The sequence below is a fragment of the Podarcis melisellensis genome (assembly GCF_964234715.1).
Source record: "Podarcis melisellensis genome assembly, chromosome: 7".
In the NCBI taxonomy this organism is placed as follows: Eukaryota; Metazoa; Chordata; class Lepidosauria; order Squamata; family Lacertidae; genus Podarcis; species Podarcis melisellensis.
Genome location: NC_138539.1, coordinates 20,088,510 through 20,232,688, shown reverse-complemented (window position 1 = coordinate 20,232,688; position 144,179 = coordinate 20,088,510). Strand labels below are relative to the sequence as shown.

General features: G+C 43.5%; 1 protein-coding gene across 2 annotated transcripts; it reads right to left on the bottom strand.

Moving 5' to 3' along the window:
* Nucleotides 1-27,016: 27,016 nt before the first annotated feature.
* On the bottom strand, nucleotides 27,017-129,343 carry RSPO2 (R-spondin 2). 2 transcript variants are annotated; one of them, XM_081919030.1, is made up of 6 exons: nucleotides 128,929-129,343; nucleotides 127,685-128,023; nucleotides 73,682-73,870; nucleotides 62,372-62,515; nucleotides 58,993-59,181; nucleotides 27,017-27,861 (listed from the first exon to the last, which is right to left on the bottom strand). In XM_081919030.1, exons 2-6 carry the CDS (start codon nucleotides 127,776-127,778, stop codon nucleotides 27,752-27,754), a joined length of 726 nt encoding a protein of 241 aa, XP_081775156.1. In that variant the 5' UTR covers nucleotides 127,779-128,023; nucleotides 128,929-129,343; the 3' UTR covers nucleotides 27,017-27,751. The 2 variants fall into 2 exon arrangements, with proteins under 2 accessions (XP_081775156.1, XP_081775155.1); XM_081919029.1 differs by lacking the exon at nucleotides 128,929-129,343 and adding an exon at nucleotides 128,418-128,759.
* Nucleotides 129,344-144,179: the final 14,836 nt, after the last annotated feature.

Sequence of the window (144,179 nt, the reverse complement as noted above, 5' to 3'; positions counted from 1 at the left end):
GTTTTGTAAATGGGAAAACATTTGCCTTATTTAATGTGCCCTACAGAGCCCCTCTGCCAGGTTCTTAGACTTCATTCCCCAAACTACATGGATCCCCCAGCCATGTTTGCACCCTCCTTGAGTATTCGACCTGGCTAGAACAAGTCCTTGGTCTCTGATAATGCATCTTGCTTGTCTCGATGGAGGATAAGAGGTGTGGAAGTCAGTGGGAGTGGAAGCAACCATGTTCTACAAAGGCAAAATTCACATTCATTGTTTTGCTTCTTTTTGCCTCTGACTCCACCCATTTTTGGCATGTGGCCCTCAAAATGAACTGTGGCCCCCCAAAAAACTGAAAAAGGTTCCCACCTTCTTTAGATTGCTCTGCCTGTATAGCTTATAGATAAGTTTGGAAGGCAAACAGCACTTAGTCATGTCTATCTATATCTATCATCAATCATCCATCTCCAATCTAACTCTAACTAACACTAACTCTAACTTTAACTATACATCAGAGAAACTATTGCAAATTTTTGTGAGAAATGTTGCTTATTTTCACCACATACCGAAACAGGCTGTTTTTATTCCTGCAACTCCCTGGAATACCTTGATGTAGAACTTCATGCTGAAAGAAGCAAACCACACAGCCCAACACCAGCCCAACCCCAGAACACAGCAGGAAGCGGATTACCCATTATTTGTTTCTGGTTTATGTGGCTCTGTTCATCTCTTCTATGGCATGTTTGCTTTTCTTTCTTTCTTTCTTTTTTGGTACAAGACTGTTTATTTTTTTCTTAACAATATTACTTAAAATGAAGCCAGGCCAATAATATATTTACACGAGTTGAGCATGTTTGCCGTTCCACATGGATGGCTTTTTATTGGTTGCCTTCGTCTTAATGCATGCAAAGAGATTAGCAGAAATGGTTTAAATTTAGTCCCCCTGTGCTGTTCTCGAGTTGTACATCTTGTCTTTTCAATTCTGTGTTTGGCTAAGAGTCGCATTGTATTACACTGAAAAGTGTTTTGGCTCCATTTCATAACATCAACACTGAAAACCTCATAATGCGTTCATTTGCTATCGGGTAAGATGATCTTGTACAGCACCGATGGGAAACCAGTGGCCCTCCAAATGGTGTTGGACTTCATCTCCCATGCGTCTCACCCAGCATGGCTCATGCTCAGGGCTGATGGGAGTTGTGGTCCAGCAACTTCTGGAGGGCCACATGTCCCCCAACTCTGTTGCAGAGTGTATGGGAGCCACAAGCTTGAAACATACTAGGCTCTAAACCTAGACAGGGTTGTACAGAATATAATAGCCTATTCCAGCATTATGAAATTCAACATGCAGAGGGGAAGTGGGGTCATGTGTGCCAGCCCCAACCCCAACATCTACATTACCACTGGACCCCTCCTCAACTTTTGCATATGGACCAGGTTGATTAATTTAAGGGTAGCCAATCCAAACCTCCCATGCCAACTTGTAACCTTAGAACAATAACAGATTGTACATCAAAGAAACTTAGGTATGATTATTCCTTTTCTTAGCAGGGTGATTGATTTTCCAGATTCGAAATGAAAAAGTTATGCTTTCCAAATTTCACTTCCATGTTGCAATTCTGGATTCATGGATGCTGGGGTGTGTGGAGGGATAGCTCATTGCAGTTACAAATAGGAAAATGGGAAACACCTTAAGCAATAAAGATTTTTAAAAGCCTTTTAGCACATCACAAAGTTTACAGATGAGCACAAGGGGATGGTACCTATTAAATCTTTTGTCAACAGGACTTGGAATACTGTGTACCGTTCCGGTTGCCTCACCTCAAGAGTTGCAAAAGGTTCAGAAAAGGGCAACCAAAATGATCTGGGAGATGGAACAACTCCTTTGTGAGGAAAAGTTACAGTATCTGGGGCTTTTTAGTTTAGAGAAAGGGATAGTAAGAGGGGACGTGTTAGAGGTGTATACGATTATGCTTGGTGTAGAGGAAGTGGATAAGGTGAAGTGTTTCTCCCTTTCTTATCATAATACTGAAACTTAGGAATGTCCAACAAAGATGAGGAAAGAAAACAGAACTCTGAGCTTGATGGGCCTTTGGTCTGATCCACCAGGGCTTTTCTTGCATTCTTATGGTTTGGTCACATTTTCAGAATGGAAGGAAGCATGGCCAGCTGTACAGTACAGGCCTGGCTGCAATTTTACGGACAGCATTATACCAATTGATTACACCCTTTTATTTTACTTTCCATTAAAATATTTTTACCTCGAGTCCACAAATCAATTTAAGGACTTTTTTTTCCTTTTTACAAAGTACAAAGTAAATCACCAAAACACAATACAATAAAAAGCAAACAAGCATTCAAATCAACCCTAATCAGAACAAGAGATTTCTCCAAACATGCAACCAGAAAATCCCAATGGCTCTGCAGAAGAGAACTGCCTTAGCCAAAGCATCTGAAAGCCAGGTGCAAGAGAGCAGAACAGCCATACTTAACAGTCATCTCCCTACCTCCCACAATATACAGTATTTATTCATTTGGATTTTTTAAAAAAAAATACAAAATACAAAAAACCCTCCAATCCCAGAGGTTCAAAAAGTGTGTGTGTGTGTGTGTGTGTGTGTGTGTGTGTGTGTGTGTGTGTGTAAAAGTATTAACGTCTCCCTCCATCCGCACACACATCCCAATGTAGCAAGCATAATCCTGGCTCCCAAAATGGATTTAACACAAAGGAAATAAATGACTTTCATGCTTCAAAAAAGATGCTCAGGTTTTGAGACATTTCTACTAAAAAGACAGAAAGAAAAGGGCACCCATCAAGAACAGTGTCAACATTCAGTGGTATCCCTTTACAATAAATGGCCCTGAGGTCACATGGGGGCATCGCAGGAAAGATCTGGCCCTCTGTTTTAGGTCTTGAAGAAGTAGCTCGCAAAGAGACACCTTCAGATGCCATCACTGCTTCTGCTGAATTCCTATTTGTTCCAAGAATCCACCGATTTCATGTGCAAGTTGCTGAGATCCTTACTGGCTCATTCTCAGCTTTGTCTCTATTGAGAGGCTCCTGGCAGGTTTGCTCTTTGCTATAGAAGATGTTGGCAGAAGGACTCAGGGCTTCAGGTTCTATAACAGGAATAGTTAATGTGGTGCCCTCCAGGTTGTGAAGGATTCCGACTCCTATCAGCTCCAGCCAGGATGGCCAGTTACCAGGGATGGTGAGAATTGTGGTCCACAACACCTGGAGGGTACTGCATTTTTTTTACTATCGACAATGTCCATAGAGATGCTGGATGCATTTCCTTGCTCCTAACTTCCTAAGTGAACTGACTTAGTTTTCCACTTTCCATAACAATACATAAACCAAAACTCAGCCATTCTTCAGAATGTGCACTCCCTAGTCCTTGTCCTTCTGTGCTTTCTGAGAAGACCTTTAATCAATTGCATATCATCTCCTGGTTAATCAGGTCTTCTCCACAAATTCACACCCAACCTTAGAAGTCCAAAATCTTTAAGAAGCAATCCATTTTCTAAGTGTTTGAGAACTGATCCATGCTTGAGACACTGGAACATTCATGTGACATCTGGCATGTTCTAGAACAGGGGTGGGGTCCTTCAGATGTTGCTGGATTGCTACTCCAATCAATTGCTGACCATTGGCCATGCTGCCCAGGGATAATGGGACTTGGAGTCCAATAATCTATGGAGGACCACAGGCTCTCCATCCCTTTATCTAGAACAGGCATGTCCAAAGTCCTTTTCGGGGGCCTAATCCAGCCCGCCAGTCAGTTTAATTCGGCCCCTGTGGCCATTTATTTCCTGAGGTAAAAATCTCAAGAACTTTGGGGTAAAATCATAAAAAGCTCAACAATTTAAATCATAAAAAAGGTCAGCAACTTTGGTCGGCCCTCACACATGTTCATTTCATCAAATCTGGCCCTCTTTGGAAAACGTTTGGGCACCCCTGATCTAGAAGAACCGAGCATGGGTTTGTAGAACCAATAGCAGCAATTTAGCTAATGGAAAGGAGCTTTAAATGGAACAGGTAACCAAAGAACCAGAAAGGTGAAACACTGGGGTTCCCTTTTTGTCAATTCGCAACAACCAGCCTCTTAGGAAGGCGGCTGGTGTTACTTAATATGAATGTATATAGAAGGAGTAACAACAGAATGCAGGTCCCCCTCCCCTCCTTACCGCCCAGTCTTGCCATGCTTTATAATCAAAGCACTAAAGAATACGGGCACTTTGTTTCTGTTCTTTCATCCTGTTACATCATGACAGATATTGGAAGATGTTTTCTTGCAACGCCATGTTCATTCTGCTCTGTGAACCATGACTTCCCCTGGCAGATGAGGACAGCTAAACAAACCCAACCTGAAGTATTAATAAAATTGAATCTGTCAGAGGTAGGCCCACTGGGCATTCACTTACGTTCTAACAAGCCCAAGTATTGGCAAGGCATTCTGGCAAACACTGAAAATTGAGTTTGGCACCAATGCAAACTTCTATCATAATTTAACTTGTCAGGCCCATCCTGCAGTGAATTTTGTGTACTTTATTTTAAATTGGTTTATATCACATAGAACACAGAATCTGGATCAATGTGGGGAGGGAAACCCCTACTATGCTGTAGTAAGAAGACCCCGAGGCCTTAACATAGCCAGCTAGCCAGGTGACTCATGCTTAAGAAATATGCCAGGATCTGAGCCATGTGAAATTCAACTGCCTTCTGTTTTCTACAGTTCAACATGGAGGCCCATCTTATAATCATTAGCAGATTAAGTAGCTTCCTTCAGCCAGAGTCCTGAGTCAAACCAAAACTGTGTGCAGCCCAGTCCAAGCTGAAGCCTATCAAGAAAGAACCGTGTAAAACCAACCAGTCTTCTTCAGTCTGGCTCCCTCAGATGTTGTTGGGAGCAGTAGTTCACAAAGAACTGGAGGCCACCTCATTTGCTATCCCTGCTCCAGACATCCATGTATAACTCAGGTAGGGTTGTTAATTTTTATGGTCAAGAAACAGCTACATGAAATGTCAAAAATTCAGAGGGAGAAACTTTCTTCCACAGTTGCATGACCAGAAAAGTTGGTTCTTGGTGGCTTTTGAAATTACTTTTGGGGACTCACCAAAGCTTTGTAGTTGGGCTCTTTGGAAAACAGTGTAAGATGTTCTCATTCAAACTGGTTTGTGGTGGCCAGGATAAACTATTGAAGTGGGGCAGGCTATAAGTTGAAGTAAGAAAGCAAGTAAAATAATAAATAGAAACTCCACCTGTGGATGATTTCTATCTATTTTGTGATATCTAATGTCAGTCATACTCAGAGTTGACTCACTGAAATTAAAGGAACTTCAGAAATTAAAGGAACTTCAGAAACTTAAACCTATTGATTTCAATGGGTCAACTCTGACTTGCAGGATATATTCAGGAGAAGAAAAGGCTAAGAAATAGACCCAATGCTTTTTTCTGGGGGGGGGGAATGCAGGGGTACACATACCCCTAAACATTTTGTGAATCTAAGTTTGGCCTCATTGAGGGACAGTATTTCAATATGAGTAGGAAAATGAGAGTAACCCTAAACTAAGGTCACCAGATTTTTTTCAATGAATCTGGGGACATTTTCCAACTTCCTACTAAATAGATGGATTTTGTCAGGGGGGCAGATTTGTAAATCTGGGGACTGTCTCTGGGAAACAGGGGCGTCTGAGAGCCTTACCCTAAACATTTTTAAAGAAAAAAAGCACTGAATAGACCATACACAAATCTAGAGTGCAGTCCCTAAGATGGTTGGATGGTGCCTTGCACGCCTCCTTCTGGCAACTTCTGCAGCCAAGCTGGTGACAAATGTGTTGCTCCACTTTCCTTTGGACCACATAAGTGAGGTTGAGGGGGGCAGGGTCTTATCATCTGGACAGCACAGGACCTCCATACACAGCCCTAGGGAAATCTCAAGCAGCTTGACTTCATCCAGGAGGCTCATTCCATTGCCTTGTGAGACTGACAGATGCCAGCAGCAACAAGAAGTCTGATTACAATTTAATTGGATACCACCCTATGACTTGTGCAATTACATGAAAAATATGGTTGTCAGTATCTTTTGTCTGGTGCTGTATAGAGTCGAAAAGCACCATCCCACTCTGTCATTATTAGAAGTTAGCCCGAAAATGATTCCCACTAGCCACAAATGAGCCATGATTGGTATTTCTCTTACCACCTGACTGGCAGCTGTTCAAAGTGCACTGCAAAAATAACTTTGCATCAGAGAAATACATTTCACTCTCCTCCAGACAGCTCCTTCGTTTCCTGTTGTTTTGCTTGCTGGCACCGACTTTGACTCTGTGTCATTAATCTTTATTTCTGGAAGTATTAAAGCATATTAGCAGAGGGAGGTAGAAGTTTAGTAAAGAAAACTGTGGAGACAGCTCAAAGCATGTTGTCTTTTTTCATATGGGATTTATGCAATATAATAGATGCAATTGACATGCCCATATGGAATCACTGCCTACAGAGTCTGGATGTCAGCTCATTACCTGATGTCTGAAGTCCCACCTTTCATGATGATATAGTTATGTAAAACGCACCGAACAAAGGAAATTTATTTCATCTACTTTTAAAGGCAACTTTGCCACTATAAAAACCCCAGAGGAAGAAAGTATAATACCCAGAAACTGATTTTAATTCCATTTTAAAATGACTGCAAAAAGAAGAGCTCATCATCACCTAGTGACAAGTGAGTGAATTCCACCCCCAAAGAAAGCCTTGTGCATAGTTGCTTTTAAGAGCAGATCCATGCCACCATTCTATCTCTTGACAACACAGACTGCTTTTAGATGTGGTCATTTCCACCCTTAAAAAAAGAGAACAAGCGCCAATCGACTGGGTATTATGCTGTACCGCAAAGTAACATTTCATCCTTCCCAACTTCAGATCTGAGCACTGGGCCATAATAAATCAACTTCTCTTGCCACTGCCCCAGCAAGTAAACAGGATGCCCTGATAAACCAATTGCAGCTAATAAAAGCCAAGGGGCTAAATAAGTGTTTAAAAAACGAAATCCCTTTGATCCCTCTAAGGCCTCCCAAGTTGCGAAAAAAAGAACGTTTACTCTGCAATGAGGAATCCACTCCTGTTGCACTCGGGGCCTGATGCTGAACTAGATTAAGCCAAAGTAAAGTGCAGTTGAGGACATTTTAAGCTGAGAGATGGGTAAGGAGCACAGAGTTTTGAAAATGTTCTGCACAGATGATGAAATCTTTGCCTTTGCAAGTTTTGAAAGAAACATCACCTGAATATTTGAATTTCATCAGCGCATTTGAGCACCAGCAACAAGGACTCCATGCAAACATGCCTTACAAATGTACAATATTGGTCTCATCTTACAGCTGCATTTTTTTGAGGAGGGAGACATATTCTTTCATTTTTGTCTTTATTTTTTAAAAAAAAAACCAAGCAAACAAACCCAGAATCCTGAGTTTAAACTACAAACAGTAAACACATTCCATGTATCTACTCAAATCATGGAAGCTTGCTTTTTCTCCTTTTTACCTGCCAAGACACAAGACTCTTTGAATAAGCATAACATGAAATCCATTGAGATAAAACCCTAGGGATTCTCACAGGCTTCTAACATTTCTTGGATCCATTAATAAATTCCATTGCTATATGCCTAGGTGCCCATATTGGCAGTGTCTCATGAAAATTTCCAAATTGCTTGAAACGTAATCCTCAGCTTCGGCATAGAATGGAAAGAAGATGGGTTTTGAAATGGTTCTTCAAATCAAGTGATCTTTATTCTAAAGCTGCAAAACCTCAAACGATATGGGTCTAAGAAGTTAATGGACTCTGCTGAGAATAAAATTAGATGGGAAGCTCAAGTCAAGAGCTTCCAGGCTGGAGATCAGATTCCAGGGGCTTCCACCAGTCTAAATCGCCTTGATCACTAAATCTGCTTTTACTGATGGGCAACTAAGCAAAGAGAGTTTCATTGTTCTCTTCCTTTTAGACGATAGTCAGATTTCTTTAACTAACTGCAATCCTTTTAAAAGCCTGCTGTTGGCACAGCAGTTGCAACAGTCTCTCTGAAATCTTATGGAAGCATGGATGGTATCGTAGATATACCAAGGAATAACTAAGTCTCCCAGCAGGATTTCCTCCGAAACCCTCAATGAAATGTATGAGGGCTGGGATAATGTTTCAGTAGATTGTGTCCTCCACGCTTTCCCCCTTAAGAAACTGTTCTTTATCAATTGCTCCATAACTATCTTTTGATGACCTAAGCTGGAACCCGATTAATCTTGTCACGGCCTGATAAATATCAGCTTATGGCAGGCTTCCTCAACCTCGGCCTTCCAGATGTTTTGAGACTACAGTTCCCATCATCCCTGACCACTGGTCCTGCTAGCTAAGGATCATGGGAGTTGTAGGCCAAAAACATTTGGAGGGCTGAGGTTGAGGAAGCCTGGCTTATGGTGACATGGGGAGGGGGCCTTTTTCACTGGTGAAGCTGGTGTTATGGGCTGCTCTCCCTGCTGCAGTAGGGGAGGTCTGTCTAATGGAGTCTCCTGTTTTAACTGCTGTGTTGTTTCAATGGGATTGTGTTGTTGCACATTTTCATTATGGATGTTTACATTCTGATATGTTAATGGGACTTTTTTGTGCATTTTGATTAGGGGTGTTTAGATTTTAATGTTTGTATAACTGGTTTTTAGACTTTAGTAAACTGCTTAGAGAGGGACGTGGATGGTGCTGTGGGTTAAACCACAGAGCCTAGGGCTTGCCAATCAGAAGGTTGGCGGTTCAAATCCCCATGATGGGGTGAGCTCCTGCCTGCTGCTAGTCATGGTTGTGCCTACCATTGCCTATGGCGCCACCTACTGTTGGGTTCCCTGCCTTTCCACCATACAAAGCCCAATGGATACCAGCTACCACTGAGTGCAGTTCTGCAGCACAGCCAATGTTGGAAATTAACAAACGATTTAGCCCAGCAATCCTGTGCCTATGTGCATTTACTCAGTGAAACCGTGTAGAAAAGAAAAGAAAAGCAAAAGACTGAAAAGAAAAGGCCCTCTCAAGAAATTAAAGCAGAAAGCTATTTTAATCGCTCATGTTAATCCCCTGCTCAGCACAGCTCTTTGTCTAAGCGATATTGTTATAACACTCTTGCCAACAGATGCGTTGCCAATGTATTCTCAGAATGTTGATAAAGCTTCGCCAAAATGATATTAAGAAGGAACATCTAAGAAATGCAAACACATCGTAGACTTTTATTAAAAGTGATATCCGCTCAGTATCTCATACTTAATTTTAAAAAACCACACACACCAAATAAAACAAATTCACTTCAAGAACAGCTTATATTCCCTACTGCAAATACATGCATTTGATGCATTTGTAAAACAGCCACTGATTGCTAACCTGCAAACAACACCAAAACAGTGCATTGCACTATTTTTTTTTAAAAAAAAAACAAAGACACACACACCCCACACCATAACTGGTACTATCCTAATGATAAAACTTACATATGAGAAAAATGCAATACAAAGATACAAATTTATTGAGAGGTGGGTTTTGATTTTTACATTTTTGGAATGACCATGCAAATGACCAATCTTTTCACCATATGACAGACGGATTTTGTTTTGGTTTTTTTGCTATGTTGCCCCTTTCCTCATCCACAAGCTGTTTTTCTTCTTCTCCTCTCCATTTCTGCTGTAGCTGTGTTCTGAGAAAGCTCTATTTGTGGGCCTGAGCCGAGGTTCGCATTCAAGCTCTCTGGGTGCCTGTGCTCCTCTTTACACCTTTGTGTGCTTGCCAGCCTGGGAAGGTAGCCCTTCTAGGAAAGCTCTGGTTCTGAACCTCTGCTGCCTTGTGGGATATCTTCAGGAGAAAATAAGGCTAAGGAGGTAAGGTAAAGATAAAGGGGTCCCTGACCATTAGGTACAGTGACCGACTCTGGGGTTGTGGCGCTCATCTTGCTTTATTGGCTGAGGGAGCCAGTGTACAGCATCCAGGTCATGTGGCCAGCATGACTAAGCCACTTCTGGTGAACCAGAGCAGCACACGGAAACGCCGTTTACCTTCCCACCAGAGCGGTACCTATTTATCTACTTGCACTTTGAGGTGCTTTCAAACTGCTAGGTTGGCAGGAGCAGGGACTGAGCAACGGGAGCTCACCCCATCGCGGGGATTCGAACCGTCGACCTTCTGATCGGCAAGTCCTAGGCTCTGTGGTTTAACCCACAGTGCCACCCGCGTCCCAAGGCTAGACAAATCCAGAGTGGAGTCCATAGGACAGTTGGATGGCTCCTTGTACGTTTCCATTCAGGAGCCAAGCTGGTGTACAGTGGTACCTCAGGTTACGTACTTAATTCGTTCCGGAGGTCCGTTCTTAATCTGAAACTGTTCTTAACCTGAAGCACCACTTTAGCTAATGGGGCCTCCTGCCACCGGAGCACAATTTCTGTTCTCATCCTGAAGCAAAGTTCTTAACCCAAGGTACTATTTCTGGGTTAGCGGAGTCTGTAACCTGAAGCGTCTGTAACCCGAGGTACCACTGTATTCCTCTGGACCGCATCAGCAAGGCTGAAAGGGGGGTCTTGTCCTCTGGGCAGCCCAGGACCTCCATACACACTGCCCAGGCTTGCACCCCGGGGAAGTCACTTCAGTGCTGTGAATGGTAACCAAGAACCCTGCCTTTTGAGGGGTTCCAAGCAGCACACCTCACATGCAACTTACATAGACAGGAGCCCTCTTCATACCTTCATATGAACACCTCGAGTGATGACTGCAAGTGTGATTCTTCCCCTTCCACCCAATCAGTGAATAGTGAAAAGATCTTTGCTTGTGAAAGGTGCCATTTCAGATTTTACTTGTTTATTCAATGAGTCAGCCAAGAGAAGCTTCATGCCTCAGCGCCCCAGACTTTTTGTTTATAAAATGATTAAAAGCATTCCGATTTTTAAAACTCAATTAAAGTGAGATAAAATAAACCGTCTCTCCATCTTTGGCCAACAGGCTAGGGTGGGGTGATCTCCAATCTGTTTGGACAGTATTAATAGGATGTTATAGCCTGACTGGCATTCATGTAATGAGGCGTATCTTCCGTTTACTTGCTCTGGATTCCAAATTTGCCAAATCGTAATGATGATTAACCATGGACATATCTCAAAATGCCAGCCTCAACCCCCCAGGGTTGTGGGGTTCTTTTCGAAGCTGCGGTCTGTTTTACATCCCAAAGACAAAAATCATGAAGAATCATGGTAAGCCTTCTAGCGATGAGATGCGGAGATACTGATTTCCCAAAGAGAAGTTTTGCATACAAATGAGCAGGAAGGGCATTTAATTGAGGCCTGAGATGGATGGTCCATAATTTGTTAATTGCAAAATAAATGCTGGGGAATAGCCGGAGAAAGGAATAAAAAGTTAATCAAGCCACTTTCCAGCATTCATGCTGCGCTAGCGGTGCTTTCTGTCTTGCTTGCTATCTGTATCTGTCCCATCCTAATTGTTAAATGCATGTTTTTAGAAAGGCTTACAAAGGATGTTATTTGACATTAATCACGCTAAGGCTGCCCTCTTCTGGCCAGTTCACAAAACACTGATCCCACATCACTAAAAAGGAAGCGCTCCGTAAGTAATGTCGCAAATCTTTAGTGGGGCAGTTTAGGGAGTCACCTATGCTTGTGCGTGCGCACAAACACACACATGCAGAGACTGGTGCTCCATGGTTGACTTCAAGCCTTTTGAGAGGGTTTGAACTGGCTGCTCTTCAAAGGCCCAAACTTTTTTTTGTTTGTGTACCCAGATTAGAAGCTCACAGATGCTCCTGCCAGAGGCTGTTTTAGGGTAGCATGACTGGTGCGACCATACTGGGCACTATGCTGCACCACCAAAATGCTGTAGGACAGAGTAAAAGAGGCAGGGGGAGCTGAATTTTAGTGTCCCTCGGGGTGCTGCTGATTTTTGAGAGCCCCAAATCCACCACTGTTATACCCTTTTTAGGCTGGACCTTGAGGCCTTTGTGCATTCCTAACCAGCAATTCTTTAAGAGGTCCCTTTGAGGCCAAACACCATAAAAGCACAGGTGGCTGCTTCCCTGTTCGCCCCTCCACTGTTGCCTCATGGAATGGCTGCTGTTTGGTGAACTGTTGAGGAAGAGGGAGGAAGAAAGACCAACGGAGATGGAGAGCTGATAAGGCTCATCTTCAGAATCGCCTCCCGACGGTTAATTGACAACCTGATCCTTTGATAAGGCCTCAGGCACGTCGTGCCAGCAGAGCATCAAAACAGCATGCGGAAGGATGAGATAGTATGAGCTACATTGCTATGCTTTATTTTCTAGCTACGCAGAGAGCAAAGAAATATACATCCTCTCCCTGTGAGAGCAGAGAGCAACCAAACAAAGGAACAAAGGAAACAGGAAACCACTAACGTCACATCCTGACTCCTTTCCTGTGAGACTGGAAAGTCTCTGGAATGTAAACAGAGTCCTGTGACTCCACACAGCTGCTCAGAGATAAGAACAGAAACTAACAGAGAGCAGGGGTCGGCTAAGTTTTTGCGGCTTGGGCTGGTTCACGGCCCGGCAGATGCCGTGGTGGGCCAGAGTGCACGCAAACGTGCGCATGCGCAAACGCTCCTTCCGGCACTCCTTCTGGTGAGGAGGAGGCGTGCGCAGCTTCCCACTGCAGCTTCCTGCAGCCAATGGGAAGCCACCCAGCATCGCAGAAGGCGGTCCCCGCTCCGCTGCAGATGAGAGGGTTTTCTTTTTAATAAAACACACCAGTTTAGGGCAGCACACAGGAGCCAACCGAGCGGGCAGCAGTGGTTCCCGAGCGGGGGGGGCAGGGGTCCATAGGCCAGTTAAACAACCCCCATGGGCCGCTAGTGTAAAAAGGAAAGAGTCTCATCTGCTGTTTCTCCCATTTTTTGCCTCAGGCCCTGCTCACTGTCAGCATGTGGCCCTTGGAAGATTGTCTATGAGAGAATGTAGCCCTTGGGCTTTTTTATTAAAAAGAAAACCCTCTCATCTCCAGACCTTCTCCTTCAGTACAGCAGGGACATGATAAAAAAGGACAGGTCAAGCGAGTGCAGCCCTGCTCTCTCCCTCATGTAGTTTGATTTGTATGAGACAGCTAGACATGGGCTCCATTGAAATCAATGGAGAAACTCCCCATAGCTGTAGTCCCATTGATTGCAATGGGAACTAAGTGCAAGTAATTCAGTCTGGCTCTAACCCATAGATCTGATGGGAGAAACCCAAGAGGTTTTTTCCCCTAACTGGTTTTTGTTGTCAACACAAATCCACTCTTGCCTCTCGGTAAAATTTATCTCTGAGAACTCCGATTGGATTTTCAGAAATTTGTTTCTGTATTTGAGAGTGTATCACAGCAACAAGGACTTAAAGGTCAAAATATCACGTTTCATGTGTAAGATCCACATGGCTAAGTTGGTAACAAGGTGATCTCAACACGAACTTGTTGTTTTTCGGGAAGCAGCTTAGACCAAGATCATGGACAATTGCCAGAATAATGGAGAAAAATAACCAGACTTTGGTCCAAGACACACATGAAACAGGCTGCGCTCCATCCCCTTCAACAGAACATGCGGCGGGGGGGGGGGAGCAGAAAATAGAGAATTTTTTTCCATTAGCAAGTAGTGTTGTTGCTTTTGATGCAAACCTATCTGCAGCATCAAGGGCTAAAAACTTGCTTTGACTTTTTTAAAACGTTCTCTGGGTGCTGCTTTCGGCAGCTAATACCAATTTCATATGATCCAACCATCCCCACCTTGGGGTCCTAACCCTGGAAATCCCCACTGTCCCTATGCTTGCCTTGGTGGGGAAGTCTTGTTTAAAATGTGACGTGTTAGCACAATTATTATTCTGGGTTCATCTCCTTCTTCAGAGTCTGTACATCTCCCATTTCAGAATGGGAGATGGTTGCATGTTGTCTTTAGTGCACTTCCAGATGTATCGTTCCAGTTGCTATTTGCTCCAGGTTTTTCTCCAAGTTTCCATATGATCTCATGATCATTCCAATGTCATTCCAGAATACGGAGCCATCTGATCATTTGCAGAGATTCCGATATTTGCAAAAGACCTACAGTTGCACAAGGTACTTGCATCTGACTTTTTACCCCTCCCATGGCAGCCTCCCCCCCCCCCCCCATGCTGCCCAATATAGCCAGAGTTGGTCAAAAGCGCTCCAGACATATAATGGTTCTATCTGTGAAACAGACTGCCTCAAGTTACCTAATGGTAAGATGGACTTTCATTGGGACTCAAAGGCCAGGAAGTCACTGAGACGAAGAGTCAAATGTAGGAGTTTAATAGCTCGGGAGGAAGCAATTGGCTAAAGTGGATTATTGGAGTTTGTACACATATGTGAATATAACCTGAACAGTCACAAATTGAATTTACCCCAAGATCTTCCCTAGGTGAACCTAATTTACTCCACTGGCAAATACTCAGAAATGTAGTGTGCATTCAGCTCCTTGGACCACCATGAGCCCTGGCCATAGCACAAGGAGGAGTGGAACAAAACCAATAAATGATTCAAGTGTTTAATAACACCATGTCCCCTCACAGAGATAAATCAGTTTTGTAAAAATGATAGTACAGAAAGTTTAGAAACAGGCAAGCTGACAAGAAGAGTACCTAGGAAGCCGCAGGAGTAGAAATTCCCTGGTGGATCTTTCATCTCGAGCCAAAGAATGCGAATTTGTTTCAGTAATGATGAAAAGTTCAAGGAACCTCTGTCAAAGTTCGGCAAGTGATTAAAGTTAAGCCAGTGGAGGCCTTCCAACCTCATGGAGAAATTAGATAAATGGGACCTCTGGGAAGAATGTCGAGTATAGAGAACACAGTGTTATTACATCAAATAATGGCTACTTTTTAACTCTAGTGGTGGTCTGGGGGTATCCAAACAATGTTCTTCTAGGTACTACTTCTATGTGTCAAGAATAAGGCTTTCCCCCTAATCCTTTGATGGGGAACATGTGACCCTTCAGATCTTGTTGGATTCTCCCATCAACCACAGTGGTCAATGATCAGGTCTGATGGGGTCCAAGAACATCTGGAGGGCCACAGGTTATCCATCAAGGGTGGAATCAGTGAAATGTTTCACATTATCTACCCTGCAGGAATGCTCCAAAGTCCCATACTGTGAATGGGGTTGCACTCCCCATGGAGGCTCAAGTTCACAGTCTGAGGGCACTCACTCCTAAATCCATCCTTGCCACTTGAGGTACAGAAGATAACTTCTGTGTCTCATGGGGTGCTGACAGGAGCGAGCCAGCAGTAAATCACACCAAGCAAGTGAAGTTAACTCTTTATTAGCAAAAATGGAGTCTGCACAGCAGGAGCGCAGCAACTTTTATCTGGTAGGTCTTGCCCCCATGAAGCAGTTGCTGAGACCTCCCCACAGCCATCTAGGTTCCTTCCTCTTCAGGGCTTTTTCCAAGCAATCTGAGAGTGTTCCTGTGTAAAGTGAACTTCTCCACAGAGCCATCTTTCCCATTGGGATTACTGGCATGTTGCGCCAGGGTGCCGGCCTCTCAGGGGCGCCCCAGCGAATGAGGGAGCTGCGTGGCTTTGCCGGCAGCCTTCCCTTTCCCTCCTGCATGCCTGCCAGCTGTGCCCTGTCAACCATATGGCTGGTGGGAATGTAGCTTGCCTCCCAAGCCTCCGCGGGAGGAGAGCTATCCCTGCAGAGGCTTAGGATGGAAGCTGCACCCCGCCAACTATGTGGCTGGTGGGCATGCAGCTTCCTTCCCAAGCCCCCGCAGAGGCTTGGGAAAAGGTTGACAACTCTGGGAAACAGGGGGTGGGGCGCCGGAGGGATCTTTGCACCAGGGCGCTGGATATGCTTAAGATGGCCCTGCTTCTCCACCCTTTTCATGCCTCTCCTGGTTCTGGGAAACCAGGTGTCAGGATCTGGCCGGCTACTGGCTTAGATAATCAGCATGCAGTCGTTGTTAGTTACAAGTAGAATTATTGTGCACAGTAATTAAGCTCACACTAGCGACCGTCCATCATGATGACGTCGAGGCATCTGAATTCAAAGTGCGTCTCCAACAGGAAACATGACAGCGCCCCCCTCATTCTTCTTTGATTCGACACCTTTCTCTGACCTTTGCTCGTCTGTGAGCCAGGGACTCTCAGGGTCATCTCCCACCTCTTCCTTTGACGAAGAGACCCCCATCCCCCTAGAGGCTGCTCTTTAGAGAATTGGCCTCTGTCCAGCCCACTTTCACTGTCCTGATAATTTACAGTCTTTTCTCCTCTAGAGAAGGGGGGTTGTGGCCTTCTACCTTCAGCTGGCTGGGAAAGATACCAGTCTTTTTCTCCCTCTTCTGACTGACTGCTCCCCCTCCTCAGAATCCTCATCGTGGCTGTGGGAAGTCATCTCCATGACACCGGGGCAGAGGAGGGGAGCTTGTCACAGCAGAAGGGGGAGACACCTATGGCTTTTCAACAACTGGACTCATTGCTACCTCTTGGCTTCCCTTCTCTCTTGCTTCAGCTTCTGCCTCTAATTCTGGACTTCTCTCTGCCACAGACTCTCCCAGCTCACTAAGTCCTGTTACCTCTCCAGCTTCCAATACCTCCTCCTCCTATTCTTCTCCCTCTGACCTCTCATGGTTCATCCCACCACCACTCCCTCTGCTCTGAACTTTCTTCCCTTGGGGTTTCTCCAACTGGTTCATCCCACTATTCTTCGGCATCCAGCCAGTCCATGACAGGGGCTTTCATTTGTTTAGGCTGGTGCACCAGCTCATCCCTGTCTTAGATAGAAATAGCCTGACTACAGATATGCATGCTCTAGTAACCTCTAGGATTGAATATCTTCATGCATTGGACTGCTGTTGATGTCTGTTCAGAAACTGCTGCTGGTTCAAAACACAGCTGCCAGGCTGTTTACTGGGACCAGTTGAGGGGGAATATACATTGCCAGTATGAAAAGAACCTCCCTGGCTTTCAGTTTGCTTCTTACCTTTGAAGCCTTACGCAGATAAGGTTCTAGGCTCCCTAACAAACACCTTCTCTCATACCAACCCAACCACATATTGATAAATTTTCCCTGTGTCTGCAGCATTGCATGCTATTTGCATAGTCAGCCACTAGATGGAGGTCAATAGTGGCTTATGGTATTCAAAAAATTATTAGACTGAATAACCAAGTTGATTTCTTCACAACCCTGTAATAAGCAACGAGAGGAAGCAAAATAGCATAGCGTCAGATTAAAACTGAATCAACTGATTACATAATTAAAAGACTTTTTGAAGCAGGTTCTCTTGACTCAGGGTCAAGCTGGAATGTGTGCAGAGGGGGGTAACCAAGATGTTCAAGGGTCTGGAAGCTAAGCCTGTTGAGGAATGGTATGTGCTGGGCATGTTAGCCTGGAAGAGAGGAGACTGAGAGGAGATATGATAGCCATCTTGAAATTTCTCAAGGGCTGTCACGTGGAAGATGAGCAAGCTTGTTTTCTCCTGCTCTGGAGGGTAGGACTTCAACCAATGCCTTCAAGTTACAATACAAGAGATTCCAACTAAACATCAGGAAGAACTTTCTGATGGTAAGAGCTGTTTGATAATGGAATGGTCTCCCTCAGGGGGTTGTGGACTCTCCTTCCTTGGAAGTTTTAAAGTAGAAGTTGGTGGACATCTGTCATGCTCTAGCTGAGATTCCTGCATTGCAGGGGGTTGGACTAGATGACCCTATGGTCCTTTCCAGCTCTACAATTCTTTGAATCCATGATTCATGTTTTTTCTCTTTCTCTTCACTCACTTTTCCCTTTCCCTGGTTAAATTTGCACACCTGTAAGCACACACACACACACACACACACACACACAATCTAATAAATCGATTTGATTCACGATATAGTGCCAACCTAGCAGTTTGAAAGCACATCAAAGTGCAAGTAGATAAATAGGTACCGCTCCGGTGGGAAGGTAAATGGCGTTTCCGTGTGCTGCTCTGGTTCGCCAGAAGCGGCTTAGTCATGCTGGCCACATGACCTGGAAGCTGTTTGTGGACAAATTCTGGCTCCCTCGGCCAGTAAAGCGAGATGAGCGCCACAACCCAAGAGTCGTCCGCGACTGGACCTAATAGTCAGGGGTCCCTTTACCTTTATAGTGCCAAAGAGAATGATTTTTTAATTTAAAAAAGGACAATAAGACTCAAGTTGAGGAATTTCCCTTATTTCTTGAATCTATTGTTTCGTAATTAAATCATTTCTTTATTAAATAAATATCACACTCTAGTGCGGGGCAGCATGATAGGAAACACACAAATCAGGATGCAATTCAACTACTTGGGCAGTTTCGTGGTTTTCATGACCTCCTATTATGGTCACTGATGCCTTTCTGGGTTGCTTATTTCGTGTCAAACCAGGAAAGGTGAAACCTGGCAGCATCTCCATCTTATCAGGATTGAGTCTCAGTTTGTTGGTCCTTATTCAGTCCATCACTGACCAGAGACAATTGTTAGAATCTTCACAGCTTCATCTGCATTTGAAATAAAGGAGTAATGGATTCGGGAGTTATCAGCATACAGAAATATTTTTATTTTAAGTCCTAGGTGTCACACTTTATGTCCTAATTAGAATGGTCAGTGCTATAGATGGGAAGAAAAATGAATTCAGTCCACATTTAAAGGTGAATCTACCCAATTCACACTTTCTGAAACAGTATGTAAACCAGACAGTATGTAAAGACAGACAGCGTTCAAAATACGCACTCCTCTGAATTTCGCAGTAGAGTTCTCCAGTCATGTGTGCAAGACTGCACATACCCTATTAAAATGTGCATGAAAATATTTGTGAAAATAGCATACAAAATGCATTGAAACAGGAGGAAATGCTTTGCCCCCAACAGTTGTATAATATTAAAAATTAACACTAAAATAATGATGAATTGTCATGACTGCTTTTTTTATTAAAAAAAAAATCACAAACTAAGGTAGAAAGGTGGAAAACTGGGCTTAAGACAGGAAAAATGAAAAATGCAAAGAAACAGAAATTGACAGATTCGCCCAACCCTAGTCATCACACAAAGCAACCCGATCATCTCCGCTGGCACGAGAGCCAAAGTGAATGTGTGCATTTTTCATTTGCTCCTGTGTAAACAGATAAAAATTAGAGTCAGCTGTCAGAGTAGCCCAAATTAAAGGCCACATGTTGCTTTAATGTCAAAATTGAATCCAGATCCTTAAAAAAAAAAGCTAACGAATGTAAAGGAACAAGTTATGCCTTTAAAAGGTTGCAGGAAATGTATTACAAAGTACAAATACTATGGAAACCCTAAGTCTGGACTCCGGATGCAATGGATAACATTGGTTTTTCAGTTAGGATACAGTTAATTCTGATGGAAATTAATCCCCCACTTTCAATGTGGCATAAGCCTTTCCTTGTCTCAGGACTGGGAAATGAAATTGCATATAATGTCAGCAACCTAACTCATGGTAGAATTTTGAAACACCAGATTTGAGGATAAACTGTATTTTTCGTCTATAAGATGCCTCCATGTATAAGATGCCCCTATTTGGGGGGACTCCTATTGAGTCCCCTATTTTGGGAGGCTCAGATTTAAGAAAATGGGGGGAGATATATCCATGTATAAGATGCCCCCTAATTTTTGACATTATTTTTTAGGTAGGGGGGCAGACCTAATATTATACACGGAAAAATACGGTACATTCTTGTCACCTTCACCTTTCCCTGATAGTGAATTAATTTATGAATGACGAGGAAGCTATTAGATGGATTTGACTGACCAAAGTCAAAGAGTACTTACTAATGGTAAAAGGGGAAAAGTGACAAGTTGTGTGGTGCAGGGTCCTATCCTGGGTAGAGATGGGAAGGCCCAGGGAAACAAAGGGAAAAATGGGGGGGGGGGACGACCATTTTTCCAGGTTTTTCCCAGGCCTTCCCATCTCTAGTCCTGGGCCTGTTGTTGTTCAATGTCTTTATAAATGGTTTATCAAATCTGCAGATACAGAGGGGTAGCTAATGCTGCAAAAGACAGAATCAGTATTCAATATGACCTCAGCAGATTAGAGAACTGGACCCAAACTAACAACATGAATGTAAGGTTCTACACTTAGGCCAAAAGAACCAGCCGTACAAATATAAGATGGGGGACACCTGGCTTGCCGGTAGTACATGTGAAAAGGATCTAGGGGGTCTTAGTAGACCACAAGCTTAACATGAGTCAACAGTGTGATGCAGCAGCAGCACCCACAAAAAGCTAATGCTATTCTAGGCTGCATCAACAGAAGTATAATGTCCTGATCAAGGGAAGAAACAGTCCTGCTCTATTCTGCCTTGGTCAGACCACACCTGGAGTACTGTGTATAGTTCTGGGCACAATAATTTAAGTAGGATATGACAAGCTGGAAGCTGTGCAAAGGAGGGTGACCAAGATGATCAAGAGTCTAGAAACCAAGCCTTATGACGAACATTTGATGGAGTTGGATATGTTTAGCATGGAAAAGAAGAGACTGAGGTAAGAAGAAGCCACTGATGCTGGGAAGTCAAGTAAGCATCTCTGTCTCACCCTGACCATCCACTACTATACCAATCAGATGCTTCTTGGGAAGGCATCCATATAGTGGATTTCCCCCACCCCCCTTTAAGTTCCTCAGTGACATGGCATTCATATATAAACAGATGGACCTTCTCTTACTATGCCCATCAATGTGCCTGTCATGGTTGGAAAAACAGATCCAGTTCGTCTTGATTTGATTTATTGGGCTATATTCTACCAAATCCTACCCAGAACTGACTCACTGAAATGAATGGGTGTGTGTTAGTCATGTCAATGAATTACTGCTTGAACTACTGCAATGCATTCTATGTGGGGCTACCTTTGAAGGTGACTCAGAAACTGCAATTAAACCAGAATGCAGCAGCTAGACTGGTGACTGGGAGTGGCCACCGAGACCATATATCACCGGTCCTGAGAGATCTTCATTGGCTCCCAGTATGTTTCTGAGTACAATTCAAAGTGTTGGTGCTGACCTTTAAAGCCCTAAATAGCCTCGGTCCTGTATACCTGAAGGAGCGTCTCCACCCCCATCTTTCTACACTGAGGTCCAGCGCCAAGGGCCTTCTGGCGGCTCCCTCGCTACGAGAAGTGACGTTACAGGGAACCAGGCAGAGGGCCTTCTCAGTAGTGGCGCCCGCCCTGTGGAACACCCTCCCATCAGATGTCAAGGCAATAAACAACTATTTTACTTTTAAAAGACAATTGAAGGCGGCCCTGTTTAGGGAAGTTTTAAATGTCTGATGCTGTATTGTTTTTAATATTTGGTTGGAAGCCACCCAGAGTGGCTGGGGAAACCCAGCCAGATGGGCGGGGTATAAATAATAAATTACTACTACTGCTACTACTACTACTACAGTGGGCCTACCCTGAGAAGAATGAACATTGGATGCAGCCCATTATTTTTAACCAGCTTTTCTGTCCATCGACCTATAAAGCAACTTAGAAGGTTTTTGAAAATAACATGTTAAAATGAAAATAACAAACTATCATAAGTTAAAGACAGCAGCTGAAGAAAGCCAACCATTTTTCACCTAAGCTACCTAAGAAAGCCAACCATTTTTCACCTAAGCTACCTAAGGGACACAGGTGGTGCTGTGGGTTAAAGTCTCAGCGCCTAGGACTTGCTGATCGAAAGGTCGGCGGTTCGAATCCCTGCGGCGGGGTGCGCTCCCGCTGCTCGGTCCCAGTGCCTGCCAACCTAGCAGTTCGAAAGCACCTCCGGGTGCAAATAGATAAACAGGTACCGCTCCGGCGGGAAGGTAAACGGCATTTCCGTGTGCAGCTCTGGCTCGCCAGAGCAGCGATGTCACACTGGCCATGTGACCTGGAAGTGTCTCCGGACAGCGCTGGCCACTGGCCTCTTAAGTGAGATGGGCGCACAACCCCAGAGTCTGTCAAGACTGGCCCGTACGGGCAGGGGTACCTTTACCTTTTACCTTTGGTAATGGTCAATTCAGCCAGGTTTTTGGTATCACCAACTGCATTGTGACATTTGGAGGAGGGCAAACCTAGGTAGCTAGGCAGTTTTGATCCATACATTAATCTGAGTGTTGTGTATTCCATCTAGGAATTTGCATAGAGTGGATCCCTTGGCAGAAGGTCCCTTGGTAGCATCCCTTGGCAGAAAGGTCTTTCTGTACCCTGAGTTACCAATGTAAAAAATGACCGGTTTGGCTTGATATGTGTTCACTTGACTGCTCACATTTCTTATAGCATTGAGTTGTAAGCTTGGCCAGAAGCAGGAAAAGGCCAAAAACAAAGGAGAATAGACCTCTCCCAGTTTTGTTTCTTTTAAATAAAAAATTCTGTGCCTGATGGTGCCAAAGCTAACTCCAATTTAGAACAGAAACCCAAATCCAATTAGACAGATTTTCAATTCAACTTGAATTACATCTATAACCTGGCCTGTTGAAGGACTCAAATTCATTTCCCCCTCCAAACCTACTTCTTGAGGCTTTGGAATCTAGAAAGCCTGAATTCAGGGTCAAATCTTTTACCTTGCCAATAAGAAGGTTCTTTTTTGTCTATCAAAAAAAGAAGAAGAAAAAAGCCAACATTTGTGAACAGTGCCAGGGATTTGATCCACTGAAAACAGAATTGTAAAACTATGATAGACATTAACTTTCCACATCGTGCAACATGTGTGTGAGCATTTCTAGTGATGTTGGGAAAACAGCTAGAAGAGATGCAGTCTGGTACTGCCAAGAGTTTGGGAACTGGTCTGAAATTGTTGGCCAAAGGTTGAGTCACTCCTGCAAAAGAAGAAAGCCCACCTCCATATTCATTCTGTTTGTTTGTAAAGAACATAAGAATGTTACAAACACCGCATTTGAACTGGCCTTCAGTTGGTAAAGTTCCTGTGTGTAGATTTTACCACCTCAAAGTCATCCCTTAGAGTTATGAATGTTCCGACATTCTAAACCAGGAATGAGGAACACTTAACCCTACAAAAGTTGGGCCCCAACTTCCATTGCCCTGGATCCCTGCTGGTGGGAGCTGATAGTAGTTTGGAGTCCAGCAGGTTCCCCATTCCCATTCTAACTTAAATCCAGGCTTTAGAAATAGGAGATCCACTTTTTATATTTAGTAATCGGGAACAGAATGCCCAATACTGCATTATAAGGCCCCTCCCCCCCCCCCCCGCTTGCATCCCATCTAAAAGCAGAACCATCAAATGCTTTTTCACCTTCTCTTGGGAACATATTTGAACAGAAAATGGCATCTAATGTTCTCCTGGTACAAAAACACACAAGGCCAACTGAGGGGGAAATGTCCGAAGGTGAAGACAGGGTATTGTAATAATATTTCTAAAAAATAAAAAGACAACCTCAAAACTCAAAGCCAGCTTTTCCAACTGTGGTGCGGCTCTTTTACTAATGAAATGCTTTATGAGCTCCAAGTTCTGATTCTATTAGAAGCTGGGCATATAATTCTCCTCTGTGCTTTGCAGGAGATGGAAATGAGTACAATTTAGCATCATCTGTACTGCACATTTAAATCAGTATTGTGCCACTTTAAACCGCCATGGTTCCCCCCAAAGAATCCTTGGAAGTGTGGTTTGTCAAGGGTGCCGAGTTATTAGGAGATCCATTTTTTCCTTGTCAAGGAACAGTTCCCAGAGTTCCATAGGAAGAGGGATTGACTATTAAACCACTCTATGCATGTTTTATTCAGAAGCAATTCTGGCAGTGTTTGATGTGGCTTACTCCCAGGTAAATGTGCAGAGGACCGCAGCCTTAATTGAGCATATGAATCCCTGGATTGTGCAGTCCGTTTCACTTTTTCATCCCTGATTGAGGTTGACAATTTGTTCCAGTTTAACATCATCTGCTAATTTAATTTACTGGTTAATATTTCTACCAGATCTTGAGTGAATGTAAGGGGGAATTGATTCCAGTACTAGTCCCTGTAGTGGCTTCATGGCAGAACCGAGAGAGAAATCCAGGAAATATATGTTCAGGTTCAATCCATTTTAGCTCCAACTTTTTTGGTGCCGAGTCTGTATGTCTGAAATGTCAGTATCCAATCAGTAATGTTATTCTAAACTTTGCTCGGTACCTTTTCAGTTGCATTTCTGGAACATTCTAGAACAATTGACACAACCCAGGCCAAATTAAACTCTTTGCAATCCCAGGTACTTAAGGAAGAAGGAAAAAAATTGTGGAGTTTTTCTTATGGACCAGCACAGCTTCCCTTTTATGTGCCTTGAATAATATTGAAACTAGCAATTTGGGGAAGATTCTGCAACCAGAGGAAGATACTTTTCTACAACCTGGAGATGGACTTTTAGATTTTGAGGGTTACATCCCATCCTTGGCTTAATTGACTCTTTTACACATTATATAATCTAAAATTAGTATCTGACTTTCACTCTATTGCTGGCCTCCACCTATCCACAAACTTCTGTGTTTTGTTTAAGGCAGAGGTGGGGAATCTCAAACCTCTGTTCCAAATGTGGCCCTCAAGGCTTATTTATCTCACCCTTGCAGACCTCCCTAGGTTACACCTCCTCCTCAACCACATACCCTCCTTTCACCCTTCTTGAGTAAGTTGGCTGAGTGGAATATGGACTTGAACTGTGAAAATGACTCCGGCTTGTCTGGCTGGAGGATGGGGAAGGCTGTGTGTGTGTGTGTGCGTGTGTGTGTGCGTGTGTGTGTGTACAATGTTTCTGAAGGGAACATTCAGATTTGTTGTTCCACCCACCACCAGATGTGACCATCAGAAGATTGTCCAGAAGCAAATGAGGCCCTTGATCTGCAAAAAAAAGGCTCCCCACTCCTGGCTTAAGGCATGGGACAGCTCTGGGTTACAAGCAGGGGTGTAAGGAGTCAGCAATCTCCATCCTGTCCTGTGTTTGTTGCATTCAGCACTGTTTCCATTCCATTGCAATTCACCTTCTGCTAAAACCTACATTCTTTTGTCTCACTTTCCATTCAGTGCATTTCAATGGAAGTGAAATGTCAAAAACAATGCAGAAAGTGTCATGAATGTTAAACATTTATGGACTAACACACACTCTGTATAATAAATACTGCTCATGTTTGCTTGTGTGATTTCCACTTCTGACCTTGGGCAACCTTGGGAACTGTGGCCATATCCACTCCTATTTCCATTTCTGATGGAGTTCTCCAACATCTCTAGTTCCAAACCAGGCTTTGTATTCCCGGAAATTAGAAGCCATGCTTGCAGTTCCAAGGTAACTTGTTAACTCTAGCACCCGAGAAAGACTACAGTCTCTATCTCAGGACTGTGTCTCCAAGCTGACCTTATGGCTATGAAGAGTTCTGTGGAATTTGAAAGCTTGACAGGAGTCCATGACATTTTAATTTGTTCTACATAAATGTATTACCCAACTGTGGATTTCAACCAATTTATGGATTGGCACTGCTATCTTTGCTTTTTATGCTACTTGGGAGTAAACCTGATTAAACTCTGCAGTATTCATTTCTAAGTAAACATGTCCAGAATTGAGCTCTTACTTTTTCCTACAAAGTCAATTGGTGTTACTTACAACACAGCCCACTCTGCACTCTGAGTGTGTATTGGGAGGGGGCTGGATCCTGGCCCTATATAAGGGATAGGTGGTAATTATGTAAAGCAGCTATCTACAAAGCCAACATGGCATTTTTGTAAAGCTTAAATATTTACTCCACTTCCATATGCTTCACACTCCAAAAGCATTTCGATTCCAAAACATTTTTCTGATTTGCTCTGAAGTGGGTCTTTAGGTCTCTGCAATTTCAAAAGGGATTTGTTGACTGACAGGTCTCAATCTCGACCCCGCTCTGGTTAGCGAGTAGCAATCAAACGTGCTTGCTGCTCTTGCACGTCTTGGCTTTGATTTGTTTGCCTGAGCACACAACTATTTCTTTCAGTGCAGGGGGGAAAGAAATGTAGAAATTAAAGGCTTGTTGAGTTCCTGAGACCCAAGCAACAATTATCAAGGTCACGGTGATCTAAAGAGTTGCTTGCAATTAGGGATGGAAGGATCTGTCAATTTTGGGTCTCTCCGTTTCTCATTTTCCCAGCCTTAAATTCAGTCCTCCACATTTCTGCAAAAATATCGTTAAAAGTCAAATGGACTTCCTAACAAATTGAGGCTTTTTTAAATCACAGGGATGAGAAATGGAAAAGACTGCTTTAACCTCCCCTCTTGGTAGAGAGGACGCCACCCCCTAAACCTTAGTAACATGGCAATCTAACTGTGTGGGTTGCAAGAAGAGCCATTTTGAAGGCCAGCGTATTTTAGTACCACGTCTGAGTGTTTAGCGTGTGGAAGAATGTAGCCAGTGGTGGTTTAACACTTCCAAATGGGAGAACTTTGAATCGAGGCTCTGAAAGATTAATGACAAAGCACACTCCAAAAGCTGACCGGGTTAAATAGAATGGGCCCTTGATATTGATGGTTTAACTAGAAGGGTTAACTAGATGCTTCCTAGTCATCCATTTTCTCTCCTGTGCAGCATCAGCAGTTTAAAAAATAAGTTGAGGTATACATTGTTAGTCTCTATGTTGCATTTTGAAAATGATACGGATATGTCTGTAGCTAATGGGGAGATGTATATGCTATGCAGATTTTAAGCTCCATGCTGCCATCAATGGTAGAACCATCCCACTTGGATGGAAGTTACTTGTTTCGCTTTGCTCTTTTCATTAAACAGATGGGATCAGTTCATCCCATTTCTTCACACATTTGCAGACATTGTAAACAAATCATTTCTCATAATTCTACACATTTGTCCACTATACGCATTGCTGCACATACTTTTCACCAATGCACACATTGTAATGCATGTTTTGGTCAGAGATGTGCATCGCAAAATTCGGAGCGCTGGAAATTCCAAAGTGTTTTCGGCTGCCCTGCTGGTTCAGGAACTGCAAATTTGGTTAGGTTCACATTCCACCACCCCACCCAATCCCTAACTGGAACCAAAGTGACCCGACACCGAAGATGAGTAATGACTTGCATATACAGAAAAACAGACACAGGCGTATTGTAAATAGGTTTATTTATACGTAGACAGCATAATATGTACACATGGGAACTGCTATGCTCCAGAAATACTAAGCAGCAACTCCTGTGATATATCAGTCGAGAGCAGTTTGACTATACAACTGTTCCAATACAACAGGTGCTGAGGACAAAAAGTACATTATCTATGAATATCTGCTTAGTGTTATTTACTCTTGAAAAATGTACAAGATGAGAAACGAGAGGACATATATGCAACGCTAAACTCCCCCGAGTTCCTTTCCTTATATAAATATGCACAAGTCCGTCATCACCCAGCGATGATTTGCAGCCCGAAGCTCCTGCTGCAACATTCCATGCCAAGACGCTGGCTGCCTCCATCTTGCAGGCACCGACTGAAGTCAAAACAGAAAACGAAACAAAAAGAAGAGCTTTTTGGATACCCACACTTACTGATTCAACTCAGTGCGCTTGTTCTGTCCCTGGAGTCTCCTGGGGTTTTTTTTTTGGGGGGGGGGGTAAACCAACGACGACGGCAATAACGACAACGACAAAAGTATAAATAACACACATACAAACAAGCTTGTGGACATATCCTCTCTCTTTTTTTCCCCTCCACAAGTTATTTGCAAACCAATACTGTCAAAGCAGCAGCTGAATTGCAGTGCATCAGTGTGCAGGAGCATTTAGCAGCTTCTGTGCATTTTGCAAAAAAATAAAAATAAAAGAACAACAGAAACACATGACCAAAGTCTCTATTGGCCGGCTCGGTCTGTAGCTAAGAAGAGGCTGTGCTGCTTCTGTGCTCGCTCCATTAAATTCTTTTTCTTCTTCTTCTTGTCTTTTATCTTCGGTGTCCTCTTTCCTATAAGAAAGAGCACACACACATTGTAAGCCAACTGTGAGCAATTAGAAAAAGACATACCTTTTTGAGAGACTGGGAGAAGAGAGAGAATGACTACAAAAAAGTTTGTATCGGGCAGCTGGAGCCCATGCCCCAAAGAAACGAGACAATGCCAGCGACAATGGACTCCTCGCAGCAACTGATCCTCATCCATAGCTGCTATAATGAATGGAGTTGGGGCATCACGTTGCAATCCTCTACACTCCCTCCGATGGGCACCAGGAATGTGGAGAGGGAGGAGGATGAATAAGGTCATGGTCAAGTTCCATGCCGCGCTTTTAAAATGTTGGGAAGCCACATGAACACCAGTCACCGCAGGGAGGTCATCTTTAGCAGCTTTCAAGTGTGCTCCAACTAGGAATGGGCACATCTGTCCGTTTTGGTTCCACCAGTTTCTTCCCATCTTAAATTAAGTTTTCCACATTTCTACAACTATTTGCATTTTTAAAAAACCCATCAGCATTTTAGTACCCATTTCTCCTTAAAAATACATTGTTGTTTTGATTGATGTACCGTATTTTTCGTCCCATAGGACGCACCTAGTTTTTTTGGGGGGAAATAAAGGGGGAAAAATTCCCCTTTATTTCCCCCCCAAAAGCAGGTCGGGGAAACCGAACCAGGTCGAGGAACAGCAGGATGGTAGCGCTACTTGTGGGGCTGGCCGATGTCTGCCCGGCGCGCGGGACGTTCTGCTTCAGGGTGCGCCGCCCGCCGGGTGGTAGGCTGCTATCCGCAGCGTGGGGAGCCCTGCGGGGAACTCCTGCAGGGCTCCCCACGCTGCGGATGTTTGTCCGGTGCGCGGGGCGCTCTGCTTCAGGTTCAATCTCTAGGTAAGGCAGAGATAGCCTCCCATCTGAAGACCCTGCAGACCTGCTGTCATTCCAAAGCTGAGCTCAGATGGACCAACATGCTGACCCAATATAAGACAGCTTCTTCTGTTTAAGAACGCATCAAGCAGAATTTTATGGAGTAAAGAACAAACTCCGCTTTTTCCAAGGCAGTCCCTTGAACTAATTAAGCCAGCAGTTCAGAGCACAGCCCTCCATTTTTTCCAAGGGGAAGCAGTCTAATGTCATTTGTTCCTCCTCTGAGTGAGAACTGGATCAAATTGCCAGCATGCTTTTGAAAATACGTCATGTCCCCCGTGAAAGGGCAATGAAACGCAGTAGACTTAAGAGACTCTAGATCACAGGCTATCCCAGCAACCCACAGCAAACACTATTCTGGTGGTGTTTCCCTATTCCAAATGCACCCTCAGCAAAGGCATATTTGAAGATGCTAAGACTGTCTAAGCTTTGAGGGCCTGGGATGAAAGGGACCTCCTTTTTGCAATTTGGCACAGGGGTGTTGTTAGAACTCAGCTTAAGCAGAACGGCATAAAAGGACAATGAAAGGGGAGGGAGGAGGAGAAATAAGCAAATTCAGGTTTCATGCTGCTCCGTAATAGTCACACAATTGGGGGCAGAGTCACACAACTCCTTTACACACTGAAAGAATTTGTAGAAGACGCTGCTGAACCATGTGGCCCAAGCCCTTCAAAGGCCACATTCACACATTTAAAGTGGTATTATACCACTTTGAACAGTCATGGCTTCTTGCAAATAATTTTGGGGACTGTGGTTTGTTAAGGGTGCAAGGAAGGTGGAAAAATAATAGATTGCAGCAATTCAGAGAGTGGATGGATGCACCAGAACAAAAGGCTGGTGCATATATTTTATAATGTTGTTGGACAAAGCATCTCACACTTACATAACAATTCTTTATTATAGTATAATTCAATACCATGCATGGGCAAGGCCTTCATCTGCTTGGCAACAGGAGTCACCTGTAGTTTCTTTTGGTTAGAATATGCACCCTTGAGCCACAGGAGGGCACTAGATATTCACTTTTAAAATCCGGAGTGGTAGAATTAATTTATTGTTGTTGTGGTGGTGTTGATGAAATGATTTGGATCCCATGTAAAGTGCTGTATCCAACTAAGTTTGACTCAGAGACGTTTCCTTGTGGAAACTTGTTCACCTTTGATCCTTTTCCATCCTCCCCATTTCTACTTCTCTTTTCTACAAAAGGTAACTAAACCACCATCTCAGTTACAGATGCAGAAAGATCTCAAGTTGTTTATTGATTTGCTTGTTTGACATTTTCGGGCTCCCAAACTGGCTTTCATATAGCAGTCCAAACAATATCTATGAAACACAGGGTATAATGTGAAACATCAGCAGTAAAAGAGCAGGCAAAATAATAAAACAGTGGAAGCCGGGGCTGAGGCTGACGATAATCTAGACATGGCCTCTGAAACCTTGAGGGATCAGAATGGTATTTCCAATAGGATGGAATCCCATCAATATTGGGACGTTCAATGCTTCTAAAGCAGGTATGCAGTCCTCTATATGTTTCCCCAATATTTTGGGCCAGGCTTGCTGGGGTTGATGGGAGTTGTAGTTCAGCAACATCCAGAGAGTCAATGTTTCCCCCAATTTTATTGGGACATTGAGCACAAAACTGGGAGGTGGGCTTATTTTTCAAATGTCAGATTGGCTCAGAAAATCGATGGAGCTATTCTAATTTATTTTGTGAATAACTCGGATCATTTCTCAATCAGCCCAACCTAAGAAGGGTCAAAGATGCTCATCCATCTGTACCTGCAATCCACCTCTGATGTCTGGCTCTAAGCAATGCATCTTGCCCCTCTAGTTTTGCACAACTGGAAGTACAAGCGACCAACGTGTGAATGTGTCCCAACTGGAATGCCTCCTTTGCAAAACTGTGATGCAAAAGTTGAAATAGTCTCCCTGTGGTGAGTGATCCCTACCCCAGCTGTGAACATAGGATGTCTGTCATCGTCTCAAGAATCGCCATGTCCCTGCAAGACATTACCTGCCATTGGTGGAAAGACTCTTAACAGAATGATGGTGATCTACATGGCAAATCCTTCAGCTGGGAACCACTCACTGTAGAGAGGGTTGGTTCTACAGCTCACTCATGGTGAGCATCTTGTATGCATTGATCTTTAGTTAAAGACTGGTTAGAAACTGAATGATTGAAAAATCCATGGCGCTTAGCTAATGGCATCTCTGTCATTGTTAATTACACATTTACCCTGCTGGTTGGTCCCTAGAGCACACACAGAGTGGCACACCATAAAATACAGAGAACTGCAATACCAAAACCACAGCGAACAAGAAACCATCAGAATAGACTTCGGAATTACAAATTAAAAACAGACAACGGATGGAAACCAAATTAGCATGCCTCGCACCTAGGGGACGGGGGAGAATTTCGGTTTTGGTTTGCATTTCCCATTCAGAACATGCAAAGTGAAATTGGCAGTTCTCCAAATTTTGCAATGCAGTTCTCCGACGAGTCAAGATTGCTCAGAAAGGTGTGCATATTAGGACAAAGGGACACTAAAACGCTGATGAACTTTTGAGAGGGTTTCTTTGTTGTGGGGAAACTGATGTGGAGAACTGAAGTCAATATGGGGAAAATGAGAAACTGACTTGCTCATCCCTATCTTCACCCACATTCAACATATATGGAGTCCTGGAACTTGATTGGGCTCCTTGAAGATGAGTTTCCATAGGACAGGAGTCCCAGAAAGAAAGCCCTGTTACTAGAGGAAGCCCATGTAATATACAAAGGGAGTTGCATCAGAACATCGCCTCTCCTGATCTTAGGCTATGGGAAAGCCAATGTAATGCTGAAGAATTGATGCTTTTGAATTATGGTGCTGCAGGAGACTCTTGAGAGTCCCGTGGACTGCAAGAAGATCAAACTGATCCATTCTGAAGGAAATCAGCCCTGAGTGCTCACTTGGAAGGACAGATCGTGAAGCTGAGGCTCCAATACTTTGGCAACCTCATGGGAAGAGAAGACTCCCTGGAAAAGGGAAAGATGGAGGGCACAAGGAGAAGGGGACGACAGAGGATGAGATAGTTGGACAGTGTTCTCAAAGTTACCAGCATGAGTTTGATCAAGCTGCGAGAGGCAGTGGAAGACAGGAGTGCCTGGCGTGCTCTGGTCCATGGGGTCACGAAGAATCGGACACGACTAAATGACTAAACAATAACAACATGCTGCTTGAGAGCAGGTTTATCTAGGTCCTTGAGATTTCCAAGGGGACAAAACCTGCTCTCCACACTCGACATTCCCACATTTATTCAGTTACTGAACTTCAAAATCATTGCCTTCAAATTCCTGTTACTCCCACCAAGAGCATCCACACACAACTCCTTAAGTGCAATTATACTACAAAGCCATTCGGTGCTTCAATGGAGATCAATAAAGTAAAGGATGGAGATGAAAGAGCTGCCACACCATGAAAGGGTTTATTAGCCTACTTTGGGTCATTACCTCTAGGAAACTACCAAGGTGGATAAGTGGGCTGTTCAAACACAAAACAATGACCACCAGGGTGCTTTGTGATTAACAAGCAGAGCTTCGGGGTGCTTCTTTGAAAGCAAAGTAACTACTACTTAACAGCTGTGAAAATGTTCGGTGCTCGCAGCGGACCACTAAATTAAAAGCAACTTGCAGCTGATGGTTAGGGATCAGTTAAACAGGTCTTTAGACAAAACATCAGGAGAGCACGGAAAAATGCACCACGTCCCGCATTCTGGCTTAGATTTCGCCCTGCTTAACGTTTCAAAAGCAGATACTTTGCCTCCCTGTGTTCTCACCAGGCTCTGCTTGGCATACCTTCTCTCTTTTTCTCTCTCTCTTTCTCTCTCTCTTTCTCTCTCCCAATGCCGCAAAGAAGGGGAGGGGAATCCCGTGATTGTGGCGCCGGTAAAATTTAATTTCCACAATGCAAATCAGATTATGCTCCATTAAGGACCTTTTCTACGAAACATCAAAATGTTGGGAATGTATTTGCTCATAGCCAGTTTTTCATTTGCAGAGTGCTACTTGTTAGAGAGGTGTGCAATAAATAAATAAATAAGATGAAGGGCACACACAAAAACCCCTTCCTCCTGCAAAAGGGCAGAAAAACAATACTATACTTGTAGTCAGGGACTTTTGTCCAGCCGGAACTCGCCGGAACTGAGTTCTGGCGCCTCTCAGTTGGGCGCCATTACCATTATAAGAGAACAAGGGAGGCATTCATGGTGAGTTCCAGCACCTCTTTTTCTAGAAAAATAGCACTGCTTTATCATGTACCGTGGTACCTCGGGTTACATACGCTTCAGGTTACAGACTCAGCTAACCCAGAAATAGTACCTCAGGTTAAGAACTTTGCTTCAGGATGAGAACAGAAATTGTGCTCCGGCGGCATGGCAGCAGTAGGAGGCCCCATTAGCTAAAGTGGTGCTTCAGGTTAAGAACAGTTTCAGGTGAAGAACAGACCTCCGGAACGAATTAAGTACTTAACCCGAGGTACCACTGTATATAGAGCAACTGGCACATTCTGCACCCTTGTAGTGCTTCAGAACACTTTAATTCAGTGCTATCCACTCTGCAAGCAGACAACTCTTCAAGGTCTCAGGCAAAGGTCTTTCCCAGCCCTAAGATGGGGAACCCCGTGTTCCTCCTAATGTCATTGGACTACAACTCCCATTCAGTGAGTCCGAAGATCCCTTAAAGCAGGCCTGGACAGTCTGTTGGACATCCACATGTTGTTGGAACTCACCAGTTCCCCATCGCCCTTGGCCACTGGTCATGCTGACCAGCTGATGAGAGCTGGAGTCCAACTACCTTCAAAGGGATGCAGGCCACCCGCCATTTAAATACAGGTACTTGCCATACACAAACCACTAAGCTATAGCTCCTGTCCAAATGTACACTTATACCAAAAGAGACCCATTTCGAGTCTTGCATGATCAACAATCGCTAGCTAGAAGCCGTCATGCAACTTACAATGCAAACAGGAAAAAGAAGATCATTTGTACCGCCAGCAGCTATTTGTATTAGTATTTGTTTAACTTAGAAGTCTATCTTTATTCCATATGCCCTGAGCCTAGAGCTTTGCTGTACTTCTGGCCCGGAGTCTGTAGCTATGTCTGGCGCAGAGACACCGCCTGGGGAGGTTCACGTCATGTTTGGATGGGTCAACATGAAGATATTCATCATTGCTTCAGAGCTACTAAACCAGTCGTGCTCACAGATTTTTCCATAAAATAGAAACCTCCAACTTGATGATAATTGTGCAGACATGGATGTCCACAATCACGGGTGAAGTTTACTAAGCTTTGCTGCTGTGCCATTTTAAATTCATTCTAGTTTCTGTGGAACTGAAATATTCTCATAAAAACCCAGGCTGGCACAATTTAGGAAAGCAAATAATTTATTATCAGTTTTTTCCTAGGAAAGAACCTTATGTCCAGACTTTAATGTCCAGCAAACTATGGTTTGCACTAGATAATGGGAGAAGAGTACCTACCAAGCTCATCACTTGCTTGTTCTCAAAACAACCACCACCATAGTTCCTCCAGCAACTGTCTGAACCAGGTGACTGGGACTTTGCAATATGCAACCTTGGTTTGTAAAGGTAAAGGTAAAGGTACCCCTGCCTGTACGGGCCAGTCTTGACAGACTCTGGGGTTGTGCGCCCATCTCACTTAAGAGGCCAGGGGCCAGCGCTGTCCGGAGACACTTCCGGGTCACGTGGCCAGCGTGACATCGCTGCTCTGGCGAGCCAGAGCCGCACACGGAAACGCCGTTTACCTTCCCGCTGGTAAGCGGTCCCTATTTATCTACTTGCACCCAGAGGTGCTTTCGAACTGCTAGGTTGGCAGGCGCTAGGACCGAGCAGCGGGAGCGCACCCCACCGCAGGGATTCGAACCGCCGACCTTTCGATCTGCAAGTCCTAGGTGCTGAGGCTTTAACCCACAGCGCCACCTGCGTCCCAACCTTGGTTTGTAGGGAGTGCTTAAACCAGCCTTCCCTAAGCAGATGTCCTCAAGGTGTTTTGGACTGCAACTCCCGTCATCCCTGACCATTTGCCATGATGTTTGGGGTTGATGTGAGTTGTATTTCAGAACATCTGGAGAGTACCACATTGGGGAAGGCTGGGCTTAAACCAGTTTCCTGGTCTGGACATCATTGAGAAACTGTGGTTTAACAAACCAGAAAGTCTTCTCTGCCACTTGGTGCATGAGCACCTGTTCCATGAAATCGTTGCTGAACTGAGACATCTGAACTGAGTGTGTATCAGTGTCTTTAAAAAATACTGAAGGAAGTTTAACAATTTACTAAAAAGGAAGCTGCTACTCATTGTCAGCCCAAAAGACCACCATTAAAATTGTTTTGTTGTTTTTGTTTTTTTAAAAAACCTGCCTCTTATATATTGTAAAACCTGAAGCGAAATACTTATTTTTGGTTTCAGTTAAGCCTAGGTGCATCTAACCTAGTCTGGAATCAATGTCTCCTTCAATCTGTGCTTTAAAGACAGAAAGAAAGAGAGAAAGATTACCCAGGTAATGTTATAGTTGGCATAGCTATTTTTATTCGTACAGATAAAGACAGGTTTGATTTATTCAAATTGTAATGTATACTCAGATATTTCTGTCTTCTGGCGAAAGATTTAGCACACGTATTAATGTCTCTGCTTTAGTCTCCAAGAAGCAGCCTGTTTCCTCATCATCTGTGGACTTCAGGGGACCTTGAAAATGAACTTTGCTAGGTTACTATATTTCTTCACTCTTTTGGATCCTTAGTCGATTCCCAGATTTTATTCTGAACCATGCATCACCCACTGAGACTAGTGATTGGAGGGGATGATTCATTCGGTCAGAACTTTTTTTGCAAATCAATATAACTGGTACCTCCTGAACCCATACACGAACTGAGACTCAACTTCCTTCGAAACTCGCCCCTCTCCAGATGCTGGGATGCAGTCCTGAAACCGAAAAATGCATGCAAAAAATCTTATTTGGGGGGAAGGCTCACACGAAAACCACACTCACTGCTGAAATCAATGTACAAAATGCACTACATGGGGGGGGGGGAATGCTTGCAAAAAATGTGTATATGAGGTAAACATGCATATAAATGTGTATATTAGAAGAAATGTGCAAGAAAGGGGAGGGGGAATCACAGAGTGAAGCAGAAATGGGACAAATTGAACTTATGATTGGAAAAGGGAAAATGGAAAAAGATGTTGAAATATACATTTTTTTAAAAAAAAACACAAAGCATTTTTACTTGGTATTATAGGAGAGGATATTAATATGCAAGATGTTAAATTGTTTTTATATGCAACAACAGCGGCAAGAGTATTGTTAGCCCAGAAATGGAAACAAGAAGAGATGCCAATGAAAGAAGAATGGCAAACAAAATTAATGGACTATGCAGAATTGGACAAAATGACAGGATTCGAAGGATTCGAAACCTGCGGGACCAGAGATTTACAGAAGATTGGAACAAATATACGAACTATCTGAGGAACACTTGTAACCAACAAATTACGCTAGTAGGACTACAAGAAGCTGTGTAAAGAGGAATGTATGAAACATTGCAAATTAGAGAAAGAACAGTGATATTGTTGTTGTTGTTTAGTCGTTTAGTTGTGTCCGACTCTTCATGACCCCATGGACCAGAGCATGCCAGGCACTTCTGTCTTCCACTGCCTCCCGCAGTTTGGTCAAAACAGTGATATCAGTTATGAATTAAATGTAATTGAAGAAGTGGGAAATGTATATTTAGATATTAGACTGGAAAATTTTCAGGTGAGATTGATGGAAGTCAAAAAATTGTATAAGATGTTAAAATATGCTTAATTACCGTTGAAAATGATATGCTGAAAATTAAATTAAAAATTATATTTAAAAAGGGGAAAGGAGAAATGGAAAGAGATGGAGACTGACAGGTTTCTCCATCCCTGACTGGGACTGATGCTGCTGTTGTTTGCACATGACCTGCACTGAGATTCTTCCAAAAGAAGGTGGTCAGAAGAACACCTCAGAAGGTATTCACCTACAATATTTTCTCAGTGTGAACGAGGAAGTGACCTATCCAGACAATGGAGTGAGTGGGATTTCTTACCCTTGACTAACACATTCTAGTCAGGCACAACCACTCAAGGGGGACTCTGGTTAGAGCAGGTTCAGGATGAGGCATAAAGTGGGGACTTCACCTGGGCAGCATCCCAAGGGCTAGATAGATAGGCTTGGGGTGGAGCACATTTGTCCCCTGAGGTTCTTCACCCCGACCCTAAAAAATCTTGCAACTTGAATCGCTGAGGTGACTGAACTCAATCTTGCAACTTGAATCGTTGAGGTGACTGAACTCCAACCCTGTAGTTGGAGAGCCAGTGTGGTGTAGTGGTTAAGAGTGGTGGACTCATAATCTGGTGAACCAGGTTCGTGTCTCCACTCCTCCACATGCAGCTGCTGGGTGACCGTGGGCCAGTCACACTTCTCTGAAGTCTCTCAGACTCACTCACCTCACAGAGTGTTTGTTGTGGGGGAGGAAGGGAAAGGAGATTGCTAGCCGCTTTGAGACTCCTTAAGGGGATTGAAAGGCGGGATATCAAGTCCAAACTCTTCTTCTCCTCCTCTTAGCGCCAGGCCTCAAGGTAAAATAACCGTAAAATGAGACCCACTGGATTAAGCCAGTGGCCCATCTAGTCCAGGATCCTGTTGTCACAGTGGCCAACCAAAGGCCTGTGGGAAGCCTGCAAGCGCAGCAGCATTTCTGTTCCTTGGGGGGGGGGGCTTGGCAGAGATCTGAACTGGGGTGCTCTAAGTAAGTGCTCCTCAAACATGGAAGGATGGCACAGGAAACAGCAGCTATCATGCGGAGTCTTGACTCACACCTTTCTTTACGGAGAAGAACCAGCTGGCAAATGCCCTGTGGAGATGGCTGGGCAATTTTAAACTGCATTTACACAAGAATGGATCATCTTAATCTACAGGACGATGGAGAGGGGTGGTGTAAGATACCTTCATGGATAACACCATTAAAGGGTTTACTGCTGACAATATATCCGTAAGCCACAAGCTCATCTGTAAAGTTTTTTTAAAAAAAACAATTAAAAAAAAACACCCTGGCCCTGAACTATTTGTACTTCATCCCCCGTGGCCCTAAAATTCCATGTGGCAGTTGCTATTTCTGAAAAGCGGATCTGTTTTCTCATAAATGCAATGTTTACCTGCACTTAACATCTCATAGGCTAGACAGTGGATCGCTCTCAAATTCTCCACTGATACAAAAGCTGTGCACGATCCCTGAATGCTGCTTAAAGCTAAAATAAAATAGATAAAATAATAAATAAATAAAGGGGGGCCAGGCAGCCGGCAGCTGCTTCCAAACTTGAGCCAAAACCCATCTAACTGATCCGATCAGAGGAACCACAGGCTGCAAGGATGGCTCCGGCCGAAGCAAAGTAAATTAATCATCTCACAAGCCACATCTCACAGCCAACAAAAATCACTTTACTTATGAAATATGAAATGAAGATTTGAACTTGGCTCTTGGGAAACATAAGGTTAGCATAACAGCCCACCGCACCAGCGATTCCGGCACAGGACCCAGCAGGAATCTTAAGCATCACTTCAAGAAACAATTCCCTGCCAGCATGTACAATTTCAGTTTCACGACTCAGTTCCTAGAGCTGCACCCAGGTATGTGCCTGTTTAAGCACCGCAGGTGAACCTCATAAGGGAAAAATACCACCACCAACCATAACTTCTTTTTAAAGTTTATTGTTAGAACGATTGTGGTTGGGATTTGGAATTATAGGTCAATAATGAATTAGTTTTTAACCTACATTGCAGCCTAACCCAAAACATGGAACGAGGCTACAGAAACCTAGCTTTGATTACTAAGGGAAGGGGGACAGACGATATACTTCTAATTTTTCACGTTTCCTTTCTTTTTTCACTTTGTCTCAGTATAATCCATGCACATCCTCCCTCTCAAAATTGCTTATGCAGGTTTTTCTTAATTTCCTTTAAAAAAATCCTCAGTTTGCTGAACTGGTACAAATTAAGCAGACATCATTTCTTTCTAAAATGCTCCATTTGTTGAACTGGTACAAATTAAGCAAACATCTTTCTTTCCTTCCTTCCTTCCTTCCTTCCTTCCTTCCTTCCTTCCTTCCTTCCTTCCTTCCAACAAGAAAGATGCCCTGGTAGCTGTTGGCTAGAAGAAAAATTGGCCAGAAACAGCACAGACGCAGGACGATCTACATCAATCACAGAAAACTTTTTTTAAAAATAATTTGATTTTTTTGCAGAGAAACCAGAGCAACAGTTTTCGGGATGTAATGTGGAACTGTAGCAACTCCTGACATCCACAGCAGATTGTACAAAGTGCTACAAAAGCAGAAGCATGACCTGAACAGTTTGGCCAATAGAAAGGCTTCAGCGGTCCTTTATGGCCAGGAACTATCACAGATAATGGATGGGGAACTTGTGGTTCCCTGGTGCCATCAGCCCCCAGCCAGAAATTATCAGTTATCAGGGGTGTGGAGAGTTCTAGTCCAAGAACATGCTCTGCATCCTTGCTTTAAGTTCTTGGGCTATATTATACCTACAACTGTATCTTCCAAGTCTACATTTCTATGATTATAACCATTTGGTAGACAGGAAAATCAAAGCTTGATTGAAAATGTTCAGTAAGGTGCAGGCGAAGATTCAACCGTACAATTTATTGGGAATGTTGTAGATTAGGGAGAAGAAGAATAGAATTGAAGAATCGGAAGGGTCTTGCTATTGATATCATATGTGGTAGTCGTGTAAGGTAATAAAAGCTTTATGGGAGATGATATACAGTGGTACCTCGGGTTACATACGCTTCAGGTTACAGACTCCGCTAACCCAGAAATAGTACCTCGGGTTAAGAACTTTGCTCCAGGATGAGAACAGAAATCGTGCTCCAGCGGGGCAGCGGCAGTGGGAGGCCCCATTAGCTAAAGTGGTGCTTCAGGTTAAGAACAGTTTCAGGTTAAGAACGGACCTCTGGAACGAATTAAGTACTTAACCCAAGGTACTACTGTATAATGAAATGGGGAAAAAATATTTAAAATAACTTTTGTTAAAAAACCAGAAGCCTTTTTATTACGAATTATTAGGTACCAACATTCCAAAGGAGCAGAAAAGACTTTTTATGTATGTGACAACAGCCACACGGATGCTGCTAGCCTCAAGAGGGAAAGAAGAAAGAGTCCTTACCAGAGAGGAATGGCAAAATAAGCTGATAGACTACGTCAAAATGGCAAAGCTGACTGGAAAGCTCAGGAACCAAGAGGACAAAAACATTAAGAAAGAATGGGGAAAAATTCATGATTTATTTAGGTGACCACTGTAAGCAAATGAAAACATTAGCGGGATTTTAATCCTACTTCTAATGTAACAAATACTATGGATAGATATAAAATATAGATTATGATATAATATGCAGTTGAAAATGTTGACATTAGGACCCATGGAGGGGATGGGGGGAAGTCGCAAGATTCAGAGAAATCTCTGTATATGGGAATGTATTTGGTTTTGTTATAAATCGACATTTGAAGAATCAAATAAAAAAAGATTATTAAAAAGAAGAGTTGGAAGGGTTATCTAGTTTAAGCCCCTGCAATGCAAGAATCCTGACCACAGCTGTCCCTGGGGGGTTCAAATCACCAATCTTCTGGTTGACAGCCAGACACCCTGACCCACTGCTGCCAGCACAGCAATCAGAGTTACGGTGAAATACCAAGGGAAATAGAAATATGAGAGACTGATATAAAAGAAGGTTGCATAACTATATATAGCTGTTTCGTCTTGGAAGAAGATCACTAAAAGGATCTCTGGTTATAGCATCAATTGTCTGTATATGTGGAATGCATAGCTGTCAACCGTCCCTTATTTGGCGGGAAAGTGTCCCGCTACTGCCCCTATTGATGATGTCCCTTAAATTTCCTGGGTTTCAAAGGAAGCAGCTCCTCTCCCTCCCTCCCTGCTGGCCAGGGAGGGAGGCTCCAACTGTGTTGCTTGGCTACGTTGCTCACCCAATAAGGAGTCTAAGAAGGACTGGGGGGGTGGAGCTTGCATGCCTTGTGCCGATCAAATCGGCCATGTTGCCTGAGGACTTGCCTTTGCTCAGCGCTTCCCAGCGGAGAGGTGACGGTGGTTTTCCTTGCTGCATCCCCTTTGCTGGGTTGCTGCACTGTGGGAACCACCGCTTGAGGCTTCGTTTGGCTGCTAGCTGGGCTTTCTGCCTTTGGCTCGGAGGGGCTCGGAGATTGAACATACCTGTGCTTTGAAAATCCCTTATTTTGGCTGCTGATCCTGTATTTTCGAGGCTGCTGGTCCCTTATTTTCAAATCTGTAAGTTGACAGCTATGAGAATGTATGGATGGATGGTGTGGTCCTACCATTAGACAGAGTGAGGCGGCTGCCTCAGGTGGCAGATGCTGGGGGACAGAGAGCGGTGGTGAGGCATTTGAACACAGCGCCTTCTCTGTGTTTGACACAGCTTGCAATGCACTACCTAAGCTAGCTGCTGCCCTGAGGGGAAGGGAGGATGCCCTGCCGTTGCCAGGGTTTAAATAAGAGTCATCTGCCAGTCCAGCTGGCTTATGTAGTTATGTGGAATAAAGGGGCCATCTTGTACTTTGGCGGTCCCTCTCTCTTTGGCAAGAGAGGGAAGCTGCTAGCCTCACAACTGGCTGGAGCCTTCCCACATGCAACAGTCCCACCCTAACCCTGACCGCGTAGAAGAAAACATATGTCAAATGTGATTACACATTTAATGTAACATGTAGCTTGGCCCTAATGGTGCTAGCTCTAGCCAGAGTAGATCCAGAACTGACCTAGATTGCAATGGGTCTACTCTGAGTAGGGCTATCATTGCATACAACCCAATACCATTTAAAATAATTTGATTGTGTGGTATTCAACTATGTTTTCTTCAGAAAAGACGTCTGGAAATTAATGGGCCTTAGTCATGGGCATTCATTTCAATGCATCTGAGTAAGTTAAATACCACCCACTGTATTAAATGTAAAATGAAATTTAATTGAATTTTTAAAATGTCATGGAAGTGTACATTAGGGTTGGCTGAATCTATGTATTTGTGGTTTACGTCCATTTAATTTTAAGTCATTTGGGTTGTTGTTTTTTTTAAAAACTGTAGAACATTTTGGTTTTGAATATATATTTCATCATGACAGACTTAATAGAATAACTATTTTTATCTCAACGTGCATTTCTAAATTATTTTATCTTAAAATATTCATTTTAAAGTATTTTTTGAGAAGAGAACTATTTTACAAAATCCAGTTTCGGGTTGTTTTTTCTAATGAAAACCCAGTAAGTTTGAGGAGTCCAGGATTCCACAGTACCTCCCTCCCCCTTACACGTACGGTCCTGCAAACATCATTGGAAGCAAATATTTCAATGGGGGAAGTTTCCAAAGGACAAAGCACTAGCAATTATCTCTGGAAACTTGGCTTGAACCCCACCCAGAAAAGTAAAAGTCCACTTTAATGAAACTAGGAAGGTCCTGAATGGTCCTGAATAGCTGCAACAATTCAAACATGCCATACAACAGTAGCTCTTTCTTAGATCACACTCATTTCTGAAACAGGCCATGCTAGGTTCAGGCAGGAGCTTAGAAATTAGGTTAAAAACCCTCAGCAGTTCAAGAAACCATGCAAGTCAGCAAATGCCTTTCGAAGTCATTTTCACTTAAAAAATGTCTGCAGTAGAGATGCATAAGCCAAATGTGTTGGGGACTATAAAAATCAAAAGCCGATACGAACCTTGGCTCATGAAACAAAGAAACATCTCCAAATTTCAGAATTATGTCCATAATTAAATACTCAATTTCCTGCTGTTTTCCTCCCCTTTAAAAAGAAATCTAGGCGGTTATAAACACGGAGCGATGCTTCAAGGAGGAGCAAACCAGATCTAATTATTATTCCCTGCTTTTATTTTCCAGTGAAAGTCCTGGCATGAAAGCACAGCAAAAAGTCCAAGCGAGGCAGGATACCGCTTGGAGTTATAGCTTACATTTAAAAAAAGAAGAAGAAGAAAAGACCTCAGTAAGGTCATTGCTAGCTCCTATTTTTAAAAGGGAAGTATGATTGTTAGGGGAAAATTTGATTATAAAACTCGCCTGGTATTAGCTTTGTCCAAACTAAGCATAAACAAACTTTTTTTTTAAGAAAAAAAAATTAGTTACTGAACCATGCAACCACCAGCAGTAAATGTTATCACTTCATTTTCTGCAAAATAGCTCAGAAACCTTAAACCTCCCCTTGCTTAACCCATCCAGCTATTCTCTCGAACAATTATGTGAGCTGTTTGCATTCCCAAAAGGGAGAATTTGGTGGCTGGATGGCCCACGTGACCTGTCAAGAGCCCTGTTGAGCAAAAAATGCTGGAAGGTGAAGCTTGCGGCAACAGCTTATTCAATTGCAATGCTGGGCTTGCATGGAATCTGCCTCTTTTGCTTTCAGCGCTGCCATCTTAAACACACAACGGATGGTGTCCCCTTGAGCCCAGTGGGACTTACTTCTGAGTAAACATGAACATAGTTTACTAGTGAGTTTTGTAATAGGCCTGCTCAGCTGATGGACCAAGAAAGCCAAATGCAACCCAACAGTGATTCCACAACTGGGCCAAATCTCAATGGCAGTGTATGGTGGCTTTTTTGTGCAAATAGGCCCAGGTTCAATGTCAGGCATCTGCAGAAATGGCTGGGAAAGACCTCTCTGAGGAGCCCCAGAAGAAAGCTCCCAGTCTGTGTAGAGTGGACAATATGGAGCTAAGTGGACTACAGTGGACTTGTAAAGTTGGAAGGGACCGTCAAGACAACCTAAGCCAATGCCCTGCAATGCAGAAATCTCAACTGAAGCATCCATGACAGACAGCCATCCAACCTCTGTTTAAAAATCTCCCATGAAGGAGAGCCCACCACCTTCTGAGGGAGTCTGTTTCACTGTCAAACAGCTCTTTCCACCAGAAAGTTCTTCCTGATGTTTAGTTGGAATCTCCTTTTTTGTAACTTGAAGCCGTTGGTTTGGTTCCTACCCTCCGGAGCAGGAGAAAACAAATTTGCTTTATCTTCCATGTGAGAGCCCTTTAGATATTTGAAGATGGCTATCATATCTCCTCTTTGGCGCTCCTTTTCCAGGCTAAACATACCCAGCTGCCTCAACTGTCCCTAACAGTTACCTCATCCAACCCACATTTTACCAGCTTCTCAACAAGAATATCATGGGGCACTTTGTCCAAATATTGTCCTTTCTCTTTTCCTTCTGGAACCCTCAGAACTGTTTCTGAGGAAACTGGAGAGGATGCTATAAATTGGAATGGCATGTAAATTGGATGAGAGGTTACTCAATTATTACTAGTCATGCTTAATCCCCATTAGGGTGTGACTGAGGCTTCCTTTAGGGGGTACATTTGTTTTGGTACTCCTGCAAACCCTGGAACTCCCAATGCCTGTTACAGTGGTACCTCAGGTTACATACGCTTCAGGTTACATACGCTTCAGGTTACAGACTCCCCTAACCCAGAAATAATGCTTCAGGTTAAGAACTTTGCTTCAGGATGAGAACAGAAATTGTGCGGCGACGCAGCGGCAGGCCCCATTAGCTAAAGTGGTCTTCAGGTTAAGAACAGTTTCAGATTAAGAACGGACCTCTGGAACGAATTAAGTACTTAACCCGAGGTACCACTGTACTACCTTGTGTGTGGATGGTGTTGTGTTGGTTACATAAAATAGGCCATGGGAAAACATTACTAACAACAGCCTCCTGATCACTTGTTCTTAGCCTTCATTAAGGGTTTTCTTCTCCAGAATTTCCTTCAGATTAGTTTTTCCTCTGTGGATCTCATCGTTTATCCGAGTTAGTTGCATACGTGGAATATGCTGCAAAAATATTAGTATTTGGAAGGAAAAATGAAAACCAGAATCATCATACATAGATCCGGTGTGTACAGACAATAGCTCTCGGTTGCTTCCTCCCCACTGATATTTCAGTTGTTTTTTAATAATAAATCACATCTATAACATTTGTTTTAATAATATGCTGAAATAATAAATTAGAAGCAGTACAGGTCATTCGATAAGACACCCTCCCTTTCACACTCAAGAAAAAAGGGAGGAAAGTAAGTTGGAGTAAGAGAAGCAAGAGAATGAGAACAAAATATGAAAAAGAAAAAATGGGAAAAATCCACACAAATGCCATGTACACACCATTTGACCTGGAAAGCTGTCTGCAGACAATGCCAGCTCCCTCGGCCTGAAGCAAGATGAGTGCCGCATCCCATAGTCAAGTTTGACTGGACTTAACCGTCCAGGCAGCATCTTAAAAAGTAGTCCGTATAGTAAAAGCTATGTTTTTCCCAGTAGTGATGTATGGAAGCGAAAGCTGGACCATAAGGAAGGCTGATCGCTGAAGAATTGATGCTTTTGAATTCTGGTGCTGGAGGAGACCCTTGAGAGTCCCATGGACTGCAAGAAGATCAAACATCTCCATTCTGAGGGAAATCAGCCCCGAGTGCTCGCTGGAAGGACAGATCCTGAAGCTGAGGCTCCAATACTTTGGCCACCTCATGAGAAGAGAAGACTCCCTGGAAAAGACCCTGATGTTGGGAAAGATGGAAGGCACAAGGAGAAGGGGATGACAGCGGTCGAGATGGTTGGACAGTGTTCTCGAAGCTACCAGCATGAGCTTGACCAAACTGCGGGAGGCAGTGGAAGACAGGAGTGCCTGGCGTGCTCTGGTCCACGGGGTCGCAAAGAGTCGGACACGACTAAACGACTAAACAACAAAACCGTCCAGGGTCCTTTAGCTTTACCTAACACACCATACATTTAAAGCACATGTTGTCCCCCAAAGAATCTTGGGAACCATAGTTTATTAACTATGTGTTGGGAATTGCAGCTATGTGAGGGGTAAACTACAGTTCCCAGGATTCTTGGCGGGGGTGCACTTTAAATGTATGGTGTGTATGCAACCAATGCAAGTCATATTCTAAACCCATGGAAATTGATAGGACGTAACACATGAGGCACAACCAATTATTCCCGCTAATTTCAATGGGGCTCAGAAGTGTGCCGGGTAGTTCGGATCCAACACATGGGATATATTCCCCAGGATTAAAGTATTAAAACTAAGATTCAGCGAAGATGATAAAGTGAGATTAGTTTCAGTTGCCACATCCTGTCAAAGCTGCACAGCTTTAGGGCATGCGCAAAACACGTGACACAAACTGCCATTAAGTTCACAGCAATGCCAAGCGGCAGGCGATATTGCAGAACTGTCATTGTACCTGGTAATCACATTTATTCTGGGGACCCTGTCAGCCAAATGGGGCGGCTTCTTTGCCCTCTCACAGTGGCTTAAGTTATACCCTCTGGAAATGCTCAAAAAAACACACCCTAGATATGTTTGCGACAGCTGACAGTCCCTACTGAATGGTGTCAATTTGAGGAATAAAGTGTGGGCATGCACAGGCATTAGTGAAATTTTTGCAGTACTAAATGATTTTTTAGGTGCAGAATTACTACTCGACCCATGGTGTAAGCTCCCTTCCTTCCTTCCTTCCTTCCTTCCTTCCTTCCTTCCTTCCTTCCTTCCTTCCTTCCTTCCTCCCTCCCTCCCTCCCTCCCTCCCTTCCTTCCCTGCCCTCTCACATACACAGCTACAACTCCTCTGCCTTCTATTCTGCAGTGTCTACATCCTTGGATAATGTCTCTATTCCATCAGGTTTCTACTTCTCCACTCTCCCCATATTTACTCTTTCTGCTTACAACCAAGCACACCTCTCCTATCTTGGCTTAGAGGCTTCTAGGATTAGCAAAGGGAAAAAAAGTCACCCTATTTTTATTTATTTATTAAAACAGCATGCTGCTTTTCATTTGTAGACCTCAGGGCAGATCACAACATAAAGACACAAGACAAAAACACAAAATACATACTCAAAACAAGAATAGGAACAAAGGAAACCAAGAATCCTCCAAAACTTGTAAAAGCCTATAGGATTTTATTCAGCCAGTGGCCTGATTGAAGAATTACATTTTTGTCTGGTGCCTAAAGGTATATAACGAAGGTGCCAGCCTAATCTCCCAGGGAAGAGAATTCCACAAACAGATCCACTGCAGAAAAGGCCCATTCTTGTGTTGCCACCCTGTGGATCTCTCATGGAGGAGGCACATAAAGAAGGGTCTCAGGTGGTGACCACAGGGTCCAGGTCCGTTCATATGGAGAGAGGCAGTCCTTGAGGTATCACGGTCCTTGCCAAACTTATAGATGCCACTTCCTTCGCCCACACACTTGCCCTTTCCCCATAGCTGTCTACCCATCAGAGCTCAGAGAAGTTACCACTGTTGAACACTGACCGTTAGTTCCCACTGAGGAAGCATCAATCAGTCATTTGGGGCTTCTGACCTATAACCTAAGAAAGGAATATTCAGTCAGAAGCCATCATGAAATATCTATGTATGCATAGTGTTGATCTCCAAAGTGACCCAACTTACAACTCAGCCAAAAAGTAGAAAAAGTCCTTACTTGGATGCTAGAGCTTGAAGGGAAACAGTTGAAAGGGAATGGAATTTGTTCGGCTTCCTACCGACGTGATTGCTCAGCCACACGATATCAGATTGTCGATACCTTATTCCAGTGGGCTTCCGGTTAAAGCCCCAAGGCTTCCCTTCCGTGAGTTCTCGGCAATGTTTTTCCTATTAGTCCTTCCCACCGCTAGACTTTCTCTGGGCCTCAAACCCTGCTTCAATCATCATTTTTAGCTGTTTAGGCCAGTAAAAACGCTTTGATACCTGATGTGCAGCGCTGCCTTGTATATCTTTCCTAGGAAGCTCATACCATTTGGCCCGAAAGCCTCTCCGCAGGCAGTGCTGATCAAAGACACCATCGCTCCTTCTTCTGCTGTAACCAAAGCCTGCGAGTTTGATCCATCTAACAGCCCTATCAACATGACAGGCCTCTGTCTAATGTTAGCCTAAGGGCTTGCCTCTTCCATACCCAATCCAACTTATTAAATTCGCTCCCTTCTTCCTACGGTTTTGAAATGCGTTCAGCTTGACCGAAAGGAGGAGGAGGAGGAGGAGGAGGAGGAGGAGGAGGAGGAAAGGACGGTATTTATCAGCAGCAGATGGCAAAACTGTATATATGCCAAGAACGGGCAGCAAGCTATGTGCTTCCCCCCATAATTGTGTTGCGTTCGTCCCAACTAAGAAAGGAAGAGGCAAGCTGGAGAGAGCAGGTGGTGCTCACCGACACTACATTGCTCAGGCTGTCCCATTAATGACAGTCACATTATTATTATATATTAAATTTGTATACCCCCCCCCATACCTGCATGTCTCATGACTTCTCTTTCGATGATGGCACTCAACACTGGGTTTCCTGGTGCAAGATCCAGATCTACTTAGTTTCAGCAAGGCTGGTGCTCCTTGCACCTTAAGACACTGTCGGCACAGTTGGAGGCAGACACCCTCTGCTGATGCCACTATTCACGTTACTTTGTTCCACGCGCCCAGAGCTAGACCGGAGTCATTGTGTTTTGACAATACTAACATTTATCTCAAGGTTTCCCAGACTTGGGTCTCCAGCTGCTGGCGGTGCTTTTTAAATAGCTGAATAAGTATCTGCTGCTGAATATCTGTTTTTTGCTTTTATGGTCCTGTGCTTCACTGAATTGGTTTGATATCATTGTGTGTGATTTTAGATTCAGAGGAATAGTTCAAAAAAATTAAAAATGCAAAGACATATTTCTGCTCCAGGTGAGATTTAGGCAAAGTCTTAGTGCTGAAGAAATTAGGCTTGATTGTAGAATCATTGAACTGTAAGGCACCCAAGTCACACTTGTCAGAGTTCACTGGCAGGCATTATTAATTAATTAAATTTACATTCTTCCCTTACTTTTGAAAAACAAAAGCATCACAATGGGCAAGTGTTCAAGAGAAAAGTGTCAATCAGCACTTCTCCCCTCCCCCGATATCCTGTACTGAAAAATGTTACAAACACTGTAAAAAGCAAATACTTTCCTAGTCTTTTTGCTATATTCTTTCCCCCCTTTTCTTTTTAAAGTTGCCCATCACTTGGATGAACTGTGGTTGCTTTTTTTGTTTTGTTTTCAGGGATGATGTCAATCACAAATGTGGTCAGACAGCAATCCATCTGCATGGAAATATTAACTGCCGTGAATCTATTTGCCAAAATTCCTCCAACATGGGTGTCTGGAAGCCCATGCCCCTTGCTTGAACTTCTTCAAACAAAGTTCACAATAAATCTGACACCCCATAAAGCAACTGCTTCCATTAGCACCCTACGGTTGCTCTGGCCAAAACCCTGCAACTAGATACCTCCACACTTGTCTGCTGCCCAGCCGAGTCTGACTCCATATGAGGTGCTCAGAAATTCCATCTTATACACACATCGCTCAATAAGTCACACTAAGTTATCAAGAAAACAGCATATTGCTTCTTCCCCCAAGTTATTTTGCTTGGAATACAGCTGAGGCCTGAATTATCAGAAACAACAAAATTCAGGCACTTTAAAAAAAAAAAAAAGTTTACAAGTGGGAAGAACTTTCTGAAATTCCAGTAAATCAGTGAAATACCATGTCACTGTCATTTCAAACAACATCTAGCCAATGTAAAAGAATAAACAAAACTTGCTAGGTCACATGACATATACTCTACTAAAAAAAGAAACATACACACAACAGAAATTTGCACAAATCCAGAACCCAAAAGAGTTAAATAGCCTAATTTAAAATATGCACATTTTGCTCATTTGCATATACTCACTATTTTCAGTTGTTTTAAAATGTTTTTAATATTGTGTTTTAACTGCCCTGAGACCTTAGAGTGAGGGATGGGGAATGATAACAATAATAATACATTATTCCGCTTCTGTCAGTGATGAAGGAGGACAATAAGCCACACATTGGAAAGAAGCCGCATTTCCTAACTCCTGAAAATAATGCTTAATCAGGCATCACCCAATACTTTTAAAGCCTATAGGCTGCATTCATGAGAACTAGAATTAAGAACGTATTTGCAGGACAACAAATTCAGTGGTTTTTGCACACAGACTGCTATTAAACTAAAGCTGTTATAAGGACCCACTTCATTATTCTCTGATGATTATTTATTTCCTTTTTTATGTAGGCATAAAATATGCCTACACTGGCAGTTGTGGGATGCTTGTGTGGCTGTGTATTTCACATGGACAATTCCACCCTGTTATTTCCAAATCAGGGGGAGGCCTCCAAGCTAAGAGTTCTAGACAGCCTAACCAGTATGACAGCACCTCAGAGGTCTGAACGTCTGAAGGGTGTCACAAATGGGCCGCCATCTGATAAACTAGTGAAATAGTGTTTAAAGGTGAACACGACTCTTGGCAGCTTTTGCTTGAAGAAATTAATTTCTCCAGAACGGATGTAATTCCTAAGCGCATGTTACAGATGGAGACGCAATCCCTGCTCCAAGCAAGAAACAGCAGTGCACACCGTGCTCCTTTTGAAGAGCTTACCAATAGTGCGAGGCGAAAAGATGAAGCTAATTTGACAACTCAAGCAATGTCACATGCAATAAAAATGTATCTATTGATGGGCTTGTTTCTTTGCATGCGCGCACACACACTCACATACACCGGATCAAGTACAACCGTGTTAAGAATAAATACTTCAATATGGATTAGTATCTGGCTGCCATTCAGAATTTTTAAATGTTCGTCAACTGCATAATTGCCCAGAGACGGCTCTAACTCGTGCTCTGGTCATTTGCAAGGATTTTTCTTTAAAAACCATTAAAAACAGATAATTTTAGAAGCAACCCACAGATCACACGATACTTTGAGGGGCTTCTAAAAGACAACACACAAGGGAATCTGTCTAGTCAAGGGAATCTGTGCAGTCTAACCTAAAGAAACTTGTCCAATTTCTTGTGTATATTGTGGGAAGGTTGGGCGTGGGTGAGATATGAACCATGTGAGAATCAAGCAGAACGAGGGCAGATTGTGCACCCATTGTACAGCCCCCAAAGTTAGGCTTAAGCAAGTTACTTGTTAGCAGCTGCTTGCTTCGTATATATCACGTCTTCTCAATACAACCCTGTGCTTTGTGAGGGTTTGACTTCATTTTATCTGGGGACCTCTACATTGCCCTGCGTTAAAAATGGATATTCAAAGAGGACTTCTCAGAAGCAAGTAGGTTAGAAATACCAGCCATTCAAAGAAAGACTGTGTCTTCTGAATAAGTGTGACCTTTTTTAAAGTCAACCGTCCCAGTCAACAGTTCTTTCAACCAACCAACCAGGGGGCGGAGAGAGGCTACAAGTGCTTGCTTGAAGAGGTTGTGTATCTTATTAAGATGCTAAAGAGCTTTTCTTCTTCTGCATGATGTGCCATGAAATTGATTAATTAATGTGGCTCCATTATTGAGAATTCATTCATGCAGCAGTCATTACCTGATCTCTGCTTACATAGACTTAGGATAGATTATCCAATTAATGGGGGATTGCAAGCGAGGAGAGATGGGGCAGGGATTGTTGCGCCGTAAAATCTTAGTCCCTCCCATCCTCATACAGAAGATACGATCTAACTATTAGCTATGCTTGGTTTTTCCTTATAAGAACATGTTTACTTTCGCATAGTTGTCAAGGAAAAAAAAAAGCCTAAGAGAAGCCCTATAGGAAAACCTTATATACCATGCTTTAAATTTACCTTATAATGCCATTGCACATAACATTATATGCTAGCTTTCCCACTGACCAATTTGATAATTTCCTCTAGATTTTCCAAATAAGGTAGACAGCATCCTTTGCATTCAGTAGAGCAGGGAACCTGCAGCCCTACAGATATTGCTGGACTACAAATCCCATTAGCACCAGGCAGCAGGGCCAAAGGCCAGGGATGATTGTGGAGTTGCAGCCCAACAAACAACATCTGGAGAATAACTAGGTTGGGGAAAGCTGCTATATGGGGAAAGAGGTGAGCATCTATTAGTAACAGAACCCCTCCTTGTTCAAGTGGTTAAACATGATGTGTGGCTCTTCAGTTAGGAGGGACAGAACCAGCTCTTGTTAGCATATGGGCTGATTAAGGTGGGCAATTCTGTCCACTAGTCATCTGAGACCAGCTCTGTATTTGTCCTGTGATTATGCCCATATAATTATGAAACTGGCTAGTCCTTTTTTTGGCACAAACACACTCTCTTCGAGCCCTTCTCAAAAAGTCTTACCTTAAGCCTGGCAGGGACTATTTACAGACTCTGAGGGCAGGTAAAAATACAGGTTTTTATGAAGGGTGTGCATGTCTTCGTTTCTGAAACTGGGCACACATTTACTCGGGGCCATAGGAGCTGAATGTGCTCATGGAATTCTAGTGGGATTCTGCGGTCATGCAAGGACAACAAATTCTGTACTCTGATTGTCAGACTGCCGTGAACTCAGTAGCTAACCTCGTTCAATGCTGATGAGTAAAGGAAGATTTGTATGAGTTGGGGTGAGGGCTGAAATTCCCTGCCCATTTTTGAGGGACCCAAGGGACGGTCTTTCAAAACTTCTGATACCACAACCAACAATGGAGGTTTATCATACCTTCAGCTCTTTGAAAGGACTCATCAGCTGTTGCCAGCTAAAACGAAACAGGATCCCCAATGCGAATGTCATAAATAAGTTTTGATTGGATTAGAGGACAACGCAACTAGATAAGATCAAAATAGCTGTGAAATTAGCACACACGCGGTCTATTGTCTGCTGTCCCTTTCTGTGATACTCAAACGTGCCCAGCCTTGAGGGTTGCTGATTATAAAGCAAAATGGGAGGTGGGCGTATTGTCTTTACAACAATGGGAGATTAGAAAGCAGCAAATGCTGCTCTAACCAAGATTGAGAAATTAGGAAAACTGGATTGCTGAACTAATTGCGGGGAAAAGAAAGAAAACGTGTGAGAGATTGCAACATTAGCTCTCCCCAGGCATTTATAATGCAACTTAAAGCAAACACACGAGAGAGGAGTGAGCCAGCTTGGTCGCATTGCTTTCGCAAAGAGGCAGGTATCCTCACAGAGGCTCCCTGCAGAGTTTACAACCCTGGAAGAAAAACAGGCTTCTAAAACTTTCCAGCTCTTTTCCCTTCATTACTGCACCTGCGCTGCTTCAGCCAAAAACTAATGTGCTTTTCACCTGAGAGGGTGGAGAAGGGTGAATTTCATCCTTGTTGAGGACCTCTGTGTATTTTGCTTAATGTGGGCACAGAACTAACATACTTAAACCAATTCGCACATGCAGCTCTTCAGTTCAAAAGGAATCCTGCTTTGAGGAGGGGAGCAGAATAGCCATTGCTTTGTTGTTACACAACCACTACTGACCTGTGTGTAACATCTAGCCTGATCCTACCCAGCCATCTTGTTTCAGCTGCAATGGCAACCAATAAGTTTCAAGGTTCATGTCAAGTTTCTGGTGTTTAATAATAATTCCCTTCAGTCCCTGGCTCCCATATATCTCAGGTCTCTTCATCTATTTGTCTCCAATGTGTTCTTAGACATATAGAGGGAAGAGCACCCCATAACATCTCTGTCTCTGCTGGCTGTGCCTCAGACTTCTTTGCTCTGAGCAAAAGGTTTGGAGAGGAAATCATTGCATGTTCAGCTGAACATGTTCAGAATATGCCACACTATGAGGAGCACTGTGTAGACTGTTTTCCTAGATCCCCAAACAGGGCCTGCATCTTTTTACAATTCCTGGATGTCAGCATCAAGTTTTCCCTCTCAGAACCTGCTCCAAGCTCCACTTCCATTAGAGTTGACATATGTCCAGAATTTCCCGGACATACCTGGAATACTGCAGTCAGAAGCAGTGTCCAGGCAGAAATTGGCTAAATGTCTGGGAAAATCTGGATATATGGCGACCCATGTTGGCAGTGTCATTTTTGGCAATTTCCCTTAAAAATAGCTCAAAAACTTTTGTGTCCGGATTCTCACTTTTTGAAATATGGCAACCCTAACTTCCATGCAAGAGGAATGACATGACAAAGAGAAGGACTTTCACATCAATTGTCCCGAGGCTTAAGAATAAATTCCCTTCTCAAAATCATCCCTTTTATTGGTCTTCTGCAGGTGATTCAAGACACATCTTTTCTGATTGGTCGTTTCTTAAGCTGGTTAATTTTATTTGTTCTTAACTAGTTCTTTAGATTGTTGAGTTTGTTTTGCTTTGTTGACCTATCTTTATAACTCTCAAGGCTGTGCACCAAGACAGATAAAACAAGCAGATTTCAGTAATAAATATATGAAGGTGAGAGGCCCAGTCCACCCTGTGCACACACCCCAATACTTGGGACCTTCCCAATAGTTAGAACACAAAAAGCTTTGAAGACAGAAGAATTACATAAGCTGGGCACTGCGAGGAATGGAGTTACCCCAAAACAGATGGCTGTTCTTAAGATATCTCACCAGCATGTTCAAGTTGATTCTTTCACCTGAAAAATGGAAGGCTCCACTCCAGGTCATACAGAACCATCTGTTGGCAAAGCAACCAGAGTTTTGAGCTAGCCTTAAACCTAAAAAAGCTGAGATTTCTCGTAACAGCAAGAGCAAAGATATTAACAAGCCTAGGCTATTAATCCTGTTAAAGTGTTTTCTTCCCAAGGAAAATCCGATTCTGGATGATATCCAAAACCCATCAGTTTGGAACGACTTGGAGTAGTTGAAAAAGCATTTAGGTAATACCCACTTTTCTTTTCTTTTTTTAATCAACAACATTTAATAGTTCCCCTAAGCTATTTGATGACTGAGAAAGTGATAACATTTTAAAATGTTACTTGTTCTTCCCACAGTAGTATTTTTATTTTATGCATTAGGCTCGTATTTGCTTTACTCTGTTATTTTATTTTATTTTTGGCATAAGACCCCAAAGATGGAAAGGAAAAGACACATTAATGATCCACCATATCAAAAGACCTGCTCAGAGGACTAGAACTTTTCTCATTTCTCTATATTTATGCAATCCCATCTGCTTCAACTGCAGTCCCATTATAACAATTGTGAGGAATAGCTCCAGGCTAAAAGTTGGCTGCACATTTCCTTCAAGCTGAGCTGCAGTGATGTCACAGAACATCTACGAACATTCCAACTACTGAGAGGTAAAGGCCAGCCACATGCTATAAAAGTAAAACAATATAAAATGCCAACATTCATACAAATGAAGCCACTGTAAGAGGAGCACGAAGCTGGAGTGCTGCATGCTGTCGGAATCAGGAGGTTAAATGCTATGCTAGATACGTTAGGTACTCAAAAAGTTTCTTAAGCAAGATATCCTTCCAAGTGGCTGCCATGTATTATCCTTATCTCTTTAGCTTGAGTGGTTACTATCCCCAAGAACAGTCACATGCTGGTTTCTGGCTCAGACCATTAATCTCCTCTGGTGTGATATACAAAGAAGACTAGATGTCCTCATCCCGAGTGGATAATGAATACCCAGTGTTTCATTTGTTACTGATGCTAGCATTAAACAGTAGCAGTGCAAGATCAGGAGCACCATTTGCCTCAGTTTGTAAAAACTGAGATCGAGAAGAAAAAGAACAGGACATCCTACCACTTGTCTGCCTCAGAGGTCCCCCAAAACTTTGCTTCTCATTCTGAAGTTGCAGTTAAAACAAATTAATCTGATGGGTTTCGTTTCTTAGCTGGCAGTTCTGCTGTGTCTTCTGTTTATGAAATTAGTGGAAGTTTTGCTTTCATTCCAGAGTTCCAGGGCATTAACTTTGGTTTTACTGCTGCTACGACTGTCATGCTGCAACTGTGGTGGATATTTAGAAGAGCGCTCCAAAATTTGAGGCAATTCATGGTGTCCTCCCCACCTTCCAGAGAGCTCCAAGTCACTGTCCCAAATAGCATTCATTTCTCCTTGTAAACTCATTACTGGCCTCCCCTCTCTTCAGGCTCAGGAAAACTTGCTGTGAATATTTATCCCATCTGCCCTTCTGTTTCCATCCTTTGGGAGTCATGAATATATTTGGCATAATTGCCATTAGAATAATATGGTCTTATAACACAGGGATGGACACTCATTCTGTTTCCAGGCCATTTCAGTTTTTGCATGGGTTCATTCACTTCATCATTTGAACTTATTTAAATACATATTTTGTCTCATTGCATCCACTTCTTTATTTATTATACCCTAAGATACATACATTTTGTTTATTTAGAAGCATTGCTAAACCACTTAATATTTGACAAATCTTTAAGCAATACACAAATAATACAACAACAACAACAACAACAACAACAACAGAATACTATAATAAAGAGAGAAATGCAACATATAAGTACAGTAAAAGAGCGCATAATATAAAAACAAGACTTCATGGATGACAGAATCCAATCTTGGAGGCTCAGAGAAAGTCTGGGCAAAAAAGATATGTCTCTACAAGATGTTCAATGCTATTCATGCATGATGCTTTACATGGCACAGGGAAGGGTATTTTACAATGGCAGAAAATGCCTATTTGGGGGGTCACTGCCCTGTAGTGTGCAGTGCCATGAGTAAAATTTCCCCAGATGATTTCATTGATCTTCCATGTCTATACAATTAACCTGGTCTTAAGTTGCCCAAGGATGTGGGTGGCGCTGTGGGTTAAACCACAGAGCCTAGGACTTGCCGATCAGAAGGTCGGCGGTTCGAATCCCCGCGACGGGGTGAGCTCCCGTTGCTCGGTCCCTGCTCCTGCCAACCTAGCAGTTCGAAAGCACACCAGTGCAAGTAGATAAATAGGTACCGCTCCGGCAGGAAGGTAAATGGCGTTTCCGTGCGCTGCTCTGGTTCACCAGAAGTGGCTTAGTCATGATGGCTACATGACCTGGAAGATGGACGCCGGCTCCCTCAGCCAGTAAAGTGAGATGAGTGCCGCAATCGCAGAGTCGGTCACGACTGGACCTAATGGTCAGGGGTCCCTTTACCTTTACTTTAAGTTGTTCAGGGATTTATATGGTGGTAAAAAGACCTTTAACAAAGCCCTGTAGCTGATCGGGCTTTTGTACTCTTTCTGAGCTGAAAATTGAAGTGCAATATTCAGAAAGTGTGAAATCCAAAGGTTTCCTGAATTAGTCCAGGAGGCGCAAACTATTTGTTGTTGAAAGTTGCTTTGAAAAATATTATTATCATTTGCTTACAGATGCGGACCGAACAAAATTAATTCCCACAAACAGCTAATTCAGAGCCAAGAGAAGAGGCAGAAGGTTTGCATTGTAATCCTTACTGTGGACTCCTCAAAATGACCCATCAGGAAATCTAACAATCGACAACTGCATTCTAGTGCAATCTTTTAAGATGCTGCACTCAACGTGACCACAGGAAAAAAACCAATGATAACACGAAGTTCTTTTGCCCTTGCAGCTGTCTTTCTTCTTCATAAATGAGAAAGAGGTACTGCAAGGGGTCGTTCTTATTAAGCCACATGGGTATATGGATACACAGTAAGCATGGATGCAAAAGCATAAAACTGTCACTGAAAATCCTGAAAAAAAACTGTCACTGAAATCCTTCTATGGCCATCGTTGCACATTAAGGCAGAACACAAAAATAGTAAAATGAAATGTCAACAAACCAAACAGAAATAGAAAGCATATGGCAAAGGCACACACACTTGACCCTGCCCCACCAAAAATGTCCTCGCTTCCTGATCTCAGTTTAATCCATCACAATCTACTACTGTCTTCGGTTACATAATGTAAGATTTATCCCACGTGTTGATGAAAGTGTATAGACTAAGAACATTAGGAAGGGGTCATTTTTTAATAGATTTTTATGCAGAATAGAGCTATCCAAGTCACAGAATATGACTTCCCTTACTACTTGCTGCATTTACTCCCTACTTAACAAGACTGATCAGACACTGTCCCATAGCAGGAGGTTAAAGTGAACACGCCAACAGACAAACTGTAATTAATTTCATTTTTCCCACATAAGAGAACAACAAAAAAAGGCACAATCTATCTCTAATCACATTTGAACCAGGCAGTATTATGACGGTAGAAACACATTGTCCCTACTGCACCTGTACATTAATAAGCTTGATCTAACTTCTTAGGCCACAATCCAGTGCCCTGTCCTGGCTCCCACCCCAAAACACACAAGCAAAGACTCTCACTTGTAAGAAATAAAAAAGATCTTTATTCAGGCAAGAAGTGGTATAGGCTCAGCAACAGATACAGGGCCCAGGAGCCACATCTCAGTTCAAGGTGGAAGTTCAGAACCAGTGGAAGCAACGAAGATGTCCGAACAAATTTCCCCACCCTGTCTGCCAAGCTTTCAAAGGCCAGCTGCGGGGCACTCACTCGCCTTGTTCACCTTGTGGGAATGTTGGGATAGAAAAAGCATGCTCCACAGGGATGGGATGGGCTGCTCCTATCTGTGAAGCCAGCGCCTGGTTCTCAGCAACAAGCTTGCACCCTACTTTTTGGACTCCTGTTCAGTCACTGCCTTCTGCCTCCGTGACTGCTCAAAGGCTTCCTGAGCCTTCACTGAGGCCCTTCACTTTGCAGGAAGAGCAGGGGTGTGCAGAGAACTGGCAACTCTGGTCCCCCTCCTAAAGTGGCTGAAGTTGTGGTGGAGATTCCTCTCTCCTCCAACCCAGGTTTCCCACCATTCAGGCCTCCTTGGGTTTCTACCTCCTCCTGTGTCACAGTCTACCAATTCCAACAGCATCATGGGGCTCATTATGACTGTAACCCACTGCTCTTCAGGTTTTTTGGGCTCCAACTCCCATCAGTCCCAGCCAGCATGGCCACGTTGTAGCCCCAAACATCTGCAGGCCACCAAGTCTGGGGGAGGTTGCTTATTCACACACTTACCTGGTATTGAACAAAATGGAGTTTCTTTATGAGAAGAGATGTAGAGGTCGGCTGTCTTGAACTGCTCATGGTTTAAAAACTGACTGTTACCTGATGTTGCTGCAAAACAACATTCTATACAGGATCTCATAAACATGTTCTATATATATATACACACACACAGTCACAGGCTGTGCTTCAGCACTTGTGTGCTAACAGAACGAGGTGGTGTGTAAGTTGGACGGTTCCTCCGGGTTTTTGAAAAACAAGAGACAGTGTTCTATCTATCTTAGTTAAACAAGCACGGCTTGAGTCAGGAAAAGAGCTCATAAAAACTTTTTGGCATCTGGCACGCTTACCTCCCGGACAGTGCCTCAGGGCCATTTTACATCTTCTGGACTCTGCGATGGTTGGGCATGGTATTGTGTCTTTTGCTGGCTTTTTCACAATTTGCCTCGTCCGCGTTTCCAAGCCCCACTTAAATCCGCAGGTCTTGTTATTTCTGCTGCACGTCCCCCATTCACTCCAAGGACCCACTTCACAGCCTTCTGAGGAAACCAACATACACAACACAGAGGCTAGTTAACATCTTCTTGTCATTGCTGCTCCAAAATACATGTCAATGAGGGGCAGAGGGTGGGGGTGGCAGAGAGGATGAAGAAATTCAAAACTTCATAAGTGGCAGATTTTACTGTTCAGTGTCTGATGGCTTTATTAGAGGAAATTTCCACAGGCTGGCCTTATTTAATCCCACTAACTCGAAGAGCTGGTTCACAAACAAGCCCTGAAATGTGTTGTGGGAAGGCAATGCAATTTCTAGTCTACCATGAATTCTCCACACCTCCTTCTCTCCCCATCTTCCAGTTATCTTCATTTTCCTTCCAGTTGCTTTTGAGGGGTGTTCCAATAATTTTAAATCAGATCTGGGGAACTGTTGCTGGGTTATAACCAGTGCTATTTCTCTAGAAAAAGAGGTGTTAGAACTTACCATGAACACTTCCCTCATTCTCTCAGAATAATAATAATAATAATAATAATAATAATAATAATAATAATAATAATAATAATAATTTATTATTTATACCCCGCCCATCTGGCTGAGTTTCCCCAGCCACTCTGGGCGGCTCCCAATCAGTGTTAAAAACAGTACAGCATTACATATTAAAAAACTCCCTGAACAGGGCTGTCTTAAGATGTTTTCTGAATGTCAGGTAATTCTTTATCTATTTGACATCTAATGGGAGGGCGTTCCACAGGGCGGGCGCCACTACCGAGAAGGCCCTCTGTCTGGTTCCCTGTAGCCTCACTTCTCGCAATGAGGGAACCGCCAGAAGGCCCTCGGCGCTGGATCTCAGTGTCCGGGCTGAACGATGGGGGTGGAGACGCTCCTTCAGGAATACAGGACCGAGGCCGTTTAGGGCTTCAAAGGTCAGCACCAACACTTTGAATCGTGCTCGGAAACGTACTGGGAGCCAGTGCAGATCTCTCAGAACCGGTGTTATGTGGTCCCGGCGGCCACTCCCAGTCACCAGTCTAGCTGCCGCATTCTGGATTAATTGCAGTTTCCGGGTCAGAATGGCAAAGGTGCCCACCTGAGAGGTGCAAGAACTGAATTCTGGAGAGTATTGGCTGAAAAAAAGCCCTGGTTATAACTCCCATCATCCCTGATCATTGGCATTGCTAGTTGGGACTGACTGATGGCGGTTGGATTCTAACATCGTCTGGAGGGCCACAGGCTCACTGCCCCAATTTAAATAGTGGAAATCTCAGGTCTCTTCTCTGTTTGTTTTGTATTTCTGGTTGAACAATAGGTTTAGATCAGAACACAGGAACGTAAGAAGACATCCAGATGGATTATACCAAGGCAACATTCATATCAATCATACATTTAAAGCTCTATGATACTGTAAGCCGCCCAGAGTGGCTGGGGAAACCCAGTCAGACTGGGAGGGGGTATAAATAATAAAATTATTATTATACTTTAAGTAGTCATGGCTTCCACCATTGCATTCTGGGAGATGTAGCTTGTTAAGGCTTATCAGAGTGGTAACAGGACCCCTATTTCCCTTCCCTTATGGAAAGATGGGTTCCCTACCAACTCCAAGCAACTTTAACAAACTAGGCTAGGCATAGAAGTCTTTCACTTGTTCTTTTTTAGCATTAGGTTTCAGTCTGATTTGCAGACACGAGTCACCAAGCCACATTAGGCGTAGTTTAAAAAAAAGAAAAATGAGAAAGACCATTTCACGGCAACCTATGCTCTCTCTTTTATTAAGATGCAAAGAAAAATCAAAGCGACTCAGCTCAGGAGTGCTTCAGAGTATCCTTACTTGGAGAAAAGCCATCAGGTTTCAGAAACAGAGATTTCCCTAGGACCCATTATTTCTAGATTTATTAACGGTAAGAAGATGAATTGCATTGCTCTAACGTTATTATAGCACATTAGCTGTTTCCATCTAACTTATGTACCAAACACTCGCCAAGGTTTTTATGCAGTGAGGTAATGTGTGAACTTGTAAACCTATCTCGATGTCCAGAAAGGTTTAGACCATAAGCATGATCATTATTCTAAGTGTTCAAACAGAAACAAAAAGGCAAGTACGAGACAAGCACATAATCACTAACGTTTCATGGTTGAAAATGTGGACATTAATTTTATTATTCTAACACTCCGATTCTCACTGCCTTAGAATTCTCATCATTTGCTGCTGTTAGTGGTTGGGAGGGGGAATGCGCAAGAGAAAGACGTGGAACTACATGCTGTAGAGGGGAAAGAGGAAAGGATACAATTTTTGAGAGCAGACAGTATTTTTCTCTGCTTGTTTTTGTCAGTTTGCATTTCTTAGTGCAGAAAGTATTGATGTGATGTGTAGAGAGCTTTTCTATTCTAATTAATTCATGAGGCTTCTGGAAGCTTCTGGAAGCTTCTTTGTGTGAGGGAAACAAGTAGAATGTTCATGGTGTTTGGGTTATTCCTTCAGAGAAGCTGAGTACAGCTGTTTCTCTTATCTCTTTCTGTCAAGGTCATGCTGACTATAAAAGTAAGGCCAGAAGGAGCCTGGGTTTCACTTTCTCTTTCTTTCTTTCTTTCTTTCTATCTTTCTTCCTTCTGGTGTGGTGTTGTGTATATAGTGTTAAAGCATAGTCTTAGAGGTTATTGTAAGTTTATGTTAAGTCTGCTGCAACTGGATTTCTTATGGACAGTGCCAATCCAGAATGTATTGGATTTGTGACCATTATGCTCATTTGCCTTCAGTAGCAGTAAAGTTCTACTGGATGAAATACAATTGCCTTTGGTCTATTTTTGGGGAAACCTGAAACGTGCTAACTATACATTGGAATCTACTCTGGAGTAGAATTTCATGACACTTTTATGTTCTGTTAACCAGAAATGGCTCACTAGGTGCCATGAATATATGTATATAAGAAGAGCTAGCTGGATGAGGCCAATGGCCCATCTAGTTCAGCTTCCTGTTCTTACAGTGGCCAGCCTGTGGGAAACCCGTAAACAGGATCTGAGCACTCTCAGTTTTAAAAGGTCATCCCAAAAAACAGAAACACTGATTTCTCGGGAACAGGTACCGGAACATCGGGACTGTTATAGAGAAAGTTGGATTGTATACAAGTGGGTGGCACAACCTAATCAGGCAAAGTGGAAAATAATTTCAGAAACCATTCTGAAGCAGTGGGGAGGATCAGAAAGAGATAATATAGAAGAGATGTTCAATAAGCACTCACCCACACATTCCATGGTCTCCTCTAAAGGTGCAAAGCCGTCGGGACATTCTCCAAAGCAACGACCCCGGTAGAGATAAAACCCAGGCTTGCACTTTGTGCAAAAATCTCGACTGAAGCAAGAATCACAGTTCTCTATTCTGCATCCTAAGAGGTTGGAATAACAAATTTATTTATTTATTTCAGGTTTGCAAATTCATTGAGTGATGCAGCAGCAAAAAACATAGCAGGACTCAACCATTTAAGAAGAATGGGTTCAGAGCTTACTCTTAAGAACCTAAGAAAAAAGCCCCATTGGATCAGACCAGTGGCCCACCTAGTCCAGCACCCTGTATTCACAGAGCTCAACCAGATGTGCTTGGGAAGCCCACAAACAGGTCCCGAGTACAACAGCGTAGCTAGGTTGGCAGGAGCTGGGACCGAGCAATGGGAGCTCACCCCGTCACGGGGATTCGAACCGCCGACCTTCTGATCAACAAGTCCTAGGCTCTGTGGTTTAACCCACAGCGCCACCCGCGTCCCCTACATTATTAACTAGTCAATCATTAATTGATTTGCAGAAGATTTTAGCTAGTGAAAATTAGCAGCATGAGAGAGCATGTTGAATTCTGCAACCTATAAGTTATTTGCTTTCAAATATGCACATTTAATGGGTCTTGGCATTCTGATGAGATATGAATGGGTGGTCCTGTAACACACAGCAGAAATGCTGGAAGGAAAGCTATTGCTATATAATCACTGCTCTCACATCCAAGAGATGCAACCATCTACAAGGTCAAATATCAGTTGTTGATTCAAATATGGGGGGGCGGGGATGTCTCATTCAAGTGAATCCCCCCCTCTTTATAGATGGAAATCTTCCATTTAAAATATTAGGGCCTCTGCTATATGAAAAGGCTGCATGTTGTTACCTGTATCTTTGACTCAGTCTTGGGGAGTTTTGTCCCTAACACCTTCCTGTTTTAAATTGAATGGAGAATACACATGGTGTTTCCTTATGTGAAACCTTAACTTTCCATTTCTTGGCCACAGATCATAGCTAGATAGTCTGTGATACATTTCTTGTGTTTGCCTTTTCTGGCAGCCACTCTCTTATGTTTGGTAGATTCCACGCCACTGGAATGTTTATCATCACATTTTGAGAAAGGATGACTATTCTTCATATAGCAAGCACCCAAACCAAGTTTTCTATGGCCAGCAAGTTCTGCAGACAAGTGAATCTGAACGCTAGACTTTGATTACTTATATTTCAGCTCCATTAACGTGCACTGAATGCATATATTTAGCCTTAGGTTTAGGGATGTAAATAAGGGGGGGAGGACACTACAGGCAACATCACACTTATGGATCATATGTGTCATATCCTCGTTAGAATGCAGGGATTAAACCATAGTTGCCCTGTTATGATGCAACAGGAAACTATGGTTTAAACATAACAATTTATGTCATATATTTATACACGTCTTCATACCAAGGTAGTCTCTAAGAGGTTTATAAAAATTATTATGATCTCAGTGAGAAACCCAGACAGGGAAGGCAAGAGCATGCAGTTTGTTCTTTGGCCATCAACCCATGGTTTATTGGCCTGTGACTCTTACATCAAAAATGAGCTACAGATTATTACTGAAATCCTAGACATGCCAGCTGAAATTTAGGTCCCACCAAGTTCAATGAGACTTTCTCCTGTTTGCGTAGGTACTGGATTTAAGCCTAAAAAGGAAGGAGGTGTGCACATACACACTCAAGTTAACTAACAAACATGAGAATAAGTCTGCACAACATATTTCAGTTTGCAATGAATTCCAGTTTTCAAAAAGCTGTTGAGGCCCCATGAGTTTTATGGACACGGAACAGTGTACAAATCTAGAATGGTCACAACCATGCTTTTAACAAACATTATCTCATGACAGTTTCTTAGCAATTAATTTCCAACCCAAAATGGCATATGCTTGCTAGGCCAACAATCCTTGCTAGGCACTTGCAATCCTGTTAACTCAGAAAACTGCGGGAGGTTTGCGCTGATAAAATTTGGGGTGGTATGCTGGCGTACGGTTCTTCCCCACCATTAAAAATGTAGCATGGGGTAGTGGTGTAATCAATCCAAAAGCCACTGTTCTATAGAGAGAATTATACTCAGGGAGACTAATGCAATAATTCTCACGTCTAAATGCACTCATAATTTATCTGTGGGTTGTGTGAAGAAATAGGCTCATTATCTGCCCTGAATGACACTCCCACCTATTCAGCTGTATTGGATGGCTGTGGATTTTGGTAATATGAGGAAGGAAGAAAAAACTTTCTTTTCATCCATTTTTCCAATGCCATGCATAATATTATAGACTCCTACTATGTCCACCCTTAGTTGCTCCCCCCCCCAACCTAAAAAGCCTCAAAGAGTGTAGCTTTTCCTCACAGGGGATTTGTCCCACCCTCCTGATTATTTTGGTTACATTTTAGTGCACTTTCCCCAGTATCCTTTTTGAGATGTGGCCGTCAGAATTGGACCTTGCATTCCAAGTGTGGTCACACCATAGATTTGTATCGAAGCATTGCTATGTTGGCAGGTTTATTTCCCAACGATCCCTTAGCATGAGATTTGCCTTTTTCACAGCCGCCACACACTGTGTTGACATTTTCATTGAGCTCAATATCTCTTCTTCGGTCACTCGCTCACCGCCGCCAAATATTTCTTATGAAAGTTGGTTTATAATGCTTTTTGTTTCTACCCAGAGTGGTTTCTGAGCCAGCGTATCGCTTTGTTAGTGAAATGTGTGAGGGGAGGCAACTTTTTCCCTTTTTCTCTGCATTTATTTATTCTATTAAAGAGAATTTATATGCCTCTTAATCAGGCAAAACCTTTAAGCAGTTTGCATACATCCAAATTACTGATTAAAATCAGACATTAAAAAACAAGTTTGCCCTTATAAATTCCAAAATGAAACCAACAGTTCTAAAAATATATGTTATAAAATAATATTGCATGTTGAAGTTCATGTCAGATTTACCATGTCTGGGTTGCCTTGCTTAAGCCAAATATATATTTTAGTAGGCGCTGAAAATGGTGCAGTGAAGTGCCTAAGATCAATGAGCAAGGAGTTCCAAAGTGTAGCAGGTGTTGCCACACTGAAGGAGCTATTCCTTGCAAGTGCAGAACAAACATGGCATGGCAGTTCCCATGAAGACCTTCACCTGATGCTCCAGAGCAGCAGTTCTCAACCTGTGGGTCCCCAGATGTTGGACTACAACTCCCATCATCCCCGAGCTCTGGCCTTGCTAGCTAGGGATGATGGGAGTTGTAGTCCAACATCATCTGGGGACCCACAGGTTGACTGCTGCTCCACAGGGTCCTCCAACTCTCTGGAACAAATGTGGAGGAATGCAAGGCAAATAAAGTTGGCAAAAATTGCCTCTCCTCTTCTGTTAGTGGAGGTGTGAGTTGGACCCAAAAGGATACAACTGGAACCATCCCACGCCAAAAAGAGGGTTTTCAACACTCTGTTCATGCAGCTCTTGTTCTGCTTACATACGTACATTTATTAATGCATAATAAATTGCTATTCTACAGATATGTAAGGGGTGCTGCCGAGAGTGTCGGTTTTCTCCTTCTGCCTCTCTTTGCTGCCAGGGGAGCAATAACGATTAATTTTGTTGTTATTCCTGGATCGGGACACTCCACCAATGTACAGAGCCATAATCTGGAGTTATTTCCTTTGCTGCGTCATTGTTTTTCTAATAGGCTCAAAACTTTAGCCTCAGGCCATCTCCTGACTCCTGTGAGTCGTGCTGAACGTTATGCATTTAACAGACCCAGAAGGGGTGTTCTCAAGTTATAGGCAACAGCAGTCCGATCTGTGCACACAAGGCGTTGAGCTGCACAGTGAAATGTTCAGTGCTGGCGCAATTTGTGTACCTGAACTGTTCCAAGCCAACAAGTGTACACAAAAGTTCACACAAATGCTTGCACATGCGTACAAGACAGCTTGTGTTCAGTGTAACCTGTAAACAAGCCTATTGTCCAGTAGTGACTGGTGCCCCTTGGGACTGGTGGGGCCGAAAATAGGGAAACCAACAATAACTGGAGCCAGAGTCATGGATTGGCAGAGTCAACTAATTCTAGTTTTGTCCTCATTCTCTCCCTGCTGAGTTCTGTAACTGGGAAAACACTTCAAGAGGAGGAAACTTTAAGCAGAGGCTTGACAACCATATGTCAGGAGTGCTCTGATGGTGTTTCCTGCTTGGCAGGGGGTTGGACTCGATGGCCCTTGTGCTCTCTTCCAACTCTATGATTCTATGATTCTATGAAACTGTGCAGGCAGTGGATTGGTTGTAAGCAAGAAGGAAGGCAGGTAAGGGTTAACTGAGGACAGATGGATGTTGGTGGGGCAGTGCTGCATTTACCCAAATGAAGAAGCCTCCACTGCTATTCTCTACTGTTCTCCATGGAACAACCAGGTTTGGCAGGACCACTAAAACCGCACACATCTAGGCCTGGTAAAAAGATTTGCTCACAACCCACAGAAGGTCTGGCTCCCTGCATTCTACTTCACCACAGGTGAAGGAGGGATAAAGAGGAAGTGGAACCACTGCAAAGGAGACCAAAGCCTGAATCATAATCATAATAATTTTATTATTTATATCCCACGCATCTGGCTCGGTTTGTCCAGCCACTCTAGGTGGTTTACAACATATCTAAAAACATAAAACATCAAGTGTTAAAAATAAACCTCCCAAAACAGGGCTGCCTTCACATGTCTTCTAAAAGTTGTGTAATTCTTTATTTCCTTGACAACTGAAGGGAGGGCGTTCCTCAGGGAGGGCATCACTACTAAGAAGGCCCTCTGTCTGGTTCCCTGTAACTTCACTTCTCGCAGTGAGGGAACCAGCAGAAGACCCTCAGAGGACAACCTCAGTGTCTGGGCTGAGCAATGGGGGTGGAGGTGCTCCTTCAGGTATACTGGGCCGAGGCCATTTTGGGCACCAACACTTTGAACTGTGCTCAGTAACCTTCTGGGAGCCAGAGAAGATCCTTAAGGACCGGTGTTATACAGCAGCCACTTCCAGTCACCCGTCTAGCTGTTACATTCTGGATTAGTTGTAGTTTTTGGGTCACCTTCAAAGGTATCCCCACGTAGAGCAAATTGCAGTAGTCCAAGCGGGAGATAACCAGAGCATGCACCATTCTGGCAAAACAGTCTGCAGGCAGGTAGGGTCTGAGTACCAGATGGAGGTGATAGAGAGTTGCCCTGGACACAGAATTGACCTGCACCTCCACAGCCCAGGAGGAAGGAGTCCAAATTGACTCCCAGGTTGTGTACCCAGGGGCACGGTTACCTCGTTCAGGACCAGGAAGTCCCCCCCACACACACACAGCCCCTGTCCCCCAAGAACAGTATTTCTGTTTTGTCAGGACTCAACCTCAATCTGTTAACCGCCATCCATCTGCCAACCACCTCCACTCACACAGGACCTTGACCCCCCTCACTGGTTTTGATTTGAAGGACAGGTAAAACTGGGTATTTTCCAGCCTAAACCCCCTGATGATCTCCCAGCGACTTCATGTAGATGTTAAAAAACATGGGGGAGAGGACAGAGCCCTGAGGCAACCCACAAGTGAGAGCCCAGGGGGCCGAACACTCACCCCCAACACCATTTTCTGGACATGGCCCAGGAGGAAGGAGCGGAACCACTGCATGGCAGTGCCCCCCTCTAGACAGTCCAGAAGGATGTCATGGTCAAATGTCTCAAAGGCAGCTAAGAGATCCAGCAAAACTAGGAAACAGTTTTCACCCTTGCCCACTGGAGATAATCAACTAGCACAACCAAGACAGTCCAATGATGGGGCCTGAATCTCAATTGGAAGCGGTCCAAATGGTCCACATCCTTCAGGCATGCCTGGAGTTGTTCCAGGTCACCTACAACAACCATACTTGCTAGAACAATCAGTATGTGTTAAAAACACACACACAGGCATGGAGGTTGTCAGGTTGACCACAGCCACTCCTTAAGTATCTTATGTATCCCCACGACAGGTCTGAGGTATAGACTGGAATAATTTTTGACCGGGGGCAGCCCTACGATGAGGCAGAGTGAGGTAACTGCCTCAGGTGGTGAATGCTGAGGTGTAGGGAGTGGACAGAGCTGTGAGCACCATGAGGTCCACTTTACAGCCCCTACACTAGCCTGCTGGCCTCACGTCCAGTGGACAACACTGTCCTTTCACCAGTATTGTGGCAAGAGTCAACTACCAGTCAAATTGGCTTTTGTATGTGCCTTGGGAGAGGGCGCCATCTTTTCCTTTGCCTCAGGCAGCAAAACGTCTTGAACCGGCCCTGCATTTTACTATGTCAAAGAAAGAGCCCATCTCTATCAGACCAGCCATAGTGTTGGTTCAAACCTCCTGTGACACACAGACCAAAACCCGAAGAATTCCTGTTGCCTTCGAGACCATGTGGTGCCCTTCATATATTACTGGACTCCAACTCCCTTCAGGCCTAGCCAGCATGGGCAACAATCAGGGATGAGTATCTGGTGGGTACCATGCTGGCTACCCCTACTTTAGAGGGTGATTAGTTTTCTTCCATCTGGCAAAAATAAATAAATAAATCCATGTATGCAACTTTAGAGATGAAATTACATGGCACACTGTAACCAGGAAAAAAAAACTCTAAACAGTCTTGCAAATTTGAGATGCCTAGCTCATAGCTAGTGAAGAAAATTAGATTTGAAAATGCACCTTTTTTTTCATAATTTTAGAGCTGCTGCGTTGAGCTGCGTGGCATTCACAGTGTTGTGTTTGGCAAGAGTGGCACTTTTCAATCCATGTTAACATTTTCCCTAAGATACACAGGTTCAAGCACTTTTCTATTGCAAATGCAAAAATGTTCCAGAAATAAGAAAAGGTCGAAGATTTCTTCTGCTCAAAGATATTCAGAGTGCAAGCATTTTACACCAAACTCTCCTAAGACCCCCTTCTGTAAAAACCAGTAGGGATTTTGAATGCAGCCAAAGCTATTTTTAAACTGCAAAAACAATGTCAGAGCAACAGACAAAAAAATGTTCGGAGTCAGAAAGGGCATCCAACATCAGGGAAGAAGAATTTCATATTTATTTGTGTATTTTGAAAATGTATGAAAGATAGTAGGGCAGGGTCTTAATAACTTGCAGGATCATATTGGATAACACAGAAAAACACAGCAAAAACAGGGCCACCAATATCAGAGCTAAAAAGGCATGATGGTGAGCTGGTTTGGGCACATAATATTAAACCATAGATAAGTGTTTGTGAATGAGCTGCAGTGGCTCATATGCTGGTGACCATAAGAACACTTTTGGAAGCTTCCACAGGTTTTGATTGCTTGCCATACCATCTGAATCCATACAAACTGTGGTTGATCTTAACTGTGGTTAGTAAAATCCAACCAACTTCAAGCCATGGTTTATGAAGCCAGCCATTAATCATAGTTAAGGTCAATCACTGCTTACGGTTCAGCTGACTTTCTAAATGGCAGTTAATCTAAAACGAAAGCAGAACCTTCTATCTCCCCCTTTGCAGCTGTGCCAGAGCTTGCTAAAGCTCATGTTCATGCTAAGTAGCAATGTAATGCAAAGTGGCAATTGACAAGTGGAAAAGAAAACCAGAATACTGAGCCTTGCATGACCCTCTTACAAGCTAGAGTGTCCTAGAGGAGGACATGGCTGGAACCCGGAACAGGATCCTGTTTGGAAGTGAGAATACAATGCAAAATTGAGGGATAATTCCCATTTGCATGTCCTACCACTGAGCTTTGACTCCTCCCCACCAACACAACTTTTAAGATGAAGCTAGAGAGGCATTTGCCAGAAGTACTTTGCAAGGAAGAGACAGTAACTGGGTTATCTCATCCAACATGCAGCGCAGTGGAAGTGAAGAGAATCACATCACCTGCACTGACCAGATTGAGAGAATCTGTGGCCCTCAAGACTCCAGCTCACATCAGCCTCATCCAATGGTCGTGGATGATGCAAACTGAAGTCCAACAACATCTGGAGGTCCATCACTGAACTAGCTAAATCAGGAAAGCATGGTTAACTCCTTCCCATCTTCAAAGGTCCCCCCAACCTTCATTGACTGCGGGGCCAGCTCACAGCAGGGGCTCATATTTCTCTCCAGCCCCAATGCCACTGCTGCAGATAGCCAGGGCACCAACATTGCAGCTGTTGGTCAAGAGGAGTCAGGTGACACAAATAGGATTACAGTGGTACCTCTGGATACGAACGGGATCCATTCCGGAGCCCCGTTCGCATCCTGAGGTGAATGCAACCCGCATCTGCATGTGCGCAGGTCGCCACTTCCGCGCATGACATCATTTTGAGCATGCGCGAGCAGCGAAACCCGGAAGTAACGTATCTGTTACTTCCAGGTCACCGCAGAGCGCAACCCAAAAGCACTCAACCTGGAGCAACTTCAACCCGAGGTATGACTGTACAAGTAAAGGGTTCAACACAGTGCATTACTATGCTTCAGTATATCCTGACTCATCTACTGTCAGATCTTTCATTACTGCTTAATGGCCCTCCAGCTGTTTTGGAAATACAATTCCCATCATCCCTGGTCGCTGGTCCTGTTCGCTAAGGATGACGGAAGTTGTAGTCCAAAAACAGCTGGAGGGCCAAGTTTGGCCACCACTGGCTTAAAGACAGAAAGGAACTTGAGGGCTGAGACAGCTGGAATGAAGGAAAAAAATGAGTATAACAAATCAAATGTTAATGATAATGATTATTGTATTTATACCCTGGCCATCTGGCTGGGTTGCTCCAAAATATGGAATATTCAGGAGGAAACAGACAAAAGCTTAATGTGAGAATTAAAATTCATTCATTTTTTTCTTAGGATGCATGGTTTAATTGCACTATACTACTGATTATATTAGATTTAGGGATGAAACAGGAAAACACACAGAGAAATACTGAAGTGTATTATTGCTTCATTAATAATACAAAGCATAATGTTGCTGTTATTGTATGAGGTCACATTATTTGGATTTAAAAGACAAAACAAAGCAATCAGTACAATTCCTAAAAATAAATAAAGGGTGGTACTTAACTATGTTTTACTCAGAGCAGACACATTGAAATTAGTGGGCCTACTTTGATCATGCTTATCAGTTTCACTGAGTATACCCTGAGTAAGACACACCTGAATGGAGTCATGCATTTCACTCCCATGTCTCAAACATGATGGCAAGATTTATGAGTGCAGCAGTACCTCAGGTTAAGTACTTAATTCGTTCTGGAGGTCCGTTCTTAACCTGAAGCACCACTTTAGCTAATGGGGCCTCCCGTTGCCACCACGCCGCTGCTGCATGATTTCTGTTCTCATCCTGAAGCAAAGTTCTTAACCCAAGCTACTATTTCTGGGTTAGTGGAGTCTGTAACCTGAAGCATCTGTAACCTGAAGCGTCTGTAACCCGAGGTACCACTGTATACAAATCCAAGCAGTCTCATACCCTGAGATTTCAAAAGAAGTTATTATCCAGTACATTTATCCAAAGGCAGTTTCATTAGACATAAAGGGTTTGTTTGCATATAATGCTAAACTGTGGCATAGCCAGCATTGTTCTGTGCACACAACTTAGGGAAACTTGTATCCAAACGTATTCTGCTGGTGTGAGAGCTTGACTACTTTGTGCTCTGAAATCAAAGCATGAAAACTTCCAAGAATTTCAATAGTTTTGTGAGAAGTTATCATAAAGTGCATGAAATTAGGCAGAGCTTACCTGGAAACTTTCGCACCAAAGAAAAAGGACTGGAGCTAGGTTGCAATTATAAGTACACTTATAAGTACACATAAGACCCGCTGGACACAACTGGATTTACTTCGGAGTCATGAACAAAATTACCCGAGTTCAAGTCCCACTGACGCGCATGGGGAATTGTGGAGAACTGCAAGACTATCTTGGAAGCGACAAAAGGGCATTTCAAGTTAAGCAAGAAGTTCCAGAAAGAGAATTTAATTCATCATGTCAAACTGACATTTCAAAAAATGAGCGCATACTCAGCACCAGAACCAAGATAAATAAAACGGTAACATAAATCATGAGTTCAGAACACAAAACAGTGCAAGCTCCCATTGAAATTAAACAGGAGTTGCCCAACATCAGAGCTCAAGGCACAGAACAGATAGCAGGTGTATTTCTTCTGCTCAGAGAGATGGGGAGAACCAGTGGCGTTTCTTTCTGGAGGGATGCAGGGGGGCGCATACCCCTAAACATTTTGTGAATCTTTGTACTTCTGTCCATTTACTGTATTTATTTTTCCCAAATTGAACTATAAAATGGTGATTTTCTTGAGTCAAAATGAGAGTATCCCTAAACATTTTTTTAGAACAAAAGCACTGGGAAGAACGGATTCTGATCTCAAAAATATACAGTGGTACCTCGGGTTACCTACGCTTCAGGTTACATACACTACAGGTTACAGGCTCCACTAGCCCAGAAATATTACCTCAGGTTAAGAACTTTGCTTCAGGATGAGAACAGAAATCGTGCAGCAGCAGCACAGCGGCAGCAGGAGGCCCCATTAGCTAAAGTGGTGCTTCAGGTTAAGAACGGACCTCCGGAACGAATTAAGTACGTAACCAGAGGTACCACTGTATGAACACTTACAAAAAATTGTAAGTGTACCAAGCAAGAGGTTTGTTTCAGATAATTACCTCCCCCCCCCCACCATCGGCAGGGAACCTGTGGCCCTCAGTGTTGCTGGACTCCAATTCCCATCAGCCCCAGACAGCATGGCCAGTGGTCAGGGATGATGGGAGTTGTAGTCCAACAACATTGGAAGGGACACAGGTTTATGACCTAAGGGAAGAAAGAAGTTCCAATGGATAATAAATTTACAGACGATTGAGGCTTGCACTTGGAATTGCTTGGGAATTCTAAGAAATGGGAGAGGAACCAATGCACTTTTGACATCAGTGGTTCAAGACAGGACAGTTTTGAAAGGTTCAACCTACCAACTTGATTCAAAATAGCATCTGATAGCATCCAAACACCAGATGAAAAACTGTTCCTTGATCTCAGGAACCATCATGTAAAATGAATGCCTGGCGTGCTCTGGTCCATGGGGGTCACGAAGAGTCGGACATGACTAAACAACAACAAATCTTTAGAGGTGTCCAAAGCACAGCGTCCAGACAACTGGAGATTCTTTTAGGAAGGAATGACTACAATGTATTGGAGTTGTCTACAAAAGTATCGTCTTATGTTCTCCACCCTCACCAATAACTTAGTTTTGAAATTACAGATTTGAAAAAAAGAAACATGAAAGGAAACTCACTTGAACATCTGTTCATGTCTGGGGCTCGCAGACCGTAGTACCCTGGCGGGCAGGAATTCAAGCATTCCCCATATTGCCTCATTCCTTCCCTTCGGAGAAAGAAGAACAACTTATGCTGACATCTGATGCATCCATTGTCCTTTGAGCAAGACAAACAGCCTTTGCAAATTGGATTTGGTCCATAGTTGGCTGTGGAATTAAAAAAGAAGACGACGACAACAACAGTATTAGAACCCAAAAATAAGCATGTGGCAATATTTATCTTCCCTTTAAAAGCCTGCATAGAGGAAAAACAACAACTGAAGGAGAGGACAGGGAACTTCAGCAGACATGATAGCGAAGTGGGCACTTCCAATTTGCTTTGGAAGTGAAAGCTCCATTCACTTCCCCTCCCCCCCCCCCCAACGCCATGTGGTATAGTTTAACAAGCCAAAAATTATTACTATACGTGCATAATACTAAATGAAGTTGGAGAGCAACTTAAGCAGTCAGTGGACAGTGGTGGTCTTCTTGTGTACAAATCGTAACAGCAACAATAAGGATTGGGTTCAAAGGAGGAAAGTGGTTTTTACTTCAGCATAAGCCCACCTTTTCCCCCACAGCTGCATCTGCAGTCTAAATTTGAGGTCAGTTAATCTGTCATAATATGGTGTAGCACTAAATTAATCTCTTGCTGCACTTGCAGAATGTTGCTGAGCACAGAAAAGCACAAGTTTTAAGCTCCACCATCCGCTCTTGTGCTAGTGGACAGAGAACAGTGGATTTAATTTGAAAATTAAAACTAAGAGAACATTCTTTCCTTTTGTGATATTTTTAAAAGAATGTGTAATTTTAAAAAAAAAGCATCTAACTGTTCTTTTCTAGTTAGAAGATGGCCAGAAATAAAAATCTACACCTGTGAAACTAGCATTCCCCGTTGATTTCAATGGGGCGTAACTTAAGTCTGGATCCAACCCACTGTTACGTATTCAGGAGGAAAACAAGCAAAAAATGGAGGGCTGAAAGTGGCTCCACATGGGAGCAGACAAATTCCTGTAGGCCAGGTCTATCAATGGCTATTAGTCATGATGGAAATATGGAACTTTCATAACCAAAGGCAGATTGCCACTAAATACCAGTTGCTGGGGAGGTAGGAGCAGAAAAGGACTATGACTTTCCAACTATGTTTCTGGGCCATAAACATGCCAGTTTAGATCTTGTTTTTGAGAGTTTCCTACCACCAATTTCATTTCTATATCCCAGCTTCTTGGTAGCCCTCCAATAAATCTTTATCTTATGATGGGACTTTGGATCAGCCAGGGTCTTGAAAGGAGAATCCTTTAAGTCTTAAAAGTTTAAGATGTGCGCCAAGAAGACAACCAGATTAATCCATACAAGGTTTATTAAGTGAAATTCTAGCATAAATAGATCAGTGGAAATTAAAGCCGGCATTAGATAAGACTAATGAGCAAAGACAGAAGCTGCAAAAATAAAGGCTTATGGATTACTGGCTTCTAATGCTTATTTAACAGCAGGCCGCATGTAGCTCTTCTGTGGCTCTTGCGCATTTTGAACATTACTTAATGCAGCTTGGAAAGCATTGCCTGTTAAGGGCCTGAAGACGAGACAACCGCTTGCTTAATGGGCATGTGCTGTGGCAGGAACCCACGGCCTGGAGCTGATATTCCAGTTCTCTGTAGCCAACCATAAAGACTCTCCTCAGGCCTCTGTACTCTCCTTGAACATTTGGCCTGTCTTTCCCTTGCACTATCTTCTCTTTGAGCCCCCCGTCCCCCAAATCAAGCGGTATATAAATTTTATGAAATAAAATAAACAAACGTACCCATCTCTGTATCAGAGCGTACACTACTTTTTTAACATCTGAACTGTTGTGCACACAGGTATACAGACTGTACACTTGTTGAATGTTGCATGTGAATGCTTTTATGAGTGCACAGCTTAGCTACTTGTGTACACAGATGGAACATAATGGAACACCTCTAAGGAAGTGTCACTTTGTAAACTAGGAAGGGGGGAAATGGAGACTCTTTTGATTCCCAGGGGCTGATGGGTTTTAAAACCTTTCTTCCATGTCCCACCTTGTACCTATCTTCACTTAACACTTTCAACTGGGAACTTGAAGGACAACCCATTGCAAAAGAAAGACAGGCCAAATCAGTTTCCTGACAACAAACCCATTCTTAAAAACCTTTCCTCTATCCTCATTTTTAACACAGAACTGTATTTACCCGATTATTCATGGCTATCGGTAGAGCATGGGTAAATAAGTAGTATGATTGTTCTTATGAGTATAAAATTAGTAACAAGTCATTGTGCTTCATATAAATGCATTCAAAATATCACTGTATTTGTCCATACACAATCTATGTCTTAAAGCAATCTATTTGTATGTTGCAGGAGTAGTCAAGCCTTCTATCCATAGTACAAAGGGGGGCATGGTATTATCTTTCCAATGAATCAATATCAGTCTTCAAGCAGAAGTCAGAGAGTTAAGAAACAGAAGAGGATGCTGAACTAGAGAGACCTTTGGCTATCATGTTTTTATAGCATCCTACAGGAAGGCATGGATACACAGGAACATTCCTGCAGGGAGTTGAAGATCACACTGGGCCATTTGTTGCAGACAGCATGTGTGTTTCCTGAGGGAATCCCTGCATTTCTTGGGTGGTTGGAAACATTGGGTATAAGGCTTGTGCCTCTCAATGTTAGAGACATTTAAGTGTTCAGAAATGCACTGGCTGTCACTACAACTAAGTTTAATTGCACACGTGTGCCTAGGGGAGATACACAAAGATTCGTCTCCAAAGTATACGTCCAGATCAGGCTTTCTCAAACTTGGCCTTCCAGATGTTTTGAGACTACAATTCCCATCATCCCTGAGCACCGGTCCTGCTAGCTAGGGATCATGGGAGTTGTAGGCCAAAACATCTGGAGGGCCAGGTTTGAGGAAGCCCGGTCCAGATCAAGAGAAGTAATAGTACCACTCTATTCTGCCTTGGTCAGGCCACACCTGGAATACTGTGTCAAATTCTGGGCACCACCATTTAAGAAGGATGTTGGAACGTGTGCAGGAATGTGTGAAGAGCTAGAACGTGTGCAGAGGAGGGTAACCAAGATGATCAAGGGTCTGGAAACCAAGCCTTACGAGGAACTGAAGAAGCTGGGTATGTTTAACCTGCAAAAGAGGAGACTGAGATAAGATAGAATAGCCATCTTCGCATGGAAGAAGAAGCATGCTTGTTTTCTCCAGCTCTGGAGGGTAAGACTTAGACCAATGGTTTCAGGTCACAAGAAAGGAGATTCCAACTAAACATTCAGAAAACCTTTCTGACAGTAAGAGCTATTTGGCAGTGGAAGAGACTCCCACAAGAGGTGATGGACTCTCCTTCCTTGAAGGTTTTCAAGCAGAGGTTGGATGGCCTTCTGTCATGGATACTTTAGCTGGGATTCCTGTATTGCAGGGGGTTGGCCTAGATGACCCTGGGGGGCCCTTCCAACTCTAAGATTCTATAAGTCTATATACATGGAACTATATCCTGGTTGGCATTCCCAATAACTATTGGCCTTTGCCTATTTCCACTTCTTCCATCACTACTCCCCACACCCTTCCATGTATCCCGCTAAATACAACCTGCACATTGTTGCCATGTACTTATGTCTCAAATATTGAAAACTAAATTTGTTTTTGTCAAGTCTTTTAATATCTGAAATATTTCAGCTTGCTGCTCTGGACCAGCGTTAGTCTCACATGCAGGTGAATAAACAGAGATTTAATTTTTTCCCCTTTGATGGCTTGTTTATTTTGTCTTTTATTGTAAGTTTCAACTTTTTCCAAGCCCCAAAATCTGCAGGGATCCAAAGATGTGGCAGTCCAACAAAAACACAAGCCCAACACCAGATCTACCCAAACAGCAAAAGGCGAAAACAGACACATTTAAAAAACTGAAGCAAAGAGCAACACTTAAAGTCAAGACGTGCAGAGGCATAAGGAGGAAACCCAATAACATGAACTGGTGTTGGCTACTTTACGCTTGGGACTCATTAGTCATAAAGCTAAATGAGAAACTGAACAAAAAGCAGGCAGGGGTTGTACATTTAGGGAGGGCTGGCGGACACTGTTCAACATGATTTCATAGCTGCCCCAAAGCTAGATTTGAGTAGTTGAAAACACAGAGGAAAGGAGAAATTTGGGGAAATTGCTGCACCAGCTTGAGAGACTTCGTGTATCCAGCTCCACCTTCACATTTCATAATAAATTAATAATAATAATAATAATAATAATAATAATAATAATAATAATAATAATTGCATTTCTATACTACCCTTCATCCGAGGGCAGTTATGTTTACAACATAAAAACACAAAAAACACAGAACATCGTAAAAACAACACACTTTTAAAGGCCATAGATTGTTTAATTAGCCAAAAGGCTGGGAGAAGAGGAATGTGTTTGCCTGATATGAAATGAAGGCACCAGGGAACCCTTCCTGGGGCGAGCATTCCACAAGTGGGGAGACACCACAGAAAAGCCACCATTCTCATGTTGCCAGCCTCCGGACCTCATGTAGATGAGGCACACAAAGATGGGTGCACCTAGCAAAGTATTTTCTGCCCTGCATAGAAGCAGGTGAGTCTTCTACATCAACTGTTACCTTGATCCTTTTAGTGGCAGATGACAGGAACTGAATATGTGGCATTCTTCATGCAAAGCTGAGAGTTATGGACCTTTCCCTTTGGGACAGAATAAGCCAACTGGGGGTAGGTGCTGGATGTATATCTAACCTATTTGCCCATTCTGTTTTCACACCATGCTTCTCTTGCCAAACCCGCACATACTTAGTCTTCCCTAAGGGAGAGCAGATACGCCACTCAAACCTTCACACCCTGAAAGCTGCTCCCCAAGCAATGATGGACACCAACTTGGATGCCCTTAAAAGAAGACCAGGCAAATTCCTGGAGGATTGTTGGCATCCATCTGTCTCGAGAGACAATAGAGTGCACCTCTAGGGGTGAAGTCAAACCACTGCATTAATAGCAATAGTGACTTTCCCGGGGCGCAAGCCTGGGCAGTGTGTATGGAGGTCCTGGCTGCCCAGACAACAAGACTTCGTTCTTGGCCCCACTGATGTGGTCCAAAGGAACACAAGCAATACACCTGACAACAGCTTGGCTGCAGGAGTTGCCAGAAAGAGGCGTACAAAGTGCCACCCAACCACCTTAGGGACTCCACTCCAGATTTGTGCAGAGTTTACTCCTTAGCCTTTTCGTCTCCTGAAGGTATTCCACAAGGCAGCAGAAGTTTAGGATCTGAGTTTCCTTCTCCTAGATGGGATGCCTTCCCACATGACAAGCTCCATCTGCCCCTCGCTTCCCTCTACACCTTTTTGACCATTTGACCTACTGTTGGTTTTGTCTGCTCAATCCGCCCGAGCCTGTCTTTGGGGTTTGAGACCCATTGCATGAAGGCCATCAAATGATTACCAGTCATGGTGGCTATGTTCTAAATCAACTGCCAGAGACCTCTGATTGCCAGCTGCTGGGATTCATGAGTGGCAAGAGTGCTGTTGCTTTGGGGCTCTCCATAGGCATCTGTTTGGCTACTGTGGAAACAGCCTGCTGGACTAGATGGGCCCCTAGCCTGATCTAGCAGGCCTCTTCTTCTGCTCTCATGACAGGAGCAGTTCACACTGGGGCTGAGCTATGTTGGCAGATGATTCTCCCAAACGATATCTATTCTATTCTTAGGAGGGACAACTTCCTGCATTTCCGTTTCAAATGATGCCAAACGGGATGGTAGGAAGCTCACCGGGTGATGTGTCCTGCGTCTACACAGATAAAACTATACTATTCAAGTAAATGTAAATAATGGTTTTATTGTCATTGCATTAGGTCATAACAAATCAGCTGCAGAATTAGAGGAAAACAGATATGCATGGCCTGAAAACCAAATAACTGAAAGAGTAGGGTGTCCCTGGAGTTATTTATCACTGACAGGGGATTATTTCTGAGCATCATTGTGGTTCAGAAATAAGCTGAGCAACTTCATGATGTTTGTGGGGAAGTAGCTGAGCTGACTTACAACCCTGGGAGGGGTCATTCCTTGTCAGAGCGGTGTTGTTGAGTTTATTTTTGCTAGCTCTGCTATGGCTTTATTAGCAAAAAAATTCCAGATACTACCAGAGGATGGTGTAATGGGCTGCACATGAAGTCAACCACCATGGAGCTGAGTCAATGCAGTATACAGAGATGGAGAGGGGTGCGTCAGTGATGAGGCTGGCACGGTGCAAATTTGCCAGCAGAATTGGCTGCCCCAGTGCATCTGCGCTGTGCCAACCTTGCCAAAGCCGAACCCTTCGTCTGCTGCAGCAACTCATCTCGGATAGAGCTCAGGTGAGCAGTGCAGCCCCACTGCACCATCCTCTGCAGCCAGTTAGAAAACATCTACAAATAAAGGGGAAATTAAAAATTATGCATCTTTTGGAAGCAGTGGGTTGCAACCAGCATTGCTGCTCCACTCCTGCAACTGACTTTCGCAGTGCAAATTCCTAAGCAGGGACGCTTGTGCCCTCAAAATGTTCTCCAGAAGGTTGGGAGGTCCTGTGGAGCATGTCTGGCAGAAGGAAAGACGGGGCGAGGAGAGGAAGGGGAAGTTCCACCGTGCAAGTGCTGGATATGACCTCGTCGTTTTTACGTTTTTATTCTTAAAAGTGCTGCTAGGTTCAAGACAAGGCATGTGCAAGTGTGAGTGAGAGACGATGTATCTGTTTTGTAAGGCTATAGCTGATAGTCCGTTGCGCTGGGGCTTCAGGCGGGCCAGAAAAACTAACACAAATCATCCTTACAGGCCAAGGAAAACACTGAAACAGCAGTTAAGCTTGATTACAAAACAGCGCCGAGTTAAAAGTGGGTAGCAAGTAAAAACGCTATCCCACGAGGACTCTAGCAAAATAAAATAAAATAAAGTAATTGCTCCATTCTTAGGATAGCCTTAGACCCAACAGGAAATCCAAATTGCCCGATTTCTTTCCCCCCGCCTCACTCCACCGCCAAAAAAAGTTTTGACTTTCAGTTCAAAGTACTTCATTTGTATCAAAGTCAGGCTGGTGTAGATCACTTTGAAACTCCCACCCTTTTCACTAAGAGTCTAATTATGACTGCTTTGAAGCTAAATGCCATGGATATATAATGCATGGGCCTTCCCTTTGGATCCATCTTCCTTTTGAACTCCTCCTTACCTCTTGTGCACCAGCAGTTAAAGTGTGAGTGCAAAATGGAAGGGGTCTATAATTAGCAAAAGGGAAGGGAAATCCCTCGAGATGTTGTTTTTAAAAAGTGTCCTTGAGAACATGCGCTCCTTACAGCTTACTATTTAGTTAAAACACTCAGAACATGAGCTTAACACAGACAAGCTACATTTAAAAAAATAAAAAATTAGCGTCTCTTAAAACCTTTCTAAAGTCTCTATTTCCTAAAGGAAACAAGGACCTCGCCAACTTTAATTATACTTTCCTCCAACTGGAACACTCCATAAGTCTTAAATCCCTTACTTACTTTTTATTGCCAGTAATTAGGCAGAGCAGAAGTTGCCTTTCCAAAAGACAAAAGCTGTTTAAACATTAGGAATTAGGAGGAATCAGATAACCTACTTCAGCTAATGCATCTTTTTTCTAAGCTCTTTTAGACATTAAAAGCAACAACTTGGTTTTCCTCGAATGATATTTTAGGCCACAAACTTGTCCCGGATAAACAAAGTTTTAAATATTTGTGTATCGTTTATATAGTCTTATTCCCGAGAGATATTTAAACAAACTTAAATCCAGGCTGCCTATTTGCAAGGAGTTAATCTGATGAGATGAAGGCTAAAATGTACTAATAAAACCTTTGTGTTTTTAAGAGCCTAATATTGTGCTAGGTGCATTACAAATTACAAACAAGACCCCACCGGAATAATAAAACCTACAGAATGACTTGACTGGCACCTGACCTTAGAATAATTTAGCTCCCCTGTGCAATGTCTGATCACAACTGAGTGCCTTATTTGTACAAGATTTTTAAGATTTACTTCCATACAGGAGAGAACCTCTATCCACATGTAACTGAACCCACAGAAAGCACTGTTCTGCATTGGAAACACTGCTCAGAACAGGTGTGGGCAGCCTGTGGCCCTCCAAATCTTGAGGAACATCAACTCCCAGCATCCACAACCAGAATGACCAATGGCTAGGGATCATGGGAGCTGTAGTTCAGCAGCATCTCGAGGCCCAGAGGTCACCCACCCTGGGAATGATTCCTCAGATTTCAAACAGCTCTTTGCTCAGTAACATGTTTACAATCCTGAGGAACATACAGGGAAATGAGTGAAATAATTTTGGTCTTGTTTAAGAGAAATGGATCTGCACAGGACACCAAGGGGGTGGGGAGACTGTATACTGGACATGCTTCAATGGGAACCCCAATAACCTATGTTACATTTTTCATACTCTGTGCTAGACTTAAGTCTGTTCCGCTCTGCATACACGGTCTAACACTGCACCAATGCAACAGGAGAGATTTGAATAACTGCAGATGCAATAGCATCATAGTTATCCCTCCGGCACCTAGATGAATATTTATTTTATTTTATATTTTGCTCTCTCAAGAAGTTCTGGGTAGCATCTGCTGGAAAACAGAATTCATGAGGATCTCAAGTAAATGCAATTGCCCAGTGGAAACCTCTACCCCAGAAGCCAGTTAATAGGTATCTTTCTTGGCAGGATCCAAGAAAGGTCGTTCATAAGGGACTGGCAATAACGTTGCCTGCTAAACAGGCTCATTAATGCAGGGGTAGCCAAAATGGAGCCCTATAGATGTTGTGGGGCTCCAACTCCATCAGCCTTAGCCAATATGGCCAATGGTCAGGATTGATGGAAGTTATAGTTTGAACAAATCAGGATGGCATTGGCTATTCCTGGATGAATGGCCCATACTTTTCCTGCATGCATAAAGAAGTCAATCACTGAATATAGGCCACCTGAAACATAAAGTAAGGCTGAAAAGGAAACTTCTGCAGTTCCCCAGAAGGTACTAACTTTCGACTTAATATACTTTATGATGCCCAAGTTGTCTACAAAATCTCAGGGTAGATGTGGCCAAAGCTGTTGGCCACATAACTTCAATTATAGTCTAGACATGCAGATGGGCACAGGTCAGAGTGACATGATGTCTGAACCTAGGTGCCCGAGGGCACATTTTAAGTTGGCACTCCAAATCCAATTTTGAGAAAAATTTCAAGCATTGCCGTCATTTGAGACATATTCGGGGCCTATTCAAGAAAAAAACAGGAAAAGCTGACACATTCTTAGACATGGCATTGTAAAAATCTAACCCACCTGCCAACACTTCTATACGTTAAGTGGGAAAATCTGGCATGGTGATTAAGACATTTCCTATTTACTGGCTCTTTCAATCCCTTTATACCTAATGCTCAAAGCTAAGCTTCGATCCAACTAAGAAAGGTAGATTCCTCCAGCCCTTTAGGGCAAGGCCTTGCAAAAAGCTTGGTTGCAGCGTACAAAGCTCTCAAGCACCAGGTTTCGAAGCCATGCTAATGATGGCTTTTTGGCTTCTCAGCCAAAGGATATCCACCCAAATTCAGTAAACAATATTCCCGTAGTCATATGTCCAGCTGAACAGCAGCTTGTGACGGGATAGAGCTGGCAAATGCCAAAATGTCAGGCAAATTTGGAAAAGTGCCAGGCATGTACAACAGATGCATCGGGGGAGATGAAGGATATTGACGGGAAGCCAGGCAGGAGTGTGAAATATGGGGAGCATGGGAGGAAGGAAGTGGCACTCACGTGAAAAGAAAGGAGGAAGGGAAAAACACAAACATGGTTTGGAGTCAATGAAGAATATGGAAAGGCAGAAGTGCTGAAAACAGTGTCAGAAACTCAAATATATAAGCTAGGTGCCAAATGGCTCCTTAAACCAAGGATATAGTTGCCAAAATGGAATGTCTAGTTGCCATTTTGGGGTAAGATGGCTCTAAAGTCTTAGATGATGGGGACTGATTATCAGTTAAACATCTGGCTAGTTCAGGTGACAACCTTGGGAACGTTAAGTTTAAGAACAATGAGAACTTTAAAAATCACTTGACAGTCCGCATCTATATTGGCCTATTCCTACCTCTTTTTCTTAATGGTGGCATGGACCATTCATAACATCAGAATATTCTTCACAACTGTGGGGTAAGTGAAGACAAGCTGTAACCATTAGCTGTAATATCGTTCGCAGCTCCTGTTCAGGCTACACAGAATAAGCATGTGGGTTCCAGAAATTCATTCAGATTGTGCAGATAAAATATAACTGATAGAATTCTACAGGATGGGGGATTATTGTGTGAAAACAATCCAGATCCAATGATCCTCAGATGGTGCAGATGTCAGGCAGCATCCTGGAGCCCAGGCATCTTCACCTGGTCACAAGTGGCCGATAGCTAGGTACAAAAAGCGCCTGGCCAATTTTGAACACTGGCTGCAAGCACCATGGCTGTTTGCTAACATCAGGGGTGTGGAACTGGATCTGGGTGGTGGGCCAAGTCATTACCTCCCCCCACTCCATGCCCATGACCAAATATGGAAGAAGTGTTGGGCACCTGTCAGTCACCTGATCTCATAATGATGTAAAAGGTAGAAGAAGAAGAGTTTGGATTTGATATCCCGCTTTATCACTACCCCAAAGGAGTCTCAAAGTGGCTATCATTCTCCTTTCCCTTCCTCCCCCACAACAAACACTCTGTGAGGTGAATGGGGCTGAGAAACTTCAGAGAAGCATGACTGGCCCAAGGTCACCCAGCAGCTGCATGTGGAGGAGGGGAGACGTGAACCCGGTTCCCCAGATTACAAGTCTACCGCTCTTAACCACTACACCCCACTGGCTCTCCAGCCCAGTCGCGAACGACTCTGGGGTTGCAGTGCTCATCTCACTTTACTGGCCAAGGGAGCCGACGTTTGTCCGCAGACAGCTTCCGGGTCATGTGGCCAGCCTGACTAAGCCACTTCTGGTGAAACCAGGGCACTGTTTACCTTCCCACCGGAGCGGTACCTATTAATCTACTTGCACTTTGACGTAGTTTTGGTAACTGCTAGGTTGGCAGGAGCAGTGACCGAGCAACGGGAGCTCACCCCATCGCGGGGATTTGATCCGCTGACCTAGGCTCAGTGGTTTAGACCACAGCGCCACCCGCGTCCCTAATATAATGATGTAAAGTGACCCCTTTTTTGCTCACATGGTATGAAATGAAATCATGCAGGCGAATGCACAGCTGTAAAGCCCTTTGCAGTGACCTCCACAAGACCAAGTGATCAGGCGGTTGGGAAACCCCTTTGCACATCATGCCACAAACTATTGTGACAGAGTGCTCTGCAATGTGTTGTGGAAGACCTGACAATCAGCTGGTTTGCAGGGCCTTCTAAAGCGGGGCTTTGCCAGTGTTGCTTATCAGCTGGTGGGCTGTGTCTACAAACCACTTTTGACTGAGTCAAGATTTTACCTGCCTCATCGGACAGGTGAGTGTGGAGTCAAAAAAAGGAAGGAACTACCTAGGAAGCTGGTGGACTCTCCCTCATCTGAGTTTTTAAAGAGGTTGGGTGGTAATCTGTCAGGGATTCTTTAGTCAGCGGTTCTCAACTTGTGGGTCCCCAGATGTTGTTGGACTACAACTCCCATCATCCCTGAGCTCTGGCCTTGCTAGGTAGGGGTGATGGGAGTTGTAGTTCAACAACATCTGGGGACCCACAGGTTGAGAAAGGCTGCTTTAGATGGTTCCTGCATTGCAGGGAGTTGGCCTAAATGATCCATGGGATCCCTTCGAACCTTACAATTCTATGGTTCTATTACATTACAGTGGTATCTCGGGTTAAGTACTTAATTCGTTCTGGAGGTCCGTTCTTAACCTGAAATTGTTCTTAACCTGAAGCACCACTTTAGCTAATGGGGCCTCCTGCTGCTGCTCTGCCGCCCCTGCACGATTTCTGTTCTCATCCTGAAGCAAGGTAATATTTCTGGGTTAGCGGAGTCTGTAACCTGAAGCGTATGTAACCTGAAGCATATGTAACCCAAGGTACCACTGTATTATGAAACTGTGCTTGGTCTAATTTTAGCTGTTTCCCCATTTCCTTTGTTTTAAACCAGTTTGAGCTGATGCTTTTTGTGGAAAGGCAACATACAAGTAAAACAACGGTGATGAATGAGTTAATAAAATACATTTTGTCATTGCAGGACAGCTCCCAGACTGCATTTTGCCAGTATCTTAACATATGGAACTTCCATGCAGTTTCCCACAACTTCTGTGACAGTTTTGCATTTAACTCATGAGCTCTGCAGAATTAAAACCGGGCATCAGGATGCGTCCATGTTCACAGAACAATAGCCATTGCGTGCAAGAGTTCATCACTACAATGACAAACAAGTGTGTCAAGTTTTGACTTTAAGTTAAACCACTTCCTCAACCCGGCTTCTTGACTATGGAGATGTGTGGGAGAAGAGCCTTCATAAACAAGCCTGCAGAGGGAGGAGTCCACATGATTCAACTCTGAAACAAACTTTACTAATACTGACGTATCAACACACAATGAAAAGCTACGTTGAGCATCTTGACTGCAGCTGTTCAGAAGCGAATGCAAAACGCATCCATTGTATTCCATAAAAATCTAATGATACATATCACACATAATAAAGAGATAATTTCTAGATCACCACTGAACTGGTTGATTTATTCTATTAATCATGATATAATACTTTGAACAACAGTTCGTGAAGTTTAGCTTGCCAATACTTACTGGGCACCCGTAATCTCATCCGTTGATACATTCAGATACCACTTTGCAGTCACAGACATCAGTGCCTGATTGTGTGTATAAAATTTCATTTACTGCTGGAATACAGGGAGCTGACCAAGTCAGACAGGCCATTGGCCCACCAAGCTCAATATTATTCATTTAAACTGGTAGCAGCTTTCCAAGACAGAGGCTGAGAGGGGAGAGTTCTGTTTTTCATTTTATTCCTGAATGCCCTGTTCATTTTATTTTCAATTGTCACAGCAGGCACGTCCAACTCCCAAGAGACTGCAATCTACTCCCAGTATTAAAAAACTGGCAGTGATCTACCCATTATCACTGGAGTGAGGAGGAACGTGCATGGGGTGGGTGGGTGGAAGGAAGGGGAGGATTGCCCAGAGCTCCTGAGGTTTTTTTAGGGGGGAAAGGCCAGAGTTGTTGAGCTTGTTTTAGGGAGGAAACACTAACCATTAACTACAACGCTAACAAGTGCACAAAACAATAAAGCCAACTGATGTTGGCAGTAGACTATAAAAGACTGCCCTTTTGACGCTATGTAGGGACAAAGTGAGGGTGTGTGTGGAAACACTGCTTTTAATCCTATGATCGACCATGATCATCCAGGGATCTACCTGTTGATCGCGGTCGACCAGCTGGACACTGTTGGGATTCGCAGGATACTGAGTAAGTCTGCAGGCTTCAACAGGCTGATGCAATACTCTGTGAAGTGCTGGGTCAGAGTGACTCAGCAGGAGTGTGATTAATGTGATTGGCTATCACCTGTTTTAAAAAGGAAAGCCTGCTCAACAGTGGTTGTGTGGTGGTTGTGCTGTGGTGTGGTGGTGCTGTGGTGGAGAGTATGTGTTTGCCTTAAGGAGCAGGTACTCTGTATGGACTGTTTTTGTAAATACCTGTATATAGCTCACATTAAAAAGACTGCACTGGGAAAAACCTGGGACTCTGAGCGTTTCTGCTAAAAGCGCCGCGAGGAATTCGCGACAGACACCGCTGGTCTACAGCATCATTACTTTCACTTCTCTTCCCCTACTATATCTTTTTTGTTACTTTTTCGTTTCTGTGGACCCGCCCAGACATCCTTTGTGTTCATGACGCTATTGGGGAATCTGTTTGCAAGTGCAAACAGTTTTCAATAATATTTGCACCTGCAAAACAAAAACAGGGTGATCATACTGCTTGTTTCTGGTCAGTGCATATACCATAACTTCCTGATGAAATCCTGTAGCTTTTTCTACCACAAACGTGCTGGCTTATTTTTGTCCCACATTTGTTGTGCTATATAGTCCTCCAGTCAGCAATAATGTAGTTAGATTAGGGAATCATAGAATCGTGCAGTTGAAAGGGACCATGATGGTCAACTAGTCCAACTCCCTGCAATTCAGGAATCTTTTACTCAACATGGGGCTCAAATACACAGCCCTGAAATTAAGAGTCTCATGCTCTACTGACTGAGCTATAGTATCACAGAACAAACTAGGGGAGGATATAACCACTTGCTAATGCACTATTTTTGGCTAATGCACCTGCTGCAGAATATTCATGCAATAAAACACCAGCCTAGAAGGGCCCTACTTTTAATATAATGGATACCAAGGCTGTCATTTGATGTCTATAACTCTGGTCTTTTCCATGTAAATGGGACACTTTTTTAGGCATTGCATTACAAGATGTGTCAAGCTTCAGGCAGGTTGGAGACAAGGACCCCATTTTATAAGCAATCAAAAAGGAGTGACATCTAAGCTTCCCAACTCTACAGTTTTCATGTCTTTTGAGCATTCAGATCTCTCCTACCTACAGAAGGTTCCCTGTATACATCAATTTGTTAAGCAATACAATGCCTCTTGTCTGTTTCAGGAACTCCTATGAGAAATGAATGGGAGAAACAAAAATAAAAGATTTCCATTTGTTTCTTCCATTCATTTTGATATCATTATTAATTTTTGACAAACAAATTGGTTAGGTATCTGCTCTGTTTTTCATTAATTGCGAAAGTGAATGCACACCTCTCCTTCTGGGTTTCAGATAGGCAGAAATACATTCCACACTAAGTCTTAACTAGTGATGGAGACCCCCAATACAGTTTGTTGCCATCACAACCACACTTACGACAGGGTAACCATGATGCAGGTGGCGCTGTGGTCTAGCCACTGAGCCTAGGGCTTGCTGATTAGAAGGTTGGCAGTTCGAATCCCTGCGACGGGGTAAGCTCCCGTTGTTCAGTTCCAGCTCCTGCCAACCTAGCAGTTCAAAAGCACATCAAAGTGCAAGTAGATAAATAGGTACCACTCCGGCGGGAAGGTAAACGGCATTTCCATGCACTGCTCTGGTTTCACCAGAAGTGGCTTAGTCCTGCTGGCCACATGACCCAGAAAAACTGTCTGCGGACAAACGCCGGCTCCCTTGGCCAGTAAAGCGAGATGAGCGCCACAACCCCAGAGCCGTTCGTGACTGGACTTAACTGTCAGGGGTCCCTTTACTTTTAACCATGAATAAGATTGTACTGTTTGAGCAACTTCACTTACTCATTTTTCCACAGAGATTTCTAGCCACAAACATCTAGTCAGGATCTCAACTATTCTTCCTTATACTCCATGAACAGGAAACACCCATTTCATTTAATGCATTATTCTACTCAATTTATGGGTGACAGGATTGCTAGAGCTGGCCACACAAAATGTTAGTTGTTTTCAGATCTTCACTGCCTCATATCTGATAAGACAAACTTTGCTATGACTTCAGATGCCTCCAATTTGGCTTTTATGAAAGCATCATTTTCTACCTGCCTTGTACAGAATGCCATGCAGCTCCCATTTCCATTCTGCTGCGCTGCATCTTCAGCTTATTTGTCCCATATGAGGAATGGAAATCAAGTTGGGAATACAATCGATATTCACTATTGCTGTTGTTTTCTGTCCGCAAATGATGTGCAATTACACTTTTCCTCTTTTGCATTCTGTTTCCTTTGCTTTGAAATAAATGGGGTTGTGTGACATAACTTACATAACAAATTGTGTAGATTGCAGAAGTTATGAGATTTCACCACAGCGGACAATGAGACAAATAATGTAGTTTTTGGTGGAAGATGAACTGCAGTGGAATGGAAACGCTGCTGTGTGCCACAAACATGGGACGGAATAGGAAAAGATTCCTTTTTACATCCCTGCTGAACAGACACACATTCCAGTTATCCGGCTCAGGCTGTTGTAGGTTTAAGCAGTTTTCTTTTTTAAATTGAATTTCCTGGCTTCTGATGACATAAGTGGGTCCCTCTGTGTTCAGTTTCTCTGTGCAATCACATATGCATTACAAGTGACTTTACTGTGCCTTATTGTAGGAAATGAGGTGCTCTCACTTACCAAACACCAGCTTCTCGTTAAAACTCCATGAATGCGCAAACAAGTGTGCCTTTGTCACAGGAGCTCAAGTTCAAATGCACAAGGATCAGATAATGGTTTTTGGTGTGTTTTTTTTAAAGGAGTGTACAGAGCAGCATGGTTCCACTTAGATAAGAAGCAATCTCAAGAAGTATCTAAATCAGATGCTCTGGGACTAAAATAGGTCCTAAGGGATATGTTTAGGCTTTTTCTCCCCCATTTATTTATCATGCACTCATTTAGCCAGATAACTGGAGCATCCAAACATACACAAAACTAAGGGTTTTAGATAGCCACAGTAATATTCCAGTGACGTTAATTGTATCATTAAACAATACCTTGTCTTTCTAAATAAATAAATAATAACGACGCTTCATACCCCAATAAATAAAGATCCCTTCTCTGATCCAACCTGTTATCATAAGTAACATAACACATAAAATCCATAAAACAGCACACTTCTAAAAATACACAACATAGCAACTCACTATACAGTGGTACCTTGGTTTACAAACAGTCTGGTTACAAACACGTCAAACCCTGAAGTGCGTGTCCCGGTTTGCAAACTTTTTTTGGATTACAACCCATTTTTATTTTACTTTTTTGGATTACAAACTTTTTTTTTTTTTGGAGGCCCCATTGGCGAAAGCGCACCTTGGGTTACAACCTGTTTTGGTTTACAAATGGACCTCTGGAACAGATTATGGTTGTAAACCAAGGTACCACTGTATAGCGATTAACTAATTGCAACAGCAGCAGGTCTGTGGCCAAAGAGTTTTCTGCAGGTGTTAGCTGTGGCATCTGCGCAAGTCCTACTTCTGCCCCATCCTAATCTCTTGCACCTGGTAGATCTAGGGGTTAGCATTGCTTTCAAGGCAGCCAGCAAGCAAAAAAAGTGATCTCCCCATTCTGGCTGTTGAGAAAATTATATTCACTCAAGGAGCACTTCATTGCACATTTGTGCTCTTCTACCTATATGCCCCTTCTCTTCGCCCTCATTATAAGAGCATAAGAAGAGCTTGCAGGATCAGGCCAATAACCCACCTAGTCCAGTATCCTGTTCTCACAGTGGCCAACCAGATGACTGTGGGAAACCTGCAAGCAGGATCTGAGCACAAGAGCACTCTCCTCTCCTGTGTTTTCTAGCAACTGGTATAAATAATAATAATAGTAATTTATTTATATCCCGCCCTCCCCAGCCGAAGCCAGGCTCAGAGCGGCTAACAACAGTAAAAGTAACACAGTTTACATAAAATCACAATAAATTAATTGAAATACATTCTAAAATCAATTCATTCTAAAATCAATTCAGAGTCAAATTAATGGCAACCATTGGGCTAGAGTTCTATGGGGATTACAGAAGGAGAGAGGGGGTCAGACTGTGCTTTGGCCAAAGGCCTGGTGGAACAGCTCTGTCTTGCAGGCCCTGCAGAAAGATGTCAAGTCCCACAGGGCCCCAGTATCTTGTGACAGAGTCTTTCACCAGATTGGGGCCATGGCCGAAAAAGCCCTGGCTCTGGTTGAGGCCAGCCTAACCCCCCTGTGGCCTGGGATCTCCAAGATGTTTTTGTTTGAAGACCGTAAGGTCCTCCGTGGGACATACCAGGAGAGGCGGTCCCATAGGTATGAGGGTCCTAGGCTGTATAGGGCTTTAAAGGTTAAAACCAGCACCTTAAACCTGATCCTGTACTCCACCGGGAGTCAGTGCAGCTGGTATAGCACCGGGTGAATGTGATCCCGCAGCGAGGACCCTGTTAGCTGGTAAAGGAATATTGGTGATAAAGTATGCAATACTTAGCTGATTCAGCAAAAAAAATGAATCGACCACGAATAATGATCTATTTAACATCATTGTGGTTTAAAAACATAATAATTCTTCCAATAATAAATGGCTGTTCCATGCTTGGTCAATGAATGAATGAATGAATGAAAAGAGGGGGACAAAACTAAGACCTCAAAAAGGAGAGAACCAAAATCATTTTGAGGAACAATTTATTATCCCAACATCCCTGCATTTTATGGGCTGAATATGTTAACAGGAAGTGGTGAACTGTCAGAGGTATGTGTAACTATGCCTAAATTATAGCTGTAAAAACCAGCTACCCCAATTCTTAGAGAACTCCTAGTTAGAACCTACTCAGATTACACAAAGATAATAAAAGGGAATTAAGCTCAGAAGCCAAAGGGTTCCTTTGCCCACACATTAAACATGAACCTAATTACCAGTGTTCCCTGGAATGGCTGTCTGTCGGGCACAGTGCTCTTATGAAACAAAGAAGATTTATTCAGCCTCGTTGCAGGATTCCACAGGGCTGAAACGGCTATTGCTACGGTTAGCAGAATATTTCCAATGCCATAAAAATGGCAGCAATGGGGAGAATGATTATTCTGAGCACTTTACTGGTAGAAGACATCCACAATAACATAAAAGCAACCCTGCAGGATCAGGCCAAAGGCCCATCTAATGCAGCATCCTATTCTCACAGTAGCCACCCAGAAACCCATGGGAAGCCCAGAAACAGGATCTGAGTGCAAGAGCATACTTTGTGATACAACAGCTACTTGTATTCTGAGGAATACTGCCTCCCAGGAGTGGATGGAGAAGAAAGTTATTGTGGCTACTAGTCAGTGATAGCCATTATCCCCCAGGAACTTGTCTAATCTCTTGTAAAGCCATCCAAGTCGGTGGCCATTAATACATCTTGTTGGAAAGAAATCCATTGTTTAACTGGCACTGTGGGTTAAACCACAGAGCCTAGGACTTGCTGATCAGAAGGTCGGCGGTTCGAATCCCCACGACAGGGTGAGCTCCCGTTGCTCGGTCCCTGCTCCTGCCAACCTAGCAGTTCGAAAGCACGTCAAAGTGCAAGTAGATAAATAGGTACCGCTCTGGCGGGAAAGTAAATGGCGTTTCCGTGCGCTGCTCTGGTTTGCCAGAAGCAGCTTAGTCATGCTGGCCACATGAGCCAGAAGCTGTACGCTGGCTCCCTTGGCCAATAAAGCGAGATGAGCGCCGCAACCCCAGAGTCGGTCATGACTAGACCTAATGGTCAGGGGTCCCTTTACCTTACATAAAGAAGCCATTTATTTTTTGGTCTGCCCTAAAACAGCTCTCAACATTCCATGGGAGAAGCCATGGCTGAAGTCCCACCATAGGGCTTTGAATGTATGAAATGAATGTGTCCCAGGTTATCAAAACGTTTCAAGCTTGCTGGGGAAAGAAAAGGAGTCCTCGACAAGACCCAGAAAACCCATTATGCACGCCTTGTTGGAAATAGCTGCTTTTTAACGGCCTGTGGCTAAAAAGGTCCATAAATACTTTTGCTTGACAACAAGGAGGTAAACAGCAAAGCATTGCAGCTTTCCAATGGGTGGGATTGGAGAAATGAAGGAGGAGGGGTGCACACTCAACTTCTGAAGACTCTGGCTTTATAAAAAAGATGGCCAAGTTGTCCCAATGTAAGAGCTCTAAGCCATGAAGTTTGCTTGGTGGAGCTGCATTGTTCTGCTGAGTGGAGAGAATGCTTGTTTGTCGGATGCAAGAGGAAGTGTAGTATGAGCCATTCAATAGCTAAGGTTTCTGCCCCAGTTCTCTCTCTGCCAATTAGGAAGGGCTGGCATCTTCCATTCCTAATCTAAGTCCTGTCATGATTCCTGCTTCTACAGTTGTGCATACAGTGGTACCTCGGGTTACATATGAGAGCCAGTGTGGTGTAGTGGTTAAGAGCGGTAGTCTCGTAATCTGGGGAACCGGGTTCGCGTCTCCGCTCCTCCACCTGCAGCTGCTGGGTGACCTTGGGCCAGCCACACTTCCTTGAAGTCTCTCAGCCTCACTCACCTCACAGAGTGTTTGTTGTGGGGGAGGAAGGGAAAGGAGAATGTTAGCCACTTTGAGACTCCTTAAAGGGAGTGAAAGGCGGGATATCAAATCCAAACTCTTCTTCTTCATATGCTTCAGGTTACATACGCTTCAGGTGACACACTCCGCTAACTCAGAAATAGTGCTTCAGGTTAAGAACTTTGCTTCAGGATGAGAACAGAAATCAGGCTCCGGTGGCACGGCGGCAGTGGGAGGCCCCATTAGCTAAAGTGGTGCTTCAGGTTAAGAACAGTTTCAGGTTAAGAATGGACCTCTGGAACGAATTAAGTACTTAGCCTGAGGTACCACTGTATACAGAAGCTGGAAGCGTTGGTGATGTCACAAGACTGCTTGTCACTTCTTCTTATTATTATTATTAGTATTAGTATTAGTATTGATTTCATTTCTATACCGCTTTATATTTCTAAGGGGGGGGACTCAAAACAACATGAAAACATCAAATGAAACAATCCAGAATAAAACATTACAAAAGAAAGTCAAATATAATGATGATTTCAGATCATCTCCTGGTTCTGTTTAGGAACTGTTTCTCCATCCATGCAGGTGGAAAGGGCTGCTCCAAAAACAGGACTCCCAAAAGTCTCCAAGAGTTGCATGTGCAAAAAGAAAGTACTGGAATTCAGCAGCAGAGAATGCTGGTGTGATGCCACACGCACACACATCCACACACAAAAAGTGTTCATTGTACATGCTAGGAATCCTCAAAGGCAGGGTGTCAATGATAGTATGCCTCAACTGATAAATACAGAAGCTACTTCCACTGCCAGAGGCTAAAGTATCTAAATTAATAAATATTTCTAAACTACATGAAGGCCGCTCCTTTCAAAGGGCTTTTGGTTTGTTCCCCAAGCAGTTCTGTTTTCATTAGTAGCTCTTTTTCTTTTTCCTTCACTGATGCAGTTTTGGCTTTTAAGCCGTTGTAATACTTGGGGATTACAACATGTTTGTGTTAAAATTATACCCTGCTTTCCTTCAGAAGCCCTCAGAGCAGCATCACATGTGGTCCGCAGCTGATCCCTAAACCAAGGCAGCGTACAAGACCAGACCTACTTAGCTTCACCAGTCGGACCTGCTTTCCACTTGCCTCCAAGATCAACTCCTGGGTTCCCCCAAGAACCATTTCAAAGCATGCGGATCACATCTGCAGATGACACAAAACCTGGGAGGGAAAGGAACTCCCAAAGAACAGAATCGAGATTCACAATAATATTGAGAGGCTGAGAGCACCAGGCCCAAACTAACAAGATGAAATTCAACAGATATCAATGTAAAATATCCTACATTGGAACAAAATTATCCAAAGGCAGTAGTATATGTGAGGGCGGCGGGACATTGGTCTCTTAAGTTCATCAGTCTCCATCTGGTGGGTTGGTAGCAACCACACTTTCCACCATTGCAAAAACTTGGGTGGTAATTCAATGCTTCCCAAACTTGGGTCTTTTGGGACTATGACTCCCATCATCCCTAGCTAGAAGGACCAGCGGTCAGGGATGATGGGAACTGTAGTCCAAAAACAGCTGGAAACCCAGGTTTGGGAAACACCGAGCTAGAAACTTGTGCTAGCTCAAGGATTAGTGCTAGTGCGTCCCATGCTCCAGAGGGCAGGCGGAGGAGAGGGGGAGAACTCTGCAATGTCCATGGAAAAATCCTTGCATAAGACAGAATAATCTGCTTAGTGCTACAACACATACGACTGGTTGTAAGTATTAATAATTGGTCCTCACATGCATGCTTTGGTTTAAGGTGCGTCTGGGTCACAAAACGGTTGAAGACTGCACCCTTAAAGAACTTAAATCATCACTGTGATTGCTAAGAAGGAGATTGTTCAGACCATGGGTCCATTCAGACTTGGGGGATAATTGCATTTGTTTTCCTGGTTATAATGTGAATGCTTCTGTCCTAGTTCCTTACATACCTTTTTACACTGTATTTACCTGCCGTATCATGGAGCTGTAGCTTTTTGATCAATAAACCACCATACTGTACTAAACGTCATCCACACCAGAGGATATGGTGCGATACAACAGCAGACATCATCTGACATGTCACAAATCAACTTGGCACCCTTTATGCACACGCACGCTTCTGTTCCCCTATGATTCAGCCAGGAAAGAACCATATACTAGAATATTCCCCCAAATTCCACAATTTTCTTGGTTAATGGGGATGCAAACTAATTTTCCCTGTAAGCGATTAACATGGAAAGGAGAGCTAAACTTGCTCTAGATCACGCTAGATTTCCAGAAGTGGTTTTTAAATCATGTGAAAGAACGCATAACACATGGAAGTTATCGGGTAAGGAAACATCGAGGAAATACAATAATGTGCTTTCTGAATGCAGCCAATGAGTGGTAATAATTCTTCTCAATTATGCACTGATCAAGACAAACCTGGAGTGCTGTGTATTCACCTATAGATGTCACATTTTAAGGTCACTAGTAAACTGAAGCATGTCTAGAAGAGGTCAATGAGGATGGTGAACCTAGTTCTATAGGAAATTGGGGGCACTGTATGAAAATGGCAATACAGTCAAACCTTTTGGCCCCCAAACATCGCAAACCCAGAAGTGAGTGTTCCAGTTTGCGAACGTTCTTCGGAACCCAACGTCTGATGGTGCTTCCGTGGCTTCTGATTGGCTGCAGGAGCTTTCTGCAGCCAATCAGAAGCCACACTTTGGTTTCCGAATGTTTTGGAAGCTGAATGGACTTCCGGAACGGATTCCATTTGACTTCCGAGGTACAACTGTATATAGGTATATTAACAGAAGAAAACCTGCATGTGTCAAAATACCTCTGGGGTTCGCCATGGATGCATGCAGCTATATTTTACTATGACTTGACCCACTGAAATTAATGAAACTATGTTAGTCAGGTCTATTAATTTCAATGGATCTAATCTGAGCAGGACAAAGAATGGTATTTAAGCACCCTTTCTCAGGGGGATGTATCCATACTGTACTTAAATATATTCCTCCTCTCCAACCCTCACCACCACCTCAAGAGGCTACATGACAGGCAAGAATTCAACAGGTGCAGTTTCCCCAAGCATACAGATGGGGAGGGGAGAAAGTAACCCCCTCTCAGGCAAGCTATTAAATGTCCCAGATACTTTCTTGCCAGAAAAAAAGTGGAAACCATTTCCAAAATAAAAAAAAAAATCTAGAAGCTGATGATGTGTAGCATTTATTTCATGTGGCCAAAAAGAGGTCCCATTACCGCTCCGCATTTAGCTGTCAGGTGTATGTTTTATCATGTTCGGGGGGAAAGGTGCAAAGAATTTATCAGCAACATACTCAAGAAATGAGTGCAAGTGTGTCCCATCAGCCTTGATGAAGCAGGGAAATGCAATCGCTGGCTTTACAACGTGAGCTTCAAAATGTACTTGCATTCCACGCCGAACTATTGTTACATGCTACGTACATACAGAAAACTTTGCTTTGAAGTGGCTCTCCGTCCAGAAGCGTTGGAAACAACTATTTCCAAGAGTAGTTAATACGGTACTTGATTGCAAACTGCTTGTTTGCCTTTTCTTTTTCTTTCTTTCTTTTTAAAAAAGAGTGCTAATTCCTTTAGGAATTACGAGCTGTTTCTTTCAGCTGCACAACTCAACCGGTCTCTGCCTTACTTGCTGCTGGCTTAAATCTTGAGTGAATTAATCTTGGATAGAAGGGTGTCTATAAAAGAAGGCACTTAAAAGCCCCCATGGATGTTATAGCGCTGATGGTTTACCATTATGTGGTATAGCAAAATTTTATCCTGCCATTACTAAGAGCATACATATGGAGACCATTAAACCCCTTCCTTTCTTGTGGTGCAACCCTGAATGGCTGCATTATGCCACTATTTTTTTCCCCTTTTTTAAAAAAGAGATTTTAACCTTCACCAGCAGTTCAAAAAAAGAGAGGCGAGAGACCTCATTTGGCATGTCAGAGAAAAGCACAAGAAATATCAGCACTCAAAAAGGAAAAGAGAAAGCCATACCATCTTGCCTGGAATTTTTTTAACAGAAGTTGCTTAAGGGTGTGGATTTTCCATAATAAGATTAGTATAATATTATTATTATATATTAGTATATATTATTAATTATATTATTATAGCTATGCTACACACACACACACGATGGGTGAACTCAAGACACTCTGAATAACAAAACATACTTTAACATGTTTTAGTTTACACTAAGGACAGTTGGGCCAGGTTTAGACATAACGTCAAACTATGCTCAGTTTAAACCTGGACATAGATGATTTCCTCCTCATACACACAGCCATACAAGAAGAAGAGAGTGAAGGAGGAGAACGTTGGCATCTGACGCTTGAACAGGACAGCTTCTGAAACACTTTAAAAAATCATCATTCTGCTGGCACATGCTCCTAAACCATTACCAATAGTCCAAAATCCACAGTTCCAGACGGAATTTGAACTGCCAACACACCTATACGCCACTGTTTCTAAAGGTGACTGTGTGCTGTGTTCCAATGTGCTTTTCTCAAGCCATAAAGAGCACAGTGGCATCATGAAAACTCTCAAAGAAGCAGCTTCGATAGTAAAATGGCAATTGCTTCTCAGATGCCGTTGACAACATTTTCCTGACAGCTCCCTGCATGAAAAGAAGCACAGAATCATAGAATTGAAGAGTCGGAAAGGACCCTGGGAATCATCTAATACAACTCCCTGCAATGCAGGAATATGCAGCTGTCTCATACAGGGATTGAACCTGCAACCTTGGCCTTATCAGCACCACGCTCTAACCAACTGAGCTATCTAGAAGGGGCAATTCAGAAGGTGATGTTTTCCCGAGCATGGAGACACATTGGTGGGGAAAGGTGTGGCTTGCTGACTATAGATGACATCTGTTGCATTTATTCATTTGACAATATTTATATAAATCTTTATCGACAAAAACAACAACAACTTCTAAGTGCAGCTGTTAAGGACACAAGTGAGCCCCACCAGAGGATAATAGAGGTTGCACTTTCAGCTAGAAAGTGAGGCTGCCACATGCTTGGCAATGCGCAAGCCCCTGCGGCAGTGCTGCTGCTGTTTTCTTATTCCCAAGGGGATGCTCACCTCCGATGGGCAGATAATCCGTTTTCTGGGTTAGCTACTCAACTCAGCAAGGAAAAAGCACTCCGAAATTGGCATGCGATACAGGCATACTTTAAGTCACAATCGCTGAATTTTATCTTGGACATCACTACCCGGGCATCCTGCCAAGAACATTCAAATATTATTGTGATAAATCTCTCTCTCTCTCTCTCTCTCTCTCTCTCTCTCTCTCTCTCTCTCTCACACACACACACACACACACACACACACACACACACACACGCCACAGTGTGGAAGTTGACTACTGCCACAAACCTAGCAAGAGATACATTCACAGGGCAAATACACATACACACAATCCATTATTAGTCAGACACCTTTTTTAGCTTGGGTATTTTATTTTTTAAAAATGCATATTCTGCGATACCATCTACATCCACTACATCATCAACACAAATTACTGCTGGACATAATTAACAGTAAAGGTAAAGATACCCCTGACCATTAGGTCCAGTCGCGAACAACTCTGGAGTTGCGGCACTCATCTCACTCTATAGGCCAAGGGAGCCAGCATCTGTCCGCAGACAACTTCAGGGTCATGTGGCCAGCATGACTAAGCCGCTTCTGGCAAACCAGAGCAGCACACAGAAACACTGTTTACCTTCCTGCCAGAGTGGTACCTATTTATCTACAGTGATACCTCTGGATGCAAACGGGATCTGTTCCGGAGCCCTGTTCACATCCTGAAGCAAACACAACTCACGTCTGCACATGCGCGGGTCACAATTTGCTGCTTCTGTGCATGCACATGACATCATTTTGAGCATCTGTGTATGCACGAGTGGTGAAACCCGGAAGGAACGCGTTCTGTTACTTCCAGGTCACCGCAGAGCGTAACCTGAAAACGCTCAACCTGAAGCATATTCAACCCGAGGTATGACTGTACTTGCACTTTGACATGCTTTGGAACTGCTAGGTTGACAGAAGCAGGGACCGAACAATGGGAGCTCACCCCGTCGCAGGGATTCGAACCACCAACCTTCATATCAGCAAGCCCTAGGTTCAGTGGTTTAGACCACAGCGCCACCTTCATTAACCAAAAACCTTTTAAACCTCCTGTGAACTACAAACTTCAGAATATTTATCCAGCTTCCCTCCCAAAGTTAGCTAATGAAAAGAGGTGATAGGTTTTGAGCAACCTCTCTCTCACTGAGACGCAACCATATTGGATGCTTATCAAGCCAGTTGTGCATGACTTATTAAATCTCAGCAACGGATCAGGGAGGATGATCTGGACTGTGACCAAGGAGTGTGTGTGTGTATGTGTCTCTTTGGCCAAGTCTTCTATTTAAACAATCACTTGATCGCCACAGACAATCTGGAATTCCACAGAGGCTAATTCGTGGAATTCCCTAAAGGTGAGTGATCAAGCTGGTGTTTTTAATGTTTTACTTTAAATCAGGCTTCCTCAACCTCGGCCCTCCAGATGTTTTGAGACTACAATTCCCATCATCCCTGACCACTAGTCCTGCTAGCTAGTGAGCAAAAACATCTGGAGGGTCGAGTTTGAGGAAGCCTGTTTTAAATCATTGTAACCCACACCCTGGGACTTGCTGGTGAAGAGCAAGCAATAAGTTTAATGATGGTGATGATACTGATAAAAGTTTTTTGGTGAGTGCCTTTTATATTGTGGTTCTGTCGGTATGCTTGTCCTACTAAGTATGTTGCAATTCACATACAAAATTGCCTCTTGATCTTTGAAGTGGAAAAGCGGGCAAAATGCTCCTTTCTGACTGCTCTGTCAAGACCTGCCAGCAGGTCTCACACTGGGAAACTTCCAAACTTCCATGCCAGGATCTGCTGGGGAGAGCCATCCATTTTGTTGAAGGTATTGGACACAGGCTATATTCTCTCACCCCAGCTTCCCAATAGCCCCTGGTGACTGACTAGGTTAGAAGAGTTTCCAAGTCAGATCTTGGCCCACGGTAGTTTCATGTGTTTGCTTTTTCACCTCTCCATGTTCCTGACTTCTGGCGTCCTTCTCTCCACTCACATATAACAAGTACTAGCAACGTGCAAATCCCACTCTGCTCAAACTGGATTCAGGTCATCACTTATGAGCAACCTCCATGAGTGACAGAGAGAGATATCAATCTTTTCCAAGATTTCTGAATTGGCTTAAAACAATGTTTCCGACACATGCCTGTTCTCACAACTGCAACTGTAGCACAAGAGCCAAGAGGCAACAGTGCACTACCTAAGCCAGGCATGGCCAAACCTGGCCCTCCAGATGTTTTGGGACTACAATTCCCATCATCCCTGATCCCTGGTCCTGTTAGCTAGGGATGATGGGAGTTGTAGTCCCAAAACATCTGGAGGGCCAAGTTTGGCCATGCCTGACCTAAGACATTGCTCAAGTCCTGGCATTACTTACACACACACACACAGAGAGAGAGAGAGGGAGGGAGTGCAATTTGGTGTTGGAAGGTATATGGGGAGGGATGTCAGGGATGGGGAGCCTCAAGCCCCAAATGAAGGCCAGGCCTCTCTTTCTGATCTTCTGGACTCTCCCCAAGCCGCATCCTATTCATATGCGTCCCATTAGGGCTCCATGCCCTCCTTGGGCATCTTTGCCTGGGTGGAATGTGTTCTTGACCTGACATTGCACCCTTTGCTTGCATGAAAGGAGAGATGTGTAGGTGCAGATGCCTAGAAACCTGTGTGTGTGTGTGTGTGTGTGTGTGTGTGTCTGGAGTGTAGTAACTGTACAAAGTTCCACCCAAGTATGTCTCTGGCCCCACCTACTTCTGGCACATGGCTCTCAGTGGTTTTCCCATCTAAAAATGTGACGCTCAGGCTAAAAAATACTTTCTTCAGCTCTGGGGTAAGTGGTGTCATTCATCAGATTTCATTGTGCAGACTGAAAGACCCAGGATGAGGCCTCTTGTGGGGCCCATAAGCAGGATATGGGTGCAACAGTACTCTCCCCACTGATGCCCTACTAGCAACTGGTGCTCAGAAGGATACCATCTCCAGTATTGAAAGATACTACAAAACCATCTTGGCTATTGACAGAAAGCCATTCTTGGCTTTCCTTCCAAGAATTTGCCTAACCATTTAAAGACATCCAGGTTGGTAGCCATCACTGCATCTTGTAAGAGAGAATTCCATAGTTGAGGAATGAACTTTGTCCTGTCTGGAGTCCTACACAATTCAGCTTCATCGGATGCTCCACATTCGGATTATTATGAGAGGGAGGAAAACGCTATCAACTATTAACAAACTCCATTCCCAGCTTCCTTGCCTTTTTCGCTGAACTAAAAAATCCAAAATGCATAACCTTTCCTTGCAGGTGGAAGTTGCTTCAACCTCTTTATCATTTTCAGGCTTGACATACACTCCCCATCAGTTTTCCTTCCCATATGGAAATGGCACCCAATAGCACTAGGTGACAGGAATCATGGCAGGACTTAGATCAGGAATGGAAGATACCAGCCCTTTCCATCAATCAGGATCCTAAGAACTGGAATAATAATAATAATAATGCAGAATTAAGTAGGGTAAGGACACCCGGCTAATAAAGCCAAGTATTATGAGCAGCAAAAATTTGTATTATGAGGTCAAATTATGCTGGCTTAGACTGAATCAAGCACTGACCCATCCAGTCTAGTATTATCTGTTGTCCAGCAGCTATCTCCCATGGTCTCAACTGGGGATCTTTCCAAGTCTTGCTACCTTGCAATACTTTTAACTAGAGATGCTCTAGCTTTGAAGCCTTACTGAGTTCTTGCTTCTATTGGGCTCTTCTCCTTATCCATAAGATATTATTGCACCCTTCCTGTTCCATGGACAAATTCTGCAGCATTGACAGAACAGTCTGCAGGATCTTGGGCAAGGATTGTCCTAACAACACAACCCTTTGTTTCAGATGGCGTCTCTGGCAAGTCTGGAAACTCCTGCCCCCAACTGGCTCAGGACTTCCTACATTTCACAACAAAGATGCCCACAGCTTGGTTGAAGATCAGCACTGCTGCCAGACCGATTGTCATTACATTAAGATCATAGTGACAACAATGGACCCAAACTGGCACTTGGAACAAAACAGGGCATTTTTCTTGAGTACCAATACATGGTACTTAACATCTATTCTGCAACCATAAATCCATAAATACTTCACACAGTAATCACATAATTCATAAGTGACAACCACACGTTTAACATGTTGCAAATGTTCTCATGAGTCACTATCTTTTTCTGTTGTTGTTCTTAATTTGTGGGATTCTTCGAGAACATAATCATCGTTCTAATTACAAGACTAAGTATAGAACACTGGAATTGTTACATCTGCAAGAACATTTGAGGGGGTGGAGAACTTTTCATTAGTGCTGCAACCCTCAGATTTAAATTGTAATGGAGGCAAGTTTTAAAAATAAAATATAATCCAATAACTATTGCCCAAATTCCAGCCTTGCTTATTAAGAAAGCCTATCACATTTCACAATTGCCAGATACATAGCAATCTGAGAGGTCTTTTGGTATGCTGCAGACTTTAAAGACACAGGCTAATTAAGGTTTTGCATCTTTCCTATATTTTATCCATCAGAACAGGAGGAAAAAGGTTCAAATTTCCACACAACATTTTGGGTTTCTGTTGTTCTAGCACCCGCAGTTCACAAGGTTTTGGATAGATTACAATCTTCAATAGGACTAAACAGTGCAACCCTATAAAAGCCTAATCAGCATTAAGCTGCACTGACTTACTCCCAGGTAAGTATATTCAGAGATGTAGACGGAGAAAGGGAGAGTTGTTCAGTTCTACTCCAGAAAAGCTTTTTGCAACCTGGATTTTGTGTGCTTTTGAACTGATAATACCAAAAGAAGTGTTGCTGGATCAGGCCAAAGTCCCATCTACTCCAGGTAGATCACTTAAACAGGAAGCTCTGAAGCATAGGCACCACCACCCAAATATCCATGTCCAAAATCCTGCTTCAGCTGCAGAGAACCTATGGCCCTCCAGATGCTGCTGAACTACAACTCCCATCATCCCTGGCCAATGGCCATGCTTTCAGAGACTGCGGAGAGCTGTAGTTCAGCAAACACCTTGATGGCCAAAGCTTCCCCATATCTGTCCTCTCTCTGGTAAAACAAAGAAACGTGGAGCTTAGCTACATCCATTGCTAGCAAATGATGGGTAGAAAAATATGGTACAAGGTGTTCTCCTAAAGTATAATACTAATCCACCTACATTATCAAGGTTTAATTCTACAGAAACTAGCAAGGTAGGTAGAAAATTGGAACTACCTTGTTGCAGACCCTAAAATTCCACTGACTACCGTGGGGCTCAAGGGCCTTTTACTGCGATCATTGATTGCAGTCAAACATCATCACTCCACTGGGCTTTGGGTGGTGATGTAGAAACTGCTTTTACCCATGCCGAAAGACACATCAGAGAACATGACATGGCAAGAGCCTTTTCCATTGTCTGAGCAGAGCTGCGCATCTTCACTGATTTTAAATGGCTTTACCCAAGAGCGCAAGGCGTAGCAACTTCTGCCGGAGCTTATCACAACTTATGCAATCAATTGCAAGCTACCTGCTAAACTCATCACGGCCCCAGTATGCAATGGTAAGCCATGTTGCTACAAAAACAGCGGTCTGCAAAGGTAACCAGCCAGCAGAGGACTGGCTTTTGTTCAAGGACAACAATATATATAAGTATGAATATGAATATGAATATGACCAAGACCACCAAAATGTTAAGAGGGATTCAGAACAGTAGCAAGGAGCCCTTTTCGGCTGATAATTTCATTTTTAAGAGGTATCACATGACTCACAGCAGACACTGCTGTTAGCACATGCTGAGGAATTATTTAGTCCTGGTAGATATTAGAAGTTCAGTGTCTAATTTTTAGGGTTGTTGTTGTTTTTTACAAGACACAGCTGAAAGCTATTAAGAGACTTTACATGGGAGTTTCAAGCAGGGTGGGTGGACCATCGGGTCCCACAGCCTAAACAACCATTCTTAACATAATGGACAAATGAATTTCCCCAAACCACTTCAAATGCAAGAATGTCCTATTGAATCTCCGCAAAGGCTGCTTCTGAGTTTATAGGAAGCTCAGTAAGATTTATTCTTTTTAAAAGGCTACTCCACACTCACAGGTCCAGTTTGGCATAGGACAGCTTCCTAACCACTTTTTTGGCATTTCCTCAAGATGCGATAATGGCTTGTAGCTTGGATGGTGGATTTAAAAAAGGATAGGACTGTTACCAGCTATTAGCCACAACAGAGAAATGCAGCCTCTGTGTACAAAGGCAAAGCATTTCTGAATACTAGATGTTGGGGAGAAAGCAATGGGGGAAAGCTACTGCCATAATGCATGCTATGTTATGAGCATCATAGAAACAATGGGGAAGAACCATACCTGAATGGTGGGGCGTTTGCTCTGCATTCAGTATGGAATCATAGAATTGTGGAGTTGGAAGGGACCACAAGGGTCCTCTATAATATAGGAATCATTTCGCCCAATCCAGGGCTCAAACCTATGACCCTGAGATTAAGAGTCCCCTGCTGTACCAATGGAGCTACCTGGATATTCCAGATGCAACCCCCCAACATCTCCTGGTAGGGCTGGGAGAGACCCCAGGTTGAAACCTTGGAGAGTAGCCAATCACTGCAGACCAGGGATGGAAAACCTCAGCCTTCCTTGTAGTTCTCTCCAGGCCACACCACTCCATTGAATAATGCCTCCTGTTTGCCTGAATGGAGGAGAGAGAGGGGTGTGTGGGAGCGCGAGAGAAACTAGCCTGCTGTACCAAGTTAAGATCTGCATTCATCACCCTGCCCACTTTCACTTCTGGATCAACAACTGGCATGCAGCGCATGGAAGGTTGCCCAGAAGGAAATGTGGGTGGGGAAGAGAGGCAAAGCAGCGCTATACTAAATGGACCAATGGTCTGACTCTGTATAAGGCAGCTTCCTTTGTTCCAGAATTCAGGCTAGGTGCAAAACTGCCTGAACCAGTTACATTATCCTTATAACCTCCAGAGCTCTTCGTCAGCTTGCCAGGTTGCTTGCAGTCTAGAAAATGGAGGCTGTATCACTTTAAAATATTGTTACGTGTTTGGATGCCAGAGTCTGCGGGTGCAAGGGCACCCATAATTCTTGAATTTAGTAACAGTTAGAATTCATTAAGCTTTGGTTAAACTGTGCCAAACATATAAATCCGTGGATGTTGCTTATGCCAATGTGCCAGGCCAGCTTGGCAGAGCTAGGTGAGTTGGGTCATGAGGAAGACAAAAGAAGAAGACAAAGTTGTGAATCCATCAGGAAAGCCACAAAAGAGGCCATCAGGAAATTCAGTGCCCTCCAGCTGTGTGTCAGAGAGACAGGAAGGGGTTTGGGATTTTACTCTGGATGAGGTAGGCTGTGGCGGGGAATAGTTTCACTGGGTTAGCAGTCTGGGTTAGCAGAAGGAAGGAAGGAAGGAAGGAAGGAAGGAAGGAAGGAAGGAAGGAAGGAAGGGCAGATCATTGTGTGAGCTCCCTGGAACAAGGAGACACAGAGATGGATTTTGGGCTGTCCTTGAATCCATGCTGCACTTATAGGGAAGACGAGACCCTTTTTGAGATGTGAACACTGGAAGCCCCTCCACTGTAGACTCAAGTTGTATATATGTGTAAATAAACCATATATCATAAAGACACCATAGTCTCCGCTGTACCTCATCCCAAAAGGAAAATCAAACCCTGAAATCTTGGACACTGCTCAGCAGAGACTGGGGTAGCATGTAACAATATGATAACACTGGAAACAAGACAACTGCACGCGCTCCTATAATGTCATAAAAGTTTTGCTCCTAGGTTCTACTGAACAACCAAGGACCCATGCACTTGTTTCATCTTCCTCCTTCAAAGTTACACTTTGGTCAGGAGATTGAGTGATTGCGTTAACTTATTTGCCACTTTTCCATAATGAAAAGCACCATACAGCAAATATTCAAAACATCAGAATACAAATTTACGAAATACAGAGCCTGTTAGTGACGAAAAACAACTATTAAACAAACACAGAGTAAGTTCAATATTGCAAAAAGAAAAACAACCCAATCTAGGTTTAAGTACATAACTAAAAAGAAAACAGAAATTAACCGACAATAAAGTTTCTGTATAATTTGTATAACTGAGTTTAAATTTGGAAAATCAATAAAAAAAGAATTGCAAAGGCAAAAAAAAACCCAGTTCTGTTACTGGTCTTCCTGCACCTCAAGGAGCCTGGTTCAAGTACAGTTGAGGAGAGAGATGTTCTCTACCCAAGCTAGATGACATGCAGCTGGCTCCCATATCCTTACTGAGGAGGCTGGCAGCAGCAAAAGAAAATGTTAGGGTGGGCAATGATGGTCAGACTCTTCCCCAGCCTCTTGGAAGTACCAACTGCTGGTGCAGGTCTTATTGAGGCACATCTTTTTAGAAGAACAATGTCAATCAACATTTGATGATTTCCTTCTAGCAGTCAACAATAGAAAGTGTCCTTTCATACTGCATCACGGTGTGGTACGCGGGTTTGACATCATCTGATAGGAAGTGCCTACAGAGGGTGGTGAATACAGCACAAGATATTATGGGCTATCCCGTGAATCCGCTGGATGAAATAGCGGAAGAATGTTGCCTCAGGAGAGTGCGGAAAATTCTCAGGGATGATTCACACCCTGGCCGGCACTTTCTTGATCTTCTGCCCTCAAGCAGAAGATATAGAAGCATGATCGGTCACACCAACAGGGTAAAGAACAGCTTCTATCCGTGGGCTGTTAGGCTGCTGAATGAAAAGAACAGGGCAACTGACTTTCAGGTTTGGTGGGTGTGCGTCAGTAAATGAGGGGAATTAACACTAAGAGAGTTGAGTGGGGGGTGCTCGTGTAATCTCACTGCATACAAGTTGTACAAGTGACAATAAAGTATTTCAATTTCCATCTAGCAGCCAAGCAAAGCCACAGTCCAACTACTTGCCACCCAGAAAGTAGGTGCAGAGGAAGCAAATTATGGGTGCTATGAAAGCCAACTTTGTCCATTAGGGCTGGCCCTAATTTCATTCAGCCCACAGAGATGAGTGACACAGGGAGTCCTTCCATACTGCAACCATAAGAACATATAAAGATCCCTGCTGGATCAAGCAAAAACCCCATTTCATCGAGAATCCCGTTCTCACAGTCGCCAACCAACACCCCAAAACACGTTGCTTCACAAAAGCACCAGTTATAATTGCTTTGTGATGTAAGGAATGCCCCCAAGAATATTCCAGTAAAAAGGGGTGAATCTCTGGTTGCTCCTATTTTATTTTATTTGAAATTCAAAGGAAAAGAAAACCCACCCTTGCCAAGTGACTGCTTGGGCATTTAGGCAAGCCCTGAATGGATCTACTTTATGCAAAATGTACACTCAGTTTCAATAAGTTTTGTTGGTACAGACGGCAAGCTCTTCACCCATTTTAATATCTGTTCATCAAGTTATGATAGGCATCAGTAAGCAACACCGAGCACTCAAAACTTCAAGAATTTCTTGCTCAAGACTCCAGAGTGAAATGAGCAACAGATGATCCTTGTCAACAATTTGCTAGTTGCCTACTGCATTCTGACTACCATATTACAGAATGCACACTTCATATCTGGTTGGTATTAGAGTGCATAATGAAGAACATATTTACATCCTGTATTTTTCCAACTCCATCCACCACGTTATAGGATTAATGAGTCTTGAGTTCACATCAGGAGCCAAATTGTTCTAATAAAATATGAAGCAGTGCTTATCGGCTCAAGAGGCTGGAAGGGGCACAGTTCACATGGTCATCGTCCTCTACAGTATATTTCCAACTCAGAGGAAAATTCAAACAAGACTGTGTTTGGCTGCCATTTGCCTGTGAAAGCTGCTGAGGACAGGTTGGGTCAGAGTTCCAGGAATTACCAATTTTACAAAGATCTATGTCAAAGATCAATTCGGTGAGGGTTTTTCCTCCATGTACAGAAAATGTGGTCAGAATTATTAAAAGCTAAACTAGTTAATATATAATGTGAACCTAAAAGGACTCTCCTACAATCCCATGAGTCATTTCCACACTGGTAACATTGGGCAAATTATGTAACCAACCCACTTCTAAGGACCAGTTGATTTGGTTGGCTTAGCATCACATGGGCAACACCAGCATACAACCAAACCAGGAATTTGTCCCAGATGTAATTGCAGACATAGTGATTAAGCGGGGGGAGGGGAATGTATTAACACACAAAGTGACATTTCACAGTAGTGGATATTAAGTCCAGTAAAGGCAGTGTGCATCAGAGACTAGCTGAGGATTAATTCTGTTCTTCCAAAGTAGTTTGGACACCCACCCAAATGACAGAACAACCGATTGCCTGAAGGTTCTTATTTCCAAAGGTGTCCAGTCCAGTGTTCAAAACTCCCATTGTTCTAGGCGCATTTTGCGAAAGGGAATTTAATTAGCGCAAGCAGCTTCTGAGCTCTGGGAGTAGTACTGCGCTTAAGATTTCAGATTAAAACTGCAGAGTGGAAAGAAAGGAGGACCTTTTTCTGTCTCCCCACTTCCAGCTACTCTCTGAAGACTGGAGAAGAGACCCTCTTAAGAATATTAGGGAGTGGGCAAGGGAAGGACTAGACCATATGAAAAATGAACATAATATTTTAGCTGCGGTTGTTGCACCCACAACCTATGTTTAAGATGCCTTCTAGCTCCTAGCTTTCATATCTCAGCTTCTAATACTGATCCAGTCATAGCTATGCCCATGCACTGTAGTCAATAAAGTTGTGGCCTGATTCGATCCCATTTCAATCATGTCGTGTCTGTTATTTTACCCTCTGTCAGTGAGGTGGAGGAAGTGCAGAGCCTGGACCTGAAAGTGGTCAAAAGTGGCTTGGCTAATTTTGAGCACTGGTTCCAGGACTGCAACTCACCGATTCCCTTTGCACAATGGCCTTCACATCCACATTAGCCTTGTAGTTTGATGGGGATACCTGGCAACTTATTATTATTATTAATAATAATAATAATAATTCATTATTTATATCCTGCCCATCTGGCTGGGTTTCCCCAGCCACTCTGGGCAGCTCCCAACCAAATGTTAAAAACAATACAGCACTATGAAGTATACCTTGCAACAGAAAATTCACAGAATCCTTATTTAATGAAAAATTTCCAAGGCTGGGAGACTGGCAGGGATGCAGGGTGTGGGGTGTGGAACTGAGATGAGACTCAAACTGGCATAAAACAAATATACATTTGTAGCAAAGATACACAATAAGTTTTCGGTTAGCTACCGAAGTGCCAACAATCTAAGGATTTCCTAGACGACTCAAAGCGAAACATATGAGCTACACATGCAACAGTGAGAGAGCAGCGGGGGAGGGCACACATATTTTCGCTCTAAAGTGGAATAAAAGCCACAGAATATAAATGAAAAAGAAGTTAAGACTTTTGTAATTAGAAAGAGCCAGCTGCAGCTAATAAGGGGAAGGAATGTCAAACTAGGGAGGAGGGTTGTTTAACTTTACAGCAGACACTGAACCCTAGTAAATTAATGGGTTCTTTCATTGTATGAATTCTGGTTAGAAACGCTACAAATTTGGGAGTGGGGGAAGAGAAGAGTACCGGTAGCTGATCTGGTAAGAACACAACTTCTAAATGGAGGTCTCCCAGTCAGGTAAACCTTTGGCAAAAAACACTAATCCGTGTCAGGTGACGCTTCTTGTATTCAACCACATCCAGTTGATCTCCTCAAATATTTTCCTTCCTCTCCTCCTTAATCTTTCCAGAGTGTGTTTAAGTAGCACAGACTAATGTTATTTTACCCAAAGAGCCTCAGATTACCGCCGGCTGTACATGCCGTAAGTTTCACTTACTGGCTGCTTGTAAAAGCTATTAGGAGAAAACATCACGAGATCAGGCCCGACTTCAGATTCAGGTTGGGAAAGGTTGCCTTTCGGTGCTTTTCCCCAAAGTGGAGAACTGCATGTTCGTTCCTCTCCTAATGTTTCAGTAAGTCAAGTAAAGGTTGAAAGCTGCTACCTCACACACACACACACCCCCGCCTACCCGCTCCAAGACATTTGATGGAAAGAAATTTGGAAGGGAATGAAAATGAGATCTTGAATTCCAACTCCAACAGGCTGGAGAGTGGAGACTTTTTTAAAAAAAGAAAAAGAATGGTAAAAGTGACTTAAGAAAGGAATTGCTTCTCTGGGTGCACAGACACATGTATTTTGTCCCACAGCCACAACTGCCCCTGGGCAAAAGAGGGAATGCAGGTTTTTGAAACAACAGGAAAACCTGCAAAACCTGTTTAGGGGACGCGGAGTGCATGCGCTGTGATCAGATGCGCTCCACAGGAGCTGCCTTTGGGTCACTGAAAAGCAAAACCTAGCATCTGTTGAAGAATGATCATCGCAAGAGGCGCAGAACGCCCTTGGCAAGGAAATTTCTTCAGTTTCAGAAGACTGATGGCCAAGAGAGAAACTGGCCCGATTTTTAAAATTATGAGCAAACCAGAAGACACTTTGCATTCAAACACATAGACACCCAACAAATGTAAATGATGCTGTGTGTTTCAACACTGTCTGCAGCTGGCCTGGAGTATTTTCTTCCGGTTGAGGCATTTCTGACATCAAATATGCTCCTGCCATAACTGAATTTGGTCCATTTGCTGCAACTCACTTACATGTAGAGAACACAGCTATGTATCAAGGAAAGTCAGCTAGGAGAAGGGATGGGGAATAAATTTTATTCCGTTCGCGACTAAATGCAAACCTACATCATTTGCTCTTTCTGAAACAGTATCTGCACTGAAAAACAGCTAACATCAGAAATTCACGTTTCCTCCAAATTTTGCTGTGCAGTCCTCCAGCCAAGTAATGTGAACAAACATATTGCATATACGGGAGTAAAGTGTGAATATAAACGCATATGTTAGTGAAACTAACATACAGAAATGCATTGTATCAGGGATCATTGCTTTGCAAGAAATGTGTGTATTATGCAAGAATGCATATAAACATGTGTACAGTCTTACTTTGGATCCTGAACACCCTGGAACTCAGACGTTTTGGCTCCCAAACACCGCAAACCCAGAAGTTATTGTTCCAGTTTGCGAACATTCTTTTGGAACCTGAACGTCCAACAGGGCTTCCGCGGCTTCTGGTTGGCTGGAGGAGCTTCCTGCAGCCAATTAGAAGCTGCCGTTTGGTTTTCCAATGTTTTGGAAGTCGAACGGACTTCCGGAACAGATTCTGTTCGATTTCCAAGGTATGACTGTATATTAGTAGAAATTCATGGGTGAATTTTCATGAGGGCTTAAAAAAAAAAACTGGAAGTGTTTAGAAATGAACTGAAGGCTGAAGAAAGACAGAAAGCAAGAGAAAGACTAATTGCCAAGTTCGCTCATCCCTAACTATCATGCCTATAATGCAACAAGCAACCAAATCAGATCCCAAGGATTCTTTGCTTCCAAACCCTTTAGCGCCACAACTACCATTTTACCTACCAACTCTACAGAGAGTACTCCATCTATGCAAAGTGGCAGGAATACATGAAGCTGCCTTATAGCAGGTGAGGCTATTTATCCACCTAACCTAGTGCTGTGTGGGTAGGCAGACGTCTTTCTCATCACCTACCTGATCTATTTACCTGGAGATGATAGGCACCAGACCTGCAGCCCTCTGCATGCAAAACAGGGCTGCCTTCACACGGCAGCTTATTCCATCTCCCTGATGTCTCCCCAATTGCTAATTTCTGCATCACACTATACTTGAGATTGCACACAATGTAAAAGCCACTTACAGAAAACTAAGCACAGGCAGAGAGGGGAAGTCCTATTGAACAAGCAGAAACCCTTGTGTTAGCAGAATACCACCCTTGGACTACAGTTTCTGCTTAAAAATCATAGTTCTGATTCTTGCCCAGACATCTAAACACTGAACTCCATTAAAAATGAATTTGTTCAGGTTACTTTGGGATGTGGAGAGTCCTTTCAAATCAGCCGCCCCATTTTTAGGTACCCCTCTGCTGCGATTTCCCCTCCCCTTCAACAGTTGACAAGCCGCCCCCTGAAATTAAGCCCCCAAGTGAGACCAACCTCAAATCAACAATTATATCTAACAGTAGGAGGGAGTTGTGGCAACCCCATCTAATTCAGCAGGATTCCAGTCCCACAACAAAGAAACCACAACCCTCCATCATCTCAGCATCCTCAAGTTCTCTGTGCCCAGCTGAACTCAACATTGCATTGATTTAAATTAAGAAAAGGGGGAGGGGGAAAAAACCCTTAACTACTTTCAGACACTTATATTTGCCAATGAAATATCCATGCCAGATTGCCAGGAAGCAGATCCCTGGCTAGAGAGAGACCATGGTTTTAAGCAATCTGTTAGGTGGCAGAACTGAGCCATCCTGGCCCATTGTGTGAACATTCGTTCATTTTGTCTCACTGTCAAATAGGGTTTTCATAAGTTTTGACTTCATTAAAAATCAATAAACTAATTTTATAGGGAAGGAAGAATGCGCAAAAAATATATATCTAAGAACAGGAACAACACGGTAGGCAATATAGAGTCAGTATATCACAACAATGGGATTTAAGTTACTTAAAAGCCTTTATACCATATTTACATCTGATCAGAATGATAATAATACAGTTGTACCTTGGTTTTCAAACAGCCTCATTCTCGAACGTTTCGACTCCTGAACAATAAAAACCCGGAAGTGACTGTTCTGGTTTTCAAACATTCTTTTGGAAGCTGAACGTCTTACGGGGCTTCCACAGCTTCCAATTGGCTGCAGGAGCTTCCTGCAGCCAATCAGAAGGCGTGCTTTGGAAGTCAAACAAGCTTTCAGAACAGATTCCATTCGACTTCCAAGGTACGACTGGAATAATTTTATTATGCATATGCCACCCACCTGACTGGGTTGCCCCAGCCACACTGGGTGGCTCCCAACAAAATATTAAAAACACAGTAAAACACCAACCATGAACAACTTCCCTGAACAGGGCTGCCTTCAGATGTCTTCTAAAAGTCAAATAGTTGTTTATGTGTTTGACATCTGACGGGAGGGCATTCCATGGGGCGGGTGCCACTACTGAGAAGGCCCTCTGCCTGTTTCCCTATAGCTTCATGTCTTGCAGCGAGGGAACCACCAGAAGGCCCTCGGAGCGTGACCTCAGTGTCTGGGCTGGACAATGATATAGCTCTCACAGGGAAATATGTAGCCAATAGATCATTATTTACAAATAAAATTAATAAATATACATACTTAACACTTGTACAGGGCTTCAAAGCACATCGTCTACATTATCTAGTTGTAATCCTTCCAACAAACCTGTGAGTTAAGTCAATATGATGGCTCCCCATACTGCGGATGGGAGCAATGAGACAGAAAGTTGCCTTCTGAAAGCCAGCATATGAGCTCCTTGCTGAGGCAAGATTTGCACCATGTTTTGACTCACAACTCAGCTTCTTTGCCACTATGCTAACCAGATGAATGGGTATCCATTCATCCATAAAAGGATCTGAATCATCTCACTTTTTATAGGCATTCCTTTGTTTTGTTGGTTCATTAAAGCCAAGGACCACATCTGTCTACATCTTGTTCTACTGTAGAAAAATCCTGACTTGTACACTTGCACGCTATGTGATATTAATGGCATGAATTCAATTAACATGCACATCTTTTGTTATCCTGTGCAAATAGCAGCCATGGGGCAATCTGAGCAGTTGCAGATTGGGATGTGGCAGTAGAGTGTCACTCTATCCTCCAGACAAAAATTGCCTGTGTGGTGGCATTGCAAGGAAAGCTCCCACTGGTTCCAATGGAGGCTTCCCTTGAAATGCAAATAGCAGCTGCTGAGAGTAATAATAATAATAATAATAATAATAATAATTTTTATTTATACCCCGCCCTCCCCAGCCAAGGCCGGGATCAGGGTGGCTAACAAGCAATAATAAAAACAAGTTGAATGAATACAACTTAAAAACAAGATTAAAATACAACATTCAAATGCTGAAACATTAAAATATTAAAATGCAGCCTCATCACAGGAGGAGAAAGTAAAAAGAAAAAAGAAAGAGGGGGAGGGAATCAAATTGGCTCCAAGCCAAAGGCCAGGCGGAACAACTCTGTCTTACAGGCCCTGCGAAAAGAAATCAGATCCTGCAGGGCCCTGGTCTCATGAGGCAGAGCGTTCCACCAGGTCGCAGCCAGAGTTGAAAAGGCCCTGGCTCTGGTTGAAGCCAATCGAACTTCCTTAGGGCCCAGGACCACTAGGGTGTTGCTATTTATGGACCTTGAGGCTCTCCATGGGGCATACCGGGAGAGGCGGTCCCGTAGGTACGAGGGTCCTAGGCCATGAAGGGCTTTAAAGGTCAAAACCAGCACCTTAAATCTGACCCTGTACTCCACCGGGAGCCAGTGCAGCTGGAAAAGCACTAGGTGAATATGCTCCCATGGCAGAGACCCCGTGAGGAGCCTCGCTGCAGCATTCTGCACCCGCTGGAGTTTCTAAGCCAGCTTCAAGGGTAGCCCCACGTAGAGCGAATTACAGTAGTCAAACCCGGAGGTGACCGTCGCATGGATCAGTATGCTTTTGTAAGTGTCTTAAGGACCATAGAAACCTACAAAACATATGAATGGAGTCAATATTGGTGGGGAGGAGTGTGCACACCACAGGCAGGAATGCCTCCACCATGCTGCCTTCGGTTCACATGCAACAATCTGGTTTAAACGCAATCCATGGTTTATGAAACTAAGATCAAGTGCTGTGCTTCCCCTCCTCTCACTGCTGTCCGGCTTTGGCATTTGAGTCCTGGTTAAACCATTTCCCCATTATGTCCGAAACAGGAAAATTACTTAACATTAGTTTACTAACCAGGATCTGGAAGCATATAATACAGGCTTTCCTATTTCATCATTCATAGATAACATCTGTACAGAGTGACGAACTTGAAAACATTGCTATGGGAAATGTTCATTCTTCCGAGTGTCTTTTGCTATCCATACAGGCTCTTTTGTGGGTGGTCACAGTAGGAGAACTTGAGTTCAGGAATAGACTTTACAAACCTAGCAGTTCAAAAGCATGCCAGTGCAAGTAGATAAATAGGTACCGTTCCAGCGGGAAGGTAAATGGTGTTTCCATGCGCTGCTCTGGTTCGCCAGAAGCGGAAGCTGTAAGCCGGCTCCCTCGGCCAGTAAAGCGAGATGAGCACCGCAACCCTAGAGTCGGTCACGACTGGACCTAATGGTCAGGGGTCCCTTTACCTTTAAGGGTGAGGAATTGACGGCTCTCCAAGACATTCAGCTCCCAACAGCCCCAGTCAACAAGGCCAAAGGGAAGAGATGATGTAGTTGTAGTCATAAGAACCTCTGCAGAGGTTCCCCAACCTTGCTTTACATCCTAAACCCAAAGAGAAATGAAACATCAAAGCTGGGACCCTTTCTCTCACAATGGCTATGTCTGATCCTCAGGTTCAGAGACTGGATGCCATTGAATAGCAGCTGCTGGGGAACAACAATGAGACCAGTCTCTTGCCTTCAGTCCCTGCATCCGGGTACCCAAATTGAGAAATACAGTGGTACCTCGGGTTAAGTACTTAATTTGTTCCGGAGGTCTGTTCTTAACCTGAAACTGTTCTTAACCTGAAGCACCACTTTAGCTAATGGGGCCTCCTCCTATTGCTAATGGGGCCTCCTCCTACTGCTGCTGCTGCGCAGGATGTTCTCATCCTGAAGCAAAGGTCTTAACCCGAGGTACTATTTCTGGGTTAGCGGAATCTGTAACCTGAAGCGTATGTAACCCGAGGTACCACTGTACGGATGTGGTACAAGAGGTACCTTTAGTCCAGCCCAGCAGCTCTTCTCAGGGTAGCGTAGAGGTTACAGCAGGGGTAGTCAACCTTTTTATACCTACCGCCCACTAATGCATCTTTCTCGATGGTAAAAGTTCCTTACCGCCCACCAGTGCTTGATGCAAGGATTCAGCTTGTGCCATAGAATCCCCTACCGCCCACCTAGAATCCTGAAAAATCCACTAGTGGGTGGTAGGGACCAGGTTGACAACCCCTGGGTTAGAGTGTCGGACTAGGACCTGGGAGAACAGGGTTTGAATCCCCACTCAGCCATGAAGCTCACTGGGTGACCTTGAGCCAGTCACTCACTCTCAGCCTAACCTACCTCATCGCAGGCTTGTTGTAGGGGGTTAAAGGGAGGAGGAGCACTATGCATGCCCCCTTGAAGAAAAGAAGGTAGGATATAAATGCAAGAAGTAAAACCATAAATAAATTAATATTCTTACATAGTATTGCTTTTAAGCTGCTGCATCAATGGAGTATGCTCCTTTGCCACACACACACAGAGAGAGAGAGAGAGAGAGAGAGAGAGAGAGAGAGAGAGAGAGAGAGAGCTCACAATCCTGTAAAGATTTACCAGGGAACAAGACCCTGACCACAGTGGTCTTATTTCTGAGAATGCGTGTACACAGGACACCCTTTACATGTGAACAAGATGGATATCAATGCCCTCTACTGCAGCCTTGAGTTTGGCTCCTAGCGTCTGAGATCACAAACCAACTGCTCATGTTCAGTGAGCTACCATAACTTAAAAGCACTACTTTCCGCCTTGACAAGCGATGCATCTTATTGATTTGCTTATTCTTGGCTTTTTTTATTTTATTTTAAATATTGTATTTTATTTTAAATTTTGATTGGAAATCAAATTACAGCAATCCTCACTCAACATCCAAGCTCTCAAAAGCGCCTGTCTCAGGCTGCGTGTACCACAACCCTTTTTCATTCACCCTCATCCTCAAAATGCTGCTTTCAATCTGCACAGATCCTAAACCGTGCCATTCACATGGGGGGTGGGTGACACGAGTTTGAAAACCCTCACCTTGATTAGGTTATTCACAGCCTTTTTTCTCCCTGCACACATGCCAGGAGAATAGAGGAAGGGGCAGTTGTGATCTTGGTATATGCTCACCTGCAATGTGGATACACAAACATACACAGTGCCGGGACCACCTACATCTGTTTCCAAATCTGAACACTGTGGGGTAATGCAGACTCAAACTGCAACAAGCTTTTATTTTCAGGATGAAACCAGTTTCTCAAAATGTGCTTTCCAGGGAGAAAAAAAATTAAGCAATTGAGTATGGACTGCATAGAAAAAAGCAAGTGCTAAGTCTCCACTGATCCCACAATGAAATGCGCTGTGTGCGCAGCCTAAGAAGCCGTCGAATGCATTTATCGGGCATTACAAGTTCCCCAAGCAGTGCACTGCACTGCCACGGTTTGCAGAAGGAGCCAGGTGATCCTCATCCAAGAATGCATTAGGAGATCAAAACGACATCAGTGCATTAGCAATCTTGGAAAGCCAGCTCCTGAAAGTGCTATCAAAACACGAGCTGAAAAATCAGGACGGGCTTTTCCTCGTAATTGGTCTGCTGGCTTGCAACCCACATACGTTTTGAAATATTTGCAAGAGGTTTGTGAGGGGAGCACTATCCTTTCCCGGCTCTCCAAGATCTGCGATGACACCTACCTGCAATGCCAGCAAAACAATTTGAGATGTTGGGCTGGTTATCCTACGAATGGAGGTCATCAGAGCGGGGCCTGTTAAGCACAGCTGAAGCACAGCTCTTCCAGAATTAGCCAGAAGCTAATTTTTTTTAAAGCAGCTTCCCACAGAAGCACTATTTGATCTAGCAGTGCCCTTCCCTGCGGCCGAGACCTTCCTACCTTGTTGCCTAAAGCCACACATATAAACGCATGCACACTATACATTAAAAGCACTCCTCCAAAAAATCCGAGAACTGTAATTTACGGGTGCTGGGAACCATAGCTTTGTTAAGGAGCAAACAAAGATTCCCATGATTCTTCTGGAGTGGAGTTCTGTAAATGCACAAAGTGTGTGCAGCCTCAGACGTCCAAGCCCCATTCAGCAAAGGTTCCCAGCGACGCTCTGCCTTGTTTGCAAGCAATGCTAAGTTGAACTATGGTTTAGCATGCTGGTGCAAAGTGAGAAAGTCACAGCCACTTCGCTTATCCCCCACTCCTGCTACTCTTCTGGAAGTTAGCATTATATCCCAAACCCAGGCTCTTCGTTTGTCCCCCCCAAACAAAACAAGAACTATATATTCAGATGTAAGGCTAACCCAAGCCACGGCTTAGTTCCTGGTAGCACAGGAGGAGGAGAAATGAAGCAACCATGATTTTATGACTTGCATCCATGCCAAACCATGGTTTATTTTAGCACTGTGTGCAAACCAAGCCACAGTTTCTTCTGCGTAGGTTCAGCCCATTTCCTATTGAGTGCAGGGGAAGAATGAGTAATGAATGCTTGAACAGCCTCTCTTAATTGCCCCAATGGCAGTTTCTGTTCTATGGCAGGGGAGGGGGTAATTACCAATTCCTCCGATATCCTCCTGTTTTTATAACAAAATATACTATTATACTACTCTCTCGCCTTTTAAGAATAATGCAAGGCATGCATTCATCCTCATTGCAGGAATAGAAGTTAATATGAAGGTGAGTTAAGAGAGGGTGTTCCATGGGTAAAATACTTATTCATCACTGATCCCACACCTGTCAATGAAGCAATCAATTGGGCTAAACCTGCCAATTTAGAATAAAAAGGCACAGGATCCACAAAAGACTCAAAAGTGTGAATTCATATCGCTTTGTTTAAAAAGGAACCAGGAATAAATGTGTTAAATTATCACATTAAATCTGGGATGCCCTTTGAATAAGGATGGTGTCATGTGGACAGGGCAGAAAACATGAACACATGGGATGCACATAACGCACTGCAAACTAGGGTGTGTACAGCAGGGATGCCCAACCGGTCGACAGCAATCAACAGTTTGATCCCCTGGTGCTAGTGGTCAATTGCAGTCGATCACAGGCCCATTTTCCTCCACGGTGGAAGAAGAGGATTTGGCCCCGCCCCCTCGCTTTGTCCTTCAATTGCGCACAATCGCAAAGAGAGTTATCGCTGCCAGGTTTATTAGTTGGCTATTGGTTTTTGCTGCGTCCCCCCTAAAAAACACTCAACAACTTTGGGTCCCTCCCTCCCCCCCCCAAAAAAATGGGTAGATCACTGGTGCACAGAATTAGTGGGCTTTTGCACTGTAAGGGAACAAATCATAGCAAATTCACAGAGAAAGATTAGCAGCTTAAGCCTGCAATCCTATACTTGTGTCTATTTGGAAGCAAGTCTCCTTGACTTCTATGGGGCTTGCTCCCAGGCAAGTGGTTATGGGACTGCAGCCTGCCTCATAGAATTCAAAATGCTCCAAAATAATTCTTAACATGAGAGTTCTGGATTACAGCATAACAGTATCCATGTTCCTTCGGAATAAAGTTCCACTGCGCTCAGCAGGGCACAGGATCACATCCATTTTCCCTCCCCTTTTTTTCCCATCTCTGCCGATCTGTGAAAAATCTACCCCAACACGAAAAAGGGCACATCCAATATTAGAAAGGCTTTCTTTGAGGAGGTATTCCACTTAAAAGCCAAACCACTGACACCACAGGGCTCTAGTGCCGATGCATTAAAACAGCACGAACAGATTTGGATGGGCAACCTAGAGCCTAATTGTCAGTCACTGTTTGTTTAATAGAAAAACTAATTTTGACAGAGCAGGGAAGCCGAGCTTATTTCTCAAGTTTGGAAGGATAGAGCAAAACGCTGGAAATTATTTGCTCTGGACTTGCCTGACTATGCAATTGTGTCTGTTCCGCTTAATCCTCTGCGCACATTTTTCCTGATAGGAATAGGTATCTATCACTATCCTGTCCAAACCTAATTTTGAAAGGGCAGAAAACATGGAACTGTATAACACACACACACACACACACACAGAGAGAGAGAGAGAGAGAGAGAGAGAGAGAGAGAGAGAGAGAGTGTTAGAGTTGTACAGATTACAGAGATAAATGTGTGTAAAGCCCATCTGAAAAACCAAATAAGTGGTTTATAAAAGAACTTTATTTAACTGGGCACTGGATTGCATTCGTAGGGCTGCCCCTGTATGTTTTAAAGCAACATGTGGAAGTGTGTCGCAACACTTTTGTTGCTGTTGCTGTCAATGCAAAGCTACTTTGGGAGGAGACCATCGGGAGCAGAGAGGGGTTTAACCCTTTCGCGCAAAGCCCGTCTTCCCCACACAATTCCAAATGCATGTTTCCACACATTTGAAACCCAACACATTTGGTGGTGGGGGGGACTGGGACAGGCAAAAGAGCAAGAAATCCATAGATGGGATAAAAATTAAGCACCTCTTCATTCTTCTCTGTTGTATATTTCATCATCCCCCAACTCATTTTCTTTGTTTTTTTTAAAAAAGGCACCGATACACTGTTGCATGCATAAATGCTTAACATGTACCTTGCCCCTTAATAACGCTTGTGTTTCTTTCCTCCCCAAATAACTCAAGAGACCCAGCATATTTTATGAATTCCAGAAAGCCCCTAGTGTACATGGCTAGGAAAACAAACAAATTGGATGGTTTGTGAAACTCTATATAGCACAGCCACCATAACCTCCCAGAAGAATATTTGCTAAAATCCAGCCTTGTACATACAAACGTATGAATATATATTTCATTCTGCCTGTGTGTGTTTTTTAAGCTGTATTTTAAATACCATTAGTCAAAAGAAATGACAGATTTGCTTGCCATTCTCGACTGGATGTGACTCCACAGAGGAGACGATCTACGCCAGGAATTTTATTTCATTAAGAAAGTGATATTATGGAGCATCTGAGATCACATAAGAGACACAAGAGAGAGCCAGGAAGGTTCTACATGCCAGTACCCCACAGTGTGTGCCTGATTATTTGCAGATGGGTGTTGTGTGTGTGTGTGTGCAGGGGAAATTGTTACAGGAATCTTAATTCCATGTTTCGGCATTCTGCAGTAAGCATCGCTTTTACCCTCCGCTATACGCAAAGATTAGCCATTAACATCCTAGTACACATTCCTTTAAATTAGCTGAACACTTTGCATTTTCATAGACCACAATAAAAAGCCCAGGAGTGACAGCACAGACTAACTTCAATAAGTCAGCTGTCAACACCAATTCTTATGCAGCCAATATCTGAACATCCAACAAGAAGCTAAGCTCGACTCAATCTCTTTGGGGCAAGCCAGTCATCCCATAAACACAACCACTGGTCTAAGATCAACTCGGGAACATGGGATCAATTAAAACCAGCTTATGGGACTTTCTTTTTTCTTTTTAGCAGGAGGGGAGTAAAAGAGGGGGATAATTCGCACAACGCGGGTTAGATTTAGGTTCTCCTGCTACGCAGGAGAATTCTTAAGCCGTCTTGCAAAAGACCGTCTAGCCTGGGGTCTGAGGTAGTTCCACATTTAGTTAAAGGCACACACTACAGCTTTTATGTTGACAAAAGAAATTCAACTGGTCACTAATTAAAAGAAGAGTATGATGTTTTAACCACTCACCACCAAAAAGAAGAAAAAAAAAGTTTAAGCTACATGGTAGAAAGTGGAGGGGGAACGTCAAAAAAATAATCTACACAGAGAACACTACTTTGCACAATTTTGCCATCCCAAATTTCTCAGGGCTACTCGATCCTCAGTGCAGTTTTCACGTACTCCTGAAAACCTGCAGTTGTATTTCACAAAGCTTTAGCAAAAAAAAGCAACCGGGTTTTAACGTTACCCGACAAAACCTGGAAAAACATATAGGAGGAAAAAGAGAGGACTACATACAAAATTGATTTTTAAATGGTAGGTGGATTTTCAGAGATAAAAAGCGGCAAAGTATATGCATTCCCTACAGACCTTTTCAAAGCGACGCAGGTGAAAAGGTGCAGTGTGTGTTTCTGTCCACATGGGTGCTGTTATATCAACATTTCGCTTGTTCTGTCAGCTACGGCTTCTTGCTGATGGAAAGAGATGATGAAGCGAAACATTTATTGCGCCTAAAGATTCGGTTACTTCCCTGTGTATCCTTGTTAAGCCCAAATACCTGCTCATCTAGGGGTTCAATAATATACACCATTTGCTGAAAGGATGTCACCATTCACGACAGTACAATCATCTCACCGGGCAAGATGCATTGTTCAGACACTCTAAAACCATCCACAAAGAGGAAGCAGCGAGATGGGATAATTTGAAAACAGTTACTTTGGCTTGTTTTTACCCACTGTGCTCATGCGCAGAGCACTAACATTAAAAGGTTATTTCTGCTACATGGCGGACTTCAACAAACAATGTACAATTGAGGATTGGGGGGTGTATTATAATTATTTTGCCACAGGCAAAACTAGCACCGTGGTCCTTTCCTTTTACAGTATAGGAAAGCAAAAGTACCCCTTGCATACATTTTGAGACAAAACCATCAAATTAACGACATGTCAACCAAGACGTGACACTGGGTTACACAGCCTCCTCTTCAAATCTAACAAAGATCACATCCGCAATATACATTTAAAGCACATCACTTCTCCCAAAGAATCCTGGGAAAGTTACAGGTTCAAGTACCCTTAAACTAGACCCCAGGACTTTTATAGAGGGAAAGTCATGTCCTTTAAATGTATGGTATTAAACAGTATTAGATTGGTGAGCATTACTGGCAGGGCCTTTTCAGCATTGGCTCCATACATATATATATACTCAAGATATATACATAGTGCTTTTCTTTTGGAACTCCCTTCCTAGGCAGGGGAAGGAGTGGCCCCTCCATTGGTGTTTCCTTGACACCGACACTGAAGAGCTTTTTATTGACATTTCCACTATTCTGCATCTAACTGCTGTTGTTTGCGTGTTTTAATTCTTTATGCTTCACTGCCAGTTTTTAGTGCTGTTTTTCTGCAGATTTTGTTTAACCGCTGAAGCTATTTTAGCTGCTTTCCAGGTTGTAGTTGGGATGGGATGGATCCTGACTAAACTAATTGCACTTGAAATAAATGGTGCTTCAGTTACATCATTGCAAACTCCTCCCCTTGATTTCAATGGGTGCCACCTGCAATTAGCAGAGCACAGATATAACTCAATATGTCTGATTAATTTCATTTTTAAAAATTCTGTCGTGACCCACTATGGAAGGATTATTCCTTTCAGTTTCAATAATATGTTTTAGTGCACAAATTACCTTCCCTTTGCTGTTTTAGCATGATTTTTATATTAATTTCATGTTGGTCAATTTTTAGACTGTTTTGGTAATATTGATGCTGGTTTTTTATTTAAAAAACGCATTTGTTTTAGGGATTGAGTTGTCTTTGTATATTTTGCTGATTTCTATAAACTTTGGTAAACAAACAAAAAAAATCTAGAAATAGCACAATTTTAAAATCCCTCAAAGACACCCAATAAATACTTATATACATAAACAAGCTGTCATTAAATCAAAGGCCTAACCAAACCCAAACATTATAAGGCTAGAAAGCAATCAACGCAAACTCCACACTCCAAGGAACAACTTTCAAGTCATTAGCATGATACAATTTAATCTATATAATCCAAATCTACTACCACTTCCCTTCAGGCAAAGCTTAAAAGAAAACAGTTTTATATTAAAGTCGCTTGGTCAGCTTCAAGGCAACCAGCAGGAAAGAAATTAAGTGGAGTCTTTCTTTTCTTTTCTTGAGGCGAGACAATGGGTTTGAGTGCTTCAGAACTTCATTTGGGACACAAACTGCAATATGCACAAAATTCGAACTGCAGTAACAACTGTGGCAACTGAAGCCAAGGATCAGAGTGGTGGAGAGTGATCACCCAAGGAAAAGAAAAGAATCTTAGTACTCTGTCACCGAACAGGAGCTCAAAAAGGATAGACTGAAGATGCAAAGACTGGTCTGTTTTGAACAGAAACAAGCCATCTCACCAACTGGAGATGTTTGGTTAATTCACTTGTTAGGCTTAACACTGATGCAAGAGGTCTCTATAAACACACAAGCATTTGTGAGAAATAACAGATTCGTTGATCTGTACAGCTCAATTGTTGTGTACATGGACAGTCAACCTGTGGAACACTACCTGTGAAAAACCGTACAAATAAATGTGCAGCTCAAGCTGTACACAGGTTGTACATCCGGTGACCATAATGTGTGAACACAGCCCAACACATGGGTGTTTGTTCCTAGAAATATAATCACTGCAAGAACTAAGGGTGCAAGCCTGTGGTTATTTACGCAGAAGCAAAACCCGCTGAATTCACAATTAGGGTTTTCTCTCCGGTGAGTATTACAGGACTGCAATCAAGATAAGAGTATGAAGGAATCACACTAGTGCTGGGAAGGGACTGAAGACAAGATGATCCAAACAAATATTCTGGCCCACAAACCAGGATACCACATCAGCCACACCACAAAGTAACTCACACCATTCCAAGCAGTGTGATTAACAGGAAGTGCAACCAACTTCTATTTCCTGTTTCACACTTCTTTGCAGAATGCCACGTGTGAGGCTGGTGCATCTATCCTGCGAGGAAATGCATATGCTCTGTGCAATAATAGCTAATGCACCCCCCCCCCTGAAGAAGATGTGAAAAGATAGAAAAAACATGAAACAGAAAGCAAAAGTAACTTCAGGCTTCCTTCCCTCCCTTGCTCCTCTCTCCAGCTTAAAGTCTCAACAGCAAGGAACACAAAAGACCCTTAAAGTCAGAAGTATATTCATGGAACAGCTTACTAGTCACCTAGTAAATAGTCACCTGTCTAGCTGCCCACAGCAAATTCAGATATAGCTCTAGGAAATCAGGAATGAAAGTTGCCTCTTGTCACCCCCCCTTTTTTGGGGGGCCATTAATGTGCCATAAATGGCAAAGTTTTAAGACCATGTGTTCCTTTTTTTCTTTTTACAGACGCCTTTTCAAGGCTGCTTTAATAAAGCAAACTCAAGCGAGTGAGTCAAGCCGCAGAACACCGAGCGAGGGGACAGGGGGAAAAACCAGTGAAAATGGATTAACTACGTAATCGGACCTGGAGGAAAGTGACTTGCTGTACTCAAACTATCAAATTTCCCCCCAAAAGCAACTTTCTACATCTGCTGGCATACGTCTTCTGGAAATGATAGGGCTGCCAGTCACTGAAGAGAGTGAGAAACAGATCCTCAAGTTATTAGGTAGATCTCGATGAATCACTACTGAGCTGCAGCCATCTTCTTGGAGCAGCAAAGAGTACCAACAGAGAATAGATTTCCCACATTCTCTTGATTTCCCAAACAGGAGAGGCACAGCAAATGAGTTTGTTCTATAAGCAACAGCTCAAAGCGGCAGCATCAAAACAGTCCTGACATTCTATGCTGCGAACTGGGGAGCAACACACTAAACTAAAAAAAGAGGTGAAATGAATGCCAGCTGATGGAGGGACTAATGGGGGCCACCATGCCTGGCTAGCTGTGGAACTCTCCCCTAATCATTTGGAGTGAAAAATCCTCGCAACCCTTAAAGCAAGGTACACTTACAAAAATGCACGGGAGTCGCAAGTTAGCACAGATCAGCCGTGAAAGTGAGCAGCATTCAGTTGTGAGCACATATAGCAGACAACCACTACTGTATTTCTGCCCGCATTAAAGGATTTACTGTCACTCTTTGATCACTATCTAGAAATCAGATGCTAATGCTGCAATCCACTGCACACTTAGCGAGAACAAAGTCCCACTGAAATCTGTGTGACTAAGCATGTACAGGATCAGACTCTTATTTCCTACAAGACAACCTACTGCCCAATATTCTCGAGGTCTAGCAGATCCATTGCCAATGAATGGATTTATGCTGCAAACTCAGACTGCCACACACCATCCCTTACACACACACACACACACACACACACACACATTTATTTTTAAAGACCTTATTCAATGACTCTAATTGAAAAAGTTAACCTCTGTCAATCCCCCAGAGGGACCAGCCTAGAGGGAGGGCGGGCACGTTCAGCTCAGAACACCTAGAGCAAAATTATTATCTGCAATTAGCTCGCGTTTCCTTCGCTTGGCCCATGAGCTCTCTACATGGAAAGGTCACATCCTGTACTCCATGTAAACTTATTTGCAATCATTATCATCCTCCAGCTCTGATTCACAATCGCCAGCACACCGGGGGGGGGGGGGATTGTTTAACAACTTTTTAGCCCACCTTGACTGCCGTTCCAACAAAGCAACTAGAAAGCATTAAAGCATAAACAGGCCGTTCAATTCCAAGTGGCTAAAAATGCAGTTTTCCCACCCCAATCCTACACCAGCAAGCCAGGGGCAAAACTAGGCTTTATTTCACCTTGGTCAAAGACCCAGTTTGGCACACATGCAACCCATGTGCATTTGCATGTACACACAGGATAGGAGTCTCAATGGCACCCTCTGGAGACTTCACCAGGGCAAAAAAAAACCCTGGCCAGCCTCCCCACCCCCACCTACAGCTCTGCAGCAAGGCTGTGGTCCTATGCACACTTACTGCAAAATCCACTGAGTGCAGCACAATTTGCTTCTGTGTGAAGGTGCATATATATAGGATCAGCCTGTTACCCACATGCCTGGGACCGATTTATGAATGACCCTAATTAGGATTAGAATGTCTGAATCAGACAGGAAGGGCTCAAGGGCTTTTAATGGGGTATCCCTCTACTGGGAGGGGGGGGAAGCTTGTGAGAAAAGGAACTTTATTTTTTCCGCCATGGAAAGGGAAGGCCAAATGAACCAAAGTAGCCCTATGCAGCCTTTTAAAGCTGGGAGAGACTGGGATGCCATCTCAGCTACTGGAGGCCACAAACGGGCAAAACCAAGTGGGGAAAAGGGAAGCCAGCCAGCTTGAGGAAAGATGTAGAGCCGGGAGGTGGGGGGAGGTCCGGAGTAGCTACTCACCTCTCTTGCTGCGTCTCCAGCGGCCGCCTTGGCAGTGACTGTAATCCATACAGTTCAGGATGATCAAGGCAAAAGAGAAGAAACGGAACTGCATCCTTCAGCTCCGGGGACTCGCGGCAGCAGCAGCAAAAGGACGGGGGCTGCAGGTCGCCGGCAGCGGCGCCGGGGAGTCACCAGAAACCGCCCTCCTTGCAGGCGGCGAGGGGACAAGGCAGAGCGAGGCGCGCAAGGAAGGACCGCGGCGGCGGCGGCAGCAGCAGCAGCCAAGTAGCTCACACGCCTCCGGAGCCCCTTAGTACATCCAGCGAAGTCCCGGCAACTTCCAGCATCTCCTCGGACCTGAAAGACGGAGGAAGGAAATAAACGTTAAACACGCGCGCGCGCACACACACACAGAGAGAGAGACATAATACGGAGCGATCAATAGTTTTAAGGCTGCCTGCAACCCTGTATACTCACTTACCCGGGAGTAAGCCCCGCGGAACTCTACGGGGCTTACTTCCGAGTAGGCGCGTCCAGAACCGCCCGTTGGGCTTTGCACACTCTTGGCAGTAAGCAACCTTGACTCCGACGGGGTTTACTCTAGAGTAACCAACCAGACAACGGGCGGCATCACTAGTAACCAAACCTATTTCGAAGGCTGGATCCGCATGAACGCGGACAGTATGGATCTAAGCCATTCCTTTGCTCCGGCTTCCCCCCCCCCCGCCTGCCCGCCCCCCAGTAGATCAACCTTTAAGGTTCCCTGGAAGCAAGGTGGGATCGACGCCGCCCGATCCTGGTTATCTCCAGGTTGGGTCCGTTCGATTCCGACGAGCCTCGCAGCCCGATCCTCGACGCGCGTTCTCCGGGGCGCAAACCTCGCGCGGCGTTTCCCTGGCCTTCCAGGTGAGCGCGATGCAGCCGATCCCGCGCACGTGTTTTGGGGAAGAAGCCCGGCCGCTCGCAACCAGGGCCTTTTAAACCTCGTGCGCAGGAAGCGCGCCCCGGCAGGAACGAAACCGCGCTAACCCCAAACGTAGCCACACCCTGCCCCCAATTCAAGAGTCGCGCTGATTCCACTCGACAGGGCAGCCGGGCTCGCCCCCTTAACGACCGAGACGCTCAGAGGTGCTTTAAATAACGCGAGGGTGGGGGAGGAAGGGGAGGGGGGAAAGAGGAAGACCGAAAGAGAAACCTCGCTTTGAATCAGGGGCTGGAGAGGCGCAATCCCTAGTCGTTAGGCGCGCAAAAGCGGAGTTTACCTCCCCTGACGGCGGGCGCCACCCTGTGCACGCCGCCGGCCAGCTCCTTCGCTCCCCCGACGGCAGGTCAGCCGAGCGCCTCGCCTCTGCTGCCCACTAAACAACCTGGAAACACGTGGGCAGCCCGGCGAAGTTTGGGGATTGCAGCCGCGCTGCAGTTGCTGCTGCCCGGCGCGCGTTTGGAGAGCCGCGTTCGCCCCCGCGCGCTGCTGCTGCTGCTGCTTCTCCTCCACGGAGGGATCCCGGCGCCAGTTCCTACCCAGCTCCGCTGCGGCACAGAGGTGAGCGAAGTTCCCGTCCTCTGGGCTCAGCAGCCTGCTTTCCCGCTACTTCTCTTATAACAGCGTCGCGATCATGTGCGCAAAGCCAGCCCCGCGGCTGCTCGGGGTGATTCCTCCGGCGCTCGCCCGGAGGCAGCGGTAAGCAGATGGCGCTGTGCGCCACAGCATTTCCCCTTGGACGCCGCCGCCTTCTGAGGCCTTACTGCTGCTGCTGCCGCTGCCTTTCTCCCAAAGCCCCAGGTCAGGCATCTTAGAAACTTGTTTCCCAGCAGCAGCAGCTGCAAGAGGCAGTGAGGTGACCCAGGCTTCACCGGTGGCATTGCTGCCTGTCGTGTGCATACCAGTTAAGGAAGGTGGAAGTCGGTGCTTGCAGGTCACTGGCACGTGTTTTGGCATATCCCCGTTTCAAGCCCACAGTCAAAAGAGTTGTCTGAGACCAGGGGAAAATGCTGCCCATCAGGAAAAATGATGCCTTGCTCATATCATTGTCCCATGAGCTTGGTGGATTAAGTGGTCTGATTCATTGTGAACTAGGTTTGAACGCTGCCCACTTAAAACACGGCTAGGCCATTCTTTTTTCTCAATTCTGATGGAAGCTGGTTTGGGGATAAAGGCATGAAAACACAGCATTTCCTAAGCAATAACAGGATAGCTTTGAATTGTAGCTCCTTTGCTGTGAACACTGCTTTTCAAACCATGAGGGATGTAGAGACCATACGACACATATAAAGACCTACATTGGCTCCCAGTACATTTCCGAGCACAATTCAAAGTGTTGGTTCTGACCTTTAAAGCCCTAAACGGCCTCGGTCCAGTATACCTGAAGGAGTGTCTCCCAGGGACATACGAAGGCGGGGGCGGGGCAGCCCCAGGTGCCATGGAAGGGAGTGACAAATTATCAAGGAACAATTATTAGGGTGGTCATAAAAACTTTTTTGAAAATGCCTGCTCCAAAGGTCTTATCTTACTACACTAGGGATTATATAGCTATATATGACATTTCATGCACATCAGTTAATATCTTGACCCTCCTCCATGAAAATAGCTGTTTACTGGGACAGGGCTGTCTTTAGATGTCTTGTAAAAGTCAGATAGTTGTTTATTTCCTTGACATCTGAAGGGAGGCCTTCCACAGGGTGGATGCCACCACCCAGAAGGCCCTCTGCCTGGTTCCCTGTAACCTCACATCTCGCAGTGAGAGAACCGCCCTCGGAGCGAGACCTCAGTGTCACACAAAGGGACAGCAATTACAAAAAAACAAACAAAAAAAAAACCTCAGATAGCAAAAGAATGGTCAGTATCCAACTAAATCATCTGGTCAGTTCTGTTCCAGAGCGTTGTTTTCAACTAAGTCTTATTTAGAGTAGACCCACTGAAATTAATGAACCTAAGTTAGTTGTGTCTATTCACTTAAGTGGGACCAAGAAGAGGTTATGTTGAAATAGAAACCAATTTATTGATTATTCCAGAAGAAATACTTTGCTTCCCCATTCCCAGGGTGACTTCATAATGTTTTAAGGTGTTTATCCTACCATGCATTTATGTTATATAATTACAGTGTTTTAATGTCAATAATGTGAATTATTTAATAAAATGCTGATTACTAAGTTTGAGTTTTATATATCTCTTGTGCAACAAGTTGACAATTTTTCATATCTTTTTTTAAAAGTCATACTGAATCTTGAAGCTGGGAACCTTTCTTTGGCTGAAGAGATGGGTAAAAAGATTTTGAATAAATAAGCAAATTAAAATCCCGCTACAATCTCTGGATATTTTAAGACTGCAGTCCTACACACACTTAGGCAGTAAATCTTATGGAGTTCAGTCAAGCAATTCTATGTACTTAGAATGGCACTGCATGTCATACTGAAAGGGATAAGCACATTTTTAAAAATAAAATAAAATTTGCTTCTTTTTGGCCTCAAAAGCAGCAGATACCAAGAAAATTAAAACATAATACATTGTTGTTGGTCTTGGCTGTGAGCTGCATTTTTTTTGAGAAATGACATAGTCACCCTTTTAAAAAATTTGAAACCTTCCCTTTGGATTGCAGTCTTTGGGAGCAACAAGCCCCTTGTAGCATAGCTCCACCGATTATGCTCTTGTGGAAGAACTATGAAACAGAAAAAGATTAACAATGGATTGAAAAGTCAAATGAGGGTGTTGGAGGATTTACAGCTGCCGTCTGCAAGAAATTCTCCATTTTGTTCTGATGATAAATGAAACAGGAAACAGTCCAGGAGTTATTGCTGTCATAATTTGTTTGGAGAAATTGTTACACAACTGTGCCTTTCACTCCTATACATGATCATAAGTACAATCGTACCTTGGTTCTCGAACGTAATCCGTTCCAGAAGTCCATTTGATTTCTGAAAATGCTCGAAAACCAAGGCTGCAGGAGCTTCCTGCACTCAATCGGAAGCCGCGTCAGATGCTCAGGTTCCAAAGAACATTCGCAAACTGGAACATTTACTTCTGGGTTTTCAGCATTTGGGAGCCAAAACATGCGAGTACCAAGGCGTTCGAGAACCAAGGTCCATAAGAAGAGCCTGTTGGATCAGGCCAATGTCCCATCTCATTCAGCATTCTGATCTCACAGTGTCCTGAGCAGTTGCCTTTGGGAAATCAGGGAGCAGGACCCAACAGCAAGGTCCTTCTCTCCTTCTGTGGTTTCCAGCAGCTCTTATTCAGAAGCATTGCCTTCTAAAACCGTCTTGTTTTAGCTACTTATAAATTGTTTTCCATTTTATTTTCATGGTTTAGGGGGCTCCTGGTGACTGACTATTCTTATTCAGCAGCTGAAAGGGGCCATTGAAGTAAATGTCTTCTCCCTGCTCCTTAGATGTTGTCTCCGTTGCTCTTGAAGTCAACCGCACCGAAAGCCGTTGAATTGTGTCTGGATCCTGCCCATTCATAAACGTTTCCTGCTGACTTGTCAATTAGTGACCCTCCCCGTCTCCATCTAGCAAGGGTTGTGGCCTTTGTTCTGTGTATCGTGCCAATCTGTTGGCACAGAATAAATGCCAAATAGCCGGAGTCATCGTAGAAAACGGCCAACGCAGCCAAGTAAAGGTCAGCTTCAACATTTGAAAGTATACTCGGAAACCCTCCATCCATCTGTGTTGTCTGTTTGGCTAGGTTAATCAAGAGCCTGCAGTTCCAAACATTCAAAGTTATCAAGGTTTCAGAGCATGTTCCCACCCCCAAAAAAATACTGTACCTTCATTGGGGAGTGTTTATAAAAATATGTCCCCGGGGGCATACACCCTCAGGTTTTTGTGTATTGCAACATTTTGTTCCAAAGTGTGGGTGTAATTCCTCTCCCTGGGAGCACTCAGCTAATTCATTCTGGAGGTCCGTTCTTAGCCTGAAACTGTTCTTAACTTGAAGTACCCCTTTAGCTAATGGGGCCTCCTGCTGCCGCCACGCCGCCACCGTGCGATTTCTGTTCTCTCAGAACAGAAAGTTCTTAACCTGAGGTACTATTTCTGGGTTAGTGGGGTCTGTAAGCTGAGGTACCACTGTATTTTATAGCAGTATGGAAGAGGATTTGCAGCTCTGCAGATCAGAAATGTATTCCTCAGTCCTCCATCCCATTCCAGATGACTTGCTATAAACCAAAGATGAAGAGACTTTGGCCCTTCAGATGTTGTTGACTCCAACTTCCAGCATCTCTGACCATTGGCTCTGCTAGCTAGGGGTGATAAGACTTGGGAGGCCAATGTTGGGGGGGGCACAGGCTCACCATGCCTGAGGGGCCCTATGCCAGTTCAGTTCCCCCTTTTCTTCTACCTTCCTTTTTTTCAGCTGCCTCATCAACATTTCATGATTCAAACTGTGTACACTCAAACATTTGACTCGTAGACTTGGGTGAGTGAAAGTCTCTCCAAGTTGTAACATGACTTGGGAATTCAAAAGGTATTTGGGTTAAATTAATATAATTTAGTTTTGCTTGGTTAGTAGAATGTGTTTAAAAGTGCATAAAAATCATTGAAAATGATTGCCAAGTTCTTGCAGTTATATATTGTTACTATTTAGCAATACCTAAATTAAAATTCTTTGGCTTTTGGAAAGCAGCTTATGTGCTTCTTCATCAAATGTAGACTTACCAAGCTAAACGTTGTCCAGTCACAAAAATAATAGCAGATTTGAATTCCTCACACTGAAAGAGATATTTTTAAGACCCCCACACTGGAGAAATGTGCAAAAATTTAGTTTCACCTCCTAAAATGACACAACTTACAGTGTCATCCATATGTTCCATGCATGCAAGAAGAACCCTGTATGTTATTAGTTCCATTTATTAGTTGCCATAGGCGACTTGGAACAAGGCTGGTTAAAAACATCCAATATTGTCAGCACCAATTTTAAATGTATAAAAACAAAATGACAACAAACTGGAAAAGCCACAGAACCTACGGTACCTTTTCAAGCAAAACAACAAGCAACCATCAGAGTTCTACTGAATCCAGTTTTTCTTCAGGAAAAGCACTCTGTGTGTGTGTGTGTGTGTGTGTGTGTGTGTGTTTGTGTTTGTGCGTTTTCTCTGCCAGGAGTGGGGAGGGGAGAGGCAACCAGAAGGGACAATGCCCACGACACTCTCTCAAAATTACAAATTTGCCTATGGGTCAGGAAGGGCCGACAATGTGGTGTGCTGAACATGCCTATACCAGAACATCCCTGTTTTGCAAAAGAGAACTTGTAATGCCTCACTGGACAGTGAAATGTAGATTTTTGCCAACTGATAATAGCAAAGGGAGTCTGAAAAGAATCTTGGACAATTAACAATGTTTGATAAGCTCCTGACAAAGTGTTTTGACAAAGAGGCTACAGGCCCTGTGGGGCTTGCCAATGGATTTTTTGGGGAACTGCAGAACTATATAGCTTCAGCAGTTAAGCAAGCAGCACAAAGTGAAGTCTCACAGCTCTGAAAGTCTAAGGCCAGTTAAAGGATATCTGTGAAGGTTAGAGCAGGTAGTTCACCCTGAAAAACTGACCCATCACCGCAAGTTCAGCATGATCCAGACATATCAAGAACACATAGAATCAGAGAATTGTAGAGTTGGAAGAGTTGTTTTTCTTCTGCCTTAGAGCAGTAATTGTGGTTAAACAAGACCAGAATGGCAACAAAAAAATATGGATTAATGCGCAAGGGGGGGGGGTGTCAGAAAAACAAGCAACATACTGGTTCTAATATTAATACGTAAAGGTAAAGGACCCCTGACAGTTAAGTCCAGTCACGAACGACTCTGGGGTTCCGGCGCTCATCTCGCTTTACTGGCCGAGGGAGCCGACATTTGTCCGCAGACAGTTTTTCCAGGTTCTGTAGCCAGCATGAAACCAGAAGCAGCACATGGTGAAACCAGAGCAGCGCATGGAAACGCCGTTTACCTTCCCACTGGAGCGGTACCTATTTATCTACTTGTACCTTGGGGACTCCATTTCTTATATGCAACCAATGACAATTCCTGCTCTTCTTCCTGTACTTTAACCAGTTGACAGTTCATAAGAGGTCCTGTCTTAAGACTGCTAAGTTTGCTCATGAGCATTTGGTGAGGGACTTAATTAAAAGTCATTTGAAAGTCCAAGTATACAGTGTCTAGGAGGTCACCTGTATTGACATGATAATTAGCATGCTCAAAGAAATCTAAAAGGTCCACCTTATTTACAGAATCCACACCTCCTCTTTATGTTTTCCATTAGTTTACCCAGAGCAGACATTATGTCAACTCATCTTTATTTTAATAACATTAATAACCCTCATCTCCCTTTTTTAAAAATGGTGTTTGTCCACTTCCTAGTCTTCTGGTGCGGAGACTGGTCTAAGGTACAAGTTACATGTTTTTATTAGATGATCAGCAATTTCACATCTCAGTTCTGCCTACCATGCAGATTCCTACGTGGGGAATGACCAATATATGCTGAAGTCAGAGCTGCTATTCTGTTGACATCTAGAGGGAGCATTGCTTTAGCAAGAGTGATAAAATTCTTCATTCAGGCTTCAGTGGTTGATATGATAACACTAATAAATGCAACACATGATTTTCCAGCATAGATACGGTCTTGGCTGTAATGGACCATGCATCTCCCCTCCCCCCCCCCCACTACCAAGGCTTTTAAAGTATTAAATGTGGTATTTTGTACCCCTTCCTTTCATTAACCATGTGACTTGGCTGTTTGCATTCCTAGCTGATCCAAACCCATCTCCCCCCCGTCTGAGATGGGTTCCAATGCATCCCTCACTGCTCAGTTCTGTAGCATTTCTTTTTTGGTTGGCTCTCTTTGGAAGCGCCAGCCAGAGAGAGGTGGTCTTTTGTTGTCTTGGAGGATCTGCTTTCCCAAATGAATTTTGCTAGGCTGCCACGTGGACATTTAAGAGGATTGGCTTGACTTCTCCATGACCAGGTGCACTGAACGAGCAGGAAAATTCTGTAGGGAGAGAGTACCATCCATTGGCATTAAAATATTTAAAATCACAGGTGGGCAAACTGCAGCTCCCAGAAGCCCTTGGAAATAACCCGTTATTTAATCTCATCAGAGTTCCTTCCTCTTGATCAGTTCCTTTTTTATTATTCTTTTTTTGACAGTCTGTTTTCCCTTCTTTCTATCCAGTTTCAGAACAATCGGAAGGGGCGGTGTTTTATTTGATAAACCGCCCGTTTTATATTTTCTTTTTCTTTTATTCCTGATTGGTATGGCTTGGGAAAAACAAATGTTTCCTCCCAGCAGTCATAAGAACAAATTAGGTAGGAAACAAATTACTATGACTTGCTTTCTGGAGCAGTTGCCGTATTGGTCTCTTGCAATAAAAACACAAAAGAAATAAACCCTTACTGGAAAGCAACCTGATCAAACTTAGTTCAGAATAGATCTGCATAGGCTTGAGAACTGAAGCAGGGTGCTGTCTTGCCTGTCCCAGACCAGGAAGGCATGTGTCCGATAGTTAACTCTTTACTGACAAGAAAAACACTTAACAGCAGCTTCCATAGTGCTGCAGATACATACGCTTCTAGCCTCTATGCAGTGGTCTACAGGTCTGGGTCCTATAAAGCAGTTGCATCAACAGTGGAGTGCCTCTCCTCTTCCTGCTTATATACCCTGCTCTGACAGGATGCATCACTGCAATCTGAGACTGCCCCTGTATTGAAGTTTTCATTGCTCTACCCTTATCATGCCCCTTCTGGTTCTAGAATCATAGAATCATAGAGTTGGAAGAGACCACAAGGGCCATCGAGTCTAACCCCCTGCCAAGCAGGAAACGCCATCAGAGCACTTCTGACATATGGTTGTCAAGCCTCTGCTTAAAGACCTCCAAAGAAGGAGACTCCACCACACTCCTTGGCAGCAAATTCCACTGTCGAACAGCTCTTACTGTCAGGAAGTTCTTCCTAATGTTTAGGTGGAATCTTCTTTCTTGTAGTTTGGATCCATTGCTCCGTGTCCGCTTCTCTAGAGCAGCAGAAAACAACCTTTCTCCCTCCTCTATGTGACATCCTTTTATATATTTGAACATGGCTATCATATCACCCCTTAACCTCCTCTTCTCCAGGCTAAACATGCCCAGCTCCCTTAGCCGTTCCTCATAAGGCATCGTTTCCAGGCCTTTGACCATTTTGGTTGCCCTCCTCTGGACACGTTCCAGTTTGTCAGTGTCCTTCTTGAATTGTGGTGCCCAGAACTGGACACAGTACTCCAGGTGAGGTCTGACCAGAGCAGAATACAGTGGCACCATTACTTCCCTTGATCTAGATGCTATACTCCTATTGATGCAGCCCAGCAGGGATAGGGGAAGGTGAATTTATGGACTCATCTGTCAGCTGAACAGCCTCTTCTTCTTCCAGTGCACCTGGTGCAACTTCCTATGCCTTGTTATGCCTTAACTCTCCCTCCTCTCCTGGCTCCAGCTTTGCAGGCGATGCCACACTCCATATATCACTGGTCCCCTCTTATGGGCACTACTCTGGTCCCCTGCCTCTGCCAAACACTCTGTAGAGCCCTGCCAGTCCCTGCCAGGTGTTGGGCTTTTGGAGACAGAAACCAGAGTGGAAATTGCTGGTGTTTTTTATTTGCTCCATATCTGGGATGCAAATCAATCCTGCTAATACAACTGGTATTCACTGCTGTTGCTTTCAGTCCATCATCGATACACAGTTGATTATAACTCTTCCATGTTTGTATTGCACTGAAATGAATGGAATGGGATTGCCACAGTGGCACTGTAACTTAAGTAAGTTGCATCGTTTTGTGTCATCAGACAGTGAGGCAGATAGCATCATTTTTGGCAGACGAAATGCAGTAGAACAGAAACAGCGCTGCGGGCGAGAAACGCAGAGTGAAATGAAAAACAATTCCTTTTTGCATCACTAGCGGGATGAACTTTGCTTAACTTAGTTATTCCAGACCACTTTTGTCTCAGGCTCTGCCCATCACCAGCCATAGATTACCATTAGCATGCAGCCCTCTACAGATCACCCATAAGAGGGAATGACAGGTGAGGGGCTGCCCACCTGTGCTTCTGGCCAGAAAGCTGCTAGCCTGTCAGTATATCTATTGGGCGAGGTGGCCTAACATTTTGCTCAATACAGGCCAGCTCCCTACATTCTTTTGGTTGGAAATAGCACTTATCATGGGCCGCCACCTTTGCAACATTCGTCTATTGCACATGCCTTGTTGAGTGTGTGTTGGTGACAGCTTTCCTACTGCTCATTTTGCATTGAGTACTTTGTTTAAAAGCTTGTATATATTTCTCTATTTCACTTTTGCTTCAAACAACACTTCGGCAAGACTTCCCTCCGACTTCACAATTTGTTTAATACTCCCGCACCCACCGCAGATACCTTTCCGGGGGAGCACAGGAGTTACCTAAATAAATGAATAAATAAAGCCCGAAGGCAACAATTTTGTTGGCAGTGGGTGTTGCTTTTCAGCTCTGAACTGGCACACAGATGCTTCAAGTAATCCAAGTCTTCTCTTTCTCTAATAGAATTGAAAGATAAGCTATATAACAAGATACTGTTTTGATTGAAGCCTTCTCTTGCAGTTTGCAGAGGGGAGGGTGATGCACTGAGCCAAGAGTGGCTGCCAGGGTGCTTGTCCAAAGTCCCAAATGGACCCCACCCAGGACCTGGTCACATGACTTTATGCTTCCAGATTAGTTTAGTCAAGGAGATTCCAACTAAACATCAGGAAAAACTTTATGACAGTAAGAGCTGATCAGCAGTGGGATGATCTCTCTCCCTTGGGAGGTTATGGACTCTCCTTCCTTGGAGGCTTTTAAGCAAAGGTTGGATGGCCATCTGTCATGGAGATTCCTGCATTAAACGGGGTTGGACTAGATGACCCCTGGGGACATTTCCAACCCTACAATTCCATGATTCTAATAGCTATATCTGGTTTTGTAGAATGAATTTCTGTTCTTGAGATCTGAAGGCACGCACAAGACACTTGGAGGGGCGGGTGTGTTAAATAGTGGGATCAAGGAACATAAGAGATAGCCCTTGCTAATGAAATTAGGAAAGCGTCTGTCTATACAGAATCGACACATGTAGAAAAATGTATTAGATTTTTAAAAAACCAAGACAGCAGTGCATCCAATATTATATCTGTTAAAAGCAATTGGGCCCAAGAAGATTCTCGACCACTACCATATGCAGAACTTACATGTAGGAAGTCAAAACTACCATGAATACTACAATCCCATGCACACTTAGTAAAGCGTTATCTTGCTGTTGCTATTATCAATTTCATTTACGAATCGCTTCCTATGAAGCATCTCAAAGTGATTTCACAATACACTATATCACCATTGCAGATATAAAAACAATTTCAAAGCCAATACAGATGCCGAGTGGGATAAAAAATATCCACTTAGAAGACTTATTGAAAAAGGATTGTCTTCAACAGACGTCCAAATGACCACAGAGATGGCAACTGTCTTATATGTAACAGGAGGGAGTTCCAATGGATCAGTGCTGCCACACTAAATGCCTGATTATGGCATTTCAGGACCTCCTGAAAAGATGCTATCTACAGGGTACAAATTGGAACAAAGAGGAAGCATAATCTTTCCCTACCGACTACTACTCCATTCCAACCCCAATAGCATTCCCTCAATGGGATTCTAGAAAGAGCAGGATGGTCAAATAGCCATCAGTCAGAAATTCAGTCAATGCAATCTAGACCTTCATGTTCCGAGTTCAAGAACATGCTCTGAGTTCAGCTCTGTATAATTAATTATGATTGGTTTTTATCCCACTGAAGAGATCAGTTTCTGGCGTCTTGTTGGAGGGAGGGGAAAGGGGCAAACTATTGGGGTGATGTAGGATGGTAGATCTCACACCAGACTGTATCAGGCTAAGCTAATAAACCTCTCCAGTCAAGCATCTCTCTTGAAAAGCATGACATACCCCAGAAGTTTAAAGCTGATTCCATACCCTTGTTTGAGAAGTTCTGACTTTTACAATCTGTTTTCCTTGCTTATCTTTGCTCGTAATAAAACCCATCTCTCAACACGCTCATGAATCTATTCGTAGTGAGATCATGCATTTCTAACAAAAGATTACAAGCAGGCTTTCTTCTGCACCAGACATTTTACTGTACTGAACACTGACTAAGATGTTAATCACTGCTCTGAAGACCTCTTTTTTTTTTTTGACATTGTTGTGGATATCCTCGTCAGCTGTTTTGACTTCCCTTCCCCTTGGAAAATGGCACACATCTTAGATGTTAGTATCCTTTTCTTCCTTAAATAGACAAAAGAAGTTGGAAGCACCTGTTAACTAAAAAAAAGATTGGCTATTAGTCTAGACATAAAATAAATATATCAGGACCTGCACCTTCTTCCATACCCTTAGTTTTGTAGACAATCACAATGCCATCATGCTATCTACTGTATTTTTTTGCTCTATTAGACGCACTAGACGATTGGACACACCCAGTTTTTAGGGGAGGAAAACAAGAAATAAGAAAGGAATGCAAAGCATCCTGAGCTACGAGGGAGCGCTCCTCCGTCTTCGCTCAGAAGGCTTTGTGGGGCTACCCCTGAAGCCAGGAGAGCAGGCAGGATCGGTGCGCACCAATCCCACTTGTCCTCCTGGCTTCAGCGAAAGCAAGCCTACTGGCTTTCCTCCTGCAAGAGCCGCACACTCTTTAAAGGGAGCGCGGCTCTTGGGGGCTTTTCTGGGAGGTGGGGGGAGGGACAGAGCTGCCCCCCCTTCCAGGGATAGCCGCAGGAAGCCTCTGCAGGGGAGCGGGATGAAGGCTCCCTGCTACCCTGCAGAGGCTTCGAGCGGCTAAGCCAGAAGCTAGAACAGCGGGATTGCAGCACGGCCTCTCTGGCATAAGCCAAGATGGCCAGCGGGATGGATCCCACTTGCTGTCCTGGCTTCTTCTTCTTCTTTTTTAAAAAATAATATTTATTAAAGTTTTATGGGGTACAAAAAGAAAAAGTAAAAAACATCATTTTAAACAAAAAACAATACAACACATCCCAATAGGTAAAGAAAAAAGGATAAGATACAAAAGAAAGAAAAGAAAAAAAAACAGAGAAATAAAATCCATTAAACAAAAAAGAAAAAAAACAAAGAAAAATACAGCAAATCTTCCCATTACTTATCTTTCATTAGCTTATTTCCTTGACCTCCTCGCACCTCCCTTTTTTGTATTCTAGATCGATTATCCATTTCAGCAAATCCTTTCCCTCTTTTCAAATTTTAGTCCTGTAATTTATCTTAGTATAATGTAGCTTTACTTTCCCTCCTTTCACCAATTAACAGTCAGTTATTCCCAAATCCTTTATATCATTCCTGCTAAAATCACATAACATCATTCCAACATCCTTCTAACAATCATTAATTTTACAATGTTTCTGTAAATAGTCTTTAAATTTCTTCCAATCTTCCTCCACTGACTCTTCTCCCTGGTCTCGGATTCTGCCAGTCATTTCCGCCAGTTCCATATAGTCTATCACCTTCATCTGCCATTCTTCCCGGGTGGGTAGATCTTGTGTCTTCCAGTACTTTGCAATAAGTATTCTTGCTGCTGTTGTGGCATACATAAAAAAAGTTCTATCCTTCTTTGGCACCAGTTCTGTCCTGGCTTCTTCTTTAGTTGCGCGCAGTCTCTACCGGGCAAGAGGAGCCTTCATCCCCTGCCCGGGAGAGGCTGCATGTGGCTAAGGCTCCCCCAAGAGCCGTGCTCCCTTTAAAGAGCATGTGGAGTATGTGTGCAGCTCTTGGGGGCTTTTCCCTGAGGAGGGAGAAGGGCAGCCCTTCTCCCTCCTCGGGGAAAAGCCCCCAAGAGCCGCACACACACTCCACGTGGCTCTTTAAAAGGAGCACTGACAGAGCCTCCCGCCTGCATTCGCTCCATAAGACGCACACACATTTCCCTTACTTTTTAGGAGGGGGAAAGTGCGTCTTACGGAGCGAAAAATACGATATGTTCATTGTATTTCTATACCACCTTTCTACCCTCACCACAGCCCTGTAAAGTAAGCTAAGAGTCAGTGACTGTCTCAAGGCCACCCAGTGAGTTTTATGGCTGAATGAGAATTTGAATACCGGTCAACTCCACTGGCAGATGAACTCTTGTGTTACAAAGATGTCTGCAAACGTGACATGGAGGCTGGCAACATCAACCTCGCCATGTGAGAATCTCTTGCAGACGACCGCAGTGCTTGGAGACAGACAGAACGTGTATCCACAGCAGCGACCAGAGGAGGATTGACTACCGGGAGGAGCGCAGAGAGAAATGCCACGGTGCATCTGCAGCAGCACCAGACACCGTCATCTGCCCCAGCTGCAACAAAACATGTCTCTCTCATATCAGTCTCTATAGTGAAGTGCAGTGGTACCTTGGTTCTCAAACACCTTGGTACTCAAACAACTTGGAACCCAAACACTGCAAACCCAGAAGTAAATGTTCCTGTTTCCGAACTTTTTTTGGCAGCCGAACGTGCTCCATTTTGAGTGTCATGCTTCCTATTTGAGTGCCACACTTCCAGTTTGAGTGTTACGCTGAGGTCTGTCTGTTTTTGCTATTTACGGTATTTTGTGTTTTCGTTTTCTGGCTTTCTTTGTGACTGTGTGGAACCCAGTTCAGCTACCTATTGTGGGATTGCAGTACATAGTTTCTTGCTTTCATTTTATGGATCAATGGTTTCGTTAGATAGTAAAATTCATGTTTCAGGGGTTCTTTTTAAAAGTCTGGAAGATTAATCCATTTTTCCTTATTTTCTATGGGAAAGCACATCTTGGTTTGGGAACACTTTGGTTCTGGAACGGACTTCCGGAATGGATTAAGTTTGAGAACCAAGGTACCACTGTATGTGAAGATGTGTGTGTGTTCAGATGAAGGAAAATATCCTTTCAAATGCCGTTTCATATCTTAATAGTATTTAAAGTCATTATTAGTGTGATTCAATTTCAGTTTAGAACGCTGTACTTCTACATTAACAATTTTGGTTTTCTGTCTTGTGCTTTTGGTAGTGGCTCTCTTCTCATGTTAGGATAGTAACATGTACATGAAATTTATTAGTCAGAGACCAGCTTGTGATAGCATAGTAATAAATTCCACCTTTTAATAAAGGCAAGGGTAACACGTAAAGGCTCATTCAAATGCATCATTATACGTTGTATTCATTTTGTCTCATGTAAATAACCCATGAACAGGTGGGTTTTGCATAGACAAAAGAAAACCTTTGAGGGCCCTGAACCATTCAGAGCCTAGCACTCCACTCGCCAATGAAGATGAGTCGGAATTAAAAATTAGAGGAAGTGGTGAGGGCTTCAGAGTCTCCTTAGTGTTGATTTACACCTGATAGAAGATCAAAACAAACGGGGTAGTCTTTGTGGAAATGTTCTACATCCTTTATTAAAATGGAATAACTCAAACCTGTTTTCTTAAATAATAAAAAAGGTCAGCATTACAGAGTGGTATTTTTAGAAATGAGCCGCTTTTTGATAGGGAAAGTATGTTGGCAGCTTCGCGCAGTGTTTACAACAGCATTCCACTTTAATCTCATTTTTAAAGGGGGAAAAAAGAATCTTTAAATTATTACACAAGAGCGCTTTTGTTGACTACAATCAAGCAGTGATGTGAAAATTACGCAATCCAAGTTGCTTTAATGCTTATTTGGCAGTTATATAATAGGCCTGGATCCAAAGAATGGACATCTGTGTGCAGGGAAAGGAGCCACAGACATGGCTAGCGCTTGTTTAGCTGCAGGAGATCACAGCCCCCCCAAAACAAGCTGCTTTTTAAGTGAGAGTAACTGATCCATAGCAGTATTCTCACTCAGGTATGCATACTTTCCTTCTCTAGAAGGTAGAACCTGGAACATGGCTCACCCTTCCATCTTACCATGTGTCACCTTTTATTTTCTCAGACCCTTCAAAGAACTTTCAACTCCCAAGTGGATATTATTATTATTATTATTATTATTATTATTATTATTACTGTTTAAAATCAGCTACGTGGTTCCTAGTGTGCTTTCAGTGCATGTTGAGTTTCATTTCAAGAAGTGTGCATGCACACAAAAGCTTATACCCAGAACATGAAAGCTTATACCCAGAACAAACTTTGTTGGTCTCTAAGGTGCCACAATTTTTATTTATTTTGACTGTGTCAGACCAACACAGCCACCTACCTGAATTTTAAGGGCAAGATTAACTTCTGTTAAAACATGAAACCTGAAATATTCTTGTTGAGATATGGCTAACAGTAACTGTAAGAAATACAAAGGCGCTAGCTGTATAGCAAGAGTGGGGAAGTTGTGGCCCTGCAGGTGCTATTGCAACTCTGCGATTCCCCACCAGCGAGGTTAGGGGTTATGAGAGCTATAAGCCAGTAACATCTGGAGGGCAACATGTTCCCTACTTCTGTTGTATAATGGATGGGCATTCCACTAATCCGCTGCCTTTCCTTATGAAATCAGGGTGGCTATCCTGTGATCTTCCAGTTGCGAGGACA

Coding starts and splice junctions, on each gene's coding strand:
- RSPO2 (XM_081919030.1), bottom strand. CDS start 127,778: ATGCAGTTCCGTTTCTTCTCTTTTGCCTTGATCATCCTGAACTGTATG. Junction 73,871..127,684: donor CTGGAGACGCAGCAAGAGAG/GTGAGTAGCTAC, acceptor TTAATTCCACAG/CCAACTATGGACCAAATCCA. Junction 27,862..58,992: donor CCTGAGGCACTGTCCGGGAG/GTAAGCGTGCCA, acceptor TCTTTCTTATAG/GAAAGAGGACACCGAAGATA.